At 44.7% G+C, this 144,179-nt stretch overlaps 2 protein-coding genes across 2 annotated transcripts; both read right to left on the bottom strand.

Annotated features, from left to right (window-relative positions):
• Nucleotides 1-10,138: 10,138 nt before the first annotated feature.
• LOC120030312 (ankyrin repeat domain-containing protein 46-like) lies at nucleotides 10,139-17,666 on the bottom strand. Its single transcript, XM_038975665.1, has 5 exons — nucleotides 17,572-17,666; nucleotides 14,343-14,428; nucleotides 13,374-13,630; nucleotides 12,936-13,094; nucleotides 10,139-10,877 (listed from the first exon to the last, which is right to left on the bottom strand). Exons 2-5 carry the CDS (start codon nucleotides 14,394-14,396, stop codon nucleotides 10,661-10,663), a joined length of 687 nt encoding a protein of 228 aa, XP_038831593.1. The 5' UTR covers nucleotides 14,397-14,428; nucleotides 17,572-17,666; the 3' UTR covers nucleotides 10,139-10,660.
• Nucleotides 17,667-25,480: 7,814 nt separating this feature from the next.
• Nucleotides 25,481-75,698, bottom strand: LOC120030511 (collagen alpha-2(IV) chain-like). Its single transcript, XM_038975919.1, has 33 exons — nucleotides 75,663-75,698; nucleotides 72,561-72,623; nucleotides 71,202-71,237; nucleotides 64,934-65,023; nucleotides 62,220-62,312; nucleotides 60,395-60,457; nucleotides 60,079-60,123; nucleotides 59,837-59,890; nucleotides 59,515-59,584; nucleotides 59,306-59,413; nucleotides 57,831-57,980; nucleotides 55,207-55,305; nucleotides 54,494-54,651; nucleotides 54,111-54,293; nucleotides 53,538-53,724; nucleotides 48,230-48,448; nucleotides 47,334-47,492; nucleotides 43,364-43,558; nucleotides 42,878-43,021; nucleotides 42,388-42,510; nucleotides 42,062-42,243; nucleotides 39,584-39,647; nucleotides 34,458-34,823; nucleotides 34,110-34,217; nucleotides 33,806-33,997; nucleotides 33,546-33,662; nucleotides 31,233-31,394; nucleotides 30,784-30,882; nucleotides 30,281-30,427; nucleotides 29,840-29,956; nucleotides 28,645-28,836; nucleotides 27,766-28,052; nucleotides 25,481-27,444 (listed from the first exon to the last, which is right to left on the bottom strand). The coding sequence occupies exons 1-33, from the start codon at nucleotides 75,696-75,698 to the stop codon at nucleotides 27,187-27,189; spliced, it is 4,566 nt and encodes a 1,521-aa protein (XP_038831847.1). The 3' UTR covers nucleotides 25,481-27,186.
• Between the last annotated feature and the right edge of the window lie 68,481 nt (nucleotides 75,699-144,179).

Genomic DNA, 144,179 nt, shown 5'->3' with positions numbered 1-144,179 from the left:
TTCTCAATTCAAATATTATGGCGACACTATACCAAAGATGGTTTGGTATGGTTTAGAAACTTGGGAACCGAGCTGGAGTTATTACTGTTACCTGTTATCACCTGGACTGTATTTTCACACCTAGAAAAAAAACTCCAGGCCTCCGTCATAGATGTCAATTTACAGAAAAAAAAGAAATAATTACAGGGGTCAGTTTGGAAAAACTAATCCCGTCTGAAACGTCCTCTGGAATAATATTCTGGGGTAATAAATACATAACCAACGTCTTCTATTAATACTAGTCCAGTGTAAATAGGACTATAGCCTTAATAATATCTCCGGCAGAATTAAACATTTCTTGCAGTAAAATTATACACTAAATGTAGGCAAAATGTGGATTTGGGAACGGGAGTTGTAAAATATGAGTATTTATTTCTGCATCTTGAGATAATGCTCATTAGATACCAGCTGTAGACGTGATGTCTTCATCATACAAGCGTCATAAAAGCTGGTAGTATTTAAAATATGCATCGAAGACAAAGTGAAATCTTATCAGAAACACGATGAGTTCTTTTCACGGGTTTGTTTTTCTTTACAACCGGTCAAACGGATGTCATTTGGACATTTTGCACATTAATTCTTTATTTTCTACATTGTATTTTTTCTCCAGTTCCTAAACGTGTTTGTTCCGTTAAAGATGACAGAAAAACCTAAACCTATGTCAGCTAGATTGAAGCATTCAATTATTACATGATTCTGTTGAGCAAGGGTTTATTCAGTCTTCTAGGGCAACATATAATGACAAGAGAGACATATAGTCTACCATCTCCATCTGCATGGCCTGATGAGCCAGGGGTTTATTCAGTCTTCTAGGGCAACATATAATGACAAGAGAGACATATAGTCTACCATCTCCATCTGCATGGCCTGATGAGCCAGGGGTTATACATCACTGTGTACATCCCTGCCATCTGAGAATATAGGGCACATGTGTCAAACTCATTCCATGGAGGGCAGAGTGTCTGCAGGTTTTCACCCCTCTCTTATACCTGATTGATCAATTAAGGTCATTGATTAGTTAGAAACTCCCCTCACCTGGTTGTCTAGGTCTTAATTGGACACAAATTGAAAGGAAATAACAAAAACCAGCATACACTCAGTCCTCCATGGAATGAGTTTGACAACCCTGATTTAGGGCCCAGGGCCTCAGCTTGGATCAGGGCCTTAGTCTCAGACTGTTTTCACACTTTAATAACTCAAATACAGTTGAGAATGTCTCAAACACTAATCAGGATAGAACTGTTGTGTGGATAAAAGCTGAAATACAACAGACAGTTTGTACCATTTGTGTGTTACAAGTGTGAAATATATTTTTAAACAGTGTTCTTTGAGCGTGGTCTAAAATCATGTTTTAGGCAAGTTCCACAATGCAACTATTAAGCACTAGAAGGACAAATGGTTGGAGACAATATTTGTGTGTCACACATGTGAAATACCTTTTGATACATTTGTCAATGAACATGGTCTAAAATTGTGTTAAGGAATTTCCACACTGCAACTAGTACTTTACAGAGGAGGATGGTAAAATGCACTGGAAGGATAGATGGTAGGAGATAACATTTGTGTTACAACTGTGATCTTTTTAATGTCATGGTTTAAGGGTGTGTGAGTTTTCTTACAGGCAGAATGTGGCCTCAGTGGTCCAGAATGAACTGTTCAGGATGTATCTTTCGTCGCAGCCCCAGGGGATCACCATAGCCTTCAAAAGAGTCCCAACAGAGTTCTGATGGTCATAGTGATGAGTTACCATGTGTCCTGAGAGGGAGAAAGACACCAGAGAGGTGAATGGATCCGCTACCATCATAGAGATGGAGGAGTTACACAAGCCTGGTCCCAGACCTGTTTGTGCTCTTGCTCAACTCCATTGATTGGTGTCATTGCCAAGCCAAACTATTGTAGCTTTATGGTTGGTGTAACAATACTGCCCCCTAGTGTTGGCAGTAAGATCACTGCCATCTTCTATTGAATTATTACGGTGACGCATAGTATCAGTGCCGTAGCCATACGGAGTATTCTGAACAGACAAACACACAGAAGCAATACATTAAAAATTAGGGGTTCAACAACGGCTCTTCTAAGATATTCTAAGTTCTTCAAAGAACCTTAGGTTTATTGGCACTGAAAATTGCCGCCAAAAGGTTCTTCCATGAACCCCATAGGAGGTGGGGTTAATCGAGGAACCTCCTTAGTTGGTGGGGGTTCCTGCAGGAACCTAACTTCCCAACTGAAACGTTTAGATTTGAAAGGACAGCAAGATCTCCTCAATTTAAGGTTTGTCCCTTGTATCATCTAAATGTATCTTGTTTTATGATGATACCATCTATCTTTTCATATTTGTGCAAATCTTTATAAAATAGAAGATGGACATAATTCAATAGATATCAATCAACAAAGAGGTAAGAATATGTAGTCTATTAGAATATGTTGAAGGCTAGCTGTATTGGGTGCAGATGACTGAACTGCTCACTTTTGTGTCTGTGTCTGCAGGTATACAGACGAGGCATGCAAAGGTATGTCAATTGGTATTGGTATGTCATGCTGATCTCATTTACCATCCTCCTCCCTTACCTCTTCAATGAATATCCCAGAGGCCTCTACATTATGGACAAGGTATGTGTATGAAAACCATTATCAAAACGGTTTTACATTCACCATAAAAACCAAGGTATGAATACTGTTGTGTGCATGTTTTGTTAATCATCTGTATGATAACTCTTTTTTTGGATTCACAAACTTCACCCTGCCTACACCTCTGCTGAATATAACAGGAAACCTGTTCTATTACCATGCACTGGAAAATCATTCTGGCTGTGGATACGGAGAACATCAACACATCAACATCAACACACCAGAGGATTAACCCATTGGACTTGGGGCTCTGCTGGGAGTTTACCTCATATTTAGATTTTTTTTAAATTCTACTTTGACATTTAAATCATAATAAACCCTGACAACTAAACTATTGTTTTATTGTTATGTGTATTATTAATAATAATTTATAAGGGAGGGGTAGTTCAAAAATTAACCCCAAAAGGTTCTTCGAGGATCCATTAAAAGGGATTCTTTGAAGAACCCTTTTAAACGGTTCTTTGAAGAACTTATAGGGATTCCCCCGCTGTTTCAATTTGAAGAACCCCTAAAGCAGGGGTGCCCAACCAGTCGATCGCAATCTACCGGTCGATCGCGGAGTGCTTGCCAGTCGATCGTGAGATGATTATACATCTAAAATTCAGCCACACAAATCAATGCCAATAATCTCTGTTTTAGCGTTCGACAGTCCTCCATTCACAGCAATGTCTGAAAAGTCACGTGATTTACATCAAATATGACCAGTCCCTGCCCACTTATTGACGTATGCCTAGTTGGCGCGGTCAGATGCCGCCCGCCAACTCCAGGTCAAGTTGATGCCAGGCAGGTAGCTAGCTAGCTAACTTTGTAGCCAGATTCGTTCTTAAGTTGTTCTTAAGTTGTGTGGTCGACAGCAGCAATAATGAGTGAAGGGAAGGATACAAAAAAAACTGAAAACGTATAACTTCCACAAGGAAAGGGAGAAGGATTATTTTTTTGTCATGTCAAACTCAAAATGTGTGTGTCTCACCTGCCATAATAGCATCGCTATCCCAAAGAAAAGTAACAGAACGACATTTTAAAACCACACACAAAACCCAGGAAAGAGATTTTCCAGCAAAGACTGAATTACGAAGAAGGTACAAGAACTAAAAAAAAATCAACTGGCAGCGCAGCAGTCCATTTCCACAAGGCCAGTGACCAAAGGGAAGGCGGCAACCATAGCATCTTGTCGTGTGAGTCGCGTTCTTGCTAAGCATAAAAAGTAATTCAAAGATGGGGAGATGATCAAGGAAATAGTTATTGAGGCTGCAGACTCGCTGTTTGGGGGATTTTAAGAATACGACTGAAATTATGGCTGCCATCAATGACATTCATTTGTCCAGAAATACGGTGACAAGAAGATGTGAGGGAACAGCGGAGAACCTCGAGGATCAACTGAAGAAGGATGTTGACAACTGCGAGTGTTATTCCCTCCAGTTTGACGAGTCCACAGATATGGTAGATGTGGCAGTTATGTGTTTATCAGAATGGTATTTGACGACATGAGTACAAAGGAGGAACTACTCGCCATTTTGCCACTGAAAGGACAAGGGCCGAAGATATTTTTCAAGCTTTTATGGAGTTTGCTAACAAATTCCAACTGCCCTTCTGTAAGCTTGTCTCCATTACTACCGATGGGGCACCCGCTATGTGTGGGTGCCCATAGTGGGTTCATTGCATAGTGCAAACGAGATGATTCTTTCCCGGACTTTTTTAGTTATCACTGCGTAATTCATCAGCAAGCTTTGTGCAGGAAGATGTTAAATATGAAAGAGGTGATGGATGTTGCGATGAAGAAAGTGTGTTCTATTCGAGTGTAACGGATGTGAAATGGCTAGCTAGTTAGCGGGTACGCGCTAGTAGCGTTTCAATCAGTTACGTCACTTGCTCTGAAACCTATTAGTAGTGTTGCCCCTTGCTCTGCAAGGGCCGCGGCTTTTGTGGAGTGATGGGTAACGACGCTTCATGGGTGACTGTTGTTGATGTGTGCAGAGGGTCCCTGGTTCGCGCCCGTGTCGGGGCGAGGGGACGGTTTAAAGTTATACTGTTACACGAGCAAGAAGCCTACAGCGGAGGCTATTTCACGCTCACTTAGAAGAGACTGAAGCAGGGCACACAGACCTGCTGCTGCACACGAATGTGCGATGGCTGAGCCAAGGGACATTTTAGGGAGATTCAGTGAGTTGTTGCCTGAAATCAAGGAGTTTCTCAAGGTCAAACATGCAGAATATGCACAGCTAGAGGACACACAATGGCTCCTGGATTGAGCTTTTCTCACTGACCTAATTTACATGCTTAATGAATTGAATGTAGAACTGCAAGGAAAAGGCAAACATGTAATCAACATGATCAGCTCTGTGAACACTTTTAAATGCAAACTACAAGTGCTCACGAGAAAGCTGCAACTTGAGGACCTGCACTTCTTTCAACACATGCATTCAGCACCTGAACCAGGGCAAGGATACAGCACAGCTTGACAGTGCACGTTACGACAGTGCACGTTACGCAAGTCCAGAGCATCTTATCTGAGTTTGACAGTCGTTCCACTGACGTTGCATCACTTGAGCCTATTGCCACATATATGTGCTTTCTGTTTGGCACAGACATAAATGTGGAAGTCATTGCCTCCAAAATAGGATCACTTTTTCAGTTGGACACAACTATAGCAGAAACTGAAATTCTCACCCTTCAAAGTGACATTCAGCTGAAATCCAGGGCAGCCACTGAGATGAAGGAAGAGTTCTGGGAGCTGCTGCTAGAGGACAAGTATCCCAACATAAGAAGATGTGCTCTCAACATATCAGCCCTTTGTGGATCAACCTGCCTCTGTGAGTCTGTATTTTCTCACATGAAGATAAAGTCCAAGTACAGATGTACTGATGACCACCTTGTGGCCTGCATGAGACCTGCAACAAGCTGCTACAGCCCTGACTATGAAAAACTACTTGCCCTCACCCAATGCCAAAAGTCACACTAAGGTAGGAAATGAAATTAGTTTAACTTATTTGTGGAAAACATGTTATTGGTCCACATTATATTTGGGTATCAAGTAGGTATCATAGCGGTAGGTCCATACTCAGTAGTGTGTTGCGTTCCATACATTTTGTTGGTTAGTTTAGATTTAGAGACTGGTCGATCTCATCAGGCTGGCAAATGAAAAAGTAGATCTCCCGTCAAAGAAGGTTGGGCCACACCTGCCCTAAAGGATACTCTAGCAGTGTTGCCAACTTAGCGACTTTGTCGCTATATTTAGCGAGTATTCAGACCCCTCTAGCGACACATTTTTTAAAAAGCGACTAGCGACAAATCTAGCGACTTTTTCTGGTGTTATTGGAGACTTTTGGACGTGAAAGCACGTATCGTTCTTACTCTTCTCAACGAGCAGCGAGTGCTGCCGTGGGCCCCGTCCTCACGCTGCAGTCAGAGCAGGAGATGTTCACCCCTCCGTATCCAGACTGCAAATGAATCGCGCATGCGGGAAGCCGCCGCTGGCTGATCCCGCCCTGGTTTACATATTTTTTAATTTATTTTTTACCCGAATTAGGGCCAGACTAGTTACCATAATTTTCTCACTGACAGTTTTTTCTATTGTCTCTTTTTGGTCCATTAAGATTGTTAATGTAGATTGTATACGAAAAAATAAATTGTTCTGGTTAAAAATGTTCATGTTTTACTGTGGCTTGTTGTAGGCTCCTAGGTGGACAATAAGGTTAAAAACCAAAGAAAAAACGAAATAACTCCGCCAGTGTCTCTTTTGGGTCACTTTTTCCGGTCCCAAGCCCGGATAAAGGAGGAGGGTTGGAATTGTGACATAAAAAAAACAAGAATCGACAGAAGAAAGTTCATTTGTAGTTCTAAACATATTATGTGATGACGTCATTTGGCGACTTCTAGCGACTATTAGGACAGCAAATAGCTACTTTCCTTACTGAGGAGTTGGCAACACGGTCTCTAGGAACCTTTACTTTTTAGAGTGTGTATGCACACACACATGCAATATGAACAACAGGCAAATAATATTTACCGGAATTGAGCTAAAGATCAAATCTGGGATAATTTCTGTTCCTTAATGATATTAGCAGTTCACTCAATCTTAAACCTGATTAACGTTCAACTGTCTTACCCTTCACGAACTACAATTCCTGTGTTCTAACTCTGTCGCGTTAGCAACAAAATCGACATGCGTGCAACCATGGGGAAAAACAGATGAGGTTGGTTTAGATTATTGACAACAATTAATCAATATTTCGTCTCCAATGTTTATTGAAAACAAATACATTTTCACAACCACTTGTCTCAAATACATCGTTACAGTTGTTGGTTAGCTAGCTAGAGAATTTGTCATATTTGTATTTACATTAAATCAGTCAAAACACCTCAAAACAAGACATGATATCAATAACATGCTGAAATGAGCCATTTACGATTACCATCATGGCAGTTTCTCAGACCAGGGCTCATGATGGGAGAATTCATTGCAGTGTAGCCAGTTTGTTTTACATCGTCACAGCCTCTGGGATGAGACAAAATCATTCGGGGCTAAATGGGGAGGAGCACGGAGCAGAACAGTGTCAAGAACAGGTAAGAGGCAATCGGCATCATCGGAAGCCGAAGAGTTGAGCTTTAAAAGTGTGCTAAGACTCTACCACTAAGGACTGCAGGCAGTAACCTGTGCCTGCAGTACCTAGTGACTGTCAACAGGTCCCCAACTAGGAACTGCAGGCAGAAGTTATTTTTACACGGGTCAGAACCATCCCAGATATCTGGAATACATTGCTGGTTATAGCTGCTATCAACAACAGACGTTTTTAAGCTGTGCCCACCGCTGGTCCGCAATCTACAATGAATTGTTTTTGGAATACAGTGTTTATCGCTTTTTATGTGTTTTTCTACGTTGCGCAATCCTCCGTGCTTCCTACAATTACAGTCATTTTGAATGAGACTGTCACACTGCCCTTCTCTGGATCATGTGATGGTTTTATCGAATGGAAGCATCGCCATGAGAGTAAATCAGGTGTTACACACACCACGGTCTCTACACTGCACCAAGGAGATTTCACACCCGGAGTGGGCTTTGAGAACAGGGTTAAACGTGGGGGTGGAGACCTCTATCTCAACATCTCCTCTGTTGTATTTAATGACAACGGGTGGTTTGAGTGTCACTGTGGTAAGACTCAAGAAGATGTACAATTTGTAGTTTTAGTCCCCATTGTTGTAGGTAAACCTGCTTACATTGGATCTAATTTTCAACTCAACTTCTATGGCTTTACTAAAAAACAAACTCCTGACAGTGAGGTACACGTCTACTGTGAAAAGGATGGACAGACTGTGCTGAATGTCACGGCAGGGAATATAACTTATGGTCCTCGGTTTGAGAACTGGGATTCTGGGTCCAACGATGCTTACAGACATGGACACATTTCCCTCCCCCTCACTGACCTACACCTTTCTGATCAGGGGACATACCAGTGCCTCTTAGGCCCTGACCACCAGAGAGGAATTCCAGGAGCTGTCACTCTCAATATCACTCCCAAAGAGAAGCACTGCGATGACACAGGAAGGCCAACAATGGTGGAGGTGGTGATAATTGTTTTGGTGATCATCCTAGTTGCTGTTATTTTCTATTTTCTTGGAGGTAGATTGAAAGAAACAATGGCTGATTGGTTTAAAGGGAATTGTTTGAGATCTCAACTCAGTCCCTGTCCAGAAGGGGAACAGGGAGGGGAGCATCTCTCTGTCACTATAAGTGAAAGTGAATCAGAGACAGAAGAAGACAGGATTGGGACAAGGACATGTTTTGTCCCCTATGCACCTTCCTGTATCATCAGAGCCCTATCAGGACCTCCCTCTACCGCAGGCCTTGTTACCAAGACTACTGATGGACCTCCCTCTACCACAGGCCTTGTTACCAAGACTACTGATGGACATCCCTCTACCCCAGGCCTTGTTACCAAGACTACTGATGGACCTCCCTCTACCCCAGGCCTTGTTACCAAGACTACTGATGGACCTCCCTCTACCCCAGGCCTTGTTACCAATGGTACTGATGGACCTCCCTCAACCCCCGGCCTTGTTACCAAGGCTACTGATGGACCTCCCTCAACCCCCGGCCTTGTTACCAAGGCTACTGATGGACCTCCCTCAACCCCCGGCCTTGTTACCAAGGCTACTGATGGACCTCCCTCTAATGTATTTTTCAGGAGTGTTTACTGTCTCCAATTTGTTTAATAAAATGTTTAACTTAAACATTTTGGTAGTTCAGAATGTATTTTGTACATTATCAATACATTTTCAACATCAAATGATGGATACATACCTCAAATGTTATTCTACAAGATACAGACACAACAATTCTGAATCTATCGTTAAACTATATGGTTTACAATATCTGATGATGGATGCTACGATTGACATAGCAAAAAAACATAACATAATTATAGAAATAACTATTCATAAATGTTAAATGTAACTAAGCTGCATGATATAAACTACACAGAGGAAATGTTAAATAAAATACAGCAAACATTTATCTTTAGTTCAAAGACACATTATAAAAGGTGCTAGTCTGTAGTTCATATTGTACTTGACTTGTTGATGGAAGAGGGAAACATGACACATCCCTTTCACATACATTACATTCCCATGCAGCTCTACACTAGCCTGATCCCAGAACAGTTTGTGCTCTCATTATGAAGACGTGACATCACAGTACCATTAAGGAGTTGGTAAGAGATCAGAAACAGACTGACACCCAGGATAACTCTACACTAGCCTGATCCCAGAACAGTTTGTGCTCTCATTATGAAGACGTGACAGTTCCATTAAGGAGTTGGTAAGAGATCAGAAACAGACTGACACCCAGGATAACTCTACACACTGTTAGATTTTTGTTCCATGTAAGATTCCACACAACAGTTATAGCCTGATTTGCATTATTAGGGAAATTTGCAACTAGTGTGGGAGAAACAGACTTGAGTTGAAATGGTAAGAATGGAAATAAAACAAAAATATTGACTTTGCAAGAGGATTTGACCCTGTAGGGTAAATCAATTAACAAATGGGGCCTTTTCAAAACAATAAACAGAAAGAGAACAAAATACAAGTAAATAATTACACAAAAATAACTATAACAATCTACAGCTTGTTACTCCACACAACACAGAAAAATACATATTGTGACAACATTAGGAAAAAGGTCCATAATGCAACAGTTTCTTCATATAGAGCTGAATACTGTCAAAACTAAATTAGACATGAAAAGTTATGAAACTGCATGTAAGAAATGTACAGTACCAGTCAAAAGGTTGGACACACCTACTCATTCCACGTAAAAAAATAAAAAAAATGTATTACTATTTTCTATATTGTAGAATATTAGTGAAGACAAACTATGAAATAACACATATGGAATCATGTAGTAACCGAAAAAGTGTTAAACAAATCAAAATATATTTTTTATCTGAGATTATTCAAAGTAGCCACCCTTTGCCTTGACAGCTTTTCACAATCTTGAATAAAAATATATATATAAACTCTTGAATAAAAAGGTGTTTCCAAACTTTTGACTGGTACTGAATATTTTCTTTTTTTGACGGTTATGCTTTAAAAGCTGTCAGTATTCCAGAAAGAAGATGGTCACTGGTCGATATTTGGTCTATTTAGTCATACGAATGAATGACACATGAAATGATGTGCATTCTCATGCACAACTGGCCATAGTGAGAAAATGTTCAAAGCAAATAACATATAACACACATACATAAGTGCAGGAAATGAAGACTGCAGCTGCATCCATGGCTGAGTCCAGATTCTCCGCCCTTCTCCCGAAGTGTGCACTTGCACACTTTCTCATAAGGATTTCAAAAAAGTTGAATCCAGCCAACGCTTACACCACTCCTATGGTTTTAAATCCATAAAAAGGGGGACTATGCAAGTGCACACTTCTGGACAAGGGTGGATAACCAGAATGTAGCCCAAGCCAACTTTCAGCCTCTGTCCATCCACCCCTCCCTCAGTGTATCAGCTCCAGCTGGCTGGCGGAGAAGGGCAGCACCCCGCTGACGTAGTAAGCGATGCCCAGAGAGAGCAAGGCGATGACCACCAGCAGTAGCAGCACCCTCCAGAAGCCCAGGTCCTCAACAAACTCCTGCCAGGTGGTCCTGAAGCTGGACAGGACTCCCTCCCTGTTCTGGAGGTCAGGGTTCAGCAGGGAGTGGCTCTCCATTGCACTGACAGGAAGAGAAAGAAGTAGCCCAGTGTCAGCTTACATGCCATTACTTGATTATAAATAGGAGAGATAGACAGGAGAGGCAGATAGATGGTACACAAGTACATAGGGCGTAGGGGTTCGTTTGGGATGGAACCCCTTTGTGTTGGAGAGATAGGACAGATAGATATATATATATATATCTATAGGAGAGACAGATATATAGGAGAGACAGATATATAGGAGAGACAGATATATAGGACAGACAGATATATAGGAGAGACAGATATATAAACTCAGCAACAAAATAAACGTCCCTTTTTCAGGACCCCGTCTTTCAAAGATCATTCGTAAAAATCCAAATAACTTCACAGATCTTCATTGTAAAGGGTTTGAACACTGTTTCCCATGCTTGTTCAATGAACCATAAACAATTAATGAACATGCACCTGTGGAACGGTCATTAAGACACTAATAGTTTACAGACGGTAGGCAATTAAGTTCACAGTTATGAAAACTTAGGACACCAAAAGAAAGATGCCCAGAGTCCCTGCTCATCTGCGTGAACGTGCCTTAGGCATGCTGCAAGGAGGCATGAGGACTGCAGATGTGGCCAGGGCAATAAATTGCAATGTCCGTACTGTGAGATGCCTAAGACAGCGCTATAGGGAGACAGGACGGACAGCTGATCGTACTTGCAGTGGCAGACCACATGTAACAACACCTGCACAGGATCGGTACATCCGAACATCACACCTGCGTGACAGGTACAGGATGGCAACAACAACTGCCCGAGTTACACCAGGAACGCACAATCCCTCCATCAGTGCTCAGACTGTCCGCAATAGGCTGAGAGGGGCTGGACTGAGGGCTTGTAGGCCTGTTGTAAGGCAGGTCCTCACCAGACATCACCGGCAACAACGTCGCCTATGGGCACAAACCCACCGTCATTGGAGTGCTCTTCACTGACAAGTCGCGGTTTTGTCTCACGAGGGGTGATGGTGGATCCGCGTTTATCGTCGAAGGAATGAGCGTTACACCGAGGCCTGTACTTTGGAGCGGGATCGATTTGGAGGTGGAGGGTCCGTCATGGTCTGGGGCGGTGTGTCACAGCATCATCGGACTGAGCTTGTTGTCATTGCAGGCAATCTCAACGCTGTGCGTTACAGGGAAGACATCCTCCTCCCTCATGTGGTACCCTTCCTGCAGGCTCATCCTGACATGACCCTCCAGCATGACAATGCCACCAGCCATGCTGCTCATTCTGTGCGCGATGTCAGTGTTCTGCCATGGCCAGCGAAGAGCCCGGATCTCAATCCCATTGAGCACGTCTGGGACCTGTTGGATCGGAGGGTGAGGGCTAGGGCCATTCCCCCCAGAAATGTCCAGGAACTTGCAGGTGCCTTGGTGGAAGAGTGGGGTAACAACTCACAGCAAGAACTGGCAAATCTGGTGCAGTCCATGAGGAGGAGATGCACTGCAGTACTTAATGCAGCTGGTGGCCACACCAGATACTGACTGTTACTTTTGATTTTGACCTCCCCTTTGTTCAGGGACAAATTATTCAATTTCTGTTCAGTCACATGTCTGTGGAACTTGTTCAGTTTATGTCTCAGTTGTTGAATCTTGTTATGTTCATACAAATATTTACACATGCTAAGTTTGCTGAAAATAAACGCAGTTGACAGTGAGAGGACGTTTCTTTTTTTGCTGTGTTTAGATAGGAGAGATAGATAGATAGATAGGAGAGATAGATAGATAGGTAGGAGAGAGAGATAGATAGGAGAGATAGATAGGTTTCCAGCTTAGAGTGGATGTAACAGAGTTAAGATCGTGCCACAGCTCGAAATGTCACCAATCACGTTGCTGAATTGCCAGCTTTCGGAGGCGCAAAATTGTCAAGCGGGCGGTTAAGTGTGTTGGCGAGGCAGAGTACGCGACATCAAGTACCGGTAAGGACTTGTGAGTGAGGGAACTATACTGGTAAGCAGCACAGTAATGCCTGTAACATAGGCTCCCCTCCCCTCCACTTCCTGCCCTTCCCCTCCTCTCTCATTCACTCCCCCACCCCTCTCCTCACCTCTCACTCTCAGCAATCTGCATGGTCTCCAGTTTGGAGTGGGCTCCCCTGTTGAATCCTTTCAGCTCCTGTTCCTCTAGGCCCTCCAGCAGGCGGATAGCGTCCTTGTTCACCCCGCGCCTCTTGGCCAGCACCAGAGGAGTGTACCCGTTGTGGTTACTGGGAGAGAGAAACACACAATGTAGCATGATAATGTTCAAACAAGGGTTCGACCAGTGTTTGAGAAACACATTGGCACTATGGGGAGTGGACTGTTGGACCAATGTGTACATTTGAAAAACCTATATTAGGGGTTCCTCTATGTGATAGAACCCCTGTAACTCTAACCCTGCTTTTACCCCTCAGTCAAAGCCCCTCTCAGGCACCAAGCCAACTGTAAAACAGTCTCTACTCCCCCTCACTCCCTTCCAGGCCCTCCCAACCCTCAGCCCCTCTCACCAGATGTCTATCTTGAGACCGTTGGACACCAGGAACTGGATGGTATCCACGTGTCCACAGAGGTGGAGCGCCGTGTTTCCCTGGTAGTCTGTAGCCAGGAGGTCCGCACCAAACTTATGGAGAAAACAACAGATGTCCACGTTCCCCCTGGCGGCCGCTAGGTGCAGGCCAGTACGGCCCCGGTTGTCCCGTATGTTGGGGTCACAGCCCGTCTCCAGGAGCCGCTTGCCGAAAAGCAGGTCCCCGTCGATGCAGGCCTGCAGTTAGGGATTTGCCATTATTTAACCAGGTAAGTCATTGAGAAGACATTTTCTTTCACGATAACGTCCTGGGATGAGTTAGATTAATTAGTTGATTCTGTATTGAATCAGAGAATAAGGGAATTGATTAACAGACCCTAGCTAACTTGAACTTTAAATCGATTCTGAAAAACTGGGAGCACACCGTAGCAACCGAGCACACCGTAGCAACCGAGTTTCTAATTGGACAAATTCCGGTAGGTCCATCCCTGTTTGCTTCTGTTTGATTCCTACACTGTTGCACAAAACCACACCGGACCCTAGACCCTACACACTTGAGGAGATCTGAGAGAATTTGACAGGTGTCATCAATATGGTGAAACTTTCATCTAACCTACCAGAGGGCAAGTGAAGCTACTACCAGATTGCTTACGCCTGTCAAATCCTCACAGACCTCCACAAGTAAATAGGGCGTAGGGGTGGATTTGGGATGGAACCCCTTTGTGTTGGACTCAACCCCACCAGCAGGGGAGCAGACGTTAGGGTTGTCAAATCACATGCGCTGAATGTGTAGAATTTACAGTGAAATGCTTACTTACGAGCGCTTACCCAACAATGCAGAGTTAAAAAGTACAACAAATTTGCAAACAAAAAAAAGGAAATAGTATCACAATACAATAACACCGCTACTGGTACAGAGTCAATGTGCAGGGGTAGGCATCTTCCCTACCTGGAGCAGGGGAACGGAGGTCTGCGACGAGTCATTGATGAAGACATAGGACATGTCCGAGTGGGTGTCCGAAAATTCCAGCGTACCTGAAGGGGGGATAGGGAGGAAGGGAGGGGAAGGGTAGGAAGAAGAGGAGGAGGAAGGCAGAGGGAGGAAATGGAGAAAAGATAGCTTTATTGGTTAGGACTATGTACGGTGCCTTCAGGAAGTAATTACACCCCTTGGCTTTCCCACAATATGTTGTGTTACAGGCCTACACACAATACCCAATAATGTCAAAGTGGAACTGTATGTAGAATTTTTCTACCAATTAAATAAAAATGAAATGTCTTGAATCAACAAGTATTCAACTCCTTTGTTATAGCAGGCCTAAATACATTCAGCAGTAAAAATCTGCCTAAAAAGTCACATAAGTTGCATGGACACCCTCTTGAATGACTACCTCATCTCTGTACCCCACATACAATTATCTGTAAGGTCCCTCAGTTGAGCAGTGAATTTCAAACACAGATTCAACCACAAAGAACAGGGAGGTTTTCCAATGCCTCAAAGAAGGGCACCTATTGGTTGATGGGAGAGAGAAAAAAGCAGACATTGAACATCCCTTTGAGCATGGTGAAGTTATTAATTACACTTTGGATGGTGTATCAATACACCCATTCACTACAAAGATAAAGGCGTTTTTCCTAACTCAGTTGCCAGAGAGGGAAAAAACTTCTCAGGGATTTCACCATGAGGCCAATGGTGACTTTAAAACAGTTACAGAGTTTAATGACTGTGATAGGAGAAAAAAGGCTGGATCAACAACATTGTAGTTACACCACAATACCTAAATGACAGAGTGAAAAGAATAAAAAATATTCCAAAACATGCATCCTGTTTGCAATAAGGCACTAAAGTAAAAGTGCAAAAAATTTGGAAAATAAATTACCTTTATGTCCAGAATACAAAGAGTTATGTTTGGGGCAAATTCAACACATCACTGACTACCACACTTCATATTTTCAAGCATGGTGGGGCTGCATCATGTTATGAGTATGCTTGTCATTGGCAAGGGAGTTTTTTTTTAGGATAAAAGGAAACGGAAGAGCTAAGCACAGGTAAAATCCTAGAGGAAAACCTGGTTCAGTTTGCTTTCCAACAGACACTGGGAAACAATTTTACCTTTCAACAGGACAATAACCTAAAACACAAGGCCAAATATACACTGGAGCTGCTTACCAAGAGGACATGAAATGTTCCTGAGTCGCCTAGTTAAAATTTTGCCTTAAATCGGCTTGAAAATCTATGGCAAGACAAGAAAATGGCTGTCTAGTAATAATCAACAACCAATTTGACAGAGGATGAAGAATAAATAAAAAAAATACTGTGCAAATATTGTAATCCAGGTGTGCATAGTTCTTAGAGACTTACCCAGAAAGACTCACAGATATAATCTAACATGTATTGACTCAGGGGTGTGAATACTTATGTAAATTAAATATTTCTGTATTTAATTTTCAATAAATTAGCACCCCCCCCCAAAAAAACCATCCACAAACATGTTTTTACTTTGTCATTATGGGGTATTGTGTGTTAATGGGTGAGACTTAATTATTATTTTTTAAATCTATTTTAAATTCAGGCTGTAACACAACATGTGTAATAAGTCAAGGGTGAGTCTTTGATCCACCTCTACGCAAACGACACCATTCTGTATACTTCTGGCCCTTCTTTGGACACTTAACGAGCTTCAACGCCATACAACACTCCTTCCGTGGCCTCCAACTGCTCTTAGATGCTAGTAAAGCGAAATGCATGCTCTTCAACCGATCGCTGCCCGCACCCGCCCGCCTAGCATCATTACTCTGGACGGTTCTGACAACTATAAATACCTAGGTGTCTGGCTAGACTGTAAACTCTCCTTCCAGACTAACATTTAGCATCTCCAATCCAAAGTTAAATCTAGAATCGGCTTCCTATTCCGCAACAAAGCATCCTTCACTCATGCTGCCAAACATACCCTCGTAAAACTGACCATCCTACCGATCCTTGACTTTGGCGATGTCATTTATAAAATATTTTCCAACACTCAACTCAGCAAATTGGATGCAGTCTATCACAGTGCCATCCGTTTTGTCACCAAAGCCCCATATACTGCCCACCACTGCAACCTGTATGCTCTCGTTGGCTGGTCCTCGCTACACACTCGTCGCCAACCCACTGGCTCCAGGTCATCACAAGTCTTTGCTAGGTGAAGACCCGCCTTATCTCAGCTCACTAGTCACCATAGCAACACCCACCCGTAGCACGCGCTCCAGCAGGTATATCTCACTGGTCAACCCCAAAGCCAACACCTCTTTGGCCGCCTTTCCTTTCAGTTCTCTGCTGCCAATGACTGCAACGAATTGCAAAAAATATCACTGAAGCTGGAGACTTATATCTCCGTCACTAACTTTAAGCGTCAGCTGTCAGAGTAGTTTACTAATCGCTGCAGCTGTACACAGCCCATCTGTAAATAGCCGACCCAACTACCTACCTTATCCCCATATTTGTTTTTCTGATCTTCTGCACACCAGTATTTCTACTTGCACATCTATCTCTCCAGTGTTAATTGCTAAATTGTAATTACTTCGCCACCATTGGCCTATTTATTGCCTTACCTCCTTACTTCATTTGCACGCACTGTACATAGATTTTTCTATTGTGTTATTGACTGTACGTTTGTTTATCCCATGTAACTCTTGTGTTGTTTTTGTCGCACTGCTTTGCTTTATCTTGGCCAGGTCGCAGTTGTAAATGAGAACTTGTTCTCAACTGGCCTACCTGGTTAAATAAAGGCGTAATAAAAGGGGTATGAATACTCTCTTTAGGCACTGTAGCTAGAGCTAACACAAGGTAGGTCGCTCAGTTAGCTCTTATTACTGAAATGAGCAGAGCATTATTATTACCTAGTTAGATCCTTAAACTACGGTATTACAAAAGGCAAACCCTGAGTAAAAGTTCGCTTGGCGTATAAGTAAACGTTTAACTACACGTGCAGTGGATAGCTAGCCAGCTATCCAAGATAAACAGATATACAGCTAGCTAGCTACTTCTCGCCAGATAAGCTAACAAAAAGATGCTAGCTAATGCCTCCCCCCGCACTCCTAATAACGTCACTATAAGCAATTGTCGATCTTATCCAACACATTAAAACATTCGGAAAGCATATTATAGCACATCTTCAGTTGTTGGTGATGATATTTACCTGTTAATGTGTTCCAAATCAGACGTCAAAATCCCCTTTTCTGCAAAACAGTGTTGTTGTGGCGATGCTGAACAAGCTGTGATTTTACGACGACCGTTTGGTGCAGACCGCTTTACGGCAGAGGGTGGCTCTCAGAATCGGACCAATCAATCTACATTTCCAGCAAGGCCTAACAGTACGTCGTTTTATTATCTAAAGATCAATTCATTTAAAAAAAATCAGTTGACCTTGCCAGACATGTCCAGCCATATAATGCACAATGGAATTCAACATAAAAAACGTACAATCTTCATGGTCATCATTTGTTTCACTGTGGAATTATTATTCTTTTTTTTAAAAGTAACCTTCACACTTGAAGGCAGTATAATTAATTTGCTATTTTGGTCAAGAATGACACGGTTTTGACAAACACTTTACCCTAAAAATATGTCAAATCAAATCACAATGTATTTTATTTAACAAGGTCTCAACACACTTAAAAAAAAAAAATAATACAAACATTTTTAAACACAAAGTTTGTTTTACCCATCCAGTGGCAGTCTTCAAAATGTCCCTCAACCCATAAGAGGTTTAAATCTATTGATGGTGTTGGCCATTGGTTGATGATCAAATATGACCAGGGACGGACTGTTACCAGAAATCAGCCAGGGCATTTCCAACACACACCCCATTTTCTCCTCGAGGCCCCCTTTATAAGCCAAATAATTATAATTTTGCACAAAACCACACCAATTTAAACAGGCCCAACGGAATGAAACAGGCCCAAACGGAATTAAACAGGCCCAATGGGATTAAAATGAACAAGCCCATCTGGCATTTGCCCGAACTGCCCTTTGGCCAGTCTGCCTCTAAATATGCCTGCTGTGGCTTTCAGTGAAAGGATGAAGACAACAAATGTGTGTTATACTTTAATGTTGTCTTTGTTAAGCACACAGCAACTTCTGGGTTAAGTAACTACTGGGTTAGGTATGTTGCACACTTCAAATGTGGTAAATAAAATACATGAAATGACAGGTAATTACTTTGTAGCTTTTTACACTTCAAACAGAGTCGTTTACGGCTCAGACACGAGATGTATGTGGCAGGGTCTACAGAAAATCACGGACTACAAAGGGGAAAACAGCCACTTCGCGGACACTGACGTCTTGCTCCCAGACAAGCTAAACACCTTCGCCCGCTTTGAGGATAACACAGTGCCACCGACGTGGCCTGCTACCAAGGACTGTGAGCTCTACTTCTCTGTGGCCGACGTGAGTAAGGCTGCCGGCCCAGACGGCATCCCTAGCCGCGCAAGGCTGCCGGCCCAGACGGCATCCCTAGCCGCGTCCTCAGAGCATGCGCAGACCAGCTGGCTGGAGTGTTTTACGGATATATTCAATCTCTCCCTATCCCAGTCTGTTGTCCCCACATGCTTCAAGATGTCCACCATTATTCCTGTACCCAAGAAAGCAAAGGTAACTGAACTAACTTCTGACTTCTTGCACTGACTTCTGTCATCATGAAGTGCTTTGAGAGGCTAGTTAATTAAGGAACATATCACTTCTACCCTACCTGATACCCTAGACCCACTACAATTTGCTTACCGCCCCAATAGATCCACAGACGACGCAATCGCCATCGCACTGCACAATTCCCTATCCATCCGGAGTAGAGGAATACCTATGTAAGAATCCTGTTCATTGACTATAGCTCAGCATTCAACACCATAGTACATAAAATCTAACTTTATTTGTCACATGCACCGAATACAGCATGTGTAGACTTTACCGTGAAATGCTTACTTACAAGCCCTTAACCAACAGTGAAGTTCAAGAAATAGTTAAGAAAATACTTACCAAATAAAGTAAAAAAATTCTAAAAAGTAACACAATAAAATAACAATAACGAGGCTATATACAGGGGGTACAGATTAGTCGAGGTAATTTGTACATGTAAGTAGGGGTGACTATGCATAGATAAACAGAGTAGCAGCAGTGTACAAAACAACTGGGCGGGGGGGGGGGGGGGGGGGGGGGGGTCAATGTAAATAGTCTGGCGAGCTTATCACTAAGCTCGGGGCCCTGGATTCGAACTCTGCCCTGTGCAACTGGGCCCATGACTCTTGACGGGCCGCCCCCAGGTGATGAAGGTAGGAAACAACACCTCCACTTTGTTGATCCTCAATACCGGGCCCCAAAAGGACGCGTGCTCAGCCCCCTCTTGTACTCCTTGTTCACCCATGACTGTGTGGCCACGCACGCCTCCAACTCAATCATCAAGTTTGCAGGCAACACAACAGTAGTAGGCCTGATTACAAACAATGACGAGACAGCCTGCAGGGAGGAGGTGAGGGCCCTGGGAGAGTGGTGCCAGGAAAATAACCTCTCATTCAATGTTAACAAAACAAAGGAGCTGATCGTGGACTTCAGGAAACCGCAGAGGGAGCACGCCCCTATCTACATCGACGGGACGGCAGTGGAGAAGGTGGACAGCTTCAAGTTCCTCGGCGTACACATCACTGACGATCTGAAATGGTCCACCCACACAGACAGTGTGGTGAAGAAGGCGCCACAGCGCCTCTTCAACCTCAGGAGGCTGAAGAAATTTGTCTTGGCCCCTAAAACTCTCACAAACTTTTACAGATGCACAATTGAGAGCATCCTGTCGGGTTGTATCGTCGCCAGGTACGGCAACTGCACCGCCCGCAACCGAGGGCTCTCCAGAGGGTGGTGCGGTCTGCCCAATACATCACCGGGGGCACACTGCCTGCCCTCCAGGACAACTACAGTACAGCACATGTCACAGGAAGGCCAAAAAGATCATCAAGGACATCAACCACCCGAGCCAAGGCCTGTTCACCCTGCTATCATCCAGAAGGCAAGGTCAGTACAGGTGCATCAAAGCTGGGACCGAGAGACTGAAAAACACCTATCTTAAGGCCATCAGACTGTTAAATAGCCATCACTAGCTGGCTTCCACCCGGTTACACGACCCTGCACCTTAGAAGCTGCTGCCCTATATGCATAGACATGGAATCTTAATAATGGAACACTAGTCACTTTAATCATGTTTAAATAATGTTTACATCCTGCTTTTGTCACGCTCGTCGAAAGGAATGTACCAAGGTGCAGCGTGGTAGGCGTACATTTTCCTTTATTAAATGAACACCGAATTAAAACAACAAAATACCAAACGAAACGTGAAGCTAATAATAGTGCTGACATGCATAGACAAGATCCCACAAAGCACAACGGGGAAATGGCTGCCTAAATATGATCCCCAATCAGAGACAACGATAAACAGCTGCCTCTGATTGGGAACCATAACAGGCCAACATAGACACACAAACACCTAGATGACCCACCCTAGTCACACCCCGACCCAACCAACATAGAGAATAAAAAGCTCTCTATGGTCAGGGCGTGACAGTACCCCCCCAAAGGTGCGGACTCCGACCGCAAAACCTGACTCAATAGGGGAGGGTCCGGGTGGGCATCTACCGTCGGGGGCGGCTCCGGTGCGCGGCGAAGTACCCACTCCACTCGCAGATACGTCCTTCCTCCATGGCGGCTCTGGTGCGGGGATCGTTGCCGGAAGCTCCGGACCGTGGGTCGTCGCCAGAGGAACCGGACCGTGGATCGTCGCCGGGGGCTCCGGGCCGTGGATCATCGCAGGAGGAACCGGACCGTGAATCGTCGCCGGAGGCTCCGGACTGCAGACCGTCGCTGGAGGCTCTGGACCGCAGACCGTCGCCGGAGGCTCTGGACCGCAGACCGTCGCCGGAGGCTCTGGACAGCAGACCGCCGCTGGAGGCTCTGGACCGCAGACCGCCGCCGGAGGCTCTGGACCGCAGACCGTCGCCGGAGGCTCTGGACTGCAGACCGTCGCTGGAGGCTCTGGACCGCAGACCGTCGCTGGAGGCTCTGGACTGCAGACCGTCGCTGGAGGCTCGGAACGCAGACCGTCGCTAGAGGCTCCGGACCGCGGACTGTCGTTGGAGGTTCCGGGCCGTGGACCGTCGTTGGAGGTTCCGAACTGTAAAACGTCGCCGTAGGTACCGGACTGTGAAACGTCGCCGTAGGTTCCGGACTGGGACCTGTCGCCGGAAGCTCTGGACTGGGACCTGTCGCCGGGAGCTCTGGACTGCGGAGGTGCACTGGAGGCCTGATGCGTGGGACCGGTACAGGTGGCACCGGGCTGATGATACGCACCTCAGGGCGAGTGCGGGGAGGAGGCACAGGACGTACTGGACTGTGGAGGCGCACTGGGGATACAGCCCGTAGAACCGGCGCAGGATATCCTGGTCCGAGGAGGCGTACTGGAGACCAGGAGCGCTGAGCCGGCACAACCCGTCCTGGCTGGATGCTCATTTTTGCACGGCAAGTGCCGAGAGCTGACACCGAGCGCACCGGGCTGTGAATGCGCACTGGAGACACAGTGCGCATCCCCGCATAACATGGCCTGAACGGTCACACACTCCTTAAAGCGAGTGTGGGGAATTGGCTCTGGTCTGAAACCTGGCTCCGTCAACCACCCCGTGTGCCTCCCCCCAAATGTTTTTGGGGGGGCTGCCTTTCCTGCTTGCGTCTTGGTTGCGAACCCCGGTGTCGTCGTTGTTCCTCCCTTGCTGCCTCCATCTTCTCCCATGGAATGCGATCCTTTCCAGTCAGGATCTCCTCCCATGTCCAGGATCCCTTACCGTCCAGGATCTCCTCCCATGTCCAGGATGTTTACTCCTCCTGGCCACGCTGCTTGGTCTGTTTGTGGTGGGATCTTCTGTCACGCTCGTCGAAAGGAATGGACCAAGGTGCAGCGTGGTAGGCGTACATTTTCCTTTATTAAATGAACACCGAATTAAAACAACAAAATACCAAACGAAACGCGAAGCTAATAATAGTGCTGACATGCAACTATACATAGACAAGATCCCACAAAGCACAACGGGGAAATGGCTGCCTAAATATGATCCCCAATCAGAGACAACGATAAACAGCTGCCTTTGATTGGGAACCATAACAGGCCAACATAGACACACAAACACCTAGATGACCCACCCTAGTCACACCCCGACCCAACCAACATAGAGAATAAAAAGCTCTCTATGGTCAGGGCGTGACAGCTTTACTCATCTCATATGTATATACTGTATTCTATTCTACTGTATTTTAATCAATGCCACTCCAACATTGCTCAATCTAATATTTATATATTTCTTAATTCCATTCTTTTACTTTTAGATATGTGTATTGTTGTGAATTGTTAAGATACTACTGAATTGTTGGAGCTGTAGAAACAGTTGGAGCTGTAGATAGAGCAGTAGATACACAAGCATTTCGCTACACCCACAATAACATCTGCTAAATATGTGTATGTGACCAATAAAATTTTATTTTATTTGTATTGGCGGTCTATAATTTAGTTACATTGTTCTCACATAATCTTAATCATTCTTTTTAATCTGATTAAATTGTAATACTTTATTTCAGGGTGAACACAAGAATACACATTTAAGACTCATTCAATTCTGTTGTTTATCCTCTTTGAGGAAAATGTAGCACAACTGCATAATCATTGTAGGCACTTATGTATGTTTCTGTTATACATGTAAAATGTGGATTTGTATGAAAAAAAATATCATATTCAGGTTTTCTCAAAATTCCTTTTAAGATGGTGGAATTTATTTAACATCAGAGGACAGTGTCAAAAGAGCGACAATAAACATGTGTGTTTTATCCTTTTGTGTCATTCAAAACTAATCATAGAAGTACTATGATATTTTATATTTATATTTCCATATAAAAACACCCGTTCCTATCATCGAATGTACAGACCAGCTTCCACAAAATGTATTTTTAAATAACCTTTGAAACAGGGGATACATACTGTGAAGTAAAAATAATTATAATCTAGATTACAGACAAAACAAGGACAAATAAGGACAAATAATGTACTCAGGGCTACCAACGAGAGATGGGCCTATGTGATAGACATAGTGGTCATAGTGGTTACAATTTAAGTCACCCAGTACCTTTAACATAAATTCAGCGACAACGGCCACGTTCCAGGCCACCTACATTGCAGGTGTTGCATTGCATCAACCACCAACCAATGGTTGTGAGCCACCTCATCGACTGCGCAGTTAGGCATCAATCAGATTGCTAGATCATAGAATGTGATCAGCTGATATGTTAATCACCTATTCAGGTGTTGTGAGATCTGGTAGGCGTCTGTAATGTAGTCAGCTCTGGAACCTAATGTAGTCGGCTCTGGAACCTAATGTAGTCGGCTCTGGAACCTAATGTAGTCGGCTCTGGAACCTAATGTAGTCGGCTCTGGAACCTAATGTAGTCGGCTCTGGAACCTAATGTAGTCGGCTCTGGAACCTAATGTAGTCGGCTCTGGAACCTAATGTAGTCGGCTCTGGAACCTAATGTAGTCGGCTCTGGAACCTAATGTAGTCGGCTCTGGGACCTAATGTAGTCAGCTCTGGAACCTAATGTAGTCAGCTCTGGAACCTAATGTAGTTGGCTCTGGAACCTAATGTAGTCAGCTCTGGAACCTAATGTAGTCAGCTCTGGAACCTAATGTAGTCAGGTCTGGAACCTAATGTAGTCAGGTCTGGAACCTAATGTAGTTGGCTCTGGAACCTAATGTAGTTGGCTCTGGAACCTAATGTAGTCGGCTCTGGAACCTAATGTAGTCGGCTCTGGAACCTAATGTAGTCGGGTCTGGAACCTAATGTAGTCGGGTCTGGAACCTAATGTAGTCGGCTCTGGAACCTAATGTAGTCGGCTCTGGAACCTAATGTACTCGGCTCTGGAACCTAATGTAGTCAGCTCTGGAACCTAATGTAGTCGGCTCTGCAACCTAATGTAGTCGGCTCTGCAACCTAATGTAGTGGGCTCTGGAACCTAATGTATTCGGCTCTGGAACCTAATGTAGTCGGCTCTGGGATCTAATGTAGTCGGCTCTGGAACCTAATGTAGTGGGCTCTGGAACCTAATGTAGTGGGCTCTGGAACCTAATGTAGTCGGCTCTGGAACCTAATGTAGTGGTCTCTGGAACCTAATGTAGTCGGCTCTGGAACCTAATGTAGTCGGCTCTGGAACCTAATGTAGTCAGCTCTGGAACCTAATGTAGTCGGCTCTGGAACGTGGCCATTGACAAGACAGGCTGAAGACAGCAGATAGGGACTACCAGAACACAATAGGCCTTAACGTTGATAAAATGTATAGAAAGCTTCTGTACAATAACAAACATTCTAACATGCTGACTACACCACTCGTGTCGTGTGCGCGAGCAAAATAAATGTACACATACATGTTATTCAATGATTGCCTCTCCCATCTCCTTATTGGTTTATAGAAGCAGATACCCACGTGCCATCTCCTCATTTGTTATACCCACATGGGTGATTGAAAGATTTACTGAGTTTGGTCGGTCGTCGTGGTAACGCCAATCGCCATATAAAGTCCAAAGAAGAAAAAGCCTGGATTTAAACATTTTTAAAAATGTTATTTAACAAGGCAAGTCAGTTAAGAACAAATTCTTATTTACAATGATGACCTAGGAACAGTGGGTTAACTGCCTTGTTCAGGGGCAGAACGACAGATTTTTACCTTGTCAGGTCGGGGATTTGATCTAGCAACCTTTTGGTTACTGGCACAACGTTCAACCACTAGGCTACCTGCCGCCCCAGGAAGAAGGAGAGATGACTAGAAATTATTTGGTTGACCGTTTTATGTGTGGATTAATTGTCGGAGTAGAGGACCTTGTGCATTTCAGGTAAAATAACAACTCAACGTTTATATCCCAGGACAAATTAGCTAGCAACAGCAAGTTAGCTAAATAGGACAAATTAGCTAGCAACTGCAAGCTAGCTAGCTAAATTGCCATAAATGTTTAATGCTTTTCAACCTGTCCCCAAATTAATATAATTGGTTCAGAGTTTGTTCTGATATTTTAACCTGCATGTCGTGATCGCATTTGGTGTGACAAAATCAATTTGCGCACGCGCACGACCGGTTTGGGTACGGTGTAACGAAGAAGTGTGTGTGTTGTGTTTGTCGTTAGTTTGGGATTACTTCCAAGCGGTTATTGCGTACTTGTATGTTTTGGCTTGAGCATGATGGGTGGAGGGTTTTTATTACAAAAAACCCTCCTTTGTGTTTTTCTTGGGAAAATGTAATTGCCATTAAGCAACTTTAATTTGACATTTTACTAATTTAGCAGATGCTCTCATCCAGAGTGATTTACAGGAGCAATTACGGTTAAGTGCCTTGCTCAAGGGCACATCGGCAGATTTGTCACCTAATCAGCTAGGGATACGAACCAGCAACGTTTCGGTTACTGGCCCAACGCTCTTGTGGTATCCTCTCCGCTCTGTGGCAGTTACAGTACATTTGCATTACAAGTCCCACCCCTTAACACAACTATCAGGATCTCACTGTGGGCGGAAACAGAAATGGTGGAGTGAGATGAAATAACCATAATAATCATGTTGTTGTTGATGATTTGTGTGCCAGCAGTGAATCGAAGAGCTTATAGGTTCGTTTCTGTGGTGGTGGCGAGAACCTAAATCTTCACCGTCCGTCACTATAGCTAAACTGAAAAGGCACACGTTTGATTCACAAGTCAAACGTTGCAGACTGACTGTTACAGACTGACTGACATTTATATCTTACCCATTATTGGAATTCACATCAGTGCAATACATTCACATACATGGTCTCGTCATTCTAGTATTTTAAAAGTGCCTTTTTCCAAACTGTTGTCAAGTTGAGTCCCGGAGTAGGGTAACATAAAACAAATGACATATTGGTAATAATAGAGTCTTACTGTATCTCAGACATCAAAGATATCATCGGTGGGTGTGTGAGTATAAAAGCGGTTGGCTAGCAGTAAATAGGTATGTACAGTATAGCAAGTCTCTCAGGTTTATGACTGTAGTTGTTGTTGTTATGGTAGAGAAGGCATCTGTCCCAAATGGAAACCTATATTGTGCACTACTTGTGACCAGAGGCCTATGGAGCCCAAGCCATAAGTAGTGTACTAGGGAATAGGGTGCCATTTGGGACGCAACCAGGAAGGGGAAACGGTTCAGTGTGCTCCGAAGGGTTGGTTTGCGGTTGCACTAGGTAGCCGTGAATGTTTTCAGACCACGTAACCATAGTAATGAGAAAACACCCAAATAAAGACACATATACAACAATGCAGTAGCTATAGCAACACTGTCAGTGATATCCTAGTGCAGAGCAATCAAAACCAAGACCCCGCATCTCTCCATCCATCCCTCCCTCTCTCTTTCTCCTTCTATATCCATCCCCTCTCTCTCTTTCGTTCTATATCCATCCCCCTCTCTCCAACATCTATATTCGCGCATCATAAACCCACAGAAGTGCCCTCGTTGGCCCTTCAGGACACCTTTACACCCCAAGTGAGATCCTGGGATGAAGCAGGGGAGGGGGCTTAAATTCACTCAGTCATTTGGTCAATATTTTTTTTAAAGGGGGAATGTTTTTTTTTTTAACCTCCTCTCTCTTTTTCTTTCTGAGAAGTAATCATCACCCTCTCTCTTTTGTTGTTTCAGTCTCTCTGTTTTCCATTTCTTCTCTCTATCTTCGACTCTTCTCCCGGCTACAAGATCTTACTGCAGACCTGACAGCGACTGACTCTGCTGAGTTGGTTGCCTCCCTTCAGCGTGTCCATCGGAGGGGGGTTGAACTCCCGGTTAGGCTCCACCGTGGTCAGCCAGAAGCTGTACTTGTTGGCAAAGAAGTGGCAGGTGCCCTTAGCCCCGTTACACTCGATGAAGGGAGTTGCACGGAAGTCTTCCAGACAGGACCCGGGTGACACCAGGGACTGGCCTCCGCCCTCTGCCCCGGCAGCTGTGTGCTGTAAGGGGGGGAAAGAGAGAGGGACAGGCCCAGACAAGTCCTGAGTGTTAGTTTCACTATGGTGGTTTAGACTGGGGTTGTTGTGTCGTGAAATAACTTTACAGTTTAGTTACAAATATTGGCCGGGATTCAATCCGAGGCACACTGTACCGAGCTTGATATTTAAAGGTAATTTACGATTGAGCCGAGATCCATGTTCAGTGTTTACCACGAATGTGATCTCTGAGAATGTGGGAGTATTGCCTTTGAAAGGCGCTCTGTCAACAGTGTTCTACAACACACCGTGGATTGAATCTGGCTTTAATCCCACATCACTCACCATGAGGAAGGAGTACCCGATCCAGAGGGACCTCCAGCCAGCAGGGCAGGTGGGGATGGTGAGGTCCTGGGAGTGGACGGCCACAGCCTGGGACATGGCCTCGCACACGGAGCACCTGCTGATGTACTGGCTGATGGCCTCCTCTCCCACCGGCATCATTGGGATGGGCGCAGTGGTGGACAGCCAATAGGACTTGTCGTTGCGGCTGGCGTAGTAACAGATCTCGTTGGGTGTGCAGTAGAGGAAGGGGACAGTGCTGAAACGGGGGAGGCAGGAGCCCGCCATACCTGGGGGAGAGGGTATAGAGAGGAGAGGAGGGATAGAGAGAGGGGGGAGAGGGGGGTGATAGAGATAGGGGGGAGATTGAGAGGGAGGGAGAGAGAGGGGGGAGATTGAGAGGGAGGGATCGATAGAGAGAGGGGGGAGATTGAGAGGGAGGGATAGAGAGGGGGGAGAGAGATTGAGAGGGAGGGATAAAGAGGGGGGAGAGAGATTGAGAGTGAGGAATAGAGAGGGAAGAGATTGAGAGGGAGGGATAGAGAGGGGAGAGATTGAGAGTGAGGAATAGAGAGGGGAGAGATTGAGAGAGAGAGGGATAGAGAGGGGGGAGAGGGATTGAGAGTGAGGGAATGAGGGAGAAAGAGGGGGAAGAGAGATTGAGAGGGAGGGATAGAGAGAGAGTGGGAGATTGAGAGGGAGGGATAGAGAGAGGGGAGAGAGGGGGGCGATTGAGAGGGAGGGATAGAGAGAGGGGAGAGAGGGGGCGATTGAGAGGGAGGGATAGAGAGAGGGGAGAGATATAAAGATTAGCTTTCTGCAAGTTTTGTAGGTCGCTCTGCCTGCCCGAATCCTATAATTGCTTGTGTGTGTGTGACTCACCGAGGTCCTGGTTGTGGGCCTTCTCCTGCCCCTCTACGTACAGCAGACTGTATCCCTCCCAGAGCCGGGACATGCCCTGGGGACACATGGGTACCTGGCTGTTCTGACTGTGTTTCACCAGGGTGAAACCAACACTCCTGCTGCGGGCCACACTGCCAGGGGGACCCTGCAGACCACGCTTACCAGGCAGACCTGAGGGAGAGAGGGAAGAGAGAGGAGAGGAGGGGGGAAGAGGAGAGGAGAGAGGGGAAGAGGAGAGGAGAAGAGAGGGGGGAAGAGGAGAGAGGGGGAAGAGGAGAGGGAGGAAGAGAGGAGAAAGGCGGAAAAGGTGAGGAGAGGAGGGTAGAAAAGGAGAGGAGAGAGGGAAAGAGGAGAGGAGAAGAGAGGAGGGGGAAGAGGAGGGGGAAGAGGAGGGGAAGAGGAGAGGAGAGAGCGGGAAGAGAAGAGAGGGAGGGGAGAAGAGGAGAGGAACGAGAGTAGAGAGGGGTAAGAGGAAAGGAGAGAAGAGGGGAGAGAGGGGGAAGAAGAGAGGGAAGAGGATAGGAGAGGAGTACTACATGTTAAAATGTTGGGTAACCCCTAAGTACCTCCAGCTATAATGCATTATGATGCGGTTATAGAGCATTGTAAGACTTTACATGTATCGACATCTCTTTCTCTCACGCACACGCATGCATATAACTTTGATGATGTTTACATGTTTCAGTGTAAATGGTGTTGGAATAGCAGAGGCAGTGCTCCTGTTGTCTTTGTGCTGACTTGCTGTAACTCTCTGTGGTTCTCAATCAGTAGTTATTTAGTCAACTGTTGAAAATAGTCACTTGTTTGACTGTGTTGCAGGTCATGCAGCTGTTTGTTACATGCAATATTGGCTTTGTGGACTTCACCGGACAGATGTTGCTCTCCGGTTTTGTGAAGAAACAAACGTATGTGTAGTTGAATTTGTGTGACTGTTGTCTTTGTGTTGTCTCTACCTTATTGTACATCATAGTGGAGTAGGAACTGACGGGTTATAGAGCAAACAACGCAATTATCACAACATAGGTTGTTATATGGATTTTGTATTGGTTTGGCTTCCTCAGTGGTTTACCCACACACCTCTACTGACTGCTGGTCCCCACAAGTATAGATAAACACGTACACACACATGTACACACAGATAGACATACACACTCACACACACGTACACGCATACCTTGTGATCCGGAAGGTCCAGGGAAACCAGGAGAACCAGGGTCTCCCAGAGGTCCATCCTGACCTGACCCTCCGTTCCTCCCCAGCTTCCCCACCGCACCGGGCCTTCCTTTAGGACCTGGAACAAAGGTGGAAGATACACTTAGAACACTGATCCAAGGACAGTATTAGGTTTAACTACCTTATGGTTGAGGTTAAGATTGGATGAGGGTTTAACTGAACCTAGATCAGGGGTAACTAAGGGTAACTTTGGTTAGCCTAGACTCCACACTGACTGAATCCATCACAACTGTTTAGAAGCAAGTAAAACGAGTGTGAATTCAGTGTGGATTCCAATCTAAACTTGTGGGTACAAATCACGTTTTCTTCGATCCAGTCCAGTAGGCTACTCTACTCACGACCTCTGCCTAGTAGGCCAGGCTGTTCCTAGTAGGTTACTCACCCCCTCTGCCTGGAATGCCGGGATTGCCTGATTCTCCCATGGCGCCTGGAGCTCCGTTGAGCCCAGGGCCTCCCACATCTCCGTAGGTAGTCTGGACGCCCGTGGGGGGTAAAGTTATACCTGGGGCCCCCTTACGACCAGAATAACCTAGAGGGAGAGAGGATGAGGGAGGATGGGAGACAAAAGTGTGGGGGAGGTGTGGGGGGGGTAGCGAGAGAGATGTGTGTGGAAGAAGCAAACACACGCACACATGATCAGAAAGATGGAGATGGAGGGATGAAGAGAGTGAGAGACAGGAGGAGGAGGAGGTGGAAGAAAGAGAGAGAGATGAGAGAGAGAGACAGGGAGAGAGAGATGAGAGATGAGTGATAGAGAAGGAGAAAGAGAGAGAAAGATGAGAGAGAGAGATGAGACTCAAGCTAAATCTTCTATAACATAATTGATCAAATTGACAAATACCAGTGTTATGTGTTCAGGTCAATGTTGAAAGAATACATCTCTACCTTTCTTTCCTTTGGGTCCTTTCCCTCCGTAATATCCTGTATCTCCAGGGTAGCCTTTGGTTCCTGACACTCCACTGTACCCAGAGTCGCCTCTCTCTCCTAGGCAACACAACAACAACAGACATAGTTTGGTACATCAACCACTGGGCAAAGACGGATCAACATCCGATTCTGGTTGATAATTGATTGAGTGGTCGACCGACGTAACCCTCCAACAAATTGTCCATGTTTCAGATCAACATTAATGTGTGGAAGTTAAATATTTCAAAAAAATATTTTTGAATTTCGCTCGCTGCGAAGGCAGTGGAATGTTGTGGGTGTTCCGCTAGCGGAACCCCGGGGCGAGAAAGGTTAATCATCTCTGTACCTTTGAATCCAGACGTCAGATCAACGTCACATTCTGGTTGATATTACATTGAGTGGTCAACAAACAAGAGTCATCCGTGTACCATTGAACCCAGGGCTGCCTTCCCTTCCTGGACCACCGGGACCTCCAGGGTCTCCACGTCTCCCAGGGGTACCGGGGAAGCCAGGTAGCCCAGCGTCACCTCTGTCTCCCTGGGCCGTACTGGGCCCCGGTGGGCCTGGGGGGCCTGGAGGACCACCGTAACCTGGAGGAACCCACCATAAACAGTTAACACAAGAGTAAACTAGCTACAGTATAAAGGTCTACAGAGTTTTGAATTTAGATGGAGGGAAGAGAAGGACAGATTACTTACTTAGCCCATCTGTAAATAGCCCATACAACTACTACCTCATCCCCCATTCTGTTATTTATTTTGCTCCTTTGCACCCCAGTATCTCTACTTCCACACTCATCTTCTGCACATCTATCACTCCATTGTAATTATTTCGCCACTATGGCCTATTTATTGCCTTACCTCCCTTATCCTACCTCATTTGCACACACTGTATATAGACTTTTTCTATTGCATTATTGACTGCATGTTCGTTTATTCCATGTGTAACTCTGTGTTGTTGTTTGTGTCGCACTGCTTTGCTTTATCTTGGCCAGGTCACAGTTGTAAATGAGAACTTGTTCTCAACTGGCCTACCTGGAAGTAGAAAGGAGGAGAAGAAGATGAGGGAGAAGTAGAAAGGAGGAGAAGAAGATGAGAGGGAGATGTAGAAAGGAGGAGAAGAAGATGAGGGAGAAGTAGAAAGAAGGAGAAGAAGATGAGGGAGAAGTAGAAAGAAGGAGAAGAAGATGAGGGAGAAGTAGAAAGGAGGAGAAGAAGATGAGAGGGAGATGTAGAAAGGAGGAGAAGAAGATGAGAGGGAGAAGTAGAAAGTTGGAGAAGAAGAAGTAGAAAGGAGGAGAAGAAGGGAGAAGTAGAAAGAAGGAGAAGAAGATGAGAGGGAGAAGTAGAAAGTTGGAGAAGAAGAAGTAGAAAGGAGGAGAAGATGATGAGAGGGAGAAGTTGAAAGGAGGAGAAGAAGATGAGAGGGAGAAGTAGAAAGTTGGAGAAGAAGAAGTAGAAAGGAGGAGAAGATGATGAGAGGGAGAAGTTGAAAGGAGGAGAAGAAGATGAGAGGGAGAAGTAGAAAGGAGGAGAAGATGATGAGAGGGAGAAGTTGAAAGGAGGAGAAGAAGATGAGAGGGAGAAGTAGAAAGTTGGAGAAGAAGAAGTAGAAAGGAGGAGAAGATGATGAGAGGGAGAAGTTGAAAGGAGGAGAAGAAGATGAGAGGGAGAAGTAGAAAGGAGGAGAAGAAGATGAGAGGGAGAAGTAGAAAGTTGGAGAAGAAGAAGTAGAAAGGAGGAGAAGATGATGAGAGGGAGAAGTTGAAAGGAGGAGAAGAAGATGAGAGGGAGAAGTAGAAAGTTGGAGAAGAAGAAGTAGAAAGGAGGAGAAGATGATGAGAGGGAGAAGTTGAAAGGAGGAGAAGAAGATGAGAGGGAGAAGTAGAAAGGAGGAGAAGAAGATGAGAGGGAGAAGTAGAAAGTTGGAGAAGAAGATGAGAGGGAGAAGTAGAAAGTTGGAGAAGAAGAAGTAGAAAGGAGGAGAAGATGATGAGAGGGAGAAGTTGAAAGGAGGAGAAGAAGATGAGAGGGAGAAGTAGAAAGGAGGAGAAGATGATGAGAGGGAGAAGTTGAAAGGAGGAGAAGAAGATGAGAGGGAGAAGTAGAAAGTTGGAGAAGAAGAAGTAGAAAGGAGGAGAAGATGATGAGAGGGAGAAGTTGAAAGGAGGAGAAGAAGATGAGAGGGAGAAGTTGAAAGGAGGAGAAGATGATGAGAGGGAGAAGTTGAAAGGAGGAGAAGAAGATGAGAGGAAGAAGTAGAAAGGAGGAGAAGATGATGAGAGGGAGAAGTTGAAAGGAGGAGAAGAAGATGAGAGGGAGAAGTAGAAAGTTGGAGAAGAAGAAGTAGAAAGGAGGAGAAGAAGATGAGAGGGAGAAGTAGAAAGTTGGAGAAGAAGAAGTAGAAAGGAGGAGAAGATGATGAGAGGGAGAAGTTGAAAGGAGGAGAAGAAGATGAGAGGGAGAAGTAGAAAGGAGGAGAAGAAGATGAGAGGGAGAAGTAGAAAGTTGGAGAAGAAGAAGTAGAAAGGAGGAGAAGAAGATGAGAGGGAGAAGTAGAAAGTTGGAGAAGAAGAAGTAGAAAGGAGGAGAAGAAGATGAGAGGGAGAAGTTGAAAGGAGGAGAAGAAGATGAGAGGGAGAAGTAGAAAGGAGTAGAAGGAGATGGAAGAAGGAGCAGGATAGTGAGACATAGGAATATAATCTATTGTTTTATAAAAGGCTAAATAAAGGGTTAAACTACCTTCTTCTCCATCGAGTCCGGGCAGGCCTGGGTCTCCCAGAGGTCCAGGGATATAGGAGCCGATTGTCTCCCCACGACGACCAGGCAGGCCTGGGAAGCCCGTCATACCAGGACCCCCTGACAACCAAACAAGAGTTTAGGTCATCCACACACGCACACACACACATACACACACACATTAATCTTTCTCTATAAAATAGATTGTATTGATTGATCTTTCATTATAACATTTATTTGATTGATTGATGAATCTTTCTCACCTGACTCTCCTCTCGCTCCCTTCTCCGCGTTGTATCCCGGGGGTCCTGGGATGGAGGATCCCCTCTCTCCCTTCAGACCGGCCGCTCCAGGGGTGCCGGGGCGACCCTCCTCACTATAACCCGGGGTTCCTGGTATACCGTTCGGTCCAGCCAGTCCGTTGAGTCCATCAAGACCAGGAGATCCCGGCAGACCTTGAGAAAGAACATGATTATATTTCTGTGTTTGTGTGTGTGTGTGTGTGTGTGTGTGTGTGTGTGTGTGTGTGTGTGTGTGTGTGTGTGTGTGTGTGTGTGTCCGACAAACCTTTTTCTCCAGATGATCCAGGGGAGCCGGGGCGGCCAGTCGTCCCGTCGAGACCTCTTCCTCCTGGGTATCCGTTCAGACCCTTAGCCCCAGTGAAACCAGGGGTACCTGATAGGAGGAGGGGGGACCCCAAAAAACATAACCAGGAACATAGTGTATGATGAATGAGGATGAGGGGGTTAATATAATAATAATGTAATATACAGTATATATATATATATATATAAAAAAAAAAAAATTCTCTTATTCCACCTTTTCTAAATTGCTTAAATATCACTTCCCTGTGACATGATTCATCTGTGTGACATTTATGACATCACGTCCTGTGACATCATCACCACTACTCACCCAAGAGTCCGGGTCTTCCAGGAACTCCCGGTGCTCCCTTCTGTCCGCTGAACCCAGGGCCCCCTGGGAAACCGTTGTCGCCGGGGGCGCCATTAGCACCTTGGCCACCTGGGTAACCGGGGGTTCCGGACTCACCTTTAGCTCCGGGACTTCCGGGGTAGCCGGACGAGTCACCTCTCTCCCCTGAGGACCATACAGATACAGGTAAGAACTTAACCAATAGAAAACCTTTAAACTGACAAGAAACAGGTAAGAACTTAACCAATACAAAACCTTTACACTGACAAGATACAGGTAAGAACTTAACCAACACAAATCCTTTACACTGACAAGGTACAGGTAAACCAAGCCATAGAAAGTTGGTTGCAATTTCAGTTTAATCCACCAGAGAAAAACATAATAAATATTGCAACAAATATTATGGTTAAACTCAAATATACTAATTGATAAAAAAAACTATATTTTTGGAAATAATGTTTAAAAAAGTTATAATCTTTGTAAATGATATCATAAATAGGACTGGTGGAGTTATGTCACACATGCAGCTAACACAAACATATGGAAATGTCTGCTCTACTCAAAATTACAACCAACTAATTGCAGCATTACCGCAAAAATGGAAGAGGCAAGTAGAAGGGGGAGAAAGTAAGGAACTGGTCTGTCGGCCCTGAATTAAAGACCAACATTGGCTAAAGAAAATTGTGATGAATAAAAAAGTAAACCAGTTTAATTTAAGGACCAAAAAATGTACGGCTGTGCCATATAGATTGCAAAATAGTTGAGAAGAGATTTTCGATGTACCGACTCCATGGCACATGGTTTATGAACTGATACACAAAACAAATAGTTTTTCCATTTTAATTATTATACAAAATATATGGGGGACACAACCATCCCAGCTCTGCAGATTTTGCTACGAAGAGACAGAATCATTACATAATTTGTTTTGGTACTGTCCATATATAGCTTGTTTTTGGTCGCAGGTTCAGGAATGGCGGAAGAATTGCAACATTTACCTGGAGCTAACGCTGCAAATAGCACTGCTGGGCGATTTGAAAGTCATAGTCAATCGATCAATAATGTAATAATACTCTTAGAAAAAATGTTTATCTTTAATTTACAATCTTTAGAAGCTATGAGAATAGAAATGTTCAGAACTTTCGTGAAACATCACAGCACAGTTGAAAAATATATGGCAAATAGAAATCAAAACTGGATGGAGTTCAGAGATCGATGGGAGGGGTTGAGTGGAGCTGAAGGGTGGGACTGGATGGAGTTCAGAGATCGATGGGAGGGGTTGAGTGGAGCTGAAGGGTGGGACTGGATGGAGTTCAGAGATCGATGGGAGGGGTTGAGTGGAGCTGAAGGGTGGGACTAAAAACAAACAATGATAACTATTGTAAAATATACTGTGTCCATAAAATGTATATAGTATGTATGAGCTGGAAATAGAAGGTATAGGGAAGAGACCATCACAGGGAAGAGACCATCACAGGGAAGAGACCATCACCAGGAAGAGACCATCACCGGGAAGAGACCATCACAGGGAAGAGACCATCACCGGGAAGAGACCATCACAGGGAAGAGACCATCACAGGGAAGAGACCATCACAGGGAAGAGACGACAGTTAAGAGAAGCAGGCCTTTCTAATCGACCTGGCCCGGGTATCCTGGAAGGATATTGACCTCATTCTGTCAGTAGAAGATGCCTGGTTATTCTTCAAAAGTGCCGTCCTCATCATCTTAAATAAGCATGCCCCATTCAAAAAATGTAGAATCAGGAACAGATATAGCCCTTGGTTCTCTCCAGACCTGACTGCCCTAGACCAGCACAAAAACATCCTGTGGCGTTCTGCATTAGCATCGAATAGCCCCCGTGATATGCAACTTTTCAGGGAAGTTAGGAACCAATATACACAGGCAGTTAGGAAAGCTAAGGCTTGCTTTTTCAAGCAGAAATTTGCATCCTGTAGCACAAACTCAAAAAGTTCTGGGACACTGTAAAGTCCATGGAGAATAAGAGCACCACCTCCCAGCTGCCCACTGCACTGAGGCTAGGAAACACTGTCACCACCGATAAATCCACTATAATTGAGAATTTCAATAAGTATTTTTCTACGGCTGGCCATGCTTTCCACCTGGCTACCCCCACCCCGGTCAACAGCCCTGCACCCCCACAGCAACTCGCCCAAGCCTTCCCCATTTCTCCTTCACCCAAATCCAGATAGCTGATGTTCTGAAAGAGCTGCAAAATCTGGACCCATACAAATCAGCCGGGCTAGACAATCTGGACCCTCTCTTTCTAAAATTATCTGCAGAAATGGTTGCAACCCCTATTACTAGCCTGTTCAACCTCTCTTTCGTATCATCTGAGATTCCCAGAGGTTGGAAAGCTGCCGCGGTCATCCGCCTCTTCAAAGGGGGAGACACTCTAGACCCAAACTGCTACAGACCTATATCTATCCTACCTTACCATTCTAAGGTCTTCGAAAGCCAAGTTAACAAACAGATTACCGACCGTTTCGAATCCCACCGTACCTTCTCCAATATGCAATCTGGTTTCAGAGCTGGTCATGGGTGCATCTCAGCCACGCTCAAGGTCCTAAACAATATCATAACCGCCATCGATAAGAGACAATACTGTGCAGTCGTATTCATTGACCTGGCCAACGCTTTCGACTCTTTCAATCACCACATTCTTATCGGCAGACTCAACAGCCTTGGTTTCTCAAATGATTGCCTCGCCTGGTTCACCAACTACTTCTCGGATAGAGTTCAGTGTGTCAAATGGGAGGGCCTGTTGTCTAGACCTCTGGCAGTCTCTCAGACACATATCTTCCTCACTAGCTTTAAGCACCATCTGTCAGAGCAGCTCACAGATCACTGCACCTGTACATAGCCCATCTGTAAATAGCCCATCCAACTACCTCATCCCCATACTGTATTCATTTATTTATCCTGCTCCTTTGCACCCCAGTATCTCTACTTGCACATTCATCTTCTGCACATCTACCATTCCAGTGTTTCATTGCTATATTGTAATTACTTCGCCACCATGGCCTATTTATTGCCTTACCTCACTTATCTTACCTCATTTGCACATACTGTATATAGACTTTTTTTCTACTGTATTATTGACTGTATGTTTGTTTATTCCATGTGTAACTCTGTGTTGTTGTCGCGGACCACGTTGTCTTGCTCCCAGACAAACTAAATAACTTCTTTGCTCGCTTTGAGGACAATACAGTCCCACTGACACGGCCCGCTACCAAAACCTGCGGGCTCTCCTTCACTGCAGCCAACGTGAGTAAAACATTTAAACGTGTTAACCCTCGCAAGGCTGCCAGCCCAGACGGCATCCCCAGCCGCGTCCTCAGAGCATGCGCAGACCAGCTGGCTGGTGTGTTTACGGACATATTCAATCAATCCTTATCCCAGTCTGCTGTTCCCACATGCTTCAAGAGGGCCACCATTGTTCCTGTTCCCAAGAAAGCGAAGGTAACTTAACTAAATGACTATCGCCCCATAGCACCCTGGGTCTCGACCCCGCCCTGCGCAACTGGGTCCTGGACTTCCTGACGGGCCGCCCCCAGGTGGTGAGGGTAGGTAACAACATCTCCACCCCGCTGATCCTCAACACTGACACTGGGTTGAGGCCTGGGGCCCCACAAGGGTACGTTCTCAGCCCTCTCCTTTACTCCCTGTTCACCCATGACTGTGTGGCCATGCACGCCTCCAACTCAATCATCAAGTTTGCAGACGACACTACAGTGGTAGGCTTGATTACCAACAACGACGAGACGGCCTACAGGGAGGAGGTGAGGGCCCTCAGAGTGTGGTGTCAGGAAAATAACCTCACACTCAATGTCAACAAAACAAAGGAGATAATCGTGGACTTCAGGAAACAGTAGATGGAGCAGCCCCCTATCCACATCGACGGGACAGTAGTGGAGAAGGTGGAAGGTTTTAAGTTCCTCGGCGTATACATCACGGACAAACTGAAATGGTCCATCCACACAGACAGCGTTGTGAAGAAGGCTGGAGGCTGAAGAAATTCGGCTTGTCACCAAAAACACTCACAAACTTTTACAGATGCACAATCGAGAGCATCCTGTCGGGCTGTATCACCGCCTGGTACGGCAACTGCTCCGCCCACAACCGTAAGGCTCTCCAGAGGGTAGTGAGGTCTGCACAACGCATCACCGGGGGCAAACTACCTGCCCTCCAGGACACCTACACCACCCGATGTCACAGGAAGGCCAAAAAGATCATCAAGGACAACAACCACCCGAGCCACTGCCTGTTCACCCCGCTATCATCCAGAAGGCGAGGTCAGTACAGGTGCATCAAAGCTGGGACCGAGAGACTGAAAAACAGCTTCTATCTCAAGGCCATCAGACTGTTAAACAGTCATCACTAATATTGAGTGGCTGCTGCCAACATACTGACTCATCTCTAGCCACTTTAATAATGAAAATATTGATGTAATAAATGTATCACTAGCCACTTTAAACACTGTTTACATCCCCTACATTACTCATCTCATGTGTATATACTGTACTCGATACCATCTACTGCATCTTGCCTATGCCGTTCGGCAATCACTTATTCATATATTTTTATGTACATATTCTTATTAATTCCTTTACACTTGTGTGTATAAGGTAGTTGTTGTGAAATTGTTAGGTTAGATTACTTGTTAGATATTACTGCATGGTCGGAACTAGAAGCACAAGCGTTTCGCTACACTCGCATTAACATCTGCTAACCATGTGTATGTGACCAATAGAATTTAATTTGATTTATGTGTCGAACTGCTTTGCTTTATCTTTGGCAGGTAGCAGTTGTAAATGAGAACTTGTTTTCAACTGGCCTACCTGGTTAAATAAGGGTGAAATAAAATATACATTTAAAAAATGGCACAGACCACGAAATCAAATAAAATGGTATTTATCACATGCGCCGAAAACAGCTGGTGTAGACTGTACAGGGAAATGCTTTCTTACGAACCTTTCCCAAGCCTTCAGAGTTGAAGAGAATGGTACAGAGAAGAGAGCATCACAGATACAGTAAGAAGACATGAGGTGCACAGGTAGGTATACGACAGACAGGTGACAGCCACTCACCTTTAGCACCTGGCTGACCAGACACTCCAGGGTTACCAGGGAAACCAGGCCTGCCATCGTCACCCTATGGAAAAAAACAGCAACATCAACTGACACTTCTAAATATGTGACCGTTTCAGGAAGCTAGGCGTATGTCACACGTCACTACTTCACAAGAGGCATTTTTATTTTTATTAAAATGCATTTTTAAGCAGAAATGGCACAGCATTTTTGAAAGATATAACGTTAGCCATCGAGAACTACAAACGTTTTTCTACTTTTCTCAAGAACATTGATGCCCTGAATTTAGCAGGCGCTTTCAACAGATCAGTTGGGAAAAGTTGTGATGGGATACTTTCTGCACACGCCACGGTCAGTGTAAACCGGAGTGACTTGACACAACGCTGGCCAAACAAGATGTAGCTACAAAGATGTAGCAAAGATGTAGCTGCAAAACAGTTTGCTTCACGGCAGACTGAAAGCATTTAACATTCATCCATGTATACGGGTAAAAGTCTCGCTACATTTTCAGATATTATACATTTCTAATCTTGTCAGAAATTGTTTTGATTGCAAGTTAAAGCATACTGTTAGCTAGCTAGCTAGCAAACATTAGCTTGCTGGTTCGCTAGCTAATGTTACGTGTATGATCTGTGTAGTAATATTATTAAAATCAGAAACCATTTGCATTGCTAGTTATAGCACAATGTTAGCTACCTAACATTGAACCTAGTTGGTTAGATTTAGCTACCTGCAGATTCATACTACAGCTATGACAATGTTTGTATTTGTAGTGGAATGAATTGGGATTATGCTGGTTCATTGTTTAGCTTGCTACATGTCTAAACAGAAGATTCCACCACAAATAGAACAATGGGACAGATATTTCACCGGATGTATAAATGTGAAGCATCCGCTTGGCGTTTCCAGTCACTACCAGAGGGAGCCCAGTGGTTGGCAGTGGGTGAAGATAGAACCTGGTGGATTTTGGCTGACATTCTGCACATTTTCTCATTGATGAAACCTTTGATCTCAATACAGTTTTCTGTTCTCAAAACTATAATCTGTTACGAACAGAGTAGACTAAGTTTTCTAGATGTTACCCTTTACCAAAGTTTTAAAAATGTGCTTTGTTTAGAAGGAGTGCAAAGGTGAATTGAGTTATTGCACATGTTCACTTCATAGAGTAGGCGTTCCCTAATTGAAATATGCAAATCTTTGCTAGAACGCGCCAATAGGATCTCGCTAGCTCATGCTTGGCTCTGCCCACCTCCTTACTTGTTCTGCCCACTATGACTCATTTGTTCCAATTTGAAACAGTCTGTGTGGTCTATCTTGATTTAGTTATAAAAAATCTTTGACTCAACTTCACCAGATGATTACATGACCCCTCAAGTTAGCCAGCTGTGTCTGGGGAAGATTACGGCGATCTATTGTATTTCATGAACATGTTTACATGTCTAGAAAATAGTGACCCATCCACTTAGCTAGATGTGGCTGGGGGGTGGTTATAGCTATTCTTTCACATGACACATCAATTTAGACAAGTCTGTCTAGGTAAGCGTCATCAAATAATTATAAAATATTAATGAAAAACGTTTCTGGACACTTTTGGTTTATGATACTGCAAGTAACCATTTCGCAGTACCGTTTACACCTGTATCCTGTGCATGTGACAAAAAACAACATTTTAGTCAATATAGTGTGTGCTTACCAGAGACAATAATGTTAAGATCAACATGACCTGCACTAAACTCAGATTAGGATACTCACTCTGTTTAGCACATGGCCTCACATGTGAATTCTTAAAGAGATGGGTGTTGCTAAGGCTTAAGAGGGTGTGAACGATGATGAATAGGTGTAGACAAAGAAGAGCACTACAGCAGCTGTAGCAAAATATTCAAGGGCCATTTTCTCAAAAGTGGGATTATGAGTTTATTAATTTAAATTTAACATTGTTCCTCAACTGCAGTCTCTACTTTTATCCAATGTAAAAAAAAAAAACATTTCAATTTTTGCTACATAGGATCGAATCCACGTGGAGGATCACATATTTCAAACTCAGTATAACATCAACTGCCACTTCTAAATATTTCAAACTCAGTGTAACATCAACTGCCACTTCTAAATATACCAAATTCAGTATAACATAAACTAATACAGTACTTCTAAATATATCAAACTCAGTATAACATCAACTGCCACTTCTAAATATATCAAACTCAGTTTAACATCAACTGCCACTTCTAAATATATAAAACTCAGTTTAACATCAACTGCTACTTCTAAATATACCAAATTCAGTATAACATAAACTGCTACAGTACTTCTAAATATATCAAACTCAGTATAACATCAACTGCCACTTCTAAATATATAAAACTCAGTACAACATCAACTGCTACAGTACTTCTAAATATATCAAACTCAGTTTAACATCAACTGCTACAGTACTTCTGTTCACTGTTAAACTCTTTCTATGGTGGTGTCTGTGCCTACCCTTGGTCCAGGCATGCCAGGGAAGCCGATGATACCGGGAGATCCTTTAGGGCCTGGGTAGCCTGGCCCGGCTGGGCGTCCGGGGAGACCGGGAAGTCCTGGTTCTCCTTTAGCCCTGTCAGCATAACCAGGCAGCCCGGGCAGACCCTGACGACCAGGCTGGCCTGGGAAACCCTTGTCACCTGGGGACAGGGAGGCACAAAATGGTGACTGTAGGAGCTTGTTGGTGACACAGATCTTACAGAAACGCCTGCATTAGGAGCTTGTTGATGACATACATTTGGCACAAAATGGCTAAGGATTTATATCTGTAGCCTACCACCTACCTCTAGGTCCAGGGAAACCAGGTAGTCCATTGGCACCGTTGTCGCCCCTCTGTCCCTTCTCCAGGTAATCTACTATGGGGGGCAGAGCGGGTGGGCCAGGGAGACCACGGTAACCTTCGTCACCTGGATCACACACGCACGCACGCGCACACACGCGCGCACACACACGCAAGCGCACGTACACACGCATGCACACACACACACACACGCACACACACACACAGTGAAACCAAAACAAATGCACTGTCAGACCATTCATTATGTCAGAGGAGAATGATGAACTGTCATATTCATTATGTCAGAGCAGAATGATGACCTGTCAGACTATTCATTATGTCAGAGCAGAATGATGAACTGTCAGACTATTCATTATGTCAGAGCAGAATGATGAACTGTCAGAATATTCATTATGTCAGACCAGAATGATCATCTACACCTTATCCACTCGCTTCCCATCATTCCATTGATTCTCTCATTCCCAATCCTGTACCTTTAGGTCCTGGCGCTCCGAAGTCACCGGGCAGGCCGTCTTTTCCTGAGAACCCCAGAGCTCCTTTACCTCCTGGTCCACCGGGTCTTCCAGGGTTACCTGGCATTCCGGGGAAACCCGCCAGTCCAGGGTAACCGCTCTCGCCTGTGAGCGGGAAAACAAAGATGTTTAAAAATGCCTATAGTGGATCTGACGAAGATCTACTTTTGGATCGAAGCGTTGTTAACTGTTTTTGCCAAATAAAGATGGAGGAATAGTGTGTACAGGTCCTGCTTATCTCTAGAAAGTCCCATCTGATCAAAAGTAGTACACTGAATAGACAGTCATTTACCCTGACCAGGAAGTTACTGTAACTAGCTGTAGATGTGTGTTGAATATTTTCCCCCTACCTCACGTATGGCTTTAATAGAGAATGTATGGCTATTAAGGCTATAGGAAGTTGGCTATGGATCTTTAATTGATAATAAGTATTCCCACCCCCCTTACCCTTCCTTCCTGGTCCCCCAGGGAACCCGTTTCTTCCCCCGGGGCCCGGGGGTCCCGGAAGGCCCCTGAGTCCTGATGATCCACCCCCTCCTGGTTGTCCTGGCTGTCCCTTCCTCCCAGTTGGGCCTGGGAAGCCCGCGTCACCTCTGGCTCCTTTTAAACCGGGGTAGCCTGGGTGGGGATCGAGAAGGCACAGTCAGACATAACACTTTCCTCTGGGTGGGGATCGAGAGGACACAGTCAGGCATAACACTTTCCTCTGGGTGGGGATCGAGAGGACACAGTCAGGCATAACACTTTCCTCTGGGTGGGGATCGAGAGGACACAGTCAGGCATAACACTTTCCTCTGGGTGGGGATCGAGAGGACGCAGTCAGACATAACACTTTCCTCTGGGTGGGGATCGAGAGGACGCAGTCAGACATAACACTTTCCTCTGGGTGGGGATCGAGAGGACACAGTCAGGCATAACACTTTCCTCTGGGTGGGGATCGAGAGGACACAGTCAGGCATAACACTTTCCTCTGGGTGGGGATCGAGAAGACACAGTCAGGCATAACACTTTCCTCTGGGTGGGGATTGAGAGGACACAGTCAGACATAACACTTTCCTCTGGGTGGGGATCGAGAGGACGCAGTCAGGCATAACACTTTCCTCTGGGTGGGGATCGAGAAGACAGTCAGGCATAACACTTTCCTCTGGGTGGGGATCGAGAAGACAGTCAGGCATAACACTTTCCTCTGGGTGGGGATCGAGAAGACAGTCAGACATAACACTTTCCTCTGGGTGGGGATCGAGAGGACACAGTCAGACATAACACTTTCCTCTGGGTGGGGATCGAGAGGACACAGTCAGGCATAACACTTTCCTCTGGGTGGGGATCGAGAAGACACAGTCGGGCAATAAACTTTCCTCTGGTTGGGGATTGAGAAGACACAGTCAGACATAACACTTTCCTCTGGGTGGGGATCGAGAAGACACAGTCAGGCATAACACTTTCCTCTGGGTGGGGATCGAGAAGACAGTCAGGCATAACACTTTCCTCTGGGTGGGGATCGAGAGGACACAGTCAGGCATAACACTTTCCTCTGGGAATCAAAGGAGTACATTCAATGAAATTCAAAAAGGGAGGGAGAAATGCTGATAAATACAAATATAGAAACATTGCATTAATATAACATTGTATACAATTTACCCATGCTGTCAGAAACACAACTTACCTTGCAGTCCATAAGCAGTACTATTGTAATATGCAGTATCAAAATTACAATTAAAAGGATTTTGACAATTCAGAATGAAACATACAGTATGAGCCGACAAGGCATGTTCAGTTACATTCTTTCCTGTCGTAGTTTAAGATGCAATTGCACATAAGGGTTCAGGTTGCTGAATTAATATATGAAAAGGTAGAATAGGCACATGGGTATAAAGTATTACCTCTGGTTAACATATTTGAATGTAACCAGTAAAATATCTTATCAAAGGATGAAAAATGATCATGCCAATGTTTATGATAAAATATACTGTATACTCAAGTGCAATTCCAGAGTAAAATTAGATACCTCAAACACATAACAAATACACTCCAGAAAGCCTTCTATGGTTGCTGTCTTCTAGAAGTTTCTAGAACAGGCTTCTATGGTTGCTGTCTTCTAGAAGTTTCTAGAACAGCCTTCTATGGTTGCTGTCTTCTAGAAGTTTCTAGAAAGCCTTCTGTGGTTGCTGTCTTCTAGAAGTTTCTAGAAAGCCTTCTATGGTTGCTGTCTTCTAGAAGTTTCTAGAAAGCCTTCTATGGTTGCTGTCTTCTAGAAGTTTCTAGAACAGGCTTCTATGGTTGCTGTCTTCTAGAAGTTTCTAGAACAGCCTTCTATGGTTGCTGTCTTCTAGAAGTTTCTAGAAAGCCTTCTATGGTTGCTGTCTTCTAGAAGTTTCTAGAACAAGCTTCTGTGGTTGCTCTCTTCTAGAAGTTTCTAGAAAGCCCTCTATGGTTGCGGTTTTCTAGAACAGGCTTCTAGGCTCGAAGTTTGAGGTGAGTGGGTTGGATAGCTAAGATGGGGTCAAGGGTTCACACAAGCTTATCAATGTTACAGCGACACACACACCTGCTTTAGTTAAGTTCAGTTAGGGTTTCAAACTACAATTTTTTCCGTATCTTTCTTTGGACTCAAATGCTCTGGGTTTAGATCAGTCGGTAGTTCTAGAAGCAGGTTGTTCTAAAATGTGAAATTCCAAAGGAGCATTGAGAGGTGGTGAGATGGGCAGAGTGGAGTGAGGGATGGAGGGATGAAGGGAAGGGAGTAGCTCACCTTGACAGCCTAGGGAGAGACCCAACACCAAAAAGAGAGGGATGGAGGGATGATAGGATGGATGGAGATGATGGTGCAGAGAGAAAGAGGGTGAGAAGAGATGCTTTTGGTGATGGAGATCACAAACAGGCAACCAATGGATTCACAGGCAAACAAACTGAAGGTCGGGAAATAGAGAGAACATATCAATAAAGGAGAGGATCGGTGGGGAGCCTTCACAATCAACAAATGCATGAAGGAGGAGAGAGTCTCTGTGTGTTCTCTCTGTGGGCTAAAAGGAGGAGGGAGTTTCTGTGTGTTTTCTCTGTGGGCTAAAAGGAGGAGGGAGTCTGTGTTCTCTCTGTGGGCTAAAAGGAGGAGAGAGTCTGTGTGTTCTCTCTGTGGGCTAAAAGGAGGAGAGAGTCTGTGTGTTCTCTCTGTGGGCTAAAAGGAGGAGAGTCTGTGTGTTCTCTCTGTGGGCTAAAAGGAGGAGAGAGTCTGTGTGTTCTCTCTGTGGGCTAAAAGGAGGAGAGAGTCTGTGTTCTCTCTGTGGGCTAAAAGGAGGAGAGAGTCTCTGTGTGTTCTCTCTGTGGGCTAAAAGGAGGAGAGAGTCTGTGTTCTCTCTGTGGGCTAAAAGGAGGAGGGAGTCTGTGTGTGTTTTCTCTGTGGGCTAAAAGGAGGAGAGTCTCTGTGTGTTCTCTCTGTGGGCTAAAAGGAGGAGGGAGTCTGTGTGTGTTTTCTCTGTGGGCTAAAAGGAGGAGAGAGTCTGTGTTCTCTCTGTGGGCTAAAAGGAGGAGGGAGTCTGTGTGTGTTCTCTCTGTGGGCTAAAAGGAGGAGAGAGTCTGTGTGTGTTCTCTCTGTGGGCTAAAAGGAGGAGGGAGTCTGTGTGTGTTTTCTCTGTGGGCTAAAAAGAGGAGAGCCTCTGTGTGTTCTCTCAGTGGGCTAAAAGGAGGAGAGAGCCTCTGTGTGTTCTCTCAGTGGGCTAAAAGGAGGAGAGAGTCTCTGTGTGTTCTCTCTGTGGGCTAAAAGGAGGAGAGAGTCTGTGTGTGTTCTCTCTGTGGGCTAAAAGGAGGAGAGAGCCTCTGTGTGTTCTCTCTGTGGGCTAAAAGGAGGAGGGAGTCTCTATATGTTCTCTCTGTGGGCTAAAAGGAGGAGAGAGTCTGTGTGTGTTCTCTCTGTGGGCTAAAAGGAGGAGGGAGTCTGTGTGTGTTTTCTCTGTGGGCTAAAAAGAGGAGAGCCTCTGTGTGTTCTCTCAGTGGGCTAAAAGGAGGAGGGAGTCTCTGTGTGTTCTCTCTGTGGGCTAAAAGGAGGAGGGAGTCTCTGTATGTTCTCTCTGTGGGCTAAAAGGAGGAGAGAGTCTCTGTGTGTTCTCTCTGTGGGCTAAAAGGAGGAGAGAGTCTCTGTGTGTTCTCTCTGTGGGCTAAAAGGAGGAGAGAGTCTGTGTTCTCTCTGTGGGCTAAAAGGAGGAGAGAGTCTGTGTGTGTTCTCTCTGTGGGCTAAAAGGAGGAGGGAGTCTGTGTGTGTTTTCTCTGTGGGCTAAAAGGAAAAACAACAAGTATGAGATATCTGGGAGCTGGAATAAATGGATTCAATTAATTAATGACAACATTCCCAAACATTCCCTAAATTCTGGACAAAATTCCTACTGGGTTTCAATTAGTCAGCGTTCTGAGTTCCGACTCTCACCTGGAGATCCGGGTAATCCTTTGCTTCCGGCTGGTCCAGCAGGACCGGGAAATCCATTGCCTCTGTCTCCAGGAAGTCCGGGAAGACCTAGAGCTCCGGGGTAGCCATCCGTACCGCGCTCACCCTTGGCTCCGGGAATGCCCGACCGACCATCAAAACCTGGGATAATACGGGACATAAGGTAAGATACACCAGGACCCACAGGAACATACAGCACAGATAGACAGAGCCACATAGAAACATCCCCACTAAATAATATGTGAAGCATCTATGTGGGCATTTTAAAGGCTTTATGAAGGCTTCACTTAACCTTTGAAGTTGTAGGTAGTTTAAAGATTTTTCATAAAGAGACAGAGTGACAGACAGACATATAGACTAACTGTCACACCCTGATCTGTTTCACCTGTCCTTGTGCTTGTCTCCACCCCCCTCCAGCTGTCGCCCATCTTCCCCATTATCCCCTGTGTATTTCTACCTGTGTTTTCTGTTTGTCTGTGGCACTTCGTCTTGTTTGTCAAGTCAACCAGCGTTTTAGGTCTCAGCTCCTGCTTCCCCAGTCTCTCTTTTTCTCGCCCTCCTGGTTTTGACCCATGCCTCTCCTGACTCTGAGCCAACCTGCCTGACCACTCTGCCTGACCCTGAGCCTGAGCCTGCCTGCCGTCCTGTACCTTTGCCTCACCTCTGGTTTACTGACCCCTGCCTGCCCTTGACCTGTCTATTGCCTGCCCCTGTTGGATTATTAAACTGTTGTTAATTTGACGTTGTCTGCATCTGGGTCTTACCTTCAAACATGATACAGACAGACAGATAGATAGATGGCTGGCTACATAGATATTTTATTGGTTCCTGAAGGGATATTCATTAGATGATTAGGTAGTTATCATGCTGAGACCCACCTGATCCTCCAGGAAGTCCTGATGCTCCTGGCTCTCCCTTGTCTCCTGGTCCTCCTGGGAACCCAGGTGATCCAGGGAGACCTGTTGAGGACCCCAGCACCTCCCCCCGCCGGCCCTTCTCCCCCGGCCGCCCCGGGAACCCGTTCTTCCCTGGGGCCCCTGGACGACCCTCGCCTGGGATACCTGGCCCCCCCGCATCTCCTCTGGGGCCAGGGAAACCTGGGAGGGAGGGAGGATGAGGATAGAGCTGGTTCAATTCCATACATCTTTACTTTCACTAGTATTTATGCCATTTAGCAGACACTAAAGGCCATTCGTTGTTGGCAGAAATCAAAAGACTAAGTGGAAGTCATAGAAAAGTTCAGTCAGTTTAATTCAGCAAATATTTATTGTCAATAATTGGCAGCAATTACAAGAGCCAGTCTAACCAGAAGTCATATACTATAAATATCAACAATGGACCATAGATATCAGTGGTCAGTGGATGGTCAGTTGATGGTCAGTAGATGGTTAGTGGATGGTTAGTAGATGGTTAGTAGATGGTCAGTAGAGGGTTAGTAGAGGGTCAGTAGAGGGTTAGTAGATGGTCAGTAGATGGTTAGTAGATGGTCAGTAGATGGTCAGTAGATGGTCAGTAGATGGTTAGTAGATGGTCAGTAGATGGTTAGTAGATGGTCAGTAGAGGGTTAGTAGAGGGTCAGTAGATGGTCAGTAGATGGTTAGTAGATGGTCAGTAGATGGTTAGTAGATGATCAGTAGATGGTCAGTAGATGGTCAGTAGATAGTTAGTAGATGGTCAGTAGAGGGTCAGTAGATGGTCAGTAGATGGTCAGTAGAGGGTCAGTAGATGGTCAGTAGAGGGTCAGTAGATGGTCAGTAGATGGTCAGTAGATGGTCAGTAGATGGTCAGTAGATGGTCAGTAGATGATCAGTAGATGGTTAGTAGAGGGTTAGTAGAGGGTCAGTAGATGGTTAGTAGATGGTTAGTAGATGGTCAGTAGATGGTTAGTAGATGGTCAGTAGAGGGTCAGTAGATGGTCAGTAGATGGTTAGTAGATGGTTAGTAGAGGGTCAGTAGATGGTCAGTAGATGGTCAGTAGATGGTTAGTAGATGGTTAGTAGATGGTTAGTAGATGGTCAGTAGATGGTCAGTAGATGGTTAGTAGATGGTCAGTAGAGGGTCAGTAGATGGTCAGTAGATGGTCAGTAGATGGTCAGTAGATGGTTAGTAGATGGTCAGTAGATGATCAGTAGATGATCAGTAGATGGTCAGTAGATGATCAGTAAATGATCAGTAGATAGTTAGTAGATGGTTAGTAGATGGTCAGTAGATGGTCAGTAGAGGGTCAGTAGATGGTCAGTAGATGGTTAGTAGATGGTTAGTTAATGGTTAGTAGATGGTCATGTTGGAAAGGAAGAGTGGTGAATGGTGATATTGTCAAAGAGGATAGGCAACAATAGCTGTGTTTTTACCTTGTGGCCCAGGCTGGCCCCCGTAACCTGGGTCTCCTCTCTCTCCCTTCCCTCCGTCAAAACCGGGCCGACCGGGACCACCTGGGAAACCTGGCTCGCCCTTGGGGCCTACACACGCATGCGCGCACACACACACACACACACACACACACACACACACACACACACACACACACACACACACACACACACACACACACACACACACACACACACACACACACACATTGCCGACCTCTGTGTAAAAAATAATTGTCAAATTACAAAACAGGAAGTGTTGCCATGGTGATGAAGTCTGTATGTTACCTAGTCTTCCAGGTATTCCGGGGAAGCCGGGGTTTCCATCCTCACCAGGTAGACGACATGGTAGCGTTAGCCCTAGTAACAGTCAGTCAGATCACGGTTAACACACATACACACACACACACAGGACTGGAGTAAAGCTCTCTGTGTCTCAGTAAAACTGGTACAATACCACTGGAAGATTATAGTACAGTCTAGCTTATACATCAATTTGGTCATGTAACACATTATTGTTATTCGTTAAGACTTCATGTTTGTTTATGGATATGCATTGATGTGATAATGATTCTGTTAGATTGAGGATATAATGTCAGTGGGTTGATTAAAAGTAGTAAGTCATTGATTAAACCAATGTTAATAGTTATGGCCTGTTAAAAGTGATTCACATTTAGTAAGTAACTGAATGTCTTTTCTTTGGTATTATTTCAATAATGTCATAAGGTCTGATTGGCTACCCCCCATCGTAGTCCCCCCTCCTTCTTGGTTAAAGCACTTAGCAGAGGCAAAGCTTAACGCATGCACCAGCAACTCTGATTGGAGCAGAAGGAGTAAAGTAGTGCACTGCTAACTGCCACTGAAAGCTCCTAACCATGGGAACATTAAGCTCCTAACCATGGGAACATTAGGTTCCTAACCATGGGAACATTAGGTTCCTAACCATGGGAACATTAGGTTCCTAACCATGGGAACATTACGTTCATAACCATGGGAACATTAAGCCCCTAACCATGGGAACATTAGGTTCCTAACCATGGGAACATTAGGTTCCTAACCATGGGAACATTAGGTTCCTAACCATGGGAACATTAGGTTCCTAACCATGGGAACATTACGTTCCTAACCATGGGAACATTAGGTTCCTAACCATGGGAACATTACGTTTCTAACCATGGGAACATTAGGTTCCTAACCATGGGAACATTACAATCCTAACCATTGGAACATTAGGTTCCTAACCATGGGAACATTAGGTTCCTAACCATGGGAACATTAGGTTCCTAACCATGGGAACATTAGGTTCCTAACCATGGGAATATTAGGTTCCTAACCATGGGAACATTACGTTCCTAACCATTGGAACATTAGGTTCCTAACCATGGGAACATTAGGTTCCTAACCATGGGAATATTAGGTTCCTAACCATGGGAACATTAGGTTCCTAACCATGGGAACATTAAGCTCCTAACCATTTTCTGACAGAGTAAGAGAGATGTAGCTCGGAACTTAGCTCTGGTCCAGGGCGTTACATGCGGCTTGCTGTTGCTAGCCACCCCGGACAAGAGCTACTGGGAACTCAACACTGGTCAACATGTCCATTATCAAGTGTCAATCATCAACTGAGTCAAGCACAATGGAATCCCAATCATGTGGGGCAACAAGGAGCTTCCATCTGTGACATTATGAACAAATGGTGGACACGTTGAGTAAATAAAAATTCAGTGTCTCCTTTCTGTGCCATGACAAGGTTTAAATGAGCAGTTGGGATGTTTCATTAAACAGTGGCCACTGGATTATCTAGTATCTCCTGAGCCACAGGTACAGGTACAGTACCGTGTCTCAGTTTTGACACCAACACGTTCCATAACAATGACATTCCATCTGAGAATGAAATCCTATTGTCTTGGAACTCCCAGTGGCAAAATGGCTGCCATTGAAACTCTGAATGTCAAACAGAGTTGCCCTAAAAGACTGTATCTAGGGCTCGGGTTTCTCTGTCCAGGGCAGTTCTCTTTAGCTTCTCACCTCCCTCTGCGTCATTAAACCCCTCCTGCCCACAGCTGTCACCTGGTCAGACAAACATGCACAGGAGCAGAGATGGAGGGATGAAAATAGAGAGAAGACGAGGAGGAAGAAAGAAATAAAGAAAGAGAGAGAGAAATAAAGAAAGAGAGACAGGGAGAGCTACTGGGAGGACAGGACGGTAGAAGACAAGCCAATCAAGGTCATTCAGGTAATTTGCATATAGTCACGCCAATCAATGCATAAGCCAATTAAAATAATTAAATCAAACAATCAGCAAATCAGAGGTTAGAGATTCAGCTCATTCAGTTAAGGCATAAGCAAAATAAAAATTATTCTGAGATGTTGGGCCAAGTTTATTGTTTTCCGGAAGAGGAGAGAAATAGAGGGAGAAAGTGATATTATCAAAATGATGTAGCTACTGTTTATAGTAACTTAATTAAACTACAACAAAAAGGTATTACTTATGTATTTGCATTGCACTCTTTTTCTCTCTCTTTCAGAAGAGAATAACATATTATATTCAAAATAAGTTTTAGCATTAGCTTTATTGTGTCAGAAAACTTAAGCAACAGTCACACACGTTCATATGAGTGGCAAAAACCTGTTTGGTTTTGTGTTGTTCAGTCTCAGAGAAGAGTCAGCTAGCTAGCAACATTTGAGTCCAATGGCGTTTCTTTATTGCTTTTATAAATACGGTGTCCATATTAGGCAATCCTAATTCTTCAGCAGGACTCCATATTAGGACATCCTAATGTTACAGCAGGACTCCATATTAGGACATCCTAATGTTACAGCAGGACTCCATATTAGGACATCCTAATTCTTCAGCAGGACTCCATATTAGAACATCCTAATGTTACAGCAGGACTCCATATTAGGACATCCTAATTCTTCAGCAGGACTCCATATTAGGACATCCTAATGTTACAGCAGGACTCCATATTAGGACATCCTAATGTTACAGCAGGACTCCATATTAGGACATCCTAATGTTACAGCAGGACTCCATATTAGGACATCCTAATGTTACAGCAGGACTCCATATTAGGACATCCTAATGTTACAGCAGGACTCCATATTAGGATATCCTAATGTTACAGCAGGACTCCATATTAGGACATCCTAATGTTACAGCAGGACTCCATATTAGAACATCCTAATGTTACAGCAGGACTCCATATTAGGACATCCTAATGTTACAGCAGGACTCCATATTAGGACATCCTAATGTTACAGCAGGACTCCATATTAGGACATCCTAATGTTTCAGCAGGACTCCTGTCATTGTCATCAGGTATTGTCAGTCTCCTGAACACTTAGTCTAAATTATCATTACATTAACATCCAACTTGTATTCCTTTTTTCCAAAACATATCAGTTTCTCTCTCCTCTGAGACTGAAGAATCACAGGACAGTAGTAGCGTAATCACAGCAAATGAATTACCGTTGATCTGTGTGAATCGACTAAGCAGCTAGCTAGAGGAAGGATAAGCACATTAATGACACCCATTAATAAACCCACCAACTGCCTGAAAGAGAATGAATGTTGGGAGGAGAACCGTGTAGATGTAGCAAGCTGTGAGAATGGCTCCTTATTGTTCTGTGTGTTCCAATTATGCTGCTTTTCTTTGTACCTGTAGTTTATGGTTGGCTGTGGTACAGAAATACATTGTGTTGTTCACACAATGGGAAGTAAGAGTGATTCTCAAAAGTCGATCTGTTAGACAGTTTTTATGGACTATATAGTTCTCCCCACTCCCCCTCATTGGGAGTCCGCAGTGGCACATACCTGGAGGGCCAGGTAAACCAGGTTGTCCTGGTAACCCCGCAAAGCCCGAGTCGCCTGGAAACCCACGGGCGCCGATGGAACCCTGGTAGCCAATCCCGTTCTCTCCAGGTTCCCCGGCGCGACCTTTGGCGCCTGAGAACCCTGGGAATCCTCTCTCCCCAATGGTCCCATAGCTATCAACATCAGCCTGAGGCGAGGAGAGGATCATGTCTGTTAAAAGGGATACTTGGGGATTTTGGCAATGAGACCCTTTATATACTTCCCCAGAGTCAGATGAACTCGTGGAAACCATTGTTATGTCTCTGTGTGCAGTTTGAAGGAAGTTGCTAACAAGCGCTAACACAATTGCTAACTAGCGTTAGCCCAATGACTGGAAGTCTATGGGTATCTGCTAGCAGCATTGGCTCGCCAAACTACCTCTTATTTTATACTGGACACAGACACATAAAAATGGTAGTGTGTGTATATGTATGTATGTGTGTGTGTGTGTATATGTATGTATGTGTGTGTGTGTGTATGTATGTATATGTGTATGTGTGTGTGTGTGTGTGTGTGTATGTGTGTGTGACTCACAGGAGGCCCAGGCTGTCCGGGGGACCCAGGAAGTCCGTCTCTCCCGGGTCGGCCCATGTTTCCAGGGGGCCCTCGAAGGCCCTGGGCCCCCAGTTCACCCTTGATCCCTCGGCTGAACGAGGGGTAGAAGGAGGCACCCTTTTCTCCTTTACGCCCGAAGAAACCCCTCTCGCCAACACGGCCCTGAAGGGAGAAGAAGAGGTGTTTTCATCACCTCAGATTTGTAAACTCATTAATGGACACTATCATAGTTTGAGAATTGTAAACATTGAACAGAAGAAAGAGAGTAGACAACTGCTTAATTTTTTGGGGGAGTAAATGTAATTGTTAGCAGCATTATAGTTTTACTTATTTGGATAACATTTTGGTCACTGGAAACTTACAGGTGTTCCTGGTTGTCCTCCGAAACCGGGTATGCCTGGGTCTCCGCTTTCACCCTTCCTGCCGAAGGCCCCGGGTCTTCCATCAGACCCAGGAGCCCCCGGTGCCCCCACCCCACCCGTGGTGCCTCCTCCCAGGCAGTTACAGTCACCCAGTTCCCCTGGACCACAGAGGAAGATGAAGGTAAGGAGTTTAGGATCGAGATGTAGAAAAGCTTTATTGTCCCGACATCGGGCATTTTGATTTGTAACTTTATGAAAACACAATACACCTGAGAGGTGTTGGAAAGGAATTGGGTTTGAGAGTTATAGTGTAAAACGGCTGTACAGATGCCTGTACACTGTGTGTGTGTGTGTGTGTGTGTGTGTGTGTGTGTGTGTGTGTGTGTGTGTGTGTGTGTGTGTGTGTGTGTGTGTGTGTGTGTGTGTGTGTGTGTGTGCGTGTGCAGTTGATGTGGATTGATATGGTGTGTGTGTGTGGATATGGACAGTGTGTGTGTGTGTGGGTGTGGTGGATATGGACAGTGTGTGTGTGTGCAGTTGATGTGTGTGTGTGTGTGTGTGTGTGTGTGGTGGATATGGACTGTGTGTGTGTGTGTGTGTGTGTGTGTGTGTGTGTGTGTGTGTGTGTGTGTGTGTGTGTGTGTGTGTGTGTGTGTGTGTGTGTGTGTGTGTGTGTGTGTGTGTGTGTGTGTGCATGCAATAGGAAGTCTTACCTTTGGGTCCTTTGTATCCGCTGGCTCCAGGTGGTCCCTGGCCTCCTGGTCGTCCTGTCGCTCCTGGTAGATTGTCAAACCTGCCGGGCTGGATGTTGACTGAAACACACACACACACACACACACAAACTTGACCTCTCACATAGAAACTCAGTTTATTTGGTCTGTTAGTTAGCTCATATGTAATATGATGGGTTGGTCAATCTTTTGGACAAAACCAGGGGCGCAACTTTGGTTTATAAGTGGGGGGGGGTCATAATTATTATTATTTAAACACTCCAAACAGCCTACCCGACCGCTCGGAGGCGTCCGCATGGTCCTAAAGCACACCGCCGCCTCGTTTTGTATCACATTCCAATGATAAAACTGTAAGGGAAAAAATGTATGTCCTCCCCATCCCCAGTGAAAGTTTAATTTCATTTATTTTATTTATTTCATCTTTATTTAACCATGTAGGCTAGTTGAGAACAAATACTTATTTTCCACCATAATTTGCAAATAAATTCATTAAAAATCTTACAATGTGATTTTCTGGATTTCTTTTTCTCATTTTGTCTGTCATTGTTGAAGTGTACCTATGGTGAAAATTACAGGCCTCTCTCATCTTTTTAAGTGGGAGAACTTGCACAATTGGTGGCTGACTAAATACTTTTTTGCCCCACTGTATATATCTGTCCCCTATGTCAGAGCAATATATATCTCTGTCCACTACGTCAGAGCAATATATATATATCTGTCCCCTATGTCAGAGCAATATATATCTCTGTCCACTACGTCAGAGCAATATATATATATCTGTCCCCTACGTCAGAGCAATATATATATATATATCTGTCCCCTATGTCAGAGCAATATATATCTCTGTCCACTACGTCAGAGCAATATATATATATCTGTCCCCTACGTCAGAGCAATATATATATATATCTGTCCCCTACACCAGAGCAATATATATATATATCTGTCCCCTATGTCAGAGCAATATATATCTCTGTCCACTACGTCGGGAGCAATATATATCTCTGTCCACTACGTCAGAGCAATATATATATATATCTGTCCCCTACGTCAGAGCCATATGTATCCCTGTCCCCTATGTCAGAGCAATATATATCTCTGTCCCCTATGTCAGAGCAATATATATCTCTGTCCCCTATGTCAGAGCAATATATATCTCTGTCCCCTATGTCAGAGCAATATATATCTCTGTCCCCTATGTCAGAGCAATATATATCTCTGTCCCCTATGTCAGAGCCATAGATATCTCTGTCCCCTATGTCAGAGCAATATATATCTCTGTCCCCTATGTCAGGTGGTGGCAGGTAGCCTAGTGGTTAGAGCGTTGGACTAAGAACCGTAAAGGTTGCAAGATCAAATCCCCGAACTGACAAGGTAAAAATCTGTTCATTGAAAATAAGAATGTGTTCTTAACTGACTTGCCTAGTTCAAAAAAGGTAATAAAAGAAAAGCCATAGATAGCTTTCTCCCCTATATCAGAGCAATATATATCTATATACCATTAACACTATGTGCATACTCTATTGTATATCTATGGTCCTGCTGCTCAGGTGGAGAGGGAGACACCTAGTGGCGAAATGTGAGAAAGCATCTTGGATTTGAGTGACCAGCTACACTTACAGGTGTTAGTAAGGAGTGTCCTGACTGTCAGTTTACATTAGAACCATGCACATACATGTAGTTGGCGTGGAAAACTTGATGTAATATTATTTTGGGTTTGTTTGTTTTGGTGGGCTGAATATTACCATGGTAACAGCAATATCCCCACCCTGGTGGTAGGACCCACTACCTTTTCGGAATGCTAATGCACAGTGTTTGGCCCTGACACGGAACCCAAACCAACTGCGCGCGTGCGCCATCGTGCATAAATGAATTTTGTCCCCCCACACCAAACGCGATCACGACACGCAGGTTAAAATATCAAAACAAAACAAACCTGAAACAGGTATTCGTGGATGACATAATGAATGGTAGTGATACAGGTATTTGTGGATGACATAATGAATGGTAGTGATACAGGTATTTGTGGATGATATAATGAATGGTAGTGATACAGGTATTTGTGGATGATATAATGAATGATAGTGATACAGGTATTTGTGGATGACATAATAAATGATAGTGATACAGGTATTTGTGGATGACATAATGAATGATAGTGAAACAGGTATTTGTGGATGACATAATGAATGATAGTGAAACAGGTATTTGTGGATGACATAATGAATGATAGTGAAACAGGTATTTGTGGATGACATAATGAATGATAGTGAAACAGGTATTTGTGGATGATATAATGAATGATAGTGATACAGGTATTTGTGGATGACATAATAAATGATAGTGATACAGGTATTTGTGGATGACATAATGAATGATAGTGAAACAGGTATTTGTGGATGACATAATGAATGATAGTGAAACAGGTATTTGTGGATGACATAATGAATGATAGTGATATGAATGATAGTGACATGTATTTGGAGGGATGTAAAAACATTTAGTAATAGGGGGAGGGGATTGTTGATTTTGCAAAACATTTTGTGATCGCAGAATCGCAAAATTCTGGCTGGACTCGATTATGTTGCTGGGAAGCCGTAACGTACCAGATCTGCCTGGTGGTCCGGGAGGTCCGGGGGGTCCTGGTAAGCCTTGTCCTCCTGGTAGGCCCTCAGGGCCGTAGCTCTGTCTGCCGGGGTTACCCCTCTCTCCCTTAGGCCCTAAGGTACCAGGGAACCCTGGGCTGCCTCCTCGACCTGGGAGATGGAAGAGAGAGTAGGAGAGAGAGGAGAGAGGAGGAGAGAGGAGAGGAGAGGAGAGGAGAGAGGAGGGGAGAAGAGGAGAGAGGAGAGGAGAGAGGAGGAGAGAGGAGAGAGGAGAGAGGAGGAGAGAGGAGAGGAGAGAGGAGGAGAGAGGAGAGGAGAGAGGAGAGGAGAGAGGAGGAGAGAGGAGAGGAGAGAGGAGAGGAGAGGAGAGGAGAGAGGAGGAGAGAGGAGAGGAGAGAGGAGAGGAGAGAGGAGAGAGGAGGAGAGAGGAGAGGAGAGAGGAGGAGAGGAGGAGAGGAGAGGAGAGAGGAGAGAGGAGAGAGGAGAGGAGAGAGGAGATGAGAGGAGAGAGGAGAGGAGAGAGGAGAGAAGAGAGGAGGAGATAGGAGAGGAGAGAGGAGGAGATGAGGAGATGAGAGGAGAGAGGAGATGAGAGAGGAGGAGAGAGGAGAGGAGAGAGGAGGAGAGAGGAGAGGAGAGATGACAGGAGAGGAGAGAGGAGATGACAGGAGAGGAGAGAGGAGGAGAGAGGAGGAGAGAGGAGGAGAGAGGAGAGGAGAGAGGAGATGACAGGAGAGGAGAGGAGAGAGGAGGAGATAGGAGGAGAGAGGCGAGGAGAGAGGAGAGGAGAGAGGAGATGACAGGAGAGGAGAGAGGAGAGGAGAGAGGAGATGACAGGAGAGGAGAGAGGAGATGACAGGAGAGGAGAGAGGAGATGACAGGAGAGGAGAGAGGAGATGACAGGAGAGGAGAGAGGAGAGGAGAGAGGAGATGACAGGAGAGGAGAGAGGAGATGACAGGAGAGGAGATGACAGGAGAGGAGAGAGGAGAGGAGAGGAGAGAGGAGAGGAGAGAGGAGAGAGGAGGAGAGAGGAGAGGAGAGAGGAGAGAGGAGAGGAGAGAGGAGATGACAGGAGAGGAGTAGGGATGGAAGAAAAGACAACAGAAGAGAAAAGAGGGCGGGGTACAAAATGGAACAGAAGAAGGTTTGACTTATCTTGCAGGTATTAGTTTTGTGTCTTGTGGAAATCAGAGGTGTTTGTGTGTCTGCTATGTGTGCGTGCATGTATGCATGTGTGTATCTACCTGTAAGAGGTGAGAGGTGTTGGAAAGGAATTGGGTTTGAGAGTTATAGTGTAAAACGGCTGTACAGATGCCTGTACACTGTGTGTGTGTGTGTGTGTGTGTGTGTGTGTGTGTGTGTGTGTGTGTGTGTGTGTGTGTGTGTGTGTGTGTGTGTGTCTGCGTGCCTGTACGTGTGTTTGCATGTGTGTGTGTGTGCATGCATCTAGATAGTGTATGTGTCTCGGTGTTACTATCGCCGAAGGAGTCGCCTGGTCGTCCTGGTTGTCCTGGAAACCCTGGAGTGCCAGCGTCACCTGGTTGGCCGGGGAATCCGTCGATACCGTTGTCACCTGGTGCTCCTGCAACCAATCAGAGGGGATTGTGGGTATCATTAATACAATTCATTATTTTCATGATACAGTACATAACATGTGTGTGTGTCTGTGTGTGTGTGTGTTACCTTGAACAGCCAACCCTTGTGTGTCTGCGTAGATGGGGGGTCCGGGAGGCCCCTGTTCCCCCTGGTCACCCTGAAAGACAAACAGAGAAAAACGAAATATGTTCACTTTAGCACCCCCTGCTGGCAGACTGGTGCCTAGTAACTCAACCCTAAACCCTCTCAGAACAAGACTGCGTACAAGGGCTGCCCAATTCGTATCTTTATCTACTAATTTGTCTTTTGACCAATCAGATCAGCTCTTGGGCTGCCTGTTCAAGGCAACATTACCTGACATTCAGTTTGTAACAAGTACTGTACACAGTCATGCATTCACTTGGCTTACCTTAGGTCCACTGTAGCCTTGTTGCCCGGGGAACCCTGGACTGCCTGTGAATCCCTGTGTGGGTGAGAGATGCATCAGTTCATTGGTTCATTCATCTGATCATCCATTTATAAATCAATTCATCATTTAGTTTAGGTGTGTGTGTGTGTGTGTGTGTGTGTGTGTGTGTGTGTGTGTGTGTGTGTGTGTGTGTGTGTGTGTGTGTGTGTGTGTGTGTGTGTGTGTGTGTGTGTGCATCTTACCGGTCTTCCTGGAGATCCGGGAGGTCCATTAAAACCAGGAGGACCCTGCCAAGAGAGAAGAAGAAAAAAGATGGCCGCCAGAGAATAGTTTAGAGTCCAGAATCCCAAACAGCATAACATCCCTCTGGGTGTGTAACAATAATAAACAGTTTGGCCTGGGATAGAGGGGGTTTCCACCAGATTTCTTATACCAATCATTTTCTTTCAAATCAGTGAAGGGAAGGGAAAAAAGTGCACACTTTGGGAGGAAGGACAGATAATGGGGACTCTGAGGTGGTAGCAGATAATCTGACATAGAAGGAGGGGAGGAGCTTACCCGTCCCCCTGGATACCCCAGAATTCCATTCTCTCCCTTCTCGCCAGGATAGCCAAAAGGACCCTGACAACAGACGTATGAGTCGAACATTTATAACATACAACTGCATCCTAAATGACAACCTATTCACTAGTAGTGCACTACATTTGACCAGCAGGGCCCATAAGGCTTTGGCCTATAAGGCTCTTTTGCTCGACCGCAAAGAGATATTCAATTCTATAAATCTTTATTGTCCCCAACAGACAAGACAGACACACTTACAGGTGGGCCTGGTCTACCAGATGGTCCACGTACTCCTTTGTAACCCCCTTCACCCTGGGAGAGAGGGGAGAGAGAGAGAAGAGAGAGAGAGAGAGCGAGAGGAGAGAAAAAATATAAAAGGAGTTAACCAAAGGAAGTGGAACTCCCGGGCTGTCCTCACTAGAGGAAGAATCAAGACGGCATCTTTCAGGAAAACCAAAATAAACACATCAAAGTATCATTGTTGCGTCAAAAACAGAACACTCAAAACATGAGCACAATGGCAGCTCTTCCTTTAAAGAACTCCAGGCCTCAAGAGGGCAGATAACCCAAAAACACGGGTGGAACTAAAAAATTGAGCCAGGATTTCTGGAGGGACTACTTTTACATGCGCACCTGGCAGATAAGCATGGGTATAAAATGTTTGGTCCTCAACATACACACAGCTCATTGTTCAACCCTAAAGACGCAACTGGTATGTAATGTTTCATTGGAATTATTTATTATGTTGCATCCAGTGCTTAGCACAATTTACATGTTTAACTCTGGTAGGAGTGGTGACTTCTTTTGTTGTGGATATTTTCTGACTGCAGAAGTAATTGCTAGAAGTGCTAGATTAAATTGTTTAAACGTTTACTTTATTCAAAGCCATGCTTTGTTGCTGTGTCATGCATTGTTTAGTGTAAAATAATGCATGTTTATTCTCTGTTTAAGGTTATCAACCTATTGCTATTCCTATACCTATTCCTCTGTCATTCAACTACTCTATTCAACAAATCAACTATTTCAACATATTCAACAAATGGCATCAAAACCATAATAAAACACTGGAAAGGAATTGAGTTGTCCCTTTGCATCCTTCACGGGTTGAGCAAGCCGTTTTCAAGTTTGGGCAGAGCTGAAATAATTATAACACCTAGACAACTTGACAATCATAAAGCAAAAGGGAGGAAATGACATGTTGGATGACAACAATTATAGTTGGGACACTGGGGGAGGGAAGGGGACACTAGGGGAGGGAACACTGGGGAGGGGACACTGGGGAGGGGATAGAGGGAGAGGATGGGACACTGGGGGAGAGAAGGGGTAGAGGGAGGGGAGGGGACACTGGGGGAGGGAAGGGGTAGAGGGAGGGGAGGGGACACTGGGGGAGGGAAGGGGGGGAGGGGAGAGGATGGGACACGGGAGGGAGGGGTAGAGGGAGGGGATGGGACACGGGGGGGGGGGGGGGGATAGAGGGAGAGCATGGGACACTGGGGGGGAGGGAGGGGATAGAGGGAGAGCATGGGACACTGGGGGGGAGGGAGGGGAGAGGATGGGACACTGGGAGGGAGGGAGGGGATAGAGGGAGGGGATGGGCCAGGGAGAGAGGGGGCTCCAGGAGCCAGCCAGCGAGCCAAAGGCGCCAGCTATAGGTGAAGTGGGGGCGACGTTCAGTATAGTATCACAACCACCCTCCACCCCCCACCACAGCTTGACTCCACGCCAGGATGGAGCCCTCAGTCTGGGGTAGAGCGGGTCAGCTACCCAGCCCTCCTTTCTGGAGCCCTGGAGCTTTTGAACTTGTGTTTCTCTCATCACAAACCTCAGGTCCTTTGTCTCCTTTAGGAAAGCCCACAAACTCCACCACTCCATTGACCAAGGGCCTGCCTGGGTCTCCCTGCGGGCCCACATCGCCCTGGGTAACGGTAACCAAGGAAGAGAGAGTTTTACATGGCAACACAATGGGGGTTGAGAGAGAGGGGAGGAGGGAGGGGTGGTTGGGTGGCGGCGACGGCGGTTGGTTGTTGTTTTCGGGTGAGTTTGGAAGGAGGGGGTGGAGGGCTGATTTAGAGGGGGGGTAGGGTAGTTGGAGGTACGGACTGTGTGTGACCCTAGGAGGGGTGGTAGCGTAGGGGGGACGGCGGGTTCGGGGCAAGGTGGAGATTGGCGGGTGAGGGGAGGGAGGGGTGGGGGATATGAGAGGCCAGTCACTCACACAGTAGAGAGCCATCCACAAATACCTGTATCACTATCATTCATTATGCCATCCACAAATACCTGTATCACTATCATTCATTATGTCATCCACAAATACCTGTATCACTATCATTCATTATGCCATCCACAAATACCTGTATCACTATCATTCATTATGCCATCCACAAATACCTGTATCACTATCATTCATTATGTCATCCACAAATACCTGTATCACTATCATTCATTATGTCATCCACAAATACCTGTATCACTATCATTCATTATGTCATCCACAAATACCTGTATCACTATCATTCATTATGCCATCCACAAATACCTGTATCACTATCATTCATTATGCCATCCACAAATACCTGTATCACTATCATTCATTATGCCATCCACAAATACCTGTATCACTATCATTCATTATGTCATCCACAAATACCTGTATCACTATCATTCATTATGCCATCCACAAATACCTGTATCACTATCATTCATTATGCCATCCACAAATACCTGTATCACTATCATTCATTATGTCATCCACAAATACCTGTATCACTATCATTCATTATGTCATCCACAAATACCTGTATCACTATCATTCATTATGTCATCCACAAATACCTGTATCACTATCATTCATTATGCCATCCACAAATACCTGTATCACTATCATTCATTATGTCATCCACAAATACCTGTATCACTATCATTCATTATGTCATCCACAAATACCTGTATCACTATCATTCATTATGCCATCCACAAATACCTGTATCACTATCATTCATTATGCCATCCACAAATACCTGTATCACTACCATTCATTATGTCATCCACAAATACCTGTATCACTATCATTCATTATGTCATCCACAAATACCTGTATCACTATCATTCATTATGCCATCCACAAATACCTGTATCACTATCATTCATTATGCCATCCACAAATACCTGTATCACTATCATTCATTATGCCATCCACAAATACCTGTATCACTATCATTCATTATGTCATCCACAAATACCTGTATCACTATCATTCATTATGCCATCCACAAATACCTGTATCACTATCATTCATTATGCCATCCACAAATACCTGTATCACTATCATTCATTATGTCATCCACAAATACCTGTATCACTATCATTCATTATGTCATCCACAAATACCTGTATCACTATCATTCATTATGTCATCCACAAATACCTGTATCACTATCATTCATTATGCCATCCACAAATACCTGTATCACTATCATTCATTATGTCATCCACAAATACCTGTATCACTATCATTCATTATGTCATCCACAAATACCTGTATCACTATCATTCATTATGCCATCCACAAATACCTGTATCACTATCATTCATTATGCCATCCACAAATACCTGTATCACTACCATTCATTATGTCATCCACAAATACCTGTATCACTACCATTCATTATGTCATCCACAAATACCTGTATCACTATCATTCATTATGTCATCCACAAATACCTGTATCACTATCATTCATTATGCCATCCACAAATACCTGTATCACTATCATTTATTATGTCATCCACAGCTGACAGTACAGCTGCTGGTTATTAGCATCACCACAAGCAGAGGGACATCAGTTTGACCAGATGGAGGCAAGTCAACATCAGTCCCAGCATTGATTCATATCACCAGTGAACATTACCCGCTCACCTCCTGCAGTGTTCTGTGTTTTGGACCCCCCCCTTACCTCAGTCTCCTCCTCCCCCCTCCTCCCCCTGTCTCCCACCCCCTCCTCCCCCTGTCTCCCACTCCTCCTCCCCCTGTCTCCCACTCCTCCTCCCCCTGTCTCCCACCCCTCCTCCCCCTGTCTCCCACCCCTCCTCCCCCTGTCTCCCACCCCTCCTCCCCCTGTCTCCCACCCCTCCTCCCCCTGTCTCCCACCCCTCCTCCCCCGGTCTCCCACCCCTCCTCCCCCTGTCTGCCTCCCCCTGTCTCCCACCCCTCCTCCCCCTGTCTCCCACCCCTCCTCCCCCGGTCTCCCACCCCTCCTCCCCCGGTCTCCCACCCCTCCTCCCCCGGTCTCCCACCCCTCCTCCCCCGGTCTCCCACCCCTCCCCCCCCTGTCTCCCACCCCTCCTCCCCCTGTCTCCCACCCCTCCTCCCCCTGTCTCCCACCCCTCCTGCTCCTGTCTCCCACCCCTCCTCCCCCTGTCTCCCACCCCTCCTCCCCCTGTCTCCCACCCCTCCTCCCCCTGTCTCCCACCCCTCCTCCCCCGGTCTCCCACCCCTCCTCCCCCGGTCTCCCACCCCTCCTGCTCCTGTTGGTGTTACCTTATCTCCTTTGTAGATAGTGGTAATAGATGAGCCTACTAGAGGCTCGTCGCCGGGCACGCCTCGAGGTCCGGGTGGACCCGTGATGCCCTGGTGATTCAGAGGAGAACACTTGTCAGTCAGTCGTTATCAGCCAATCAGACCGGAGGATGAGGAGGTTGGAATGTTGAGAGGCAAGGGAGGGGGGAGGGGGGGGTAAAGATAAAAAGAGCGAGGTGTAGAGAGAGAAAGGACCAGCGAGAGAGGGGGAATAAGGAGGGATGAAGAAAGAGAGGGATGTGGGAGAAATAGGAAATGCGGGAAAGAGAGAGAAATGGAGAACAAATTAAAGAAAAAAAGAGTGTTCGGGGATGTGATAAAAGAAGAAGACAGTGAGGAAAAGAGAAAGATGAGAGATTCAAAGCGAAAGAGTGAGAAGTAGGGGATGAGATAGTAGGGGATTGAATATCAGAAGAAAGAGAGAAAGGAGTGAACGAGAGAGAGAGAAAAAGAGAGAGCTGGGCTACATTATCTTTCTATAAAGGGAAATAAAGCCACACAGGAAGTAGGAGCAAGTGATTACAGCACCAATCACAGACCACGACATGCCCGCCCACCCACATGACAGTTTAGAGATTATATGGTCAAATTATGGGGGTGATTATTATGGGGGTGATGGAAAGTTCCAGAATAATCTCTGAGCAGCCATCCAACAGTAAGCAAACATGTTGTTTTTGTAATGGTACAGGACAACTGTACTCCATCCAATAACATTTTAGATCTCGATAATTTTTAAATCAGATTTGTTACGAGTTCAGATTCAGAATAAGAAACAAAATGGCCGCCTCCATAGGGCTCCAGTCGTCCCTGTGGCAGCACTGTCATGCAATAATAAACACAACAGGGGTAAACTGTAACACCATTCAAGACAAGGTGATATTTTAATAATTGAGATGGAACAAACCAGAGGGGGCTAGTGAGGGGAGGATAGCTCCTAATAATGACTGAAATGGACTGAACTGAACGGGAGCTACAGTTGAAGTCGGAAGTGTACATACAACTTAGCCGAATACATTTAAACTTGCCAAAACTATAGGGGTGGAGGTCCTGTTTCATTGGAGAAAGGTAGGGAGAGATGGAAGGAGGGGTGGAGGTCCTGTTTCATTGGAGAAAGGTGGGGAGAGATGGAAGGAGGGGTGGAGGTCCTGTTTCATTGGAGAAAGGTGGGGAGAGATGGAAGGAGGGTGGAGGTCCTGTTTCATTGGGGAAAGGTGGGGAGAGATGGAAGGAGGGGTGGAGGTCCTGTTTCATTGGGGAAAGGTAGGGAGAGATGGAAGGAGGGGTGGAGGTCCTGTTTCATTGGAGAAAGGTAGGGAGAGATGGAAGGAGGGGTGGAGGTCCTGTTTCATTGGGGAAAGGTAGGGAGAGATGGAAGGAGGGGTGGAGGTCCTGTTTCATTGGGGAAAGGTAGGGAGAGATGGAAGGGGGTTGAATAGAGGGGAAGAGGATGTGTCAAACCATCACCAAGATAGATGACATGCACACAGAGGTCAGACAGACAACCACAATCCTGCATTTCAACCACACACACACACACACACACACACACCCACACACACACACACACACACACACACACACACACACACACACACACACACACACGACACAGCTAGAAAACCCTAAGCCTGCTGTCTTTAGTTTGATTTGCAGTGAGGAAAGGTTACTGATACAGAAGTGTGAATTATGACTGTATCCCAAATGGCAGCCTCTTCCCAGGGCCCATAGGGCTATAGTCAGAAGTGGTGCACTATATAGGGTATCATATGGGAAGCAACTGATGTCATATTTCTAAAGTCTAAATCTAGCTACACGTTTCCGTTCTTAAGTGTGTTTATGGTTGAGTGGAAAGAGTGAATAGGAAGCTAAAATGTAATAAACTCATATAAGAAATCAATTACTGTATCAATCGATCAGTGATAAGAAGGGCTACGTGTATGGATAGTGGAGGTTACTTCTAGTTGTGTTGTAACGGTGTGTACAATCTATCGGAAATGCCCTCAACAATTAACAGGTAAACAAAGTAAACTAGGTAGAATAGGAGGGGTTGTGTTATTTTGTAACGATGAGTACCTTATCTCCTGGCTCCCCCCGGAAGCCTGGGCTGGTGCTCCCCTGGAAAACAAGAGTGGGTATTGCATTTGGAAAACATGGGCCTACATGGGGCAGGCATTATAACAGCATGAGTGTAACGGTATGAAGTCTACAATCTCAATGTAAGTCTACTGAAGCCAAAGTTTCTAATAGGGACTAAATACATATCATGTATCTCAATAAACCTAGACTAAAAGGAAAGAAAGAAATACATTAAAAATTTCCACATGTTAGTCATTTAGCAGACGCTGACAGTTAGTGCATTCATTCAGCTAGGTGATAGATAGGTGGGACAACCACATATAACAGGCATAGAAAGTACATTTTACCTCAATAACATAGCTGTCAGTAGAGTCAGAGCTAGAAGGGGGTCGGTCAGGGTGGGGTGGGGGGGGTCAAGTGAGGTGCTGACCTGTTTCACCCTCTACAACCACTGTGATTATTATTATTTGACCATGCTGGTCATCTATGTACATTTGAACATCTTGGCCATGTACTGTTACAATCTCCACCCGGCACAGCCAGAAGAGGATTGGCCACCCCTCATAGACTGGTTCCTCTCTAGGTTTCTTCCTACGTTCCTGCCTTTCTAGGGAGTTTTTCCTAGCCACCGTGCTTCTACATCTGCATTGCTTGCTGTTTGGGATTTCAGGCTGGGTTTCTGTACAGCACTTTGTGACATCAGCTGATGTAAAAAGGGCTTTATGAATACATTTGATTGATTGATTGATTGAAGTGAAAGTGCTGGTTGGTTAAGAGTACATACATATATATATTTTGTGGGGGGGGTGGAGGTGAGGAGGAGGAGGATTTAAGATACTGTTAGAAGAGAGAGGGTTTGGGTGGAGGTGAGGAGGAGGATTATTTAAGATACTGTTTGGAGAGAAAGGGTTTGGGTGGAGGTGAGGAGGAGGAGGATTATTTAAGATACTGTTTGGAGAGAAAGGGTTTGGGTGGAGGTGAGGAGGAGGAGGATTATTTAAGATACTGTTAGAAGAGAGAGGGTTTGGGTGGAGGTGAGGAGGAGGAGGACTATTTAAGATACTGTTTGGAGAGAAAGGGTTTGGGTGGAGGTGAGGAGGAGGAGGATTATTTAAGATACTGTTAGAAGAGAAAGGGTTTGGGTGGAGGTGAGGAGGAGGATTATTTAAGATACTGTTTGGAGAGAAAGGGTTTGGGTGGAGGTGAGGAGGAGGAGGATTATTTAAGATACTGTTAGAAGAGAGAAAGGGTTTGGGTGGAGGTGAGGAGGAGGAGGACTATTTAAGATACTGTTAGAAGAGAGAGGGTTTGGGTGGAGGTGAGGAGGAGGAGGATTATTTAAGATACTGTTAGAAGAGAAAGGTTTTGGGTGGAGGTGAGGAGGAGGAGGATTATTTCAGATACTGTTTGGAGAGAAAGGGTTTGGGTGGAGGTGAGGAGGAGGAGGATTATTTCAGATACTGTTTGGAGAGAAAGGTTTTGGGTGGAGGTGAGGAGGAGGATTATTTAAGATACTGTTTGGAGAGAAAGGGTTTGGGTGGAGGTGAGGAGGAGGAGGATTATTTAAGATACTGTTAGAAGAGAAAGGGTTTGGGTGGAGGTGAGGAGGAGGAGGATTATTTCAGATACTGTTTGGAGAGAAAGGGTTTGGGTGGAGGTGAGGAGGAGGAGGAGGATTATTTAAGATACTGTTAGAAGAGAAAGGGTTTGGGTGGAGGTGAGGAGGATTATTTCAGATACTGTTTGGAGAGAAAGGGTTTGGGTGGAGGTGAGGAGGAGGAGGATTTAAGATACTGTTTGGAGAGAAAGGGTTTGGGTGGAGGTGAGGAGGAGGAGGATTATTTCAGATACTGTTTGGAGAGAAAGGGTTTGGGTGGAGGTGAGGAGGAGGAGGATTTAAGATACTGTTAGAAGAGAGAAAGGGTTTGGGTGGAGGTGAGGAGGAGGAGGATTATTTAAGATACTGTTAGAAGAGAAAGGGTTTGGGTGGAGGTGAGGAGGAGGAGGATTATTTAAGATACTGTTAGAAGAGAGAAAGGGTTTGGGTGGAGGTGAGGAGGATTATTTAAGATACTGTTAGAAGATAAAGGGTTTGGGTGGAGGTGAGGAGGATTATTTAAGATACTGTTTGAAGAGAAAGGGTTTGGGTGGAGGTGAGGAGGAGGATTTAAGATACTGTTAGAAGAGAAAAAGGGTTTCAGATGTTTTCAGAAGATGGGCAGAAAGAAAGAAAGTTGCACCCTTTAATTGAATTAAACCTAATAACCAACGTTTGTTGAGAGCATCCTGTACAGTGCCTTCGGAAAGTATACAGACCCCTTGACTTATTCCACATTTGGTTACGTTACAGTCTTATTTTTCCTCAGCAATCTCCACACAATACACCATGATGACAAAGTGAAAACAGGTTTTTAGACATTTTTGCAAATGTATTAAAAATAGACAGGATTACCTTATTTACATAAGTATTCAGACCCTTTGCTATGAGACTCGAAATTGAGCTCAGGTGCATCCTGTTTCCATTGATCATCCTTGAGATGTTTCTACAACTTGATTGGAGTCCACCTGTGGTAAATTCAACTGATTGGACATGATTTGGAAAGGTACACACCTGTCTATATAAGGTCTTACAGTTCACAGTGCATGTCAGAGCAAAAACCAAGCAATGAGGTCGAAGGAATTGTCCGTAGAGCTCCGAGACAGGATTGTGTCGCGACACAGATCTGGGGAAGTGTACCAAAACATTTCTGCATTATTGAAGGTCCCCAAGAACACAGTGGCCTCGATCATTCTTAAATGGAAGAAGTTCAGAACCACCAAGATTCTTCCTAGAGCTGGGAGCCTCGCCAAACTGAGCAATCGGGGGAGAAGGGCCTTGGTCAGGGAGGTGACCAAGAACCCGATGGTCACTCTGACAGAGCTCTAGATTTTCTCTGTGGAGATGAGAGAACCTTCCAGAAGGACAATCATCTCTGCAGCACTCCACCAATCAGGTCTTTATGGTAGAGTGGCCTAGACGGAAGCCACTCCTCAGTAAAAGGCACATAACAGCCCGCTTGGAGTTTGCCAAAAGGCACCTAAAGACTCTCAGACCATGAGAAACAAAATTCTCTGGTCTGATGAAACCAAGTTTGAACTCTTTGGCCTGAATGCCAAGCGTCAAGTCTGGAGGAAACCTGGCACCATCCCTACGGTGAAGCATGGTGGTGGCAGCATCATGCTGTGGGGATGTTTTTCAGCGGCAGGGACTGTGAGACTAGTCAGAATTGAGGCAAAGATGAACGGAGCAAAGGACAGAGAGACCCTTGATGAAAACCTGCTCCAGAAGGACAATGACCTAAGCACACAGCTACGACAAAGCAGGAGTGGCTTCGGGACAACTCTCCAAATGTCCTTGAGTGGCCCAGCCAGAGCCCAGGCCTTAAACCCGAACAAACCTGAAAATAGCTGTGCAGCAACGCTCCCCATCCATCCTGACAGAGCTTGAGAGGATCTGCAGAGAAGAATGGGAGTGACTCCCTAAAAACAGGTGTGCCAAACTCATACCCAAGGAGACTTGATGATGTAATCGCTGCCAAAGGTGCTTCAACAAAGTACTGAGTAAAGGGTCTGAATACTTATGTAAATGTGATATTTCAGTTTTTGTTTTTATAAATTAGCAACAATTTCTAAAATCCTTTTTTTTGCTTTATCATTATGGGCTATTGTGTCTAGATAAATTAGATTATTATAAAAAAAAGAAAAAAAAGTCTGTAATGTAAAAAATGTGGAAAAAGTCAAGGGGTCTGAATACTTTCCGAAGGCACTATATGTAGAGCATGCAAATGTCTTTCTTTCTTTTTCTACACTTTGCTTTTCATTAGTCAGCACCTCTACACATATTTGTGGGTGTGTGTCAGCTAATGCTTTTACTATACAATAATCCTAGAATAAGCCATATAATAAGCAATCTACATTAATTAACAACAAAAGCAACATTACGCAAACGGCTTTCAGTTCTTCAGAGCATACACTGCCCCCTATCTGTTTGGTGTTGTCATTACACAGAGGTCAGGTGTCTAGTTGTCCAGTACTCTGCGGTCAGAGGTCAGGTGTCTAGTGTGGTCCAGTACTCTGAGGTCAGAGGTCAGGTGTCTAGTTGTCCAGTACTTACTACAGGACCAGGGGGACCGGGGGGACCTGGATTACCCTGGAGAAGAACACAACACAAATACAAGAAGTCAGTCAGGAATAAACAGACAATAAGACAAGTATGTTCCCCCAAGTCACCAGCTTTAGTCATATGAATTAATGTCTAGATTAAACATGACAAGTCACCAGCTTTAGTCATATGAATTAATGTCTAGATTAAACATGACAAGTCACCAGCTTTAGTCATATGAATTAATGTCTAGATTAAACATGACAAGTCACCAGCTTTAGTCATATTAATTAATGTCTAGATTAAACATGACAAGTCACCAGCTTTAGTCATATTAATTAATGTCTAGATTAAACATGACAAGTCACCAGCTTTAGTCATATTAATTAATGTCTAGATTAAACATGACAAGTCACCAGCTTTAGTCATATTAATTAATGTCTAGATTAAACATGACAAGTCACCAGCTTTAGTCATATTAATTAATGTCTAGATTAAACATGACAAGTCACCAGCTTTAGTCATATTAATTAATGTCTAGATTAAACATGACAAGTCACCAGTTTTAGTCATATTAATTAATGTCTAGATTAAACATGACAAGTCACTAGCTTTAATCATATTAATTAATGTCTAGATTAAACATGACAAGTCACTAGCTTTAATCATATTAATTCATGTCTAGATTAAACATGACAAGTCACTAGCTTTAATCATATTAATTCATGTCTAGATTAAACATGACAAGTCACCAGCTTTAGTCATATTAATTAATGTCTAGATTAAACATGACAAGTCACTAGCTTTAGTCATATTTATTAATATCTAGATGTGATGGTTGTCATGACACTGCTTGGGATAAAGTAGCTTCTGTAGAATATGTGTGTGTCTATCTGCCTGTCTATGTGTGTGTGTGGTTCTGTGTGTGTATCTGTCTATGTGTGTGTGTGTGTGGCTCTGTGTGTGTATCTGTCTGTGTGTGTGTGTGTGTGTGTGTGTGTGTGTGTGTGTGTGTGTGTGTGTGTGTGTGTGTGTGTGTGTGTGTGTGGTTCTGTGTGTGTATCTGTCTATGTGTGTGTGTGTGTGTATCTGTCTATGTGTGTGTGTGTGTGTGTGTGTGTGTGTGTGTGTGTGTGTGTGTGTGTGTGTGTGTGTGTGTGTGTATCTGTCTATGTGTGTGTGTGTGTGGCTCTGTGTGTGTATCTGTCTATGTGTGTGTGTGTGGTTCTGTGTGTGTATCTGTCTATGTGTGTGTGTGTGTGTGGCTCTGTGTGTGTATCTGTGTGTGTGTGTGTGTGTGTGTGTGTGTGTGTGTGTGAGTGTGGTTCTGTGTGTGTATCTGTCTATGTGTGTGGTTGTGTGTGTACGTACAAGGAATCCATCAGGACCACTGGGGCCGATGTCACCAGGCTTTCCTTTAGGACCTCCAGGACCCTGAGAAGAGAAACAGAACGCAGAGAGACGGGTCAGGAACACAGAGCACATAGAACAGGGTCAGGAACACAGAACACATAGAACAGGGTCAGGAACACATAGAACCGTGTCAGGAACACAGAACACATAGAACCCGGGTCAGATACACAGAACACATAGAAACTTTTAGAACCGGGTCAGGAACACACCAAGTTATCAATTACACCACATATAAATAATGAAATATAGTATATTGATGTCTAGGAATTAGTTGCCTTACAGGTACACCGTCCAGTCCAGGCAAACCAGGAGCTCCCTGTCAGGAGACAAGACCAACTGAGTTAAACAACTGGCCTTGCTGCATTATAAACATACATGTAGATTTAGGGAAGTGAGGGAGGAGACGAGGGAGGCAGGGAGGGTGTTTCAGGTAAGACCGACCTCAATGGATGGCACAGGATGATGTCATAGCAACAACATTATCCCCCTTCCTCTAAACAATCTCCAGGATAGGACGAGAGGAAAGGAGGGGGAGAGGCATGGAGGTCAAACAATTCCTTATAACATTCTTCTGTGTGTGTGTGTGTGTGTGTATACGTTACCCCTTTGGTTCCAACATATACAGGTTCTCCCTTCTGCCCTTGAGGACCCTTAGGCCCCTGAGAGAGAGAGAGACAGAGAGCGAGATTGGTGTGAAACAGGGAAGGGACTCAGGGGGTACCCTAATTTGGTATAGAGCAGACCTAACTCACTCTATTAAATTGATCAAAACAGGAACATTTTACATTTGGCTATAAATGAATAAGGAAATTATTTAAAAAGAGAAAAATATCCTCCTGTGTACTACCTAGAGTATATACCCCCCACTAGAATCCCCATACTTTAATGAAGACAGCTTCTCCATCCTGGAGGAGGAAATCAATAATCTCCGGGCCCAGGGACATGTACTAGTCTGTGGCGACCTAAATGCCAGAACCGGACAAGAACCTGACACCCTGAGCACACAGCGGGACAAACACCTGCCTGGAGGTGACAGCATTCCCTCCCCCATATGCCCCCCTAGACACAACTACAACAACATAACCAACAAAAACGGGTTACAACTCCTGCAGCTCTGTCCCATGCTGGGTATGTACATAGTCAATGGTAGGCTTCGAGGGGACTCCTATGGTAGGTACACCTATAGCTCATCTCTTGGCAGTAGTACTGTAGACTACTTTATCACTGACCTCAACCCAGAGTCTCTTAGAGCGTTCACAGTCAGCCCACTGACACCCCTATTAGATCACAGCAAAATCACACTCTACTTGAACAGAGCAATACTCAATCATGAGACATCAAAGCCAAACGAACTAAATAATATTAAGAAATGCTGTAGTTGGAAGGAAAAAAGTGTGGAAATCTACCCAAAAACTATTAGGAAAAAACAAATTCAATCCCTTCTCGACAATTTCCTGGACATAGTCAATGGTAGGCTTCGAGGGGACTCCTATGGTAGGTACACCTACAGCTCATCTCTTGGCAGTAGTACTGTAGACTACTTTATCACTGACCTCAACCCTCAACTTCGAGGAGATGTAAAATGGCGCCGAAAGAGATGGCTGACTCGCTTCTAGTCCTTAGGAAACTTTGCAGTATTTCGTTTTTTTAATATATTTTTTCTTACATTGTTAACCCATAAAATTGTATGTGTTATAACATACACCTGGGAAGAACTATTGGATATCAGAGCGGCGGTAACAGCATTACGACCAGGTATACGACTTTCCCGAAGCGGATGCTTTGTTCGCACCTCCCAGGGCTATTTAACTGATTTCAGAGGCCGACGCAAAACAACGCCGGCGGTAAAGAGGGATTCGGAGGGGTCTTCTGGTCAGACTTAGGAGGCGCGCACGCCACCCACCGCTTCCAAGTATTTTACTTGCTAATGTTCAGTCCCTGTATAACAAAGTTGGAGAGATCAGGGCTCTCCTTCCAGAGAAACAACAGGGATTGTTACATACTCTGTTTCATGGAAACATGGCTCACTCGGGATATACTGTCGGAGTCGGTCCAGGCATCTGGATTCTCAGTTCATCGTGCTAACAGGAATGAACATCTCCCCGGGAAGAAGAAGGGCGGGGTTGTATGTTTCATGATTAACGACTCATGGTGTAATTGTAATAACATATAGGAACTCAAGTCCTTTTGTTCAACCAACCTAGAACACCTCACAATCAAATGCAGACTGTATTATCTTCCAAGAGAATTATCTTTGGTTATTGTCACAGCCGTGTATATCCCCCCTCAAGCCGATACCACGACTGCCCTCAGGGAAATTCACTGGACTTTATGCAAACTGGAAACCATATATCCAGAGGCAGCATTTATTGTAGCTGGGGACTTTAACAAAGCACATTTGAGGAAAAGGCTACCTAAATTCTATCAGCATATTGACTGTAGCACTGTAGCAAACACTGGACCATTGTTATTCCATCTTCCGGGATGCACACAAGGCCCTCCCCCGCCCTCCTTTCAACAAATCTGAACACGACTCCATTTTGATCCTCCCTTCCTATAGGCAGAAACTCAAACAGGAAGTACCTGTGCTAAGGACTATTCAACGCCTGTCTGACCAATTGGAATCCACGCTTCAAGATTGTTTTGATCACGTGGGCTGGGATATGTTCCGGGTCTTCAGAGAATAATATCGATGTATATACCGAGACGTTTACTGAGTTATCATGAAGCGTATAGGAGATGTTGTACCCACTGTGACTATTAAAACCTACCCTAACCAGAAACTGTGGATAGATGGCAGCATTCGTGCAAAACTGAAAGCGTAAATCACCGCATTTAACCCTGGTAAGGTAACTGGGAATATGGCAGAATACAAACAGAGTAGTGATTCCCTCCACAAGGCAATTAAACAGGCAAAACATCAGCATAGAGACAAAGTGGAGTCACAATTCATCAGACATATGTGGCAGGGTCTACAGACAATCACGGACTACAAAAGGAAAACCAGCCACGTCGTGGAAATTGCTTCCGGACAAGCCAAACACGTTATTTTCCCGCTACCAAGGACTGTGGGCTCTCCATCTCCATGGCCGACATGAGGAACACATTTAAAAATGTTAACCCTCGCAAGGCTGCCGGCCCAGACGGCATCCCTAGGCGCGTCCTCAGAGCATGCGCAGACCAGCTGGCTGCGGTGTTTACGGATATATGCAATCTCTCCCTATCCCAGTCTGTTGTCCCCATATACTTCAAGATGGCCACCATTGTTCCTGTACCGGAGAATGCAAAGGTAACTGAACCAAATGCTTATCGCTCCTTAGCACTCACTTCTGTCATCATGAAGTGCTTTGAGAGACTAGTCAAGGATCATATCACCACCACCTTACCTGTCACCCTAGACCCACTTAAATTTGATTATAGCCCCAATAGGTCCACAGACGATGCAATCGCCATTGCACTGCACACTGCCCTATCCCATCTGGACAAGAGGAATAACTAAGTCAGAATGCTGTTCATTGACTATAGCTCAGCATTCAACACCAAAGTACCCTCCAAACTGATCATTAAGCTCGAGGCCCTGGGTCTGAAACCCACCCTGTGCAGCAGATACTACAGTAGGTACACCTATAGCTCATCTCTTGACAGTAGTACTGTAGACTAATTTATCACTGACCTCAACCCAGAGTCTCCCAGAGCGTTCACAGTCAGCCCACTGACACCCCTATCAGATCACAGCAAAATCACAGTCTACATGAACAGAGCAATACTCAACCATGAGGCATCAAAGCCAAAATAACTGAATTATTTTAAGAAATGCTATAGATATAAGGAAAATACTTTCTGGAAAAATCATTTCACTGTAATATTGAAGGTGTAAATTTGGCAGTGGAAACCCTAAACAGTATTTTTGACCTCTCAGCTTCCCTATCAAATCTAAAAATTTTGAACGCAAAACCGACGAAAATTCACAACAATGACAAATGGTTTGATGAAGAATGCAAAAACCTCAGAAAGAAATTGAGAAACCTATCCAATCAAAAACAGAGACCCAGAATACCTTAGACTACGCCTTTACTATGGTGAATAACTATAAAACATTACAGAAATACCCTAAGGAAAAAGAAGGAACAGCACGTCAGAAATCAGCTCAATGTAATTGAAGAATCCATAGACTCTAACCACTTCTGGGAAAATCGGGAAAACACTAAACAAACAACAACACGAAGAGTTATGTATCCAAAATGCAGATGTTTGGGTAAACCACTTCTCCAATATTTTTGGCACTATAACAAAGAAGAAACAGCTAAAAAACATGTATTAACAAATACAAATCTTAGAATCAACTATTAAAGACTAGGAAAACCCACTGGATTTTCCAATTACATTAAATGAACTACAGGACCAAATACAAACCCTCCAACCCAAAAAGGCCTGCGGTGTTGATGGTATCCTCAATGAAATTATACAATATACAGACCACAAATTACAATTGTCTATACTTAAACTCTTTAACATCCTCCTTAGCTCTGGCATCTTCCCCAATATTTGGGACCAAGGACCGATCACCCCAATCCACAAAAGTGGAGACAAATTTGACTCCAATAACTACAGTGGGATATGCCTCAACAGCAACCTTGGGAAAATGCTATGCATTATAATTAACAGCATACTCTAATATTTCCACAGTGAAAACAATGTACTGAGCAACTGTCAAATAGATTTTTTACCAAATTACCGTAAGACAGACCACATTCACCCTGCACACCCTAATTGACAAACAAACAAACCAAAACAAAGGCAAAGTATCTCATGCTTTGTTGATTTCAAAAAAGCCTTTGACTCAATTTGGCATGAGGGGCTGCAATACAAATTGATAAAAAGTGGTGTTGAGGGAAAAACATACAACGTCAAATCCATGTAAACAAACAACAAGTGTGTAGTTAAATTGGCAAAAATACACACATTTCTTTCCACAGGGCCGTGGGGTGAGACAGGGATGCAGCTCAAGCCCCACCCACTTCAACATATATATCAACGAATTGGCGAGGGCACTAGAACAGTCTGCAGCACCCGGTCTCACCCTACTAGAATCTGAAGTCAAAAGACTACTGTTTGCTGATGATCTGGTTATTCTGTCCCTAACCAAGGAGGGCCTACAGCAGCACCTAGATCTTCTGCACAGATTCTTTCAGACCTGGACCCTGACAGTAAATCTCAGTAAAAAATAATGGTGTTCCAAAAAAGGTCCAGTCACCAGGCCCACAAATACCATCTAGACACAGTTGCCCTAAAGCACACAAAAAACTACACATACCTCAGCCTAAACATCAGCACCACAGGTAACTTCCACAAAGCTGTGAACTATCTGAGAGACAAGGCAAGAAGGGCCTTCTATGCCATCAAAAGGAACATAAAATGTGACATCCCAATTAGGATCTACAAAAAATACTTGATTCAGTTATAGAACCCATTGCCCTTTATTGATCTGAGGTCTGGTGTCCGCCCACCAACCAATAATTCACAAATTGGGACAAACACCAAATTGAGACTCTGCAGGCAGATTCTGCTAAAATATTATCCGCCTACAACATAAAACTCCAAATGATGCATGCCGAGTAGAATTAGGCCGATACCCACTAATTATCAAAATCCAGAAAAGAAACGTTAAATTCTACAACCACTTAAAAGGAAGCGATTCCCAAACCTTCCATAACAAAGCCATCACCTACAGAGATATGAACCTGGAGAAGAGTCCCCTAATCAAGCTGGTCCTGGGGCTCTGTTCAAAAACACGAACAGACCCCACAGAGCCCCAGGACAGCAACACAATTAGACCCAACCAAATCATGAGAAAACAAAAAGAGAATTACTTGACACATTGGAAATAATTAACATAAAAACAGAGCAAACTGGAATGCTATTTGGCCCTAAACAGAGAGGTCACAGTGGCAGAATACCTGCCCACTGTGACTGACCCAAATTTAAGGAAAGCTTTGACTATGTACAGACTCAGTGAGCATAGGCTTGCTATTGAGAAAGATCGCCGTAGGCAGACCTGGCTCTCAAGAGAATACAGGCTATGTGCACACTACCCACAAAATGAGGTGAAAACTGAGCTGCACTTCCTAACCACATGCCAAATGAATGATAATATTAGAAACACATATTTCCCTCAGATTACACAGACACACAAAGAATTAGAAAACAAACCCAATCTTGATAAACTCCCATATCTACTGGGTCTTTATTCTTTTGGAACTTATGTGACTAATGTTTACTGTGCATTTTTATTGTTAATTTCACTTTTGTATATTATCTAGTTCACTTGCTTTGGCAATGTTAACGTATGTTTCCCATGACAATAAAGCTCTTAGAGAGAGAGAGAGAGAGAGAGATATATATATATATATATTGAAGCCAGTAACAGCCGGCTCACACTATGCAGAGTTGCCCCTCAGTCAGCAACCATTTGGTTACCAGGCCACCGTTGTAACCGTGTGGCTACTACCCGTTGCTAGACAACTGACTCTTGTCACAGTGACATTGGTACTGATGTTGATGATTGATGTTACTTACAGAGAATCCAGTTAGGTCCAACAAACACTAAACTACATGACTCTTATTACAGAACCGATATTCTACAATAACGTTAATATCGGACATTTAGCAGACGCTTTTATCCAAAGCCACTTACAGTCATACGTAAATACACATTACGTAGGGTAGTCCCAGGATTCAAACCCACTATCCTGGTGTCGCAAGTTCAGTGCTCTACAGAGGACCACCAATGTTGCATTCCCGGTTAAAGGAAGCGGGTTATTTTTAGCTATTGTAAAGAGAAACTCGACCGTATAAAGCATTAACATCACAAAGAGGTTTATTTCCAACATGACAGCAGATACAACATAGCCGGTTCAAGCTGAGTCCATCTGCACCCTCTCAAAGGAAGCACACCTGAATACCTGGGCCAACAACCAATGAGGGCCTGTCCATTAAAGTATGCGCATCCAATCAGATACATATTTCCAATGTCACACACTGAGCATGTGCATACCCTTTTAACCAGGTGTGCATAATAACATGGTGCTTATCTCTAGAACACTACAACCTACATGTACAGATGATGATAATAGTAGATAATAGACAGTGTAGAGGTTACTCACAGGGAGTCCTGAAGCTCCAGGTATTCCTCCGTCTAGAGCTCTGGGACCCGGGTCTCCCTGGGTACCGTTACATCCATCAAACCCTGGTAGACCCCTGCCACCGTCCTGACCTGGGTGACCCTGGGGTGAGAGAGAAACGGTTAGGTTGTGTGTGTGTGTGTGTTTTATTTGTTTTATTTCACCTTTATTTAACCAGGTAGGCAAGTTGAGAACAAGTTCTCATTTACAATTGCGACCTAGCCAAGATAAAGCAAAGCAGTTTGACACATACAACAACACAGAGTTACACATGGAGTAAAACAAACATACAGTCAATAATTCAGTAGAAAAACAAGTATATACAATGTGAGCAAATGAGGTGAGATAAGGGAGGTAAAGGCAAAAAAAGGCCATGGTGGCAAAGTAAATACAATATAGCAAGTAAAACACTGGAATGGTAGATTTGCAGTGGAAGAATGTGCAAAGTAGAGATATAAATAATGGGGTGCAAAGGAGCAAAATAAATAAATAAATACAGTAAGGGGAGAGGTAGTTCTTTGGGCTAAATTATAGATGGGCTATGTACAGATGCAGTAATCTGTGAGCTGCTCTGACAGCTGGTGCTTAAAGCTAGTGAGGGAGATAAGTGTTTCCAGTTTCAGAGATTCTTGTAGTTCGTTCCAGTCATTGGCAGCAGAGAACTGGAAGGAGAGGCGGCCAAATGAAGAATTGGTTTTGGGGGTGACCAGAGAGATATACCTGCTGGAGCGCGTGCTACAGGTGGGTGCTGCTATGGTGACCAGCGAGCAGAGATAAGGGGGGACTTTACCTAGCAGGGTCTTGTAGATGACCTGGAGCCAGTGGGTTTGGCGACGAGTATGAAGCGAGGGCCAGCCAACGAGAGCGTACAGGTCGCAGTGGTGGGTAGTATATGGGGCTTTGGTGACAAAATGGATGGCACTGTGATAGACTGCATCCAATTTATTGAGTAGGGTATTGGAGGCTATTTTGTAAATGACATCGCCGAAGTCGAGGATCGGTAGGATGGTCAGTTTTACAAGGGTATGTTTGGCAGCATGAGTGAAGGATGCTTTGTTGCAAAATACGAAGCCAATTCTAGATTTAACTTTGGATTGGAGATGTTTCATGTGAGTCTGGAAGAAAAGTTTACAGTCTAACCAGACACCTAGGTATTTGTAGTTGTCCACATATTCTAAGTCAGAACCGTCCAGAGTAGTGATGTTGGACGGACAGGCGGGCAGGTGCAGGCAGCGATCGGTTGAAGAGCATGCATTTAGTTGTACTTGTAATTAAGAGCAATTGGAGGCCACGGAAGGAGAGTTGTATGGCATTGAAGCTCGTCTGGAGAGTTGTTAACACAGTGTCCAAAGAAGGGCCGGAAGTATATAGAATGCTGTCGTCTGCGTAGAGGTGGATCAGAGACTCACCAGCAGCAAGAGCGACATCATTGATGTATACAGAGAAGAGAGTCGGTCCTAGAATTGAACCCTGTGGCACCCCCATAGAGACTGCCAGAGGCCCGGACAACAGGCCCTCCGATTTGACACACTGAACTCTATCAGAGAAGTAGTTGGTGAACCAGGCGAGGCAATCATTTGAGAAACCAAGGCTATCGAGTCTGCCGATGAGGATGTGGTGATTGACAGAGTCGAAATCCTTTGCCAGGTCAATCACTACGGCTGCACAGTATTGTTTCGTATCGATGGCGGTTAGGATATCGTTTAGGACCTCGAGCGTGCCTGAGGTGCACCCATGACCAGCTCTGAAACCAGATTGCATAGCGGAGAAGGTATGGTGGGATTCGAAATGGTCAGTAATCTGTTTGTTGACTTGGCTTTCGAAGACCTTAGAAAGGCAGGGTAGGATAGATATAGGTCTGTAGCAGTTTGGGTCAAGAGTGTCCCCCCCTTTGAAGAGGGGGATGACTGCAGCTGCTTTCCAATCTTTGGGAATCTCAGACGACACGAAAGAGAGGTTGAACAGGCTAGTAATAGGGGTTGCAACAATTTCGGCAGATCATTTTAGAAAGAAAGGGTCCAGATTGTCTAGCCCGGCTGATTTGTAGGGGTCCAGATTTTGCAGCTCTTTCAGAACATCAGCTGACTGGATTTGGGTGAAGGAGAAATGGGGAAGGCTTGGGCGAGTTGCTGTGGGGGGTGCAGTGCTGTTGACTGTGGTAAGGGTAGCCAGGTGGAAAGCATGGCCAGCCGTAGAAAAATGCTTATTGAAATTCTCAATTATAGTGGATTTATCGGTGGTGACAGTGTTTCCTGTCCTCAGTGCAGTGGGCAGCTGGGAGGAGGTGTTCTTATTCTCCATAGACTTTACAGTGTCCCAGAACTTTTTTGAGTTTGTGTTGCAGGAAGTAAATTTCTGCTTGAAAAAGCTAGCCTTGGCTTTTCTAACTGCCTGTGTATATTGGTTTCTAGCTTCCCTGAAAAGTTGCATATCACGGGGGCTGTTCGATGCTAATGCAGAACGCCATAGGATGTTTTTGTGTTGGTTAAGAGCAGTCAGGTCTGGAGAGAACCAAGGGCTATATCTGTTCCTGGTTCTAAATTTCTTTAATGGGGCATGCTTATTTAAGATGGTGAGGAAGGCATTTAAAAAAAATAACCAGGCATCCTCTACTGACGGGATGAGATCAATATCCTTCCAGGATACCCCGGCCAGGTCGATTAGAAAAGCCTGCTCGCTGAAGTGTTTCAGGGAGCGTTTGACAGTGATGAGTGGAGGTCGTTTCACAGCTGACCCATTACGGATGCAGGCAATGAGGCAATGATTGCTGAGATCTTGTTTGAAAACAGCAGAGGTGTATTTTGAGGGCAAGTTGGTTAGGATGATATCTATGAGGGTGCCCATGTTTACGGCTTTGGGGTGGTACCTGGTAGGTTCATTGATAATTTGTGTGAGATTGAGGGCATCAAGCTTAGATTGTAGGATGGCTGGGGTGTTAAGCATGTTCCAGTTTAGGTCGCCTAGCCGAACGAGCTCTGAAGATAGATGGGGGGCAATCAGTTCACATATGGTGTCCAGAGCACAGCTGGGTGCAGAGGGTGGTCTATAGCAGGCGGCAACGGTGAGAAACTTGTTTTCAGAGAGGTGGATTTTTAAAAGTAGAAGTTCAAATTGCTTGGGTACAGACCTGGATAGTAGGACAGAACTCTGCAGGCTATCTTTGCAGTAGATTGCAACACCGCCCCCTTTGGCCGTTCTATCTTGTCTGAAAATGTTGTAGTTAGGAATGGAGATATCAGAGTTTTTGGTGGTCTTCCTAAGCCAGGATTCAGACACGGCTAGAACATCCAGGTTAGCAGAGTGTGCTAAAGCAGTGAATAAAACAAACTTAGGTAGGAGGCTTCTAATGTTAACATGCATGAAACCAAGGCTATTACGGTTACAGAAGTCATCAAAAGAGAGCACCTGGGGAACAGGAGTGGAGCTAGGCACTGCAGGGCCTGGATTCACCTCTACATCACCAGAGGAACAGAGGAGGAGTAGGATAAGGGTACGGCTAAAAGCTATGAGAATTGGTCATCTAGAACGTCCGGAACAGAGAGTAAAAGGAGGTTTCTGGGGGCGATAAAATAGCTTCAAGGTATAATGTACAGACAAAGGTATGGTAGGATGTGAATACAGTGGAGGTAAACCTAGGTATTGAGTGATGATGAGAGAGATATTGTCTCTAGAAACATCATTGAAACCAGGTGATGTCATCGCATGTGTAGGTGGTGGAACTGAAAGGTTGGATAAGGTATAGTGAGCAGGGCTAGAGGCTCTACAGTGAAATAAGCCAATAAACACTAACCAGAACAGCAATGGACAAGGCATATTGACATTAAGGAGAGGCATGCTTAGTCGAATAAGGGTCCAGTGAGTAGTGAGGTTGGTTGGGGTAACAGCGATTCAGACAGCTAGCTGAGCCATCGGTAGCAAGCTAGCATAGGATGGAAGTCTGATTTTAGCCACCTTGTGCGTTTCCGACGGTAGATTAGTGGGGTTCCGTGTGGTAGAGGGGATCAATCCAATTGGCAAAATAGATATAGTTATAGTGACCCAAGAAAAATAGTCCGATAGATAGACCTATTCAGATAGCAGCCGATAAGACAGCTAACGATTAGCGGGCCGCAGATGGGCGTTCAGGTTACGTCGCGACGGAGGTGCCAGTTGGATAACTCCCTCGGGCAGATAACGTCGGTAGTCCAGTCGTGAAGGCCCGGTGGGGCTCCGCATCGGCAGTAAAACGGGTCTGGATAGGTGATTGTAGCCCAGGGGTGGCTAATGGAACTCTTCAGCTGGCTAGCTCTGGAATAATTGATTTTTGCTCTGGGATCGACGTAAGCCAATAGTCACACGGATAGCAGCTAGCTAGCTGCGAGATCCATGTGTAAATGTCCAGAGCTTGCAGTTGAAATCCGGGGATATGGAGAGAAAAATAGGTCCGGTATGTTCTGGTCTGAGTCGCGTTGGCCATAGCTTTTCGAGCTAAAGGATAGCTGATGACCACAAACCGTGGTTAGCTGAATACCAACGTTAGCCAGTAAACTGGCTAGCTTCTGGCTAGCTTCTGGCTAGCTTCTGGCTAGCTTCTATTGTGGATTTCAGATTTTAGGTAAATAATATTTTTATTTTTTTAAATTGGTGAGGCGGGTTGCAGGAGAGTGTTTTGAAGTTGAGTTTTTGGAAAAGAAAATATATAAAAGATATGCGAAGAAAGATGGGGACACGGGACACGACAACACGAGGACAAAGGACGTCTGACTGCTATGCCATCTTGGGACAAATTGTGTGTGTGTGTGTGTGTGTGTGTGTGCTACAATACTCACTGGGACTCCGTCGTTTCCTGGGAACCCTGGTACGCCCATGGGCCCCTTGTCTCCTTTCAGCCCAGAGGTGCCCATGCGTCCGATGTGGCCCTTCTCTCCTTTTTGCCCTAAAGGCCCTTGGTCGCCTGTGAACCCCTCTGGTCCACCGGGTCCTACTGGCCCCAATGCCCCTGGACGCCCCTGGAGAGAGGGAAGAGGAGGAGGCAGACATGGTGACACAATTCTTAAAAAGTTATTTAAAAATATTGAGTCTTTAAGCCTTTGAAAGTCAAAGTTGAATGCTTCGGGGAGGAGGAGAGGGACCCCTGACTAACACTTAGACTATGTATAGTAAAATATAGTCCTGGAAAAACGCCTCACTCTCTCGCTCATTGGCTGGATGTCCTTTGGGTGGTGGACCATTCTTGATACACACAGGAAACTGTTCAGTGTGAAAAACCCAGCAGCGTTGCAGTTCTTGACACACTCAAACCGGTGCCCCTGGCACTTGCTACCATACCCTCTTCAAAGGCACTTAAATATTTTGTCTTGCCCATTCACCCTCTGAATGGCACACATACACAATCCATGTCTCAATTGTCTCAAGGCTTAAAAAGTATTATTTAATCTGTCTCCTCCCCTTCTTCTATACTGATTGAAATAGATTTAACAAGTGACATCAATAAGGGACCGTAACTTTCACCTGGATTCACCTGGTCAATCTGTCATGGAAAGAGCAGGTGTTCTTAATGTTTTGTACACTCAGTGTATATCTCAGTGTCTTTCTCTCCTCATCTTTGAACATATTTATACATTTTCCAACCTCATATGAATCTTAGGAAAACCTCTGAACACACAAACACGTTGATTCGACGTCATCTCTCCAATTCAAAGCAGCAGTCCTCAATTACACTCTCTGTTGGATGTGCTGAGGGAGTTGACCAGGAAGGAACATCCTCAGACACATTTTTATTTGGGGGGGGGGGGGGGGGTTGATAGTGTGTGAGAGAAAGAGAGAGAGAGACATAGAGAGAGGTATGACAGAGAGAGTGTGTGTGTGTTTGTGTCTGTGTGTATGCGTGAAGGGGATAGTACCAGTGAGAAAGAGAGAGAGAGGAATGACAGAGAGTGTGTCTGTGTCTGTGTGTATGCGTGAAGGGGAGACTACCAGAAAGAGAGACAGAGAGGAATGACAGAGAGTGTGTCTGTGTGTATGCGTGAAGGGGAGACTACCAGAAAGAGAGACAGAGAGGAATGACAGAGAGTGTGTCTGTGTGTATGTGTGAAGGGGAGACTACCAGAAAGAGAGACAGAGAGTGTGTCTGTGTGTATGCGTGAAGGGGAGACTACCAGAAAGAGAGACAGAGAGTGTGTCTGTGTGTATGTGTGAAGGGGAGACTACCAGAAAGAGAGACAGAGAGTGTGTCTGTGTGTATGTGTGAAGGGGAGACTACCAGAAAGAGAGACAGAGAGTGTGTCTGTGTGTATGTGTGAAGGGGAGACTACCAGAAAGAGAGACAGAGAGTGTATATATGTTATCCTAAACAGGGCTTTTTTGCCAATTAAGGAATTTGTGCAAGAAGGACAACCTTCTTGACTACCACTGTCCCCCAATCCTGCACTAGCCAACCATTACCACATGGCGGCGCCAGAGAGCAATATCATGAACTGACATAACTGTGATGTCAGTTAATGATGTCTATGGCAGAAAAACTCTCTCTGTGACAGCCAGACAGTAATGGGTTAGGGGCGGGTTAAACTAACACTCTGACATGTGATCATTCTAGTCTTAGTTTACACTCTCTCTCTCTCTCTCTCTCTCTCTCTCTCTGTCTCTCTCTCTCTCTGTCTCTCTCTCTGTCTCTCTCTCTGTCTCTCTGTCTCTCTCTCTCTCTCTGTCTCTCTCTCTCTCTGTCTCTCTCTCTCTCTGTCTCTCTCTCTCTCTGTCTCTCTCTCTCTCTCTGTCTCTCTCTCTCTCTCTGTCTCTCTCTCTCTCTCTCTCTCTCTCTCTCTCTCTCTCTCTCTCTCTCTCTCATTGCCCATCTCTCTCATTGTCTGTCTCTCTCTCTCTCTCTCCTTCACTAACTCTCTCTCTCTCTCTCCTTCACTAACTCTCTCTCGCTGTCTCTCTCTTTCTCTACAAGTTCTAGGATACACTTTTAGTCTGTTTTAGATAAGAAGTCACGGTAAAGGTGTTTGTTAGACTCTGGCATCTACAGTGACATAATTTAACTCTCTCATTCTTTCCCCGTCTGAACTCATGTTTAACAGTTAGACACATACACCTTAGCCAAATACATTTAATCTCAGTTTTTCACAATTCCTGACATTTAATCCTAGTAAAAATACCCTGTCTTAGGTCAGTTAGGATCACCACTTTATTTTAAGAATGTGAAATGTCAGAATAATAGTAAAGAGAATTATTTATTTCAGCTTTTATTTCTTTCATCACATTCCCAGTGGGTCAGAAGTTTACATGCACTCAATTCGTATTTGGCAGCATTGCCTTTAAATTGTTAAACTTGGGTCAAATGTTTTGGGTAGCCTTCCACAAGCTTCCCACAATAAGTTGGGTGAATTTTGGCCCATTTCTCCTGACAGAGCTGGTGTAACTGAGTCAGGTTTGTAGGCCTCCTTGCTCGCACACACTTTTTCAGTTTTTCTGCTCACAAATTTTCTATGGGATTGAGGTCAGGGCTTTGTGATGGCCACTCCAATACATTGACTTTGTTGTCCTTAAGCCATTTTGCCACATCTTTGGAAGTATGCTTGGGGTCCTTGTCCATTTGGAAGACCCATTTGCGACCAAGCTTTAACTTCCTGACTGATGTCTTGAGATGTTGCTTCAATATATCCATATCATTTTCCTCCCTCATGATGCCATCTATTTTGTGAAGTGCATCAGTCCCTCCTCCAGCAAAGTAACCCCACAACATGATGCTGCCACCCCCGTGCTTCACGGTTGGGATGGTGTTTTCCAGCTTGCAAGCCTCACCCTTTTTCCTCCAAACATAATGATGGTCATTATGGCCAAACAGTTCTATTTTTGTTTCATCAAACCAGAGGACATTTCTCCAAAAAGTACGATCTTTGTCCCCATGTGCAGTTGCAAACCGTAGTCTGGCTTTTTTATGGCGGTTTTGGAGCAGTGGCTTCTTCCTTGCTGAGCGGCCTTTCAGGTTATGTCGATATAGGACTCGTTTTACTGTGGATATAGATACTTTTGTACCTGTTTCCTCCAGCATCTTCACAAGGTCCTTTGCTGTTGTTCTGGGATTTATTTGCACTTTTCACACCAAAGTACATTCATCTCTAGGAGACAGAACTTCCTGAGCGGTATGACGGCTGCGTGGTCCCATGGTGTTTATACTGGCGTACTATTGTTTGTACAGATGAACATTTTACTTTCAGGCGTTGATTTTCCCATGATGTCAAGCAAAGAGGCACTGAGTTTGAAGGTAGGCCTCGAAATACACCCACAGGTACATCTCCAATTGAGTCAAATTATGTCAATTAGCCTATCAGAAGCTTCTAAAGCCATGACATCCTTTTCTGGAATTTTCCAAGCTGTTTAAAGGCACAGTCAACTTAGTGTATGTAAACGTCTGACCCACTGGAATTGTGATACAGTGAATTATAAGTGAAATAATCTGTCTGTAAACAAATGTTTGAAAAGTTACTTGTGTCATGCACAAAACTACTGCCAAAACTATAGTTTGTTAACAAGAAATTTGTGGAGTTGTTGAAAAACTAGTTTTAATGACTCCAACCTAAGTGTGTGTAAACTTCCGACTTCAACTGTACCTCTTACCTAACACTCAGATAGAGTTAGACAGTTACCTCTTGCCTAACACTCAGATAGAGTTAGACAGTTACCTCTTACCTAACACTCAGATAGAGTTAGACAGTTACCTCTTACCTAATACACAGAGGAGGGATGGGGAAAGGGAGAGGAGAGGAGGGATGGGGAAAGGGAGAGGAGAGGAGGGATGGGGAAAGGGAGAGGAGAGGAGGGATGGGGAAAGGGAGAGGAGAGGAGAGGAGGGATGGGGAAAGGGAGAGGAGAGGAGGGATGGAGGGAAAGGGAGAGGAGAAGAGGGATGGAGGGAAAGGGAGAGGAGAGGAGAGGAGGGAAAGGGAGAGGAGGGATGGAGGGAAAGGGAGAGGAGAGGAGGGATGGGGAAAGGGAGAGGAGAGGAGGGATGGAGGGAAAGGGAGAGGAGAAGAGGGATGGAGGGAAAGGGAGAGGAGAGGAGAGGAGAGGAGGGATGGGGAAAGGGAGAGGAGAGGAGAGGAGGGATGGAGGGAAAGGGAGAGGAAGGATAAAGGGAAAGGGAGAGGAGAGGAGGGATGGAGGGAAAATGAGAGGAGAGGAGAAGAGGGATGGGGAAAGGGAGAGGAGAGGAGGGATGACGGAAAGGGAGAGGAGAAGAGGGATGGAGGGAAAGGGAGAGGAGAGGAGGGATGAGGGAAAGGGAGAGGAGAAGAGGGATGGAGGGAAAGGGAGAGGAGGGGAGAGGAGGGACGAAGGGAAAGGGAAAGGGAGAGAAGAGGACAAGTGAGTTTCATTTTGGAAATCTGCTACCAAGTATTCCCATGCATACTAGAGAGATATAATATACACTGAGTATACAAAACGTTAGGAACACCTGCTCATTCCATGACATAGACTGACCAGGTAAATCCATGTGAAAGCTATGATCCCTTATTGATGTCACTTGTTAAGTCCACTTCAATCAGTGTAGATGAAGGGGAGAAGACAGGTTAAAGAAGGATGTTTAAGCCTTGAGACAAGTGAGACAAGGATTGTGTATGTGTGCCGTTCAGAGGGTGACTGGGCAAGACAAAAGATTGAAGTGCCTTTGAACGGGTTATGGTAGCAGGAGCCAGGAGCACCGTTTTGTGTCAAGAACTCCACTCAGTTTTCAAGAATGGTCCACCACCCAAAGGACATCCAGTCAACTTGACACAACTATGGGAAGCATTGGAGACAACATGGGCCAGTATCCCTGTGGAATACTTACGACACCTTGAAGAGTCCATGCCCTGACGAAATGAGACTGTTCTGAGAGCAAAACAGGGGGTTGCAACTCAATATTAGGAATATGTCCCTAATGTAGAGTATACTCAGTGTATGTGATCATATACAATGTAAGCCAGGTTTGAAGTGATGATGTTTTAGTCAAATATATCTGTGTGGGCTTCTTGCGGTCAACTTGCAGTCAGTCCAAAAATGTTTTGTAATTATGCAGCCAGTCCAAAAATGTTTTGTAATTATGCAGCCAGTCTAAAAATGTTTTGTAATTATGCAGTCAGTCCAAAAATGTTTTGTAATTATCCAGCCAGTCCAAAAATGTTTTGTAATTATGCAGTCAGTCCAAAAATGTTTTGTAATTATGCACCCAGTCTAAAAATGTTTTGTAATTATGCAGTCAGTCCAAAAATGTTTTGTAATTATGCAGCCAGTCTAAAAATGTTTTGTAATTAAGCAGTCAGTCCAAAAATGTTTTGTAATTATGCAGCCAGTCTAAAAATGTTTTGTAATTAAGCAGCCAGTCTAAAAATGTTTTGTAATTATGCAGCCAGTCTAAAAATGTTTTGTAATTATGCAGTCAGTCCAAAAATGTTTTGTAATTATGCAGTCAGTCTAAAAATGTTTTGTAATTAAGCAGTCAGTCCAAAAATGTTTTGTAATTACGCAGCCAGTCTAAAAATGTTTTGTAATTATGCAGCCAGTCTAAAAATGTTTTGTAATTATGCAGCCAGTCTACAAATGTTTTGTAATTATGCAGCCAGTCTAAAAATAATTTGTAATTATGCAGCCAGTCCAAAAATGTTTTGTAATTATGCAGCCAGTCTACAAATGTTTTGTAATTATGCAGCCAGTCTAAAAATGATTTGTAATTATGCAGCCAGTCCAAAAATGTTTTGTAATTATGCAGCCAGTCTACAAATTATTTGTAATTATGCAGTCAGTCCAAAAATGTTTTGTAATTATGCAGCCAGTCTACAAATGATTTGTAATTATGCAGCCAGTTGTCACACCCTGGCCTCTGTTATATTGATTTTCTTTATTCGTTTAGTTAGGTCAGGGTGTGACATGGGATGTTTGTGTGTTTTTCTAGTTTAGGGTGTGTGTATTGTTTAGGGGGTTGTGTATGGGGTTGTGTTCAGTAGAGAGGTCTAGGAAAGTCTATGGTTGCCAGGTTTGGTTCTCAATCAGAGACAGCTGTTTATTGTTGTCTCTGATTGGGAGCCATATTTAAGGCAGCCATAGGCTTTAGGTGATTGTGGGAAATTGTCTATGTTGCATGTGTGCACTTAGTTCGGTTTAGCTTCACGATCGTTTGTTTTGTTCGTTTATAAGTGTTTGTTTTTTCCTTCATTAAAAGAAGATGTATTTTTTCCACGCTGCGCCTTGGTCCACTCATTCGTCTCATAACGATCGTGACACCAGTCTACATGTCACACCCTGGCCTTAGTTATCTTTGTTTTCATTATTATTTTAGTTAGGTCAGGGTGTGACATGGTGAAGTATGTGTTTTTGTAGTGTCTAGGGTGTTGTATGGTTTAGGGGGTTAAGTAGAGTAGATGGTTTAGTGTTCAGTGTAGGTGTCTAGGAAAGTCTATGGTTGCCTGAATTGGTTCTCAATTAGAGACAGCTGGTTATTGTTGTCTCTGATTGGGAGCCATATTTAAGGCAGCCATAGGCTTTAGCTGGTTGTGGGTAATTGTCTATGTGTAGTGTTTGTGTCAGCAATATTTATATGTATAGCTTCACGGTCGTCAGTTTGTTGTTTTGTTTCGTTCGTTGCTCTTCTCAAATAAAAGAAGAATGTATTTCTCACACGCTGCGTTTTGGTCCTCTCTTCAAAGTCAAGAGGATCGTGACAGAATTACCCACCAGAATCGGATCAAGCAGCGTGTGAAACAACAACAGGACCCACCTACACAGGACTATTGGAATTGGGAGGAAATTCTGGACCGTGAAGTACCAGGAGAATATAACCGCCCCAAAGCTGAGCTGGAGGCAGCGAAAGCAGAGAGGCGGAGATATGAGGAGGCAGCACGGAAACAAGGCTGGAAGCCCGTAAGTCAAACCCAAAAATTTATTGGGGGGGGGGCTCTCGGGTAGTTTAGTTGGGTCAGTCGGGAGACGTGAGCCAACTCCTCCTGTTTACCGTAAGGAGCCGGTGAGGGCGGATTTGGAGAAGAGTGACGCAGAGACAGTAAAGGAGTTAATGGAGAAATTGGAGGAGAGAGTTATGAGGGATGTATTGGTTTGGTGCATGAGGCACGGCATCCGTCCGAATGAACGTGTTGGTGATTTAATGTCACCGGGAACAGTTCTCCATACTCGTCCTGAGGAGCGTGCTAGCCGTCTGGTTAAGACAGTGCCTACAGCACGCACAAAGCCTCCTGTGCGTCTCCAGAGTCCTGTGCGTACTGTTACTGCTCCTCGCACTAGCCCTGTGGTGCGTGTTCCCAGCCCAGTACCACCAGTGCTGACACCACGCACTAAGCCTACTGTGCGTCTCCAGAGCCCTGTACGCACTGATCTTTCTCCCCGCACTCGTCATGAGGTGCGTGCCCTCAGCCCGGTACCACCAGTTCCGGTACCACGCACCAGTCCTATAGTGCGCCTTGAGAACTCAGTGTGCCCTGTTCCTGCTCCCCGCACTAGCCTTGAGGTGCGTGTCTCCAGTCCGGTACCACCAGTTCCGGCACCACGCACCAAGCCTCCTGTGCGTCTCCAGAGCCCTGTACGCACTGTTCCTTCTCCCCGTACTCGCCCTGATGTGCGTGCCCTTAGCCCGGTACCACCAGTTCCGGTACCACGCACCAGGCCTATAGTACGCTTTGAGAGTCCAGTGTGCCCTGTTGTTGTTCCCCGCACTAGCCTGAAGGTGCGTGTCTTTAGCCCGGTACCTCCAGTTCCGGCACCACGCACCAGGCCTACAGTGCGTCTCAGCCGGTCAGAGTCTGCCGTCTGCCCAGCGGAGCCTGAACTGCCCGTCTGCCCAACGGCGCCTGAACTGCCCGTCTGCCAAGCGGCGCCTGAACTGCCCGTCTGCCAAGCGGCGCCTGAACTGCCCGTCTGCCAAGCGGCGCCTGAACTGCCCGTCTGCCAAGCGGCGCCTGAACTGCCCGTCTGCCAAGCGGCGCCTGAACTGCCCGTCTGCCAAGCGGCGCCTGAACTGCCCGTCTGCCAAGCGGCGCCTGAACTGCCCGTCTGCCCAACGGCGCCTGAACTGCCCGTCTGTATTGAGCCTTCAAAGCCGCCCGTCTGCCATGAGCCTGCAAAGCCGCCCGTCTGCCATGAGCCTACAGAGCCGTCCGCCAGACAGGAGCCGCTAGAGCCTTCCGCTAGACAGGAGCCGCTAGAGCCTTCCGCTAGACAGGAGCAGCCAGAGCCTTCCGCCAGACCGGATCAGCCAGAGCCTTCCGCCAGACCGGATCAGCCAGAGCCTTCCGCCAGACCGGATCAGCCAGAGCCTTCCGCCAGACCGGATCAGCCAGAGCCTTCCGCCAGACCGGATCAGCCAGAGCCTTCCGCCAGACCGGATCAGCCAGAGCCTTCCGCCAGACCGGATCAGCCAGAGCCTTCCGCCAGACCGGATCAGCCAGATCCGTCAGCCAGCCATGACCAGCCAGATCCGTCAGCCAGCCATGACCAGCCAGAGCCGTCAGCGAGCCATGACCAGCCAGAGCCGTCAGCGAGCCATGACCAGCCAGAGCCGTCAGCGAGCCATGACCAGCCAGAGCCGTCAGCGAGCCATGACCAGCCAGAGCCGTCAGCGAGCCATGACCAGCCAGAGCCGTCAGCGAGCCATGACCAGCCAGAGCCGTCAGCGAGCCATGACCAGCCAGAGCCGTCAGCGAGCCGTCAGCGAGCCATGACCAGCCAGAGCCGTCAGCGAGCCATGACCCGCCAGAGCCGTCAGCGAGCCATGACCCGCCAGAGCCGTCAGCGAGCCATGACCCGCCAGAGCCGTCAGCGAGCCATGACCCGCCAGAGCCGTCAGCGAGCCATGACCCGCCAGAGCCGTCAGCGAGCCAGGATCCGCCAGAGCCGTCATCCAGCCAGGATCCGCCAGAGCCGTCATCCAGCCAGGATCCGCCAGAGCCAGCCAGCCAGGATCCGCCAGAGCCAGCCAGCCAGGATCCGCCAGAGCCAGCCAGCCAGGATCCGCCAGAGCCAGCCAGCCAGGATCCGCCAGAGCCAGCCAGCCAGGATCCGCCAGCCAGCCAGGATCCGCCAGCCAGCCAGGATCCGCCAGCCAGCCAGGATCCGCCAGCCAGCCAGGATCCGCCAGCCCTCAGTCCGGAGCTGCCGTCCCTCATCCTGGAGCTGCCGTCCCTCATCCTGGTGCTGCCCCTTATCCTGGTGCTGCCCCTTATCCTGGTGCTGCCCCTTATCCTGGTGCTGCCCCTTATCCTGGTGCTGCCCCTTATCCTGGTGCTGCCCCTTATCCTGGTGCTGCCCCTTATCCTGGTGCTGCCCCTTAGTCCGGTGCTGCCCCTTAGTCCGGTGCTGCCCCTTAGTCCGGTGCTGCCCCTTAGTCCGGTGCTGCCCCTTAGTCCGGTGCTGCCCCTTAGTCCGGTGCTGCCCCTTAGTCCGGTGCTGCCCCTTAGTCCGGTGCTGCCCCTTAATCCAGTGGGGTTAAGTTGGAGGGTGGTCATTTGGAGAAGGCTACGAAAGCGGGTAGTGACTATGGTGGGGTGGGGACCACGACCAGTGCCAGAGCCGCCACCGTGGACAGACGCCCACCCAGACCCTCCCCTAGACTTTATGCTGGTGCGCCCGGAGTTCGCACCTTAAGGGGGGGGCTATGTCACACCCTGGCCTTAGTTATCTTTGTTTTCATTATTATTTTAGTTAGGTCAGGGTGTGACATGGGTGTGACATATGTGTTTTTGTAGTGTCTAGGGTGTTGTATGGTTTAGGGGGTTAAGTAGAGTAGATGGTTTAGTGTTCAGTGTAGGTGTCTAGGAAAGTCTATGGTTGCCTGAATTGGTTCTCAATTAGAGACAGCTGGTTATTGTTGTCTCTGATTGGGAGCCATATTTAAGGCAGCCATAGGCTTTAGCTGGTTGTGGGTAATTGTCTATGTGTAGTGTTTGTGTCAGCACTATTTATATGTATAGCTTCACGGTCGTCAGTTTGTTGTTTTGTTTCGTTCGTTGCTCTTCTCAAATAAAAGAAGAATGTATTTCTCACACGCTGCGTTTTGGTCCTCTCTTCAAAGTCAAGACGATCGTGACACTACAAATGATTTGTAATTATGCAGCCAGTCACCAAATTATTTGTAATTATGCAGCCAGTCCAAAAATGATTTGTAATTATGCAGCCAGTCTACAAATGATTTGTAATTATGCAGCCAGTCTACAAATTATTTGTAATTATCCAGCCAGTCACCAAATTATTTGTAATTATCCAGCCAGTCTACAAATGTTTTGTAATTATGCAGCCAGTCTACAAATGTTTTGTAATTATGCAGCCAGTCTACAAATGATTTGTAATTATGCAGCCAGTCTACAAATGTTTTGTAATTATCCAGCCAGTCACCAAATGATTTGTAATTATGCAGCCAGTCTACAAATGTTTTGTAATTATCCAGCCAGTCACCAAATTATTTGGAATTATTGTGGGTTTGATTCCTCTTGGGATAAGAGTGTCTGGTAAACGTATAAGAGTAAAACGGGATGTATCTCTAGGTGTTTCTGATAACTGGTTCCTATAATAACTGACTCCCATAATAACAGGTTCCCATAATAATTGGTTCCCATAATAACAGGTTCCCATAATAACAGGTTCCCATAATAATTGGTTCCCATAATAATTGGTTCCCATAATAACAGGTTCCCATAATAACTGGTTCCCATAATAACAGGTTCCCATAATAACTGGTTCTCATAATAACTGGTTCCCATAATAACTGGTTCCCATAATAACAGGTTCCCATAATAACTGGTTCCCATAATAATTGGTTCCCATAATAACTGCTAAATCATTATCATTTCATCACCCTGTGTTCCCTTCTTCCAGGGAACGAGTGAAGGTTGCACAGACACACACAGACATGCATGTTCACACACGTGTGTATAGGAAAGACTGATGGATAACAGCACGTCTCACCCTGCCTTTATAACTAATTACACACACACACACACACACACACACACACACACACACACACACACACACACACACACACACACACACACACACACACACACACACACACACACACACACACACACACACACACACACACACACAGACACACACAATTCTAATCAAACCTAGTACCCACTAGGATCGACAGCTTAATCCAGCCCTAGTCAGCTACCCTCACCCCTAACCGTAACCCCTTTACCCTCACCCCTAACCCTCACTCCCTCACCCACTATCTTCTCCCCTCCACACCCCTCTCTCCATCTATGGCAACCAACCATCCATCCAGAGAAAGAGAGGTTTCCAACCAGTCAGACTGCAATTCACAATAGACACAATAGAGCCTATTCTTTACCCATTAGCCCCGTGGCCTTACCACTCCAACCAAGCCTACCTCACTTCCTGTTAGAACCCTGTCCGACCCGTACGGAACAGAAAACAGAACCCATGACCAGACAGATTCTCTCCCTATCCCCTCCCCTCCCTCCCCACCAGGCTGCTCACACCCCGCACCAGGCTGCTCACACCCCGCATGGCCCCGAGGTAAGTCAGATCCATTGTCCGTGACAGGGGGGGAAGAATTAGGCTGTCGCACCGCCTGCCCAACTGGCTGAAGTGATGGGGGTTGCACGAGGGGGCGGGAAGAGGAGGGATGTTTAATCTAATGGGGGGGGGGGGGGGGGGGGGGGGGGTTTGATAACCTAATTCAACAGACACATTTGACTTGCGAAGACACAAACACCCATCGTCACCCCAAAATTCTCCCTGAATCATGCAGCTAGGCAAAACACAGTGTGCAGACAGTAGGGCAACTAATATTGGACACATAGAGACACACTCTCTCTCACGCGCACGGACAAACACACTGGCTCAGCGAATTCACTCCTTTCTTATGTATGGGTGATATGTTGATGTGATTGAGTGTGTTTGAGAGAGAGAGAGAGAGAGCGAGAGAGAGCGAGAGAGAGAGAGAGAGAGAGAGAGAGAGAGAGAGAGAGAGAGAGAACTTATACACGCTTCCTATTAATGTTAGGTCCTTCCTATCTGTTCTGAGAATCAGAGCTCTTCACCCAAACACCCCCATACTCTCTAACATGTTCTGCCTTCCTAACCCACAACCCTGTGATTTATCACACAGGAGATCATTTATTTTGAAGTGATTCACTTTATAAATAATACATCTCTTGTTAACAAACTATAGTTTTGGCACGTCGGTTAGGACATCTACTTTGTGCATGACACAAGTCATTTTTCCAACAATTATTTACAGACAGATTATTTCACTTATAATTCACTGTATCACAATTCCAGTGGGTCAGAAGTTTACATACACTAAGTTGACTGTGCCTTTAAAACATCTTGGAAAATTCCAGAAAATGATGTCATGGCTTTAGAAGCTTCGGTTAGGCTAATTGACATCATTTGAGTCAATTGGCGGTGTACCTGTGGATGTATTTAAAGGCAAACCTTCAAACTCAGTGCCTCTTTGCTTGACGTTATGGAAGGATCAGAATAAATCTGCCAAGACCTCAGAAAAAAAAATGGAGACCTCCACAAGTCTGGTTCATCCTTGGGAGCAATTTCCAAACGCCTGAAGGTACCACGTTCATCTGTACAAACAATAGTACGCAAGAATTAACACCATGGGACCACGCAGCCGTCAAACCACTCAGGAAGGAGACGCATTCTGTCTCCTAGAGATGAACGCACTTTGGTGCAAAAAGTGCAAATCAATCCCAGAACAACAGCAAAGGACCTTGTGAAGATGCTGGAGGAAACAGGTACAAAAGTATCTTTATCCACAGTAAAACAAGTCCTATATCGACATAACCTGAAAGGTCGCTCAGCAAGGAAGAAGCCACTGCTCCAAAGCCGCCATAAAAAAGCCAGACTACGGTTTGCAACTGCACATGGGGACAAAGATCGTACTTTCTGGAGAAATGTCCTCTGGTCTGATGAAACAAAAATAGAACTGTTTGGCCATAATGACCATTGTTATGTTTGGAGGAAAAAGGGGGAGGCTTGCAAGCCGAAGAACACCATCCCAACCGTGAAGCATGGGGGTGGCAGCATCATGTTGTGGGGGTGCTTTGCTGCAGGAGGGTCTGGTGCACTTCACAAAATAGATGGCATCATGATGGCATCATTGAGGAAAATTATATGGATATATTAAAGCAACATCTCAAGACATCAGTCAGGAAGTTAAAGCTTGGTCACAAATGGGTCTTCCAAATGGACAATGACCCCAAGCATACTTCCAAAGTTGTTGCAAAGTGGCTTAAGGACAATAAAGTCAATGTATTGGAGTGGCCATCACAAAGCCCTGACCTCAATCCTATTGAAAATTTGTGGGCAGAACTGAAAAAGCGTGTGCCAGCAAGGAGGCCTACAAACCTGACTCAGTTACACCATCTCTGTCAGGAGGAATGGGCCAAAATTCACCCAACTTATTGTGGGAAGCTTGTGGAAGGCTACCCGAAACGTTTGACCCAAGTTAAACAATTTAAAGGCAATGTTACCAAATTCTAATTGAGTGTATGTAAACTTCTGACCCACTGGGAATGTGATGAAAGAAATAAAAGCTGAAAGAAATAATTCTCTCTACTATTATTCTGACATTTCACATATTTAAAAATAAAGTGGTGATCCTAACTGACCTAAGACAGGGAATTTTTACTAGGATTAAATGTCAGGAATTGTGAAAAACTGAGATTAAATGTATTTGGCTAAGGTGTATGTAAACTTCCGACTTCAACTGTATAATGTATAGCAGATATGTCCGAGTACACTCTCAGAAAAAAGGATTCCAAAAGAGTTCTCCAGCTGTCCCCATAGGATAACCCTTTTTGGTTCCAGGTAGAACCCTTTTTGGTTCCAGGTAGAACCCTTTTTGGTTCCAGGTCGAACCCTTTTCGGTTCCAGGTAGAACTCTTTTCGGTTCCATGTAGAAACCTCTGTGGAAAGGTTTTGTTTTGCCAAGTAAGACATTAAGGAGCTATTTCCCGTTATATCTGTTGTTTCATCTGTTCTCATGGTCTCCCTTGGCAACAACATGATCCATCCTAATCTTGAATGACAGGGCAAAATGTATATTACTGCCTAAACAGACATACCAGTAATGTCATTATTTTTCTGGAGATGGCCATTCACAATGGTAATGCTATGTGGTTTTAGAAAGGTCTGGAAGGCAACTTTCTGGAAAAAGTACTTCTACGTTGTTGAGGTGTACTCACTTTCAATAACACAAGCTGAAGTACACAGCTCAAATATGATGAAAATATGAAAAATCATACAGTATCTGATTTCTTTCCTACGCAACAGAAGTGAAGCAATAGGGCTTGAAATGTTTCCTAAATATAATAACAATCAAATCTTTAACATCTTATAAGATTTCACCTTTTTATAACTGTAAAATAAAAATGATCAAACATAGTGAAAGTACAATTTTGGCACCATTTCATATAATTCACGACAGACATTTTTCTGCCATATGTCCTCTGAGCGGCGCCGAGACACCATTCATATGTCCTCTGAGCGGCGCCGAGACACCATTCATATGTCCTCTGTGCGGCGCCGAGACACCATTCATATGTCCTCTGAGCGGCGCCGAGACACCATTCATATGTCCTCTGAGCAGCGCCGAGACACCATTCATATGTCCTCTGAGCAGCGCCGAGACACCATTCATATGTCCTCTGAGCGGTGCTGAGACACCATTCAAATGTCCTCTGAGCGGCGCCGAGACACCATTCATATGTCCTCTGAGCGGCGCCGAGACACCATTCATATGTCCTCTGAGCAGCGCCGAGACACCATTCATATGTCCTCTGAGCAGCGCCGAGACACCATTCATATGTCCTCTGAGCGGTGCTGAGACACCATTCAAATGTCCTCTGAGCGGCGCCGAGACACCATTCAAATGTCCTCTGAGCGGCGCCGAGACACCACTCAAATGTCCTCTGAGCGGCGCCGAGACACCATTCAAATGTCCTCTGAGAGGCGCCGAGACACCATTCAAATGTCCTCTGAGCGGTGCTGAGACACCATTCAAATGTCCTCTGAGCGGCGCCGAGACACCATTCAAATGTCCTCTGAGAGGCGCCGAGACACCATTCAAATGTCCTCTGAGCGGTGCTGAGACACCATTCAAATGTCCTCTGAGCGGCGCCGAGACACCATTCATATGTCCTCTGAGCGGTGCCGAGACACCATTCAAATGTCTTCTGAGCGGCGCCGAGACACCATTCAAATGTCCTCTGAGCGGTGCTGAGACACCATTCAAATGTCCTCTGAGCGGTGCTGAGACACCATTCAAATGTGTGCAGACTTGTTACAACACCAGATTGAAGCACAAAGTGATTTTGACCGTCTGTGACCAAAACAAAGTGGTCTTATTTCAATTCTACAAAATGATTTTGACCGTCTGTGTCCAAAACAAAGGGGTCTTGTTCCTGTTGAGAGCTCTAAAACATCACAGAGATCAAACTACTACCGTTGAGTTTCTGAGGCACAGGAAATCCAAATTGTTGTGCTGTTCACAGTGCGCACTGTACACAGAAATGTCATTCGGAACCAGTCAAGAACCGTTCTAAGTCCCCTATGTAGGGGGACGTAACATCTAAGAGCTTTGTTGTGGTTTTAGGGCAGCAGGCAGCGATTAGAGCTTTGGGCCGGTAACCGAATGGTCGCTGGCTCAAATACCCAAGCCGACATGGTGAAAAATCTGTCGATGTGCCCTTGAGCAAGGCAATCAACCCTAATTTGCTCCAGGGGTGCCGTACTACTATGGCTGGCCCTGTAAAACAACACATTTCACTGCACCTATCTGGTGTATCTGACAATAAAACATGTTTATTTCTATCCAACTCATTATTTCCAACTCATCTCGTTGGTCAAGACTTTTGTGTTTTTTAACATAAAATGTTTTTGTTGTATTGTATGCGTGTCTATAGTTTTGTTTAATGTTGTGTTACTCGACGATGTAAGTTGTTTTGTCTGAAATGTTGTTCCCCCTGCTGCTATTGGACCAGGTCTCTCTTGGAAAAGAGATGTTATCTCAATGAGAAAAACCTGTATAAATAAAGGTTACAAAAAAATCTATAAAAATCCCTAAATAAATAAAATGCAATAAAGTGAAATGATGAAGGGGAACCCTGGACCTATGGTGATTAATGTACCTCATTCAAGAAATTGACCAATGACATAATTGCCTTTTATCCGGGTGGTTCTCGTCCACTAAAAAACAGTTTAATTTCCATGTATCCTAATGACGATGTCACTGAATACCGATGCTAATTTAGCTGTCTGAATGGCTGGGTTTAATCCAATAGAATGAGAACAATAGGAAACTTATTTATGTGTCACAAATGGCACACTATTCCCTATATAGTGCACTATTTTTGACCTGGGCTCCTATGGGGCGGGTCAAAAGTAGTGCACTGTATACAATAGGGAATATGGTGATATTTGGTATCCTAAAGGGACTGTTGAAATTAAATCCAAACAACTAACGTAACACAACTAACAAGATTTTGGGTAATTACTGTTAAAATAACACCTCAATTTCTCCTCGTAGTCCTTTTAGACGTTAAAATAACTTACAGATGAAAAGTTGACGTCATGTGGACGACCTTAAAAAACGTAGACATTTTGGGGAGGTCTAGTCATAGCAGAGTGTCTCTCTGTTATCCAACTCGACTTTACATCCCTTCACTTTGAAACCTTTGACGTGTGCAGGCGGACAGGGGAATAGGGGTGAGAGAAGAGGGAGATGGGAGGGATAGGAGAGAGAGAGGAGGGAGATGGGAGGGATAGGGGAGAGCGAGAGGAGGGAGATGGGAGGGATAGGGGAGAGAAAGAGAGAGAGGAGGGAGAAGAGAGGAGAGAGGAGAGAGGGAAGAGAGGAGATGTGGGTCACGTTTCTCTCTCTCCCTCTCTCTCTCCATATTTACATGGTGGGAGAGAGATTAGCCAAGGGGGACTGTACAGTCTGTGTGTGTCTACGTGTGTACGTGTGTATGTATGTATGTGTGTGTGTGTGTGTGTGTGTGCAGGGGGGGGGGGGGGGGGGGGGTCGGCCCAGTCCAGCTGTGTTTAGGTTGCCATGAGATTCCTGTACTCCACTGGTGTTTGTCGAATCAACTCCCAGGTGTGTACGTGTGTGTGCGTATGTGTGTAGGCCCATAGCGTGGGACTCCCCCACTGCCCTGGTTCTCCTCAGTCTCCTCTCTCCTCAACACATTGCTCCTCCTAACACCTAGGATGTTTTCCACTGCCCTGGTTCTCCTCAGTCTCCTCTCTCCTCAACACATTGCTCCTCCTAACACCTACACAGTGCACTACTTGAGAGCGACAGAGAAGGGTTATTAAAAAGCAAAGGTCCACTTAATAAAAAGTAAACAGTGTGTGTGCTCGAGTTTTTCTTATTTTGATTAAAGGCCATTTTTATATGAATATTATATCATTTCTGGAAAACAATCTTACTGTAATAAATGTTCATTAAAATGGACAAGCTTTTTAGGAAAAAAGTATTTCTCAACTATTTCTATGTAATTCTGTCCTCGAGCTGTTCTTGTCTATTAATGTTCTGCATTATGTTTCATGTTTTGTGTGGAACCCCAGGAAGAGTAGCTGCTGCTTTCGCAACAGCTAATAGAGATCCTAATAAAATACCAAGCAAGAATTTTGCTAGGACTGTCTGGGAGAAGTCTGAATAGGGAGGGGAAAACTGAAAACTATCTGTTATTGGCAGAGTGGTTTGGAACTCACTTTGTTATTGGTCTATTAACCAATTTTGAACCAACGTGAAATAGATGTTGAATTGAAGGCTGCGCTTAGTGGGTGGTGATGTCACCATGAAAGCCTGTTAATTAGAAGGTTCTAGATTATATCTAATAATCATATTCCATGTAATAATCTATCTAATTGTATCTAGATCTATATATATATTCAACTAGCAACTATCGGTAAATAACACCGAAAATTGTTTTAAACACTTTTACAGTGTTAGTAGTTTCCTCAGTGGTTGTACAATATGATACAACACACACAGGAAAACTGTATTTTTACTGCACTGGGCCTTTAAAATCTCTACAGGATTGGCGGGTCCCCCACGGGACGGTTGAGTTAAAGTAGGCTAATGCGATTAGCATGAGATTGTAAGTAACAAGAACATTTCCCAGGACATAGATGTATCTGATATTGGCAGAAAGCTTAAATTCTTGTTCATCTAACTGCACTGTCCAATTTACAGTAGCTATTACAGTGAAAGAATACCATGCTATTGTTTGAGGAAAGTGCACCGTTATGAACATGAAAAGTTATTAAAAATAAACCAATTAGGCACATTTTACAACATTTTAACAGAAATGCAATGGTTCATTGGATCAGTCTAAAACATTGCACATACACTTCTGCCATCTAGTGGCCAAAATCTAAATTGTGCCTGGGCTGGAATAATACATTATGGCCTTTCTCTTGCATTTCAAAGATGGTACAAAAAAAATACAAATTATCTTGTATTATCTTTTACCAGATCTAATGTGTTATATTCACCTACATTCATTTCACATTTCCACAAACTTCAAAGTGTTTCCTTTCAAATGGTATCAAGAATATGCATATCCTTGCTTCAGGTCCTGAGCTACAGGCAGTTAGATTTGGGTATGTCATTTTAGGCGATTAAAAAATCAAGAAAAAGGGGCGGATCCTTAAGAGGTAGGCTTCCGAAGATGGACACTAGTGATGGGTGAGGAGACCTCAGATGAATTCATCCAAGCCTTTTAGGTCCATCAAAGGAGATGTGTAGCTACGTGTCTCACAGTAACCTATCCTTTCACTAACCTGCATGCCTCATATCCTGTCCTTTGAGAAATATACTGCAGGTTCTTGTTAGACGCTCTAAAGCTTTGGCTGGCTATCTATCTACAGATACAAGCTCTGGCACAAAGGTGACTTCAAAAGCCTTTTATGTATCCAATAGCATGCGTACCTACATGCCTTTAATTGGAGGGAAATGGGTTGAGTTGTTAGATACCAGACAGGGCAGGGCAGTCTTTTTGGAAAGGGGAAAACGTCATGAATGATTGTACAGCAGGCTACACATCAAATTAGATGCTATAACTTCAAGTAGTATTCACACTAGAGGTCTGGATAAAGATCACTGTGTAAGCACTTGTGAGCCTGAGCAGGAAGACATGAAGGAAGACATTAAGGAAGACATGTAGGAAGACATGAAGACATGTAGGAAGACATGAAGACATGTAGGACGACATGAAGACATGTAGGAAGACATGAAGACATGTAGAAAGACATGAAGACATGTAGGAAGACAAGTAGGAAACAGGAAGACATGATGACATGAAGGAAGACATGAAGACATGTAGGAAGATATGAAGACATGAAGGAAGACATGAAGACATGTAGGAAGACATGAAGACATGTAGGAAGACATGAAGGAAGACATGAAGACATGAAGACATGAAGGAAGACATGAAGACATGTAGGAAGACATGAAGACATGAAGACATGTAGGAAGACATGTAGGAAGATATGAAGACATGAAGGAAGACATGTAGGAAGATATGAAGACATGGAGGAAGACATGATGACATGAAGGAAGACATGAAGACATGTAGGAAGACATGAAGACATGAAGACATGTAGGAAGACATGTAGGAAGACATGTAGGAAGATATGAAGACATGAAGGAAGACATGATGACATGAAGGAAGACATGAAGACATGTAGGAAGATATGAAGACATGTATGAAGACATGTAGGAAGACATGAAGACATGTAGGAAGACATGAAGGAAGACATGAAGACATGTAGGAAGACATGAAGGAAGATATGAAGACATGTAGGAAGATATGAAGATATGTAGGAAGACATGAAGACATGAAGGAAGATATGAAGACATGAAGACATGTAGGAAGATATGAAGACATGTAGGAAGACATGCAGACATGAAGGAAGATATGAAGACATGTAGGAAGATATGAAGACATTTAGGAAGATATGAAGACATGTAGAAAGATATGAAGACATGAAGACATGAAGGAAGACATGAAGACATGAAGGAAGACATGAAGACATGAAGGAAGACATGAAGACATGAAGGAAGACATGAAGACATGTAGAAAGATATGAAGACATGAAGACATGAAGGAAGACATGAAGACATGAAGACATGAAGACATGAAGGAAGACATGAAGACATGAAGGAAGACATGAAGACATGAAGACATGTAGAAAGATATGAAGACATGAAGGAAGACATGAAGACATGAAGGAAGACATGAAGACATGAAGGAGGACATGAAGACATGTAGGAAGATATGAAGACATGTAGGAAGATATGAAGACATGTAGGAAGATATGAAGACATGTAGGAAGATATGAAGACATGAAGACATGTAGAAAGATATGAAGACATGTAGGAAGATATGAAGACATGTAGGAAGATATGAAGACATGAAGACATGTAGGAAGATATGAAGACATGTAGGAAGATATGAAGACATGTAGGAAGACATGAAGACATGTAGGAAGACATGAAGACATGAAGGAAGACATGAAGACATGAAGGAAGACATGAAGACATGAAGGAAGACATGAAGACATGTAGAAAGATATGAAGACATGTAGGAAGACATGAGGACATGTAGGAAAATATGAAGACATGTAGGAAGACATGAAGGAAGACATGAAGACATGTAGGAAGATATGAAGACATGTAGGAAGACAAGTAGGAAGACATGAAGACATGAAGGAAGACATGAAGACATGTAGGACGACCTGAAGACATGAAGGAAGACATGAAGACATGAAGGAAGACATGATGACAAGAACGAAGACATGATGACAAGAAGGAAGACATGAAGACATGTAGGAAGACATGAAGACATGAAGGAAGACATGATGACAAGAATGAAGACATGAAGACATGTAGGAAGACCTGAAGACATGAAGGAAGACATGAAGACATGTAGGACGAAATGAAGACATGTAGGAAGACATGAAGACATGTAGGAAGACAAGTAGGAAGACATGTAGGAAGACATGAAGGAAGACATGAAGACATGTAGGAAGACATGAAGACATGAAGATATGAAGACATGTAGGAAGACATGTAGGAAGACATGAAGACATGAAGACATGAAGACATGTAGGAAGACATGAAGATATGAAGACATGTAGGAAGACATGTAGGAAGACATGAAGGAAGACATGAAGACATGAAGATATGAAGACATGTAGGAAGACAAGTAGGAAGACATGAAGACATGTAGGAAGACATGAAGGAAGACATGAAGGAAGACATGAAGACATGTAGGAAGACATGAAGACATGAAGACATGAAGATATGAAGACATGTAGGAAGACATGAAGGAAGACATGAAGGAAGACCTGAAGACATGAAGATATGAAGACATGAAGACATGAAGGAAGACATGTAGGAAGATATGAAGACATGTAGAAAGATATGAAGACATGTAGGAAGATATGAAGACATGTAGGAAGATATGAAGACATGAAGACATGTAGGAAGATATGAAGACATGTAGGAAGATATGAAGACATGTAGGAAGATATGAAGACATGTAGGAAGACATGAAGACATGAAGGAAGACATGAAGACATGAAGGAAGACATGAAGACATGTAGAAAGACATGAAGACATGTAGAAAGATATGAAGACATGTAGGAAGACATGAAGACATGTAGGAAAATATGAAGACATGTAGGAAGACATGAAGGAAGACATGAAGACATGTAGGAAGATATGAAGACATGTAGGAAGACAAGTAGGAAGACATGAAGACATGAAGGAAGACATGAAGACATGTAGGACGACCTGAAGACATGAAGGAAGACATGAAGACATGTAGGAAGACATGAAGACATGTAGGAAGACATGAAGACATGTAGGAAGACCTGAAGACATGAAGGAAGACATGATGACAAGAAGGAAGACATGAAGACATGTAGGAAGACCTGAAGACATGTAGGAAGACATGAAGACATGTAGGAAGACAAGTAGGAAGACATGTAGGAAGACATGAAGGAAGACATAAAGACATGTAGGAAGACATGAAGACATGAAGATATGAAGACATGTAGGAAGACATGTATGAAGACATGAAGACATGAAGACATGTAGGAAGACATGAAGACATGAAGATATGAAGACATGTAGGAAGACATGTAGGAAGACATGAAGGAAGACATGAAGACATGAAGATATGAAGACATGTAGGAAGACAAGTAGGAAGACATGAAGACATGTAGGAAGACATGAAGGAAGACATGAAGGAAGACATGAAGACATGAAGATATGAAGACATGAAGACATGTAGGAAGACATGAAGACATGAAGACATGTAGGAAGACATGAAGGAAGACATGAAGGAAGACCTGAAGACATGAAGATATGAAGACATGAAGGAAGACATGTAGGAAGACATGAAGGAAGACATGAAGGAAGACATGAAGACATGAAGATATGAAGACATGTAGGAAGACATGTAGGAAGACATGAAGACATGAAGACATGAAGATATGAAGACATGTAGGAAGACATGTAGGAAGACATGTTGGAAGACATGAAGACATGAAGATATGAAGACATGTAGGAAGACATGAAGGAATACATGAAGGAAGACCTGAAGACATGAAGATATGAAGACATGAAGACATGAAGGAAGACATGTAGGAAGACATGAAGGAAGACATGAAGACATGAAGGAAGACATGAAGGAAGACATGAAGGAAGACATGAAGGAAGACATGAAGACATGAAGATATGAAGACATGTAGGAAGACATGAAGACATGAAGATATGAAGACATGTAGGAAGACATGAAGACATGTAGGAAGACATGAAGGAAGACATGAAGACATGAAGACATGTAGGAAGACATGAAGACATGTAGGAAGACATGAAGACATGTAGGAAGACCTGAAGACATGAAGGAAGACATGATGACATGAAGGAAGACATGAAGACATGAAGGAAGACATGAAGACATGTAGGAAGACCTGAAGACATGAAGGAAGACATGAAGACATGTAGGAAGACATGAAGACATGAAGGAAGACAAGTAGGAAACATGAAGACATGAAGGAAGTCATGAAGACATGTAGGAAGACCTGAAGACAAGTAGGAAGACATGAAGACATGTAGGACGACATGAAGACATGTAGGAAGACATGATGACATGAAGGAAGACATGATGACATGAAGGAAGACATGATGACATGAAGGAAGACATGAAGACATGTAGGAAGACAAGTAGAAAGACATGAAGACATGAAGGAAGACATGAAGATATGTAGGAAGACATGATGACATGAAGGAAGACATGAAGACATGTAGGAAGACAGGAAGACATAAAGACACCCCCCCCCCACACACACACAGTGGTGTAACATACTTAAGTAAAAATGCTTTAAAGTACTAAAGTACTACTTTAAAGTACTACTTAAGTAGTTTTTGGCGTGTATCTGTATTTTACTATTTCGATTTTTGACTACTTTTAGTCCACTACAATCCTAAAGAAAATGATGTACTTTTTACTCCATACATTTTCACTGACACCCAAAAGTACTCGTTACATTTCGAATGCTTAGTAGGACGGGAAAATGGTTAAATTTACACACTTATCAAGGGAACATCCCTGGTCATCCCTACAGCCTCTGACCTGGCAGACTAACTCAACACAAATGCTTAGTTTGTAAATGATGTCTGAGTGTTGGAGTGTTCCCCTGGCTATCCGTAAAAAAAAGAAAAAGAGAATTGTGCCGTCAGGTTTGCCATAAATAAGGAACTTGAAATGATTTATACTTTTGGTACTTCTAGATTTTTACTCAAGTAGTATTTTACTGGGTGACTTTCACTTTTACTTGAGTCATTTTCTATTAAGGTATCTTTACTTCTACTCAAGTATCAACATTTTTACACCACTGCTCGTACGCACGCACGCACGTACGCACACACACACACACACACACACACACACACACACACACACACACACACACACACACACACACACACACACACACACACACACACACACACACACACACACGCACACACACACACACTATGGTGACAAAACTTGATTTGAAAATCTTAGCCATTGGAGTTAATGGCTGTAACAATACAGGTTCCATGCCAGAGTTCCAGACAGTCACTTCCTGGCTGAAGAAAAGAGAGAGAAAGATAATGAAATAGAGAAAAAAATTCTGAAAATCTTTCTTCATAGATGTTATTATGGTGGCGATCACTATCATCGTAGATCCAATTAGCTGGTTGATATATTTATTATTAAATCCATATTTCCCCTCTATCGACCTTCTAATATAACATAATAACATTGTTTCAGTTCCTATGAAGGGGATTGTAGGACTTAACTGAGTGTGACACATGTAACCCAGATTCTGAAGGTTTTTCAATTTAAAAGTTTAATTTGAACCTTTATTTAACTAGGCAAGTCAGTTAAGAATACATTCTTATTTATAAGGAAGGCCCACCGAGGGACAGTGGGTTAAGTGCCTTGTTCAGGGGCAGAACGACATAATTTTACTTTGTCAGCTCGGGGATTCGAGCCAGCAACCTTTCGGTTACAGGCCCAACGCTCTAATCACTCTGACATTATAATGGCGCCGGTGGGTAGGGCTGCCGTCTTATTGGCCCTCAACCAACCATGCTATTTTGTTTGTTTTTTCACGTTGTTCGTAACTTGTTTTGTACATAATGTTGCTGTTACCGTCTCCTATGACCGAAAAGAGCTTCTAAAAATCAGAAATGGGATTGCTCACCTTAACTTAAACAGGACGGAGAGTTTTTCTTCAATGAGTCGGACGCGAGGGACTGTTGACACCCGACCAGACCCCGATCCCCGTGATTCGTTGGAGAAGGAAAGGTAGATTTCGAGGAAAAAGATCAGGGTTCCTTGTGAGGACCAGGCGACGAATGGCTAATCTACCCTTACCCTCCATTCTGCTAGCTAACGTTCAATCGCTAGAAAATAAATGGGACGAACTGAAATCACGTATATCCTACAAACGGGACATTAAAAACTGTAATATTTTTATGTTTCACCGAGTCGTGGCTGAACGACGACATTAAGAACATACAGCTGGCAGGTTATACACTCTATTGGCAAGACAGAACAGCAGCCTCTGGTAAGACACGGGGTGGGGGCCTATGCATTTACGTAAACAACAGTTGGTGCACGACATCGAAGGAAGTCTCAAAGTTTTGCTCGCCTGAGGTGGAGTATCATGTGATAAGCTGCAGACCTCACAATTTACCCAAAGAGTTTTCATCTGTTTTTTTCATAGGTGTCTATATACCACCACAGAGTGAGGTTGGAACTGCACTAAATGAGCTGTATTCTGTCATAAGCAAACAGGAAAACACTCATCCAGAGGCAGCGTTCCTAGTGGCCTGTGACTTTAATGCAGGGAAACTTAAATCAGTTTCACAGAATTTCTAACAACATGTTAAATGTGCAACCAGAGGGAATAAAAGTTCTAGACCACCTTTACTCCACCTTTACACGTACAAAGCTCTCCCTCACCCTCCATTTGGCGAATCTGACCATAACTCTATCCTCCTGATTCCTGCTTACAAGCAAAAATTAAAGCAAGAAGCACCAGTGACTCGGTCGATAAAGAAAGTGGTCAGATGAAGCAGATGCTAAACTACAGGACTGTTTTGCTAGCACAGACTGGAATATGTTCCGGGATTCTTCCGATGGCATTGAGGAGTACACCACATCAGTCAATGTCTTTATCAATAAGTGCATCGAGGATGTCGTCCCCACAGTGACTGTACGTACATACCCCAACCAGAAGCCATGGATTACAGGCAACATTCGCACTGAGCTAAAGGGTACAGCTGCCGCTTTCAAGGAGCGGGACTCTAATCTGGAAGCTTATAAGAAATTCTGCTATGCCCTTCGACGAACCATCAAACAGGCAAAGCGTCAATACAGGAATAAGATCAAATCGTACTACACCGGCTCCGACGCTCGTCGGATGTGGCAGCGCTTGCAATATATTCCAGACTACAAAAGGAAGCACAGCCGAGAGCTGCCCAGTGACAAGAGCCTACCAGACGAGCTAAATAACTTGTATGCTCGCTTCGAGGCAATTAACACTGAAACATGCATGAGAGCATCAACTGTTCCAGATGACTGTGTGATCATACTCTCCACAGCCGATGTGAGTAAGACCTTAAAATAGGTCAACATTCACAAGGCCACTGAGCCAGACGGATTACACGGACGTGTACTCCGAGCATGCGCTGACCAACTGGCAAGTGTCTTCACTGACATTTTCAACCTCTACCTGTCTGAGTCTGTAATATCAACATGTTTCAAGCTGACCACCATAGTCCCTATGCCCAAGAACACTAAGGTAACCTGCCTAAATGACTACCGACCCGTAGCACTCACGTCTGTAGCCATGAAGTGCTTTGAAAGGCTGGTCATGGCTCACATCAACAACATTATCCCAGAAACCCTAGACCGACTCCAATTTGCATACCGCACCAACAGATCCACAGATGATGCAATCTCTATTGCACTCCACACTGCCCTTTTCCACCTGGACAAAAGGAACACCTATGTGAGAATGCTATTCATTGACAGGAGCTCAGAGTTCAACACCATAGTGCCCTCAATACTCATCACTAAGCTAAGGACCCTGGGACTAAACAGCTCCCCCTGAGTCCCCTCCTGTTCACTCATGACTGCACGGCCAAGCACAACTCCAACACCATCATTAAGTTTGCTGATGACACAACATTGGTGGGCCTGATCACCGACAACGATGAGACAGCCTATAGGGAGGAGGTCAGAGACCTGACCATGGGGTGCAAGGACAACAATCTCTCCCTCTACGTGATCAAGACAAAGGAGTTGATTGTGGACTACAGGAAAAAGAGGACCGAGCACAGCCCCATTCTCATCGACGGGGCTGTTGTGGAGCAGGTTGAGAGCTTCAAGTTCCTTGGTGTCCACATCACCAACAAACTATCATGGTCCAAGCACACCAAGACAGTCGTAAAGAGGACACAACAAAACCTTTTCCCCCTCAGGAAACTGAAAAGATTTGGCATGGGTCCTAAGATCATCAAAATATTTTACAGCTGCACCATCGAGAGCATCCTGACGGGTTGCATCACTGCCTGGTATGGCAACTGCTCGGCCTCCGACTGCAAGGCACTACAGAGGGTAGTGGGTACAGCCCAGTACATCAACGGGGCCAAGGTTCCTGCCATCCAGGACCTCTATACCAGGCGGTGACTCCAGCCACCCTAGTCATAGACTGTTCTCTCTGCTACCGCACGGCAAGCGCCAAGTCTAGGTCCAAGAGGCTTCTAAACAGCTTCTACCCCCAAGCCTCCTGAACAGCAAATCAAATGGCTATCCAGACTATTTGCACCCCCCCACGCTGCTACTACTCTCTGTTATTATCTATGCATAGCCACTTTAACAACCCTACCTGCATGTACATAATTATCTCAATTACCTCGTCACCGGTGCCCCTGCACATTGACACATTGACTCTGTACCGGTACCCCCTGTACATAGCCCCACTATTGTTATTTTCTGCCGCTCTTTTTCTTATCTCTTGCTTTTTTATAACTTTTGAGGTATTTTCTTAAAACTACATGGTTGGTTAAGGGCTTGTAAGTAAGCATTTCACTGTAAGGTCTAGTACACCTGTTGTTTTCAGCATTTCACTGTAAGGTCTACACCTGTTGTATTCGGCGCATGTGACAAATACATTTTGATTTGAATTGATACCTCCACAGTTAGGTTCTGGAATGAGAACAAAGCTAAAGAGAAAGAAAGTCAGGCTGGCTTTGAGCTCTGGGGCAGTATGTAACAAGCATCTCAGAGTAGGAGTGCTGATCTGGGATCAGGTCCTCCCTGTATCCATGTAATGTTATTCATTGTGATCTAAAAGGCTAAACTGATTCGAAGTCAGGATGAGACAGTTCTAGAATTCACCAGAGGGGGGCAGTGTAAAGCATTGAAATGTAAGATAAGGGACAAAATATCTCAAGACACAAGAACTTGATCTTAATTGAGCATATCCTCAATACTGGCTTTTAAAATCTCTCTCTCTCTCCCTCTCTCTCTCCCGCTCCCTCACCTGATTGTCTAGGTCTTAATTGCAAGGAAAGAACGCACAGACACTAGGCCCTCCATGGAATGAGTTTGACACCCCTGTCTTACAGCTTTTATCTCCAGTGTTGTTATCAAGACCACTCATCATACACCTGCCAGACACCAGCTGGAAACTAGGAGTTAAAGGTCAGAGACGACATGAGGGAGTAGGGAAGGGGGAGGAGAGGAAGAAAGGAGGGGAGAGGAGGGGAGAGGAGAGGAGGGGGGAGGAGAGGAAGAGGAAGAGGAGGGGGAGGAGAGGAAGAGGAGGGAGGAGAGGAAGAGGAGGGGGAGGAGAGGAGAGGAGAGGAGAGGAGAGAGGGAGGGAGGAGAGGAAGAGGAGGGGGAGGAGAGGAGAGGAGGAGGGAGGAGAGGAAGAGGAGGGGGGAGGAGAGAAGGGGGAGGAGTCAGGAAGGTGGGTATAGGAGAGAGAATTAGAATGAGAGATTACTGTTCATTTTTTGTTTTTTCACTGTTATTTATGATCTATTTCACTTGCTTCGGCTAGGTCAAATGGTAGAAAGGTCAAGGAGGAAGAGGTCAGGGGCGCTCCGAGGATTAGAGGAGGAGATGGGGGAGGTGTGGTTGTGTGTGTTGCAGTTCAAAGACAAAGATAGTCCCCCTGAAGTTACTATGCCTGACCTGTGTAAGAGTTTGTCCTGCCGGGGAACTTACGTAGCTTAAACCTTGAAAGTAGCTTAAACCTACTTACTGCTCAGAATACCATTTTCTAGGAAAATGTCCTTTTTAAAAGTCTAAGCCCCTGGTGAGGGAGAGAGGAGAGGGAGAGAGGGGGAGGGAGAGAGAAAGAGGAGGGAGGGGGAGGGAGGGAGGGAGAGAAAGTGAGAGAGGGATGAAGGGAGAGAGAGAGGGTAGTAGGGAAAGAGGGAGAGAGAGAGAGCGAGAGAGGGAGAGAGTGAGAGAGAAAGTGGCAGGGAGTGAAGGAGAGAGTGAGAGAGGGATGAGGGAGAGCGAGTTGGAGGGAGAGGGACAGAGAAAGAGAGAGATCGAGACAGAGAGAGAGAGGAATGAAAAGATAGCGAAGGAGAGAGAGAGGGAGCGCGGGAGAGAGGGACAGATGGATGGAGGGTTAGAGACGGGGGGAGGGAGGGAGTGAGGGAGAGAGGGAGCTGGCGGAGGAGATAGAGAGAGGGAAAGAGGGAGGAATATAGGGGGAGCTCTCTCTCTGTCTCTCTCTGTCAATTCAATTTCAGTAGCTTTATTGACATGGGAAACATATGTTAACACTGCCAAAGCAAATAGATAACAAACAAAAGTAAACAGTACACTCACAAGCGTTCCAAAATGCTATATGTTTATATACAGTGTTGTAATGTTGTGCAAATATTTAAAGTACAAATGGGAAAATGAATAAACATGAATATGGGTTGTATTTACAATTGTTTTTGTTCTTCACTGGTTGACCTTTTCTTGTGGCAACGGGTAAAAAATCTTGCTGCTGTGATTTCACCCAATTGATTTCGGAGATTATCAAAGTTGGATTTGTTTTCCAAATCTTTGTGGGTCTGTGTAATTTGAGGGAAATATGTGTCTCTAATATGGTCATACATTTGGCAGGAGGTTAGGAAGTGCAGCTCAGTTTCCACCTCAGTTTGTGGGCCGTGTGCACATAGCCTGTCTTCTCTTGAGAGCCAGGTCTGCCTTCGGCAGCCTTTCTCAATAGCAAGGCTATGCTCAATGAGTCTGTACATAGTCAAAGCTTTCCATAATTTTGGGTCAGTCACAGTGGTCAGGTATTCTGCCACTGTGTACTCTCTGTTTAGGGCCAAAAAGCATTCTAGTTTGCACAGTTTTTTCCCCCCAATATTTTCTCATGACTTGGTTGGGCCTAATTGTGTTGCTGTCCTGGGGCTCTGTGGAATCTGTTTGTGAACAGAGCCCCAGGACCAGCATGCTTATGGGGCTCTTCACCAGGTTAATTTCTCTGTAGGTGATGGCTTTGTTATGGAAGGTTTGGGAATCGCTTCCTTTTAGGTGGTTTTAGAATTTACCGGCTCTTTTCTAGATTTTGATACTTAGCGGGTATCGGCCTAATTTTGCTTTGCATGCATCATTTGGTGTTTTACATTGTACACAGAGGATATTTTTGCAGAGTTCTGCATGCAGAGTCTCAGTTTGGTGTTTGTCTTATTTTGTGAATTCCTGGTTGGTGAGCAGACCCCAGACCTCACAACCATAAAGAGCAATGGGCTCTATAACTGATTCAGGTATTTTTTGCCAGATCCTAATTGGCATGTCAAATGTTCCTTTTGATGGCATAGAATTGCTCTTCTTGCCTTGTCTCTCAGATCGTTCACAGCTTTGTGGAAGTTACCTGTGGCGCTGATGTTTAGGCCGAGGTATGTATAGTTTTTGTGTGCTCTAGGGCAACAGTGTCTAGATGGAATTTGTATTCGTGGTCCTGGTGACTGGACCTTTTTTAGAATCTGTGCAGAAGATCTAGGTGCTGCTGTAGGCCCTCCTTGGTTGGTGACAGAAGCACCAGATCATCAGCAGACAGTAGACATTTGACTTCAGATTCTAGTAGGGTGAGGCCGGGTGCTGCAGCCTGTTCTAGGGCCCTCGCCAATTAGTTGATATACATGTTGAAGAGGGTGGGGCTTAAGCTGCAACCCTGTCTCACCCACCGGCCCTGTGGAAAAAATGTGTGTTTTTAGCCAATTTTTCTGTACATGGATTTTATAATGTCATATGTTTTTCCCCCAACACCACTTTCCATCAATTTGTATAGCAGACCGTCATGCCAAATTGAGTCAAAAGCGTTTTTGAAATCAACAAAGCATGAGAAGACTTTGCCTTTGTTTTGATTTGTTTGTTTGTCAATTATGTTGTGCATGGTGAATATGTGGTCACTTGTACGGTAATTTGGTATATATGCAGACACATGCACATTTGTGGCCTGCTGGAGGTCATTTTGCAGGGCTCTGGCAGTGCTCCTCCTTGCACAAAGGCGGAGGTAGCGGTCCTGCTGCTGGGTTGTTGCCCTCCTACGGCCTCCTCCACGTCTCCTGATGTACTGGCCTGTCTCCTGGTAGTGCCTCCATGCTCTGAACACTACGCTGACAGACACAGCAAACCTTCTTGCCACAGCTCGCATTGATGTGCCATCCTGGATGAGCTGCACTACCTGAGCCACTTGTGTGGGTTGTAGACTCCATCTCATGCTACCACTAGAGTGAAAGCACCGCCAGCATTCAAAAGTGACCAAAACATCAGCCAGGAAGCATAGGAACTGAGAAGTGGTCTGTGGTCACCACCTGCAGAACCACTCCTTTATTGGGGGTGTCTTGCTAATTGCCTATAATTTCCACCTTTTGTCTATTCCATTTGCACAACAGCATATGAAATGTATTGTCAATCAGTGTTGCTTCCTAAGTGGACAGTTTGATTTCACAGAAGTGTGATTGACTTGGAGTTACATTGTGTTGTTTAAGTGTTCCCTTTATTTTTTTGAGCAGTGTATATATATATATATATATATATGTATACACCCCTTGGCATTTTTCCTATTTTGTTGCCTTACAACCTGGAATTAAAATACATTTCTGGGGGATTTGTATCATTTGACTTACACATGCCTACAACTTTGAAGATCAAAATATTTTTTTTATTGTGAAACAAAGAAGAAATAAGACAAAAAACAACATTTGAGCGTGCATAACTATTCAACCCCCAAAGTCAATACTTTGTAGAGCCACCTTTTGCAGCAATTACAGCTGCAAGTCTCTTGGGATATCTCTTTAAGCTTGGCACATCTGGGATAATTGCCCATTCTTCAAGGCAAAACTGCTCCAGCTCCTTGAAGTTGGAGTCATACCATATTTAAGTCATACCACAGATTCTCAATTTGATTGAGGTCTGGGCTTTGACTAGGCCCTTCCAAGACATTTAAATGTTTCCCCGTAAACCACTCGAGTGTTGCTTTAGCAGTATGCTTAGGGTCATTGTTCTGCTGGAAGGTGAACCTCTGTCACAGTCTCAAATCTCTGGAAGACTGAAATAGGTTTCCCTCAAGAATTTCCCTGTATTTAGCGCCATCCATCATTCCTTCAATTCTGACCAGTCTCCCAGTCCCTGACGATGAAAAACATCCCCACAGCATGATGCTGCCAACACCATGCTTCACTGTCGGGATGGTGTTCTCGGGGTGATGAGAGGTGTTGGGTTTGTGCCAGACATAGCATTTTCCTTGATGGCCAAAGAGCTCAATTTTAGTCTCATCTGACCAGAGTACCTTCTTCCATATGTTTGGGGAGTCTCCCACATGCCTTTTGGCAAACACCAATCGTGTTTGCTTATTTTTTTCTTTAAGCATGGCTTTTTCTGGCCACTCTTCCGTAAAGCCCAGCTATGTGGAGTGTACGGTTTAAAGTTGTCCTATGGACAGATACTCCAATCTCTGCCGTGGAGCTTTGCAGCTCCTTCAGGGTTATCTTTGGTCTTTTTGTTGCCTCTCTGATCAATGCCCTCCTTGCTCGGTCCATGAATTTTGGTGGGCGACTCTCTCTTGGCAGGTTTGTTGTGGTGTTCTTTCCATTTTTTAATAATGGTGCTCTGTGGGATGTTCAAAGTTAAAAAATTAAAATAATTATAACCCAACCCTGATCTCCACAACTTTGTCCCTGACCTGTTTGGAGAGCTCCTTGGTCTTCATGGTGTCGCTTGCTTGGTGGTTCCCCTTGCTTAGTGGTGTTGCAGACTCTGGGGCCTTTCAGAACAGGTGTATATATACTGAGATCATGTGACAGATCATGTGACACTTAGATTGCTCACAGGTGGACTTTACTAATTAATTATGTGACTTCTGAAGGTAATTGGTTGCATCAGATCGTATTTAGGGGCTTCATAGCAAAGGGACTGAATACATATGCACGCACCACTTTTCCGTTTTAAATCAAATAAAATCTTATGGCTGCAGGGGGCGTATTGAAAAACTGGTGCGTATTGAAAAATATGTGCCCATTTTCAAACGGCCTCTTAATCAATTTTTGCTCTTACAATATGCATATTATTACTACTATTGGATAGAAAACAGTCTCTAGTTTCTAAAAACGTTTGAATTATTTCTCTAAGTGGAACAGAACTATTTTTACAGCCCATTTCCTATCCGGAAGTGAGATTTCCAACATCGATGTCTCTCTTCAAGACCTTGTCTATAAAAGGGCATGTCAGTTAGGACTGTAGAAACACGTCATACGCCTTCCCCTGTGTGTCATGCGGAAGTGAGAGCAGAAAGGACTTGAATATCTCGTCCAGGGACTGAACACAACCTCTTGGAGTGAGACTTGCGCGCTTTATTTTTTTTTTCTGTGCGCGAAGTAGGACCTGTACTCGGCTCCTGGAAAACGCTCGTTAAAGGTGAATATGACCTCCGGCTTCGATTTTATTTGATACATGTCACAATATCATCCTAAAGTATGTTTTTTCAATATAGTTTAATTATATTATTGAAATTTATTCTGGACTTTAGACGTGATGCGACGCAAGAATTTTGTCAAGATGGAGAGGTTAGCGTCGCACTGCCAGTGTGCTTGCTAATTCAAGAGGGAAATCATTCGTTCTGGATCGAAATAAAGACGTTTCTGAACAAAGGACCCCTTGGAGAACATTCTGATGGAAGATCAACAAAGATAAGGACCCAATTTGGGATGCTTTTTCATATATCTGTCGAACTGTGCTATGCTACCGTTTGACTAGAATCAATGCTGCTGTGTGCTAGCTAATGTAGTAAGCTAATATAACGATATATTGTGTTTTCGCTGTAAAACACTTCACAAATCGGAAATATTAGCTCTATTCACAAGACCTTTGTCTTTCATTAGCTATCCACCATATATTTTTCTGAAATGTTTTATGATGTGTAATTAGTAGTTGACGTTGGTGTCTGTATTTTCTCTGGCTACTCCCGTGCGATTTCTGACCTGTAGCTATGATGGTAGCAGTAATGTAAAACTGATTTATAGCTAAAATATGCAAATTTTTTGAACAAAACATAGATTTATTGTGTAACATGTTATAGGACTGTCATCTGAGGTAGTTTTTTCTAGGTTATTTAGGTTGGTTCTAGGTTAGTTAGGTTGGCTTGTGCATGCTACTTGCATCCTACTTGTGCTGTGAAAAATGTCTGTCCTCTTTTTTATTTGGTGGTGAGCTAACATAAATATATGTGGTGTTTTCTCTGTAAAACATTTAAAAAATCGGACATGTTGGCTGGATTGACAAGATGTTTATCTTTCAAATGCTGTATTGGATTTGTTAATGTGTGAAAGTTAAATATTTTTAAAAAATAGATTTTGAATTTCGCGCCATGCACTTGAGCTGGATGTTGTCATAAGTGTACCGGTGTCGGGACAGCCCGCCTAAAAGGTTAAACAAGTAATTTTTTTCATTTCACTTCACCATTTTGGACTATTTTGTGTATGTCTATTACATGAAATCCAAATAAAAATCTATTTAAATTACAGGTTGTAATGCAACAAAATAGGAAAAAACGCCAAGGGGGTAAAGACTTTTCCAAGGCACAGTATATGTTTTTGCTGTTTTGTTCTTTGTTATAGAGCCAAAAATATTGGAGAAGTGGTTTATACACACATCTCCATTTTGGAAAGATAATTCTTCGTGTGGTTGTTTGTTTAGTGCGTTCCAATTTTCCCAGAAGTGGTTAGAGTCTATGGATTCTTCCATTACATTGAGTTGATTTCTGACGTGCTGCTCCCTCTTTTTCCGTAGTGTATTTCTGTATTGTTTTATTGATTCACCAGAGTGAAGGTGTAGATTCAGGTTTTCTGGGTCTCTATGTTTTTGGTTGGATAGGTTTCTCAATTTCTTTCTTAGGTTTTTGCATTCCTGATCAAACCATTTGTCATTGTTGTTATTTTTTCTTAGTTGTCTGCTTGAAAATTTTAGATTTGAAAGGGAAGCTTAAAGGTCAAATATACTGTTAAGGATTTCTACTTCCAAGTTTACACCTTCACTATTACAGTGAAATGTTTTGTCCAGGAAGTTGTCTAAAAGGGATTGAATTTGTTGCTGCCTGATTGTTTTTTGGTAGGTTTACACACTACATTCCTTTCATCTATAGCATTTCTTAATGTTATGCAGTTCCTTTGGCTTTGATGCCTCATGACTGAGTATTGCTCTGACCAGGTAGACTGATTTGCTGTGGTCTGATATGGGTGGTTATTGGGCTGACTGTGAATGGTCTGAGAGACTCCTGGTTGAGGTCAGTGATAAAGTAATCTACAGTACTACTGTAAAGGGATGAGCTGTAGGTGTACCTACCATAGGAGTCTCCTCGAAGCCTATCATTGACAATGTACAGACCCAGCGTGCGACATAGTTGCAGGAGTTGTGACCCATTTTTGTTGGTTGTTTTGTCTAGGGCGGCACATTTGGGAGGGAATTCTCTCTCTCTCTCTCTCTCTCTCTCTCTCTCTCTCTCTCTCTCTCTCTCTCTCTCTCTCTCTCTCTCTCTCTCTCTCTCTCTCTCTCTCTCTCTCTCTCTCTCTCTCTCTCTCTCTCTCTCTCTCTCTCTCTCTCTCTCTCTCTCTCTCTCTCTCTCTCTCTCTCTCTCTCTCTCTCTCTCTCTCTCTCTCTCTCTCTCTCTCTCTCTCTCTCTCTCTCTCTCTCTCTCTCTCTCTCTCTCTCTCTCTCTCTCTCTCTCTCTCTCTCTCTCTCTCTCTCCCCCCCCCCCCCCTCTTTCCCCCGTCTCTCTCTAAGGAACAAAAGGACTCAGGGACTAAACACACTCGGCTGGCTTGTGTTTTTAAAAGGCTTTATTTCCTATGGACAGAGGCTGAGAGTTAGGCTTGTAGACAGGCCTATGTTATTGATAGAGAATGGGCTGAGATATATGTAATTGAGCAGAGGGGAAAGGGTGGGGGGGAGGAGGGGGAAAAACTGAGATGGGAAAGGCGGAGGAAGGGAGAGGCCTGTTACAGATGACATTTCAGAGAATCTTCCCCCTCTCTAAAACAGTGTATAGACACACACACCTGTCCAGACAGGTAGAGGTCTACATCTCTCTCTTCTGTCCAGACAGGTAGAGGTCTACATCTCTGTCTCTTCTGTCCAGACAGGTAGAGTTCTACATCTCTCTCTTCTGTCCAGACAGGTAGAGGTCTACATCTTTCTCTTCTGTCCAGACAGGTAGAGGTCTAACATCTCTCTCTTCTGTCCAGACAGGTAGAGTTCTACATCTCTCTCTTCTGTCCAGACAGGTAGAGTTCTACATCTCTCTCTTCTGTCCAGACAGGTAGGTCTATACATCTCTCTCTTCCTATCCCTTCTTTTCTCCTCTCTTCTGGCCATTGTTACAATCATTGGCTCCAATCTGCCATGGTGTGTGTGTGTCCTATAACCAGATTTATGGTCCTACAGTGTGTATATATTTGTCTTATAGATTTAATTTTATTATCCATATGTTTCCCTGCCAACTGATCCTGAGTGTGTTTCCCTGCCAACTGATCCTGTGTGTGTGTGTGTGTGTTTCCCTGCCAACTGATCCTGTGTGTGTGTGTTTCCCTGCCAACTGCTCCTGTGTGTGTGTGTGTGTTTCCCTGCCAACTGATCCTGTGTGTGTGTGTGTGTGTTTCCCTGCCAACTGATCCTGTGTGTGTGTGTGTGTGTGTGTGTGTGTGTGTGTGTGTGTGTGTGTGTGTGTGTTTCCCTGCCAACTGATTCTGTGTGTGTGTGTGTATGTGTCCTGCAGCCATATCTAATGCAGCCTTTTTCATCCATCATCAGGTACATTATATCGTAGGTACATTATCATGTGTGATGCATGATACTGCCACTGATAAATAATCAGCTTTGGCAAAGGCACAAGATATGAGTAAGGCTTGAGGCGTGGTAAAGCGGTTTCCTGAGTGGTTAACCATTCGAACTCATCTACTGCTATACCACACCAGATCAGAGCAGCGCAGACATTTGGCACGAGAGGCGTCTAGGTTATCTTTTTGGATAACACATGAGTCAGGATGAAAGAATGAAGCAAGTCTCCACTCAATTTCTTTAATTTCATCACAAAATCCTCTTGTTTTTTTCATTATTCTAAATCCCCTCACTCATTCCTTCTCATTCCCTCACTCATTCCTTCTCATTCCCTCACTCATTCCTTCTCATTCCCTCACTCATTCCTTTTCATTCCCTCACTCATTCCTTTTCATTCCCTCACTCATTCCTTTTCATTCCCTCACTAACCACTCTGACATGTGTTAGTACTACCCAACTCACTAATGATCATCAGGTCCTAATGGCCTGGTACTCAGTGCTCTGCTGTCCCTCTAACCACTCTGACATGTGTTAGTACTACCCAGGTCCTAATGGCCTGGTACTCAGGGCTCTACTGTCTCTCTAACCACTCTGACATGTGTTAGTAGTACCCAACTCACGAACGATCATCAGGTCCTAATGACCTGGTACTCAGGGCTCTACTGTCCCTCTAACCACTCTGACATGTGTTAGTAGTACCCAACTCACTAACGATCATCGGGTCCTAATGGCCTGGTACTCAGGGCTCTACTGTCTCTCTAACCACTCTGACATGTGTTAGTAGTACCCAACTCACGAACGATCATCAGGTCCTAATGACCTGGTACTCAGGGCTCTACTGTCCCTCTAACCACTCTGACATGTGTTAGTAGTACCCAACTCACTAACGATCATCGGGTCCTAATGACCTGGTACTCAGGGCTCTACTGTCTCTCTAACCACTCTGACATGTGTTAGTAGTACCCAACTCACGAACGATCATCAGGTCCTAATGACCTGGTACTCAGGGCTCTACTGTCCCTCTAACCACTCTGACATGTGTTAGTAGTACCCAACTCACTAACGATCATCGGGTCCTAATGGCCTGGTACTCAGGACTCTACTGTCCCTCTAACCACTCTGACATGTGTTAGTAGTACCCAACTCACTAACGATCATCAGGTCGCTAATGGCCTGCTACTCAGGGCTCTACTCTCCCTCTAACCACTCTGACATGTGTTAGTAGTACCCAACTCACTAACGATCATCAGGTCGCTAATGGCCTGGTACTCAGTGCTCTACTGTCCCTCTAACCACTGACATGTGTTGGTACTACCCAGGTCATTAATGGCCTGGAACTCAGTGCTCTACTGTCCCTCTAACCACTCTGACATGTGTTAGTACTACCCAGGTCGCTAATGACCTGGTACTCAGGGCTCTACAGTCGCTCTAACCACTCTGACATGTGTTGGTACTACCCAGGTCGCTAATGGCCTGGTACTCAGGGCTCTACTCTCCCTCTAACCACTCTGACATGTGTTAGTAGTACCCAACTCACTAACGATCATCAGGTCGCTAATGACCTGGTACTCAGGGCTCTGCTGTCCCTCTAACCACTCTGACATGTGTTGGTACTACCCAGGTCCTAATGACCTGGTACTCAGGGCTCTGCTGTCCCTCTAACCACTCTGACATGTGTTGGTACTACCCAGGTCCTAATGGCCTGGTACTCAGGGCTCTGCTGTCCCTCTAACCACTCTGACATATGTTGGTACTACCCAGGAACTAATGGCCTGGTACTCAGGGCTCTGCTCTCCCTCTAACCACTCTGACATGTGTTGGTACTACCCAGGTCCTAATGGCCTGGTACTCAGGGCTCTGCTGTCCCTCTAACCACTCTGACATGTGTTAGTACTACCCAGGTCCTAATGGCCTGGTACTCAGGGCTCTACTGTCTCTCTAACCACTCTGACATGTGTTAGTAGTACCCAACTCACGAATGATCATCAGGTCCTAATGGCCTGGTACTCAGGGCTCTGCTGTCCCTCTAACCACTCTGACATGTGTTGGTACTACCCAGGTCCTAATGACCTGGTACTCAGGGCTCTGCTGTCCCTCTAACCACTCTGACATGTGTTGGTACTACCCAGGTCCTAATGGCCTGGTACTCAGGGCTCTGCTGTCCCTCTAACCACTCTGACATATGTTGGTACTACCCAGGAACTAATGGCCTGGTACTCAGGGCTCTGCTCTCCCTCTAACCACTCTGACATGTGTTGGTACTACCCAGGTCCTAATGGCCTGGTACTCAGGGCTCTACTGTCCCTCTAACCACTCTGACATGTGTTAGTACTACCCAGGTCCTAATGGCCTGGTACTCAGGGCTCTACTGTCTCTCTAACCACTCTGACATGTGTTAGTAGTACCCAACTCACGAATGATCATCAGGTCCTAATGGCCTGGTACTCAGGGCTCTACTGTCCCTCTAATCACTCTGACATGTGTTAGTAGTACCCAACTCACGAACGATCATCAGGTCCTAATGACCTGGTACTCAGGGCTCTACTGTCTCTCTAACCACTCTGACATGTGTTAGTAGTACCCAACTCACGAACGATCATCAGGTCCTAATGACCTGGTACTCAGGGCTCTACTGTCTCTCTAACCACTCTGACATGTGTTAGTAGTACCCAACTCACGAACGATCATCAGGTCCTAATGACCTGGTACTCAGGGCTCTACTGTCCCTCTAACCACTCCGACATCAATGCAACTTCAATAGAAAATCACATCAAAAACGTATCTTCAAAACAGTATCCTGCTTCAAAAACTCACCTCACCGTGAGAAGATCGACAACAGGTTGAAACGGAGTGGAAAACATGGTAATTGTGGGTGTTGTTTCAAGCCTAACAACGAAATGGACAGCGCTTTCTAGGGGGATGATTCATTCAAAACACTCATATGCATATTAGAGCTGATGCATACGCATGACCCTATGAGCCCAAGCCCCCCAATGATTGTGCTGTTATACATAACATACGCCATATTACACATGGCAGAAATAACAACAAATAAAAAAACGCATTTGGTCTAGCATATATCCCAAAATAAAAAAATTGAGTTATATCCTTTGAGTGTGGGCTGTGTTATTATGCGTTCTGGATGGACTGGTTTCATTGTGCTACGCTCTAAACTTCCTGTCCATGAGTCTGGGAGAGAACGTATAGGATAGGTGTTGCTGTTGCTTCATTGATTGTGGTTAGTGTTAGGGTTAACCCAGATAACATACAGTAGGACAACTCATTCTGTTCTTCTGAAATACATTTTCTTCATATCATAATGTTTCTTTAGACTTGACTACAATAAATAATAGATGTATTGTGATGATTTGATATTAAATCGATGTATTCAACTGTTTTAGATGTAGATGTTCCAAAGGTGCACATCATCGGCTTGTATGTGGCTTGTATGTGGCTTGTATGTGGCTTGTGTGTGGCTTGTGTGTAGCTTGTGTGTGGCTTGTGTGTGGCTTGTGTGTGGCTTGTATGTGGCTTGTATGTGGCTTGTATGTGGCTTGTATGTGGCTTGTGTGTGGCTTGTGTGTGGCTTGTGTGTGGCTTGTGTGTGGCTTGTATGTGGCATGTGTGTGGCTTGTATGTGGCTTGTGTGTGGCTTGTATGTGGCTTGTGTGTGTGGAGGCCTGGAGATAAACTTGTCTATGTTAATTAACGTGAGACCGACAGACTTTTGCATGACAATAACCGTCTGGCAAAATGTCCCGGCCGCCACAGCCCTACAGTATACCCATTAACAGCAGTTTGTACACAGAGCATTATCAAACATATCAAATTCCCCTCTTCTACTCATCTGATCATAAATCTAAATCAACATTCCGGAAAACAGCTATCTTTGCTGTTATATTTGTTGGTTTATCCCCACCCCGAATCAACACAATGCTTGTTGGCAAGAAGCTGAGGTGTAGTTATAAGCTGCCTCCCAAATGGTATCTTGTTCCCTTCATAGTGCACTACTTTTGACCAGGGTCTATAGAGCTCTGGTCAAAAGTAGTGCACTATGCGAGGAATAGGGTGCCATTTGGGACACATTCAAAGTAATTCGGGGGCCATGATCTGATTATGTTTTGTTTGGAGGGGCAAGGGGTCGGAGGGTAGAGGGTCAAGGGTCTAGAGGTGTAAGGGGAGGGGGTGATAATGGATAGGGGTGATGCATGTGTCACTAGCGTCCCTCCTCCTGACATTTAGCGATCCCTGTCAACCACACACACACACACACACACACACACACACACACACACACACACACACACACACACACACACACACACACACACACACACACACACACACACACACACACACACACACACACACACACACACACGCACACGCGCGCGCACACACACACACACACACACACACACACGCGCACACACACACACACACACACAGGGTAACATTTCTGTTGGCCAACATCCAGACCTGCCTATCCCAGAACACAGGGGAACATCTCTGTTGGCCAACGTCCAGACCTGCCTATCCCGGAACACAGGGTGACATCTCTGTTGGCCAACGTCCAGACCTGCCTATCCCAGAACACAGGGGAACATCTCTGTTGGCCAACGTCCAGACCTGCCTATCCCGGAACACAGGGGAACATCTCTGTTGGCCAACGTCCAGACCTGCCTATCCCGGAACACAGGGTAACATCTCTGTTGGCCAACGTCCAGACCTGCCTATCCCGGAACACAGGGTGACATCTCTGTTGGCCAACGTCCAGACCTGCCTATCCCAGAACACAGGGGAACATCTCTGTTGGCCAACGTCCAGACCTGCCTATCCCGGAACACAGGGGAACATCTCTGTTGGCCAACGTCCAGACCTGCCTAGCCTGCGCACTGTCAATACACAAGACCACGTCTTGGTAAAAGGCTATCGATTGGTTACAGATGAGAAGCAGGGATAGTGTGTGTGTGTGTGTGTGTGTGTGTGTGTGTGTGTGTGTGTGTGTGTGTGTGTGTGTGTGTGTGTGTGCGCGCTCGCATGCATGCTTGCTGCCTCCGCCAGCATGCATGTGTGCATGTGACCACTCACGTGTGTGTGCTCAGCTGTTGTGTCTACTTCTCAGTCATTAGACCCAGGTAATTGACTAGACCCAGGTAATTGACTAGACCCAGGTAATTGATTAGACCCAGATAATTGACTAGACCCAGATAATTGACTAGACCTAGGTAATTGACTAGACCCAGGTAATTGACTAGAAACCAGGTAATTGATTAGACCCAGGTAATTGACTAGACCCAGATAATTGACTAGACCCAGGTAATTGACTAGACCCAGGTAATTGACTAGACCCAGGTAATTGACTATGACTATTCCTAGCCTGCAGGTATCAACTTCAGCAAAGGGCAGAAGCAGAGGCAGACTGGTGAACAGCTAGACAGGCAGGCAGATAGGCAGACAGCTAGACAGGCAGACAGCTAGACAGGCAGACAGCTAGACCAGCAGACATCTAGACAGCTAGACAGGCAGACAGATATACAGACAGCTAGACAGGCAGACAGCTAGACAGGCAGACAGATAGGCAGGCAGACAGATAGGCAGGCAGACAGTTAGACAGGCAGACAGCTACACAGGCAGACAGGCAGACAGCTAGACAAATAGACAGGCAGACAGTTAGACAGGCAGACAGCTAGACAAATAGACAGGCAGACAGTTAGAAAGGCAGACAACTAGACAGGCAGACAGCTAGACAGGCAGCCAGCTAGACAGGTAGACAGCTAGACAGGCAGAAAGCTAGGCAGGCAGACAGCTAAGCAGGCAGACAGACAGGCAGACAGCTAGACCAGCAGACATCTAGACAGCTAGACAGGCAGACAGTTAGACAGACAGCTAGACAGGCAGACAGCTAGACAGGCAGACAGATAGGCAGGCAGACAGATAGGCAGGCAGACAGTTAGACAGGCAGACAGCTACACAGGCAGACAGGGAGACAGCTAGACAAATAGACAGGCAGACAGTTAGACAGGCAGACAGCTAGACAAATAGACAGCTAGACAGGTAGACAGCTAGACAGGCAGAAAGCTAGGCAGGCAGACAGATAAGCAGGCAGACAGACAGGCAGACAGTTAGACAGCTAGACAAATAGACAAGCAGACAGCTAGACAAATAGACAAGCAGACAGCTAGACAGGCAGACAGCTAGACAGGCAGACAGCTAGACAGACAGCTAGACAGGTAGACAGCTAGACAGGCAGAAAGCTAGACAGACAGACCGGCAGACAGCTAGACAAATAGACAGGCAGATAGTTAGACAGGCAGACAGTTACACAGGCAGACAGGCAGACAGCTAGACAAATAGACAGGCAGACAACTAGACAGGCAGACAGCTTGACAGGTAGACAGCTAAACAGCTAGACAGGCAGACATGTAATGTCAGGACCTGTTGAGCTTGGGCTCTCCTATGAAAATAAACCAGCCATCACTGCAATAAAAGCATAGGACCTTTTTCTTGAAGTATTAAAGTAATCATCTGTGTAGTTATGCAGAAAATGTCTGGAGAATGCCTATATTTCCTTTTAGAATGATTTAGATTAGCTCACGCTCATAAATGATAAAGGTCAGTTGGTGTTGGTGCACTACAGTGCCTTCAGAAAATATACCCTTTCACTTTGTCCACATTTTCATGTGTTACAGACAAAATTGTAAATAGATAAATTGAAATTATTTGTCACTGGCCTACACACATTACCCCATAATGTCACAGTGGAATTAGGTTTTTGGAAATTTCTACAAATTAATAAAAAATTAAAAGCTGAAATATCTTAAGTCAATAAGTATTCAACCACTTTATGTCAAGCCTAAATAAGTTCAGGTCAGAAAATGTGCTTAACAAGTCACATAATAAGTTGCATTGACTCTGTGTACGATAATAGTGTTTAACATTATTTTTTAACGACTACCTCATCACTGTACCCAACCCATACAATTTTCTGTAAGGTCCCTCAGTCAAGCAGTGAATTTCAAACACAGATTCAACCACAAAGACCAGGGAGATTTTTCCAATGCCTCGCAAAGAAGGGCATCTATTGGTAGATGGGTGAAAAGAAATTTCACGGACATTGAATATCCCTTTGAGCATGGTGAAGTTATTAATTACACTTTGGATGGTGCATCAATACACCTAGTTACGACAAAGATACAGGCAGGAAGCTGTTTGCAACAAGGCACTAAAGTAATGTTTTAAAAAATGTGGCAAAGTAATTAACAAAGTGTTCTGTTTGGGGAAATCCAATACAACACATTACTGAGTACCACTCTCCATATTTTCAAGCATTGTGGTGGCTGCATAATGTTATGGGTATGCTTGTAATTGTTAAGGACTGGGGAGCTTTTCAGGATGAAAAAAAAACAGAATGGAGCTTAGCACAGGCAAATCCTAGAGGAAAACCTGGTTCAGTCTGCTTTCCACCAGACAATAGGAGATGAATTCACCTTTCAGCAGGACAACAACCTAAAACACAAGGCCGAATTTACACTCGAGTTTCTTACCAAGAAGACAGTAAATGTTCCTGAGTGGCAGAGCTACAGTATTGACTTACATATGCTTGAAGATCTATGGCAAGACCTGAGCATGGTTGTCTAGCAATGATGAACAACCAACTTGACTGAGCTTGAAGAAGTTTGAAAATAATCATGGGCAGATGTTGCACAATCCAGGTGTGGAAAGCTCTTAGAGACTTACACAGAAAGACTCACAGCTGTAATCGCTGCCAAAGGTGATTCTAACATGTATTGACTTGGGGGTTGAATACTTATCTAATCAAGATACAATGCATTCGAAAAGTATTCAGACCCCTTGACTTTTTCCAAATGTTTTACGTTACAGCCTTATTCTAAAATGGTTTAAATAGTTGTTTCCCTCATCAATCTACACATAATACCCCATATTGACAAAGCAAAAACAGTTTTTTAAACATTTTTAGAAATGTATATAACAAATGTAAACGGAAATATCACATTTCCATAAGTATTCAGACCCTTTACTCAGTACTTTGTTGAAGCACATTAGGCAGTGGTTACAGCCTCAAGTCTTCTTGGGTGTGACACTACGAGTTTGGCACACCTATATTTGTGGAGTTTCTCCCATTCTCTGCAGTTCCTCTCAAGCTCTGTCAAGTTGGACAGGGAGCGTCGCTGCACAGCTATTTTCAGGTCTCTCCAGAGAGTAAAAGGTCTCTCCAGAGAGTAAAAGGTCTCTCCAGAGAGTAAAAGGTAGTAAAAGGTCTCTCCAGAGAGTAAAAGGTAGTAAAAGGTCTCTCCAGAGAGTAAAAGGTAGTAAAAGGTCTCTCCAGAGAGTAAAAGGTAGTAAAAGGTCTCTCCAGAGAGTAAAAGGTCTCTCCAGAGAGTAAAAGGTCTCTCCAGAGAGTAAAAGGTAGTAAAAGGTCTCTCCAGAGAGTAAAAGGTCTCTCCAGAGAGAAAAAGATAGTAAAAGGTCTCTCCAGAGAGTAAAAGGTCTCTCCAGAGAGTAAAAGGTCTCTCCAGAGAGTAAAAGGTAGTAAAAGGTCTCTCCAGAGAGTAAAAGGTCTCTCCAGAGAGTAAAAGGTAGTAAAAGGTCTCTCCAGAGAGTAAAAGGTAGTAAAAGGTCTCTCCAGAGAGTAAAAGGTCTCTCCAGAGAGTAAAAGGTCTCTCCAGAGAGTAAAAGGTCTCTCCAGAGAGTAAAAGGTAGTAAAAGGTCTCTCCAGAGAGAAAAAGGTAGTAAAAGGTCTCTCCAGAGAGTAAAAGGTAGTAAAAGGTCTCTCCAGAGAGTAAAAGGTCTCTCCAGAGAGTAAAAGGTCTCTCCAGAGAGTAAAAGGTAGTAAAAGGTCTCTCCAGAGAGTAAAAGGTCTCTCCAGAGAGTAAAAGGTCTCTCCAGAGAGTAAAAGGTAGTAAAAGGTCTCTCCAGAGAGTAAAAGGTAGTAAAAGGTCTCTCCAGAGAGTAAAAGGTCTCTCCAGAGAGTAAAAGGTCTCTCCAGAGAGTAAAAGGTAGTAAAAGGTCTCTCCAGAGAGAAAAAGGTAGTAAAAGGTCTCTCCAGAGAGTAAAAGGTAGTAAAAGGTCTCTCCAGAGAGTAAAAGGTCTCTCCAGAGAGTAAAAGGTCTCTCCAGAGAGAAAAAGGTAGTAAAAGGTCTCTCCAGAGAGTAAAAGGTAGTAAAAGGTCTCTCCAGAGAGTAAAAGGTAGTAAAAGGTCTCTCCAGAGAGTAAAAGGTCTCTCCAGAGAGTAAAAGGTAGTAAAAGGTCTCTCCAGAGAGTAAAAGGTCTCTCCAGAGAGTAAAAGGTAGTAAAAGGTCTCTCCAGAGAGTAAAAGGTCTCTCCAGAGAGTAAAAGGTCTCTCCAGAGAGTAAAAGGTCTCTCCAGAGAGTAAAAGGTCTCTCCAGAGAGTTAAAGGTAGTAAAAGGTCTCCCCAGAGAGAAAAAGGTAGTAAAAGGTCTCTCCAGAGAGTAAAAGGTAGCAAAAGGTCTCTCCAGAGAGTAAAAGGTAGTAAAAGGTCTCTCCAGAGAGTAAAAGGTCTCTCCAGAGAGTAAAAGGTAGTAAAAGGTCTCTCCAGAGAGTAAAAGGTCTCTCCAGAGAGTAAAAGGTCTCTCCAGGGAGTAAAAGGTCTCTCCAGAGAGTAAAAGGTCTCTCCAGAGAGAAAAAGCCATAACTCTGTCTAGTGTCTGTGTTCTTTTGCTCATCATAATCTTTTATTTTTATTGGCCAGTCGAAGATATGGCTTTTTCTTTGCAACTCTGCCTAGAAGGCCAGCATCCCGGAGTCGCCTCTTCATTGTTGACATTGAAACTGGTGTTTTGCGGGTATTATTTAATGAAGCTGCCAGTTGAGAACTTGTGAAGCGTCAGTTTCTCAAATAGACACTCTAATGTACTTGTCCTCTTGCTCAGTTGTGCACTGGGGCCTCCCACTCCTCTTTCTATTCTGGTTAAAGCCAGTTTGCGCTGTTCTGTGAAGGGAGTAGTACAAAACGTTGTACGAGATCTTCAGTTTCTTGGCAATTTCTCGCATGGAATAGCCTTCATTTCTCAGAACAAGAATAGACTGAGTTTCAGAAGAAAGTGCTTTGTTTCTGTCCATTTTGAGCCTGTAATCGAACCCACAAATTCTGATGCTTCAGATACTCAACTAGTCTAAAGAAAGCCAGTTGTATTGCTTCTTTAATCAGAACAGCAGTTTTCAGCTGTGCTATCATAATTACAAAAGGGTTTTCTAATGATCAATTAGACTTTTAAAATGATAAACTTCGATTAGCTAACACAACGTGACATTGGAACACAGGAGTGATGGTTGCTGATAATGGGCCTCTGTACGCCTATGTAGATAATCCATATGAAAATCAGCTGTTTCCAGCTACAATAGTCATTTACAACACTAACAATGTCTACACTGTATTTCTGATCAATTTGATGTTATTTAATGGACCAAAAATGTGCTTTTCTTTCAAAAACAAGGACATTTCTAAGTGACCACAAACTTTTGAATGGTAGTGTATATATACTGTATATACAGTATATATATATTTTACAAATGTCAGAATTCTTCTTCCATTTATACATTACAGATTTTGTGTATATTGTTGACAAAAAAATTAATGAATCCCACTTTGTTACAAAACAAAATGGGGGAAAAAGTCAAGGGGTGTGAATGCTTTTTGAAGGCTCTGGAACTAAGTTGAAAAAGTTAGATATTGGTGCATCGGCATGGTTTTAAAAAGAGACTTGAAGTGTTCTGTGTGTGTGTGTGTGTGTGTGTGTGTGTGTGTGTGTGTGTGTGTGTGTGTGCGTGTGCGTGTGTGTGTGTGTGTTAATATAGTGTGTGTGTGTGTCCTACTGTTAATATAGGACCTACAGTGCAACCCTAACCTTGCTTAACACAACCAATGCCAGCAATGTCCGACTAGCTGTTCAGTTAAAATAACAAACAAGGAGGACCAATGCACTCGTCACATAATATAAATGTCTTCATTTTCACGACATGTTCAATGGAACAAAGATTTAAAACTCAGGGAGTAGAAAAGGGGGTACAAAAATCTTTGAAGGCCATGCTGCCAAAACGCGTCACAGTTTAAACATCTTTGTTCCACTGAACATGCCGTAAAAATTAAGGCTTTTGATTATATGAAGAGTGGTTTGGTGTCCAATTACCCCCTTTACCAAAGAGCACCTATCTATCTACAGAGCACCTATCTATCTACAGATACCTACTATTGTGTACCCTAGCAGTGCTTCCTTTCCTTCTCTCTACTATTGTGTACCCTAGCAGTGCTTCCTTTCCTTCTCTCTACTATTGTGTACCCTAGCAGTGCTTCCTTTCCTTCTCTCTACTATTGTGTACCCTAGCAGTGCTTCCTTTCCTTCTCTCTACTATTGTGTACCCTAGCAGTGCTTCCTTTCCTTCTCTCTACTATTGTGTACCCTAGCAGTGCTTCCTTTCCTTCTCTCTACTATTGTGTACCCTAGCAGTGCTTCCTTTCCTTCTCTCTACTATTGTGTACCCTAGCAGTGCTTCCTTTCCTTCTCTCTACTATTGTGTACCCTAGCAGTGCTTCCTTTCCTTCTCTTTACCACATAGTTGTTGAGTTTGTCTGAGAGGGAAAAACGTGTCATTTGACCAAAACCACCATTTTCTGAAGGTGACTACAGCATTTCGTTTTCTTACCCAATTGGTTGTGGTTAGGAATGTTCTCCTCAACTCCTATAACAGTCCAACACCTTACATTTGACTGAGTCTCTGTGGTTATACCAGTCTTTCAATGCAACACTATGTGTTTTCTAACTTTTGTTTTGCAAGCACCTCAACTACTTAATGTCTTTGACCCAGGTTGACTGGGTCTTCGAATGACTGAGGTACCCTTGTTTTGTGACATGCGTGGATATGGACCAGACGCTAAGAAAGCACCTCCTGAAGTAGGACAGGAAGGATATGTGAATGTGTGAGAGGGAGAATAGAGGTATGTCTTACCCTGCCACCTTTCTCTGGGTTACAGTTACATCCTCCACTACAGTCCAACCCATTACATGGCTCCTGGCTGGTCCCCTGGGGAGAGAGAGAGAGACCATCAGTATTACATTATATACTGTATGCCACTAAGCAGACCCTCTCATCCAAAGTGACTTACAGTAAGTAGTACATGAATACATGTTCATGTGGTTGGCTCCAGCGGGAATCGAACTCACGACTTTGGCGTTGTAAGCCCCATGCTCATACAACTGAGCCACACAGGACTATTATAACACCGCTTCAACATTCTCCAGGTAGCCTACATGTATTATATTTATATAAATATTTTATTTTATATTTATATAAATATTTTACCTTTATTCAACCTTTATTTAACTAGGCAAGTCAGTTAAGAACACGTTAATATTTACAATGACGGTGTAACGGCAGTCTACTTCGTCCTCCTCCTCAGACGAGGAGAGGCGAGAAGGATCAGAGGACCAATGTGCAGCGTGGTAATTGGACATAATGAATTTAATAGACAAAACAAAAACACTATACAAACTGACAAAACACACTAACCGTCACAGTCCTTGCTGGTGCAGACAAAACACAAAGACAGGAAACAACCACCCACAATCCCCAACACAAAACAAGCCACCTATATATGATTCTCAATCAGGGACAACGATTGACAGCTGTCTATGATTGAGAACCATATCAGGCTGAACATAGAAACAGACGAACTAGACACACAACATAGAATTCCCACCCAGCTCACGTCCTGACCAACACTAAACAAGCAAAACACATAAGAACTCTGGTCAGGACGTTACAGACGGCCTAGGAACAGTGGGGTTAACTACCTTGTTCAGGGGTAGAATGACAGATTTTTACCTTGTCAGCTCGGGGATTCGATCTTGCAAACTTTGGGTTACAATTCCAACGCTTTAACCACTAAGCTACCTGCCGCCCCTACATCAGGTTACCTCATAAACAGACACCAGGGTGTCAAGCCGTCATTGTAAATTAGAATTTGTTCTTAACTGACTTGCCTGGTTAAATAAAAAACATGAATACAGTAGATACACCAGGGTGAATACAGTAGAGACAGGTAGCAGTCACAGTGTCCCTGTCACGGTCCTGTCTCAGCGTCAGTAAAGACAGGTAACCAGGAGATACAGTAACACAGTCACAGTGTCCCTGTCACGGTCCTGTCTCAGCTTCCTTTAACTGGGACAGTAACACATTCTGAAGTAATTGCATCCTCACGTGGAACATGATGGTCATCAAGAACACCGTCCCCAGCGGTGCCTCATACACAGGATAGAAACACAACCAGACACTGTGATAAATTCTCTGGCATTGCACTGCATACCATAGGCAATGATGGTATCCTTTTGTACCTAAAAGGGGAGGTCAAGGGCACACACACATCAGCTCCCCTCTTCAGAAGAGATGAGAGGTGGAGAGAAGAGATGAGAGTTGGAGGGAAGAGAGGAGAGTTGGAGGGAAGAGAGGAGAGATGGAGAGAAGAGAAGAGAGGTGGAGAGAAGAGAAGAGAGGTGGAGGGAACAGAGAAGAGAGAAGAGAGAAGAGAAGAGAGGAGAGGAGAGGTGGAGAGAGGAGAGAGGAGAGGTGGAGGAGAGGTGGAGAGAGGAGAGGAGAGGTGGAGAGAAGAGAGGAGAGATGGAGAGAAGAGAGAAGAGGTGGAGGGAAGAGAGGAGAGGAGAGGTGGAGAGAGGAGAGGAGAGGTGGAGAGAAGAGAAGAGAGGTGGAGAGGAGAGGTGGAGGGAAGAGATTAGAGGTGGAGAGAAGAGAGGAGAGTGGGAGAGGAGAGGTGGAGAGAAGAGAGGAGCGGTGGAGAGGAGAGAAGAGAAGAGAAGAGAAGAGGAGAGGAGAGGAGAGGAGAGGAGAGGAGAGGAGAGGAGAGGAGAGGAGAGGAGAGGTGGAGAGAAGAGAGGAGAGGTGGAGAGAAGAGAGGTGGGGAGAAGATAGGAGATGTGGAGAGAAGAGAAGAGAAGTGAGTAGAGGTGGAGTGGAGAGAAGGGAGATGGAGAGAAGAGAGGGTAGGTAGAGAGAAGAGTGGAGAGGTGGAGAAGAGAGGGGAAACAAGTGAAGGGGGTATTTTCACTTGTCCTCTGCCCTGTGGCCCCTAATATGCATGGAGACAGAGAGGAACTAATGAAACATTGGCATGGATACATACTGCTGCTCCCATGTTCTCACGTTCTCTCTCTACATGTCAATTCAATTAGTCACATCTCACCCTGCTGCTCCCGTGTTCTCACGTTCTCTCTCTGCATGTCAATTCAATTAGTCACATCTCACCCTGCTTCTCCCGTGTTCTCACGTTCTCTCTCTACATGTCAATTTAATTAGTCACATCTCACCCTGCTGCTCCCGTGTTCTCACGTTCTCTCTCTGTATGTCAATTCAATTAGTCACATCTCACCCTGCTGCTCCTGTGTTCTCACGTTCTCTCTCTGCATGTCAATTCAATTAGTCACATCTCACCCTGCTGCTCCCGTGTTCTCATGTTCTCTCTCTGTATGTCAATTCAATTAGTCACATCTCACCCTGCTGCTCCCGTGTTCTCACGTTCTCTCTCTGCATGTCAATTCAATTAGTCACATCTCACCCTGCTGCTCCCGTGTTCTCACGTTCTCTCTCTGCATGTCAATTCAATTAGTCACATCTCAACCTGCTGCTCCCATGTTCTCACGTTCTCTCTCTGCATGTCAATTCAATTAGTCACATCTCACCCTGCTGCTCCCATGTTCTCACGTTCTCTCTCTACATGTCAATTCAATTAGTCACATCTCACCCTGCTGCTCCCGTGTTCTCACGTTCTCTCTCTACATGTCAATTCAATTAGTCACATCTCACCCTGCTGCTCCCATGTTCTCACGTTCTCTCTCTACATGTCAATTCAATTAGTCACATCTCACCCTGCTGCTCCCGTGTTCTCACGTTCTCTCTCTGCATGTCAATTCAATTAGTCACATCTCTCCCTACTGCTCCCGTGTTCTCACGTTCTCTCTCTGCATGTCAATTCAATTAGTCACATCTCACCCTGCTGCTCCCGTGTTCTCACGTTCTCTCTCTACATGTCAATTCAATTAGTCACATCTCACCCTGCTGCTCCCGTGTTCTCACGTTCTCTCTCTACATGTCAATTCAATTAGTCACATCTCACCCTGCTGCTCCCGTGTTCTCACGTTCTCTCTCTACATGTCAATTCAATTAGTCACATCTCACCCTGCTGCTCCCGTGTTCTCACGTTCTCTCTCTGTATGTCAATTCAATTAGTCACATCTCACCCTGCTGCTCCCGTGTTCTCACGTTCTCTCTGCATGTCAATTCAATTAGTCACATCTCACCCTGCTTCTCCCGTGTTCTCACGTTCTCTCTCTACATGTCAATTTAATTAGTCACATCTCACCCTGCTGCTCCCGTGTTCTCACGTTCTCTCTCTGTATGTCAATTCAATTAGTCACATCTCACCCTGCTGCTCCTGTGTTCTCACGTTCTCTCTCTGCATGTCAATTCAATTAGTCACATCTCACCCTGCTGCTCCCGTGTTCTCATGTTCTCTCTCTGTATGTCAATTCAATTAGTCACATCTCACCCTGCTGCTCCCGTGTTCTCACGTTCTCTCTCTGCATGTCAATTAAATTAGTCACATCTCACCCTGCTGCTCCCGTGTTCTCACGTTCTCTCTCTGCATGTCAATTCAATTAGTCACATCTCAACCTGCTGCTCCCATGTTCTCACGTTCTCTCTCTGCATGTCAATTCAATTAGTCACATCTCACCCTGCTGCTCCCATGTTCTCACGTTCTCTCTCTACATGTCAATTCAATTAGTCACATCTCACCCTGCTGCTCCCGTGTTCTCACGTTCTCTCTCTACATGTCAATTCAATTAGTCACATCTCACCCTGCTGCTCCCATGTTCTCACGTTCTCTCTCTACATGTCAATTCAATTAGTCACATCTCACCCTGCTGCTCCCGTGTTCTCACGTTCTCTCTCTGCATGTCAATTCAATTAGTCACATCTCTCCCTACTGCTCCCGTGTTCTCACGTTCTCTCTCTGCATGTCAATTCAATTAGTCACATCTCACCCTGCTGCTCCCGTGTTCTCACGTTCTCTCTCTACATGTCAATTCAATTAGTCACATCTCACCCTGCTGCTCCCGTGTTCTCACGTTCTCTCTCTACATGTCAATTCAATTAGTCACATCTCACCCTGCTGCTCCCGTGTTCTCACGTTCTCTCTCTACATGTCAATTCAATTAGTCACATCTCACCCTGCTGCTCCCGTGTTCTCACGTTCTCTCTCTGTATGTCAATTCAATTAGTCACATCTCACCCTGCTGCTCCCGTGTTCTCACGTTCTCTCTCTGCATGTCAATTCAATTAGTCACATCTCACCCTGCTGCTCCCGTGTTCTCACGTTCTCTCTCTGTATGTCAATTCAATTAGTCACATCTCACCCTGCTGCTCCCGTGTTCTCACGTTCTCTCTCTACATGTCAATTCAATTAGTCACATCTCACCCTGCTGCTCCCGTGTTCTCACGTTCTCTCTCTGTATGTCAATTCAATTAGTCACATCTCACCCTGCTGCTCCCGTGTTCTCACGTTCTCTCTCTACATGTCAATTCAATTAGTCACATCTCACCCTGCTGCTCCCGTGTTCTCACGTTCTCTCTCTACATGTCAATTAAATTAGTCACATCTCACCCTGCTGCTCCCGTGTTCTCACGTTCTCTCTCTACATGTCAATTCAATTAAGCATTTCACGCTTCGGCGCAAACATGTATAGACATCTATATATAAACATGTATAGACATCTATATACATCTGTATACATCTGTATATAAACATGTATAGACATCTATATACATCTGTATACATCTGTATATAAACATGTATAGACATCTATAGACATCTATATACATCTGTATATAAACATGTATAGACATCTATAGACATCTGTATACATCTGTATATAAACATGTATAGACATCTATAGACATCTGTATACATCTGTATATAAACATGTATAGACATCTATAGACATCTTTAGAAGAGTCCAGCCTGTTTCTGTTGACTAACCCCTCTTTGATTTGTTGATCAGAGTGAGAGAGCGAGAGCGAGAGAGAGAGAGAGAGAGAGAGAGAGAGAGAGAGAGAGAGAGAGAGAGAGAGAGAGAGAGAGAGAGAGAGAGAGAGAGAGAGAGAGAGAGAGACACACACACACACACACTGGGTACCATGTACCATGTGAGTGGATAGCGGTTAGGGTGCAATGCCAATGTTATCTGGATTAGGCCCAGGGTTCGTGTATTAAGAATGGGGATGTGAGAGATGAGGGGATAGGGGTATGGGGGCCAGGCCAACGTTATCTGGATTATGCCCAGGGTCTCAGGGCCCCTGTAAGCACATCAACATGACAAGAGTCTGTCTTTACTTAACTACTGAACTACAAGTGAACCATGGTGAAACCTCACAGTCTGTTCCCATGTGAGAATGTGTGTTATTGTAGAGTCTGTCTGTACAGACATACGTGTGTGTGTGTGTGTGTGTGTGTGTGTGTGTGTGTGTGTGTGTGTGTGTGTGTGTGTGTGTGTGTGTGTGTGTGTGTGTGTGTGTGTGTGTGTGTGTGTGTGTGTGTGTGTGTGTGTGTGTGTGTGTAGTAAATGTGAACACTGCCCACATAATGAGGTGCAAACTGAGCTGCACTTCCTAACCTCCTGCCAAATGTATGACCATATTAGAGACACATATTTCCATCAGATTACACAGATCCACAAAGAATTCGAAAACAAATCCGATTTTGATAAACTCCCATATCTATTGGGTGAAATACCACAGTGTGCCATCACAGCAGCAAGATGTGTGACCTGTTGCCACAAGAAAAGGGCAACCAGTGAATAACAAACACCATTGTAAATACAACCCATATTTATGTTTATATATTTTCCCTTTTGTTCTTAAACTCTTTGCACATCATTACAACACTGTATATAGACATAATATGACATTTAAAATGTCTTTATTCGTTTGGAACTTTTGTGAGTGTAAAGTTTACTGTTAATCTTTTACTGTTAATTTCACGTTTGTTTATTATCTATTTCACTTGCTTTGGCAATGTAAACATATGTTTCCCATGCAATAAAGCTACTTAAATTGAAATTGAATTGAAAGAGAGAAGGGTGAAAGAGAGAGATAGAGTGAGTGAGAGAAAGAGAGAGAGAAAGAAAGAGAGAGGGGAGAAAGAGAGAGAGAGAAAGAAAGAAAGAGAGCGAGAGAAAGAGAGCAAGAGAGAGAAAGAGAGACAAAGAAAAAAGATTTGGGCAAAGACAGAAAAAGAGGTATGAATTCTGCAAAAGAGAGGCCATGTTCCCCACATTCTACAGCAGACAGCCTTAGAGAAAAACATGGTCACACAGACATGGGTCTATCATGATCAACAACCAACTTGACAGAGCTTGAATAATTTGAAAAATAATAAAAGGCAAATGTTGTAGAATCCAGGTGTGCAAATCTCTTGGAGACGTACCCAGTTTGCAGACGACAACCGTAGTAGGCCTGATTACCAACAATGACGAGACAACCTACAGGGAGGAGGTGAGGGCCCTGGCGGAGTGATGCCAGGAAAATAACCTCTCCCTCAACGAAGGAGCTGATCTTGGACTTCAGGAAAAAGCAGAGGGAACACACCCCTATCCACATTGACACATCGACGGGACGGCAGTGGAGAAGGTGGAAAGTTCCAAGTTCCTCGGCATACATATCCCTGACGATTTGAAATGGTCCACCCACACAGACAGTGTGGTGAAGAAGGCGCAACAGCGCCTCTTCAACCTTAGGAGGCTGAAGAAATTTGTCTTGGCCCCTACGACCCTCACAAACTGTTACAGATGCACAATTGAGAGCATCCTGTCGGGCTGTATCACCGACTGGTACGGCAACTGCACCGCCCGCAACCGCAGGGCTCTCCAGAGGGTAGTGAGGTCTGCACACCGCATCACCGGGGGCAAACTACCTACCCTCCAGGACACCTACAGCACCCGATGTCACAGGAAGGCCAAAAATATCATCAAGGACATCAACCACCCGAGCCACGGCCTGTTCACCCCGCTATCATTCAGAAGGTGAGGTCAGTACAGGTGCATCAAAGCTGGGACCAAGAGACTGAAAACCAGCTTCTATCTCAAGGCCATCAGACTGTCATCAGACAGAACGTCCCGTGTGGCTCAGTTGGTAGAGCATGGCGCTTGCAACGCCAGGGTTGTGGGTTCGTTTCCCACGGGGGACCAGTACAAAAAAAAAAGTATGAATGTATGTACTTGTAAGTCGCTCTGGATAAGAGCGTCTGCTAAATGACTTAAATGTAAATGTAAATGTTAAATAGCCATCACTAGCCAGCTACCACCTGGTTAATGAACCCTGCTCCTTACAGGCTGCTGCCCTACATACATACACATGGAATCACTGGTCACTTTAATAATGAAACACTAGTCACATTAATAATGTTTACGTACTGCTTTACTCATCTCATATGTGTATTCTATTCTTCTGTATTTTAGTCAATGCCACTCCGACATTGTTCGTCCCAATATTTGTATATTTCTTAATTCCATTATTTAACTTTTAGATTTGTGTGTATTGTTGTGAATTGTTAGATACTACTGCACTGTTGGAGCTAGGAACACAAGCATTACGCTACACCCGCAATAACATCTGCTAAATATTTGTATGTGACCAATACAATTTGATTTGATTTGAGAAAGACTCACAGCTGTAATCACTGCCAAAGGCTCAAAACCCTACACCTCAACCCGGGTACTTCATTCTGCCAGCTCTGGTCTCTTGGTCCTCCCACCCCTATGGGAATGCAGTGCCCGCTTCTTAGCCTAGTCCAAGCTTTACTCTGTCCTGGCATCCCAAAGGTGGAACCAGTTCCCCCTGAAGCAAGGTCCCTGCCCATCTTCTGAAAACTTCTGAAACCCTTTCTCTTCAAAGAGTATCTTACAAAATTAATGGAAGTAGTTTAGTGCCAAACAAAATTGGTTCAATATGGGTAAAACATTTAAAAATTATAATTTCCTGATCTTTCTTATATATCTCAGATATAGAACAGCCAATCTGTTTTCCATTAGAGAAAAACACCAAGAAAAGCAAAGCTCCTTTCCTCCTCCCAGCTTTAGGTAAAGATGATCCATCCCTGCTGGTATTACTTTTGTCATGGGACTGCCACTCTCTATTCAGCTTCCAGACAGTCTCCAAATCCTCATGTTGCTGCCACACTATACTGGGGGTAGGGATTACTCCTTAAAAAAGAGACCACACCTTGACATTCTTCTAGGATTCTTCCCTGCTTTCACAGGGTCCCTATGAAAGCCACTGGGGGAGACAAACAATATGGTGGAACTTAACAAAGAATGTTAGGACCTAAAATAGATTTCCATTCAAAATACTATTTTCCGCCTCCCGGGTGGCGCAGTGGTCTAGGGCACTGCATCGCAGTGCTAGCTGCGCCACCAGAGTCTCTGGGTTCGCGCCCAGGCTCTGTCGCAGCCGGCCGCGACCGGGAGGTCCGTGGGGCGACGCACAATTGGCATAGCGTCGTCCGGGTTAGGGAGGGTTTGGCCGGTAGGGATATCCTTGTCTCATCGCGCTCCAGCGACTCCTGTGGCGGGCCGGGCGCAGTGCGTGCTAACCAAGGGGGCCAGGTACACGGTGTTTCCTCCGACTCATTGGTGCGGCTGGCTTCCGGGTTGGAGGCGCGCTGTGTTAAAGAAGCAGTGCGGCTTGGTTGGGTTGTGCTTCGGAGGACGCATGGCTTTCGACCTTCGTCTCTCCCGAGCCCGTACGGGAGTTGTAGCGATGAGACAAGATAGTAATTACTAGCGATTGGATACCACGAAAATTGGGGAGAAAATGGGAGAAAATTTAAAAAATACAAAAATACAAAAAAATACTATTTTCCTAACCTTAACCTTCACCCCTAAATCTGACCCTAATTGTAATCCTAACCCCTAAACTGAAAATATCCTTTGTCCTCATGGGGATATGGGGAAAGTCACCACGAGAGAGAATTTTCAATTTTTTACTATCCTTGTGGGGACTTTTGGGGATTTCAGGTCCTCACAAGGATAGTAAAAAATTGAAAATTATCTCTCGTGGGGACTTTTCCCATATCCCAATGAGGACAATGGCTATTTTAAGTTTAGGGGTTAAGAAGAAGACTACACACACAGTGAAGAGTGATGGAAAAAACTATGGAGAACTTTGAATGTTATAATCAAAATCAAATCAAATTTTATTCATCACGTGTGCCGAAGACCTTACAGATGAAGACCTTACAGATGAAGACCTTACAGATGAAGACCTTACAGATGAAGACCTTACAGTGAAATGCTTACTTACGAGCCCCTAACCAACAATGCACTTTAAAAAAAAGTATGGATAAGAATAAGAAATAAAAGTAACAAGTAATTAAAGAGCAGCAGTAAAATAACAATAGTGAGACTATATACAGGGGGGTACCGGTACAGAGTCAATATGCGGGGGCACCGGTTAGTTGAGGTAATATGGACATGTAGGTAGAGTTATTAAAGTGACTATGCATAAATGATAACAACAGAGAGTAGCAGCGGTGTAAAAGGGGCTGGAGGGGAGGCAATGCAAATAGTCAGGGTAGCCATTTGATTAGATGTTCAGGAGTCTTATGGCTTGGGGGTAGAAGCTGTTTAGAAGCGTCTTGGACCTAGATGCTCCGCTACCGCTTGCCGTGCGGTAGCAGAGAGAACAGTCTATGACTAGGGTGGCTGGAGTCTTTGACAATTTTTAGGTCTGTCCTCTGACACCGCCTGGTATAGAGGTCCTGGATGGCAGGAAGAATGGCCCCAGTGATGTATGGGGCTGTACTACCCTCTATAGTGCCTTGCGGTCGGAGGCTGAGCAGTTGCCATACCAGGCAGTGATGCAACCCGTCAGGATGCTCTCGATGGTGCAGCTGTAGGTTGTTGTCCTGGCACCACACGGCCAGGTCTCTGACCTCCTCCCTATAGGCTGTCTCGTCGTTGTCGCTTATCAGGCCTACCACTGTTGTGTCATCAGCAAACTTAATGCTGGTGTTGGAGTCGTGCCTGGCCGTGCAGTCATGAGTGAACAGGGAGTACAGGAGGGGACTGAGCACGCACCCCTGAGGGGTCCCTGTGTTGAGGATTAGCGTGGCGGATGTGTTGTTACCTATCCTTACCACTTGGGGCGGCCCGTCAGGAAGTCCAGGATCCAGTTGCAGAGGGAGGTGTTCAGTCCCAGGGTCCTTAGCTTATTTATGAGCTTTGAGGGCACTATGGTGTTGAACGCTAAGCTGCTGTCAATGAATAGCATTCTCACATAGGTGTTCCTTTTGTCCAGGTAGGACATAAGCGACAACGACGAGACAGCCTATAGGGAGG

The sequence above is a fragment of the Salvelinus namaycush genome, chromosome 36 (genome assembly GCF_016432855.1).
Source record: "Salvelinus namaycush isolate Seneca chromosome 36, SaNama_1.0, whole genome shotgun sequence".
In the NCBI taxonomy this organism is placed as follows: Eukaryota; Metazoa; Chordata; class Actinopteri; order Salmoniformes; family Salmonidae; genus Salvelinus; species Salvelinus namaycush.
This window is presented reverse-complemented; position numbering and strand designations above follow the sequence as displayed.

What these genes read in the sequence shown, in the direction of transcription:
- LOC120030312 (XM_038975665.1), bottom strand. Translation starts at nt 14,396, where the DNA reads ATGTCCTATGTCTTCATCAATGACTCGTCGCAGACCTCCGTTCCCCTG. An exon ending in CCTCCGTTCCCCTGCTCCAG is followed by an intron (nt 13,631 to 14,342) that starts GTAGGGAAGATG and finishes CCCTAACTGCAG; the next exon opens with GCCTGCATCGACGGGGACCT. An exon ending in CAGATTGCTGAGAGTGAGAG is followed by an intron (nt 10,878 to 12,935) that starts GTGAGGAGAGGG and finishes TCTTCCTGTCAG; the next exon opens with TGCAATGGAGAGCCACTCCC.
- LOC120030511 (XM_038975919.1), bottom strand. Translation starts at nt 75,698, where the DNA reads ATGTCGGCCATGGAGATGGAGAGCCCACAGTCCTTG. An exon ending in TGGAAGACCCGGACTCTTGG is followed by an intron (nt 34,218 to 34,457) that starts GTGAGTAGTGGT and finishes TCCTCCTATCAG; the next exon opens with GTACCCCTGGTTTCACTGGG. An exon ending in AGGACCCAAAGGAAAGAAAG is followed by an intron (nt 30,428 to 30,783) that starts GTAGAGATGTAT and finishes CTCTCCCTCTAG; the next exon opens with GTTATTCTGGTCGTAAGGGG.